At 31.9% G+C, this 119,763-nt stretch overlaps 1 protein-coding gene and 2 long non-coding RNA genes across 3 annotated transcripts; all 3 read left to right on the plus strand.

The window, feature by feature from the left end:
• The first annotated feature begins 44,715 nt into the window (after nt 1-44,715).
• Nucleotides 44,716-73,180, plus strand: LOC127698352 (cell death abnormality protein 1-like). Its single transcript, XM_052201765.1, has 13 exons — nt 44,716-44,791; nt 45,253-45,564; nt 49,807-49,861; nt 50,619-50,701; nt 51,434-51,529; nt 53,538-53,624; nt 53,997-57,938; nt 58,960-59,027; nt 60,721-60,823; nt 67,385-67,425; nt 68,591-68,693; nt 69,924-69,967; nt 70,433-73,180. Exons 7-13 carry the CDS (start codon nt 57,811-57,813, stop codon nt 70,978-70,980), a joined length of 1,035 nt encoding a protein of 344 aa, XP_052057725.1. The 5' UTR covers nt 44,716-44,791; nt 45,253-45,564; nt 49,807-49,861; nt 50,619-50,701; nt 51,434-51,529; nt 53,538-53,624; nt 53,997-57,810; the 3' UTR covers nt 70,981-73,180.
• A 22,204-nt stretch (nt 73,181-95,384) lies between these two features.
• LOC127698372 (uncharacterized) lies at nt 95,385-106,956 on the plus strand. The gene is made up of 3 exons (XR_007980808.1): nt 95,385-95,576; nt 104,011-104,157; nt 106,755-106,956. It is a non-coding gene; the product is annotated as an uncharacterized LOC127698372 (long non-coding RNA).
• Nucleotides 106,957-117,794: 10,838 nt separating this feature from the next.
• Nucleotides 117,795-119,325, plus strand: LOC127698376 (uncharacterized). Its single transcript, XR_007980811.1, has 2 exons — nt 117,795-117,872; nt 118,451-119,325. It is a non-coding gene; the product is annotated as an uncharacterized LOC127698376 (long non-coding RNA).
• The last annotated feature ends 438 nt before the right edge of the window (nt 119,326-119,763 follow it).

Here is a 119,763-nt window from a genome sequence, read left to right on the forward strand (position 1 = left end):
TAATGACGGTAGATTTTCTTCGTTTTCTTTGATGTGAATACCAAAAGAAAGAAGGATAGATTTGTGATTTTGTAAAATTTCATCCTCTGTAAATGATGTTAAAGAATATGTAGGATTACCAGTTTTACTGTTTATTCCAAGCTCTTTTGTGAGACATTCCAAGTAATGGTTTTTACATATGAAGACAATATTATTGGAGGCTTTATCTGCTGGAACAACAACATATTTGTTATGCAAAGATGATAAAGCATCCACAATTCTCCGGGTTCGTGAATAGGTTAGAAACCCTTGTTCTCATAGTACATCGTAGTTCATGAATGCGTTTCTGAATGCATGATCGAATAGCTTTGATCCATTCAGACAAAGTGTCCAGTTCTGGTACATCTGGCTCGCTCTTTACCCAATTTCTGGCATAGTCTTCAAATGCATCCATCAGTAACCTGAAGTTCTTGGCTTAAAACTCTCTTATTTGTTTATTGGTTACGATGCCAAGGTCGCCAGTAATAACATGACCAGTTCGACTATAATTGTATTTTGACGATGCACATGAGCAATCCGGAGGTTTGGATTTCACATCTTTGAGGTTAAAGGCCTCTAAAACCCTCTTGTGGTTGAAAATCTTGGATGCTATAGGCTTGGTGTAAGTATATGAAATTACAGGTGTAGCTTTATTTTTGAAGTAATCAGGTATAGTTTTTTGTACAGATTTCTGGTGGAAAATATTGCTAATATTGATAGCATCTAAACCTTTATTGGCGAATTCTACTTAATACATAGATATTCCATAGGGTTTCCATCATTTTGATTTGCAAACAATAGTTTACATTGTGTTATAAAGATATTTTTCATTTTACAATAATATTATGCAATATCTATGAGTGCATGTGTGCGGTATCATCTATTGGGCTTTAAATAACGGAGGCTTTGTGAATATTAAAATTAGCGGAACCTTAAAGGGGCATTAGCAACTAGATATAAAGCAATTAAAATAATTCTTTTTTCGTTCAATCCAAAATGAAAGTGAAATAGTGAAATGATAATTCACTTTAAGCACTGAGCGTCACTGGTTAGTCTTATGTGGACAAAAGGCGCGTCTTAAATATTAAACCTGGTACCTTTTGTTAGCTATTATTCGTGTGTTTCTCTGTCCTATATGTTCTCCCATTTATTTGTATTGTAGTCCTGTCATGTAATGTTGTCATTTTAATGTTATATTTAACATTGCCATAAAAGCGGGATGTTTGGCTAGCCACCAAACAGGTTAACCTACCATTTTTTTCTTAAAATGTCCTGTACCAAGTCAAGAAAATGGCCATTGTTATATTATGGTTCGTTTCTGTGTGTGTTACATTTTAATGTTGTGTTTCTGTTGTGTCGTAGTTCTCCTCTTATATTTGATGTGTTTCCCTCAGTTTTAGTTTGTAACCCGGATTTGTTTTTTTTCTCAATCGATTTATGAATTTCGAACAAGCGGTATACTACTGTTGCCTTTATTTAGCAGCCAGTTTGGTTCAATTTTCTCAAAATAAGCTAAGAAACATCGCAGATGAATTATTCACTTGCAAGTGAATAATTTGAACTCATTAAATCCGTATTCATGTGACCTTCAATTTAATCCCTTAGCTAGAGATGGGTTACACATACTATAGGCGTGTTCAGCTATTAAAAGGAAAAGAATGTCAACATTGAAAGTGAAACAAGGTTTAACCATTTGGTTGACTGATTCGGCCTACAAAAACTCATTCTTTTACAGGTAAAAACGATGAATAACATATTTTAACCTATAATATGAAATCAAACAGACCTAGAAATATCAAATTGCACGTGATCGCTATCTATTTATATATATATATATTTATGTTTATATCGGGTAATATGACTGTCGGCAGTCCTCGAAGGTCACCTCTATGGTTAATTGGATGATGTCTAGACTAAATTACACACGAAATGCTGATACATATTATCGCGAGTCCATGCATCGTAAATTGTTTATTTTAGACTTTTATTTTAAATCGGTGAACATGAATTCAACAGCTAATGCCCCTTTAACGGATATATTAACAGGTCCGTCAGTTAACATATGTTTTGTGAATAAGCCACAAGAAGTCATACAGTGGGAAATATAACGTCAAAAAATAAACTCACCTACGAACACTAAAAACTGCCATTCTATTGTTTGTCCTGTTTTACCAAGAACGATATTAATCATTAGTTCGCAAGAAAATGTTTTGGTAAATAGAAACAGTAAAAATAAATTGAAATAAAAACAAAATTTTTATATAACGTTATCATTTCCCTCAAAATAATAACAAACGATTAAAGAAGACTATAGGAGCTTTGTGTAATCAAAATTGGTTTGAAGTGTTGCAAAAGGAATAAAATTTTAGGAGTACCAACTTCAATTTATTTTGCTATTGGCTGTATATCTCCCTGGAACATGCCAATTATCAGTATGTGTATGCAGCTAGATCGGAGACGTTCAGAAAAAATACCAAAATAATCGATTGATATGCTGCTGAATATCAATTGATTTGCTAGTGTTTTTTTTTTTTTTTTTTTTTTTTTTTCTGATTAGCACTTTTAAAATTATGTTACTAGTCAATTTTAAACGGACCTAAATAATCATTTAATGCAAATAAATCAAGAAAACTGTCATGCATGTTCAAAATTCGAGACAACATATACTTGAAATTGTTAATGAAAAAGAGTAAAAATCTTTAAATGGAAAATCTACTTTAATAAAAAAAAAACACTATTTTTTTATATGAACAGACATAATAAGTAAAATCGTTATATTCACGCGAAAACATATATTGCCAAATGAAAGCGCTCGTGGCAATGAGCAGACAGGCGTGCTGGAAAACTTGGTTAGGAAACATATGTATATGTTAGGAAATTATATCATGCTAATACTATGTGTAACACTCTAAAATTTGTGACTGTAAAGTTTTTGTTTTGTACGCACATGATCTTTTACAATTTTGAATCAGTATGCACCAAAGATTAACATTTTTTTTAAATTTAAGTGTAACGCGCTTCTAATGCTTCTCAGAAAACCATGCATTTTTCCAGGTACAACGTAGTTCAGACAAAGGTGATAATGAGGTTTCTATAAAAAAAACATTGAATACAGCCTAGTAATTAATGTTAAAATCTACTGCTTGTCTGCATGTTACACTTTTGATTGGCGAATACATCTATTCATACCATGCAAAAGTTAATTAGGGGTCTAGGATACCGATCGGAATATGTGTATCATTAAGATGAATGTGGTGTATATTAAAGATGTGGAAATTCGAGCAGGTCTTTGTTTCGCCAACACTTGCATGATCTGTCCCTACGTCATACATAATTTTAAAATCGCCCTTTCTAAAACAGACAAAAAATTATTACCGGAACGGTGTCATTGTACACTCTGTGTCCAAACTACTGAATTATGTAAATACGTAACTTAAGGGCGAAATACAAGCAAATGGATATTTTTACGGAAGCCTTCTATATCTATTTCAATTTTTGTATTACGCAAAATTTGATGTCGTATCATCTTTGAAAATTGAAGTACGTCTATTATAATTGCCTTGACAGCAGGAGGGTTATGTCAGTACAATTTCACCGACCCAGAAAAAGAAAATAGATATTTCTTCTTGAGATCGTCTGAAAAGAAGTATCTTAACCCTAAATGTTTTTGTTACGGCCAGCAAATGAACATAATATGACTATGCATTTAGTTTTTACTAGAATAGAAATTATTATTCGCTGCAACGGATGACATTAAATAATCATGCGTTAAAAAATTCCTTTACCCCTACAGAAAATCCAATAATGATCATACTTCAAATAAGGAGAAAGGGTTCTTTTTCATTCAATCATGCAATGATTATCGTACAATGACATTTTTGTGTCCCTTATTGACTTTAGTCAAGTTTCATATTTGGGTTTCTTTTTGTTCGACTACGACACATGTCGCAGGATTCGAGATATAGGGATGCTAATCCTGCGGCGGCATGAAATATTTGCATGAAACTTTATATTTCATAAGGTAGAAGACCTGGATAATTGATATCTTGTTTACAGATACAATATGGTTCAAAGATTCCGCCTGACATCAGTCCTGTGTTTTTGCCATTATTTTCGAGGTCCACAGACTAAAAATTGTATCGTATTTTTATCACCTGATTTATGATATACTAGTATTATGAATAATAGGACAACATTATTTGGTATCTAGATTCTGCACAAGGTGTTAATTGTATATGTCTGTAAGACAGGGTCCACGTGATCTTAACCTCATTCCATGGTCCGTTTTTTAAGGTTCATGTGGACGATATGGCTGAAATGGCTGCGTTTTCACTTCAAAATTTACCTCAGTATCTGGAAAAGTTTTAAGGCATAGCAAGCCCTAGATAATTAAAATGCATTTTATGTTTTAGAGAACTAACAATTAAATTTAAAACTTATCTATAAGTATTACTTCCGTTAACCCCAAAATGATAAAACAGTAAAGACGATGTGACACGACAAATAAGTGCTAAAACGGCTTCAAACACTATTGGACATGACATTGTATTCTTTTTTTTATACCCGAGACTATAATAATAAGTCATCTCAGTTTATCTAATAGACATTTTATCAAATATGATATCTTGAAATATGTTTGCATCTATTACGCTTTTGAATGTAGGACAAGCCACATTTAAATATCAGCTGTTTTATTCATTGATTCACAAGACTTATATCTTGTTTATATTTTGCTCTGTACGACTTTTATATCATAAAATTGAGAATGGAAATGGGGAATGTTTCAAAGAGACAACAACCCGACCAAAGAGCAGAAAACAGCCCAAACTACTATGCTAACTTAAATTTCTGCCAAAAAAATGTTATACTAATCAGCTCATTGTTACGTAAACAAGCTATCAAGTGTCTTGTAAATTTTCTGGCCTCGTGGTGTCATGTTATTAAAATTTGTTTGCATTGATACATATGGCGCGGAATTAGGGTCATAATTATCGCTTTAAGCATATGCTAAATCCATTTAAGCTTATGCTGAAATGATTTTAGCATAAGCTAAACTCATTTTAGCATAAGCTAAATTCATTTTAGCATAAGCTAAATTCATTTTAGCATCAGCTAAATTCATTTTAGCATATGCTGTAATGTTCAGCCTTTACAGAAATGTTGGCGCGGAATCAAGGTCATAAATATTAAACTTCGCATATATGATCAATGAATTTAGCTTATGCTAAAATGATTTTAGCTTATGCTAAATTGATTTTAGCTTATGCTAAAATGATTTTTGCTAATGCTAAAATGAATTCAGCTTATGCTTAATTAATTGTGTTATCCAATGAAAATCTCGCTTTCTTAACTACTTTTATGCTTTACTCTGGCATAAATAAATAACCACTTTTCTCAAATCAATAAAGTTCTATTTTTCACAACACATGTACATCTATGGTAACAATAAATCAAGAGAACAAATCAAACTAATATACAATTCAATTTCGGACTGCAATCCGCATATACACATAACCCAATAATTGGTAAAGGAGAGATAACTCTCGTAAAAGTATGCCAACTTGACCAAACGTCTTGACCATACCAAACTGACATATAAAATTCCCCTGAACCAATAAACACACCCCGCTTGTTTTCAATGGTCAAGGCGTTTAGGTCATTTAAAATAAATCAAAAATTCAATAATGTCATAAACAAATATGCCTTTTTACGTCTTCAATCTATTATTCAATCAATATCAAATCTTTGTATACTATACTAAAAAATCACTATCTACTGCATATTCCACTATAAAATTGGTTATACAGAGCAAATTTTAATAAATGATGACACCAGCAGAGACCTTGGCTCTTATTAAATGGAATTATATTAAAGCAACACACTAGCCGTATACGCTGCCTCAACAAATACAACCATTAAAATAGGTTATTTCTGGTATTCTACACACAGTCCGTCATTACAAATGACAACACTTTAAATGCAGTATTTTTTCTCTTAATTGCCTAAATGCAATATTTGCTATTTATCAAACTTTAAAAAATGAAAGCAATCTCTAATGTTAATATATGATTTCATATTCAACAAAATGAATTACTAAAATTTAAAACTTTTACTACTAAATTAACTTCTCTTCACTCAAATCGTAAGCCTGAAAAAAATATACATTGAAGAATAAAACTTCAATAAAAATTCAAGAACAGTAAATTTGAAATAAAAATCTTTTGAAAACTGCTATCATAGCAATACTGAAGCAAATATTCTTTCGATATTTTAATAATAAAACAAATCTATTCAAAACACCTTTCCATTAACTGACACCCATTACATTGTCAATTACTTCCTTTTTCTCACAAAATTATCACTTTCTATTTATACACATATTATTACTTTTAGACAAATTTTATAAAACCAGACACATTGTTCTTTTAAAGAATTCAGTACTTCAAATATGTCTTGTCACAAAATAACATCTGCGTATTACGATAAACAAATCAACATTGTCATAAAACGTCACAAAACATAATTCAATAATGTTCATAATAAAATACACTACTAGTCTGCACATGGCGGTTGTTTTGTTTGTACTATCTTTTGTGTGTGTGAATTAATCTGTTCGAATGGTATCCATAATGCATTCTGTGTCGGTTCGCCTTTAAATTGCACACGGTATTCTGTTTTTCCATTTCTTTTCCGTTGAAATAAAATTCGCTTCATTTTATAATAAGTGTCTGATTGGGTCGTAAACTCATCGGAAGAATTTGTATTGTATCCAAAGATAAAATTTGAAAATGAACAGGATGTTTGCGAGATCGTGTTGAACGACGCACAACCACCATGACTGCCTTATGTTGATGATCATCATTATATGCTGTGGTCACAACATTATTATGCAGTGGTCACAACATTATATGCAGTAATCACAACATTATATGTAGTCGTGCCAACATTATATGCAGTTGTCGGAACATTATATGCAGTGGTCACAACATTTAGTATATGCAGTCGTGATAGCATTATATGCAGTTGTCGGAACATTATATGCAGTGGTCACAACATTATATGCAGTTGTCACAACATTATACGTGTTTTGTTGATGAAGGTGATGGTCAGTGATGGTGATGATGATAATTGATGTATGTGATGGTAAACTTCGGACAAATTTTATCGGAAATTACCGAATCCTGTCACAATAAATAATGCCCCGCAAACAAATTGAAAAATTATTGAAATCATGTTATCATTTAGGCAATTCGATTGAAACTTTATCAGAAAAAAATAACGCCTGCTATTGTCTGCAAATTGGACAGACATCATTTTATAAATATAGGGGAGGTTCATTCTGACTGAGGAAATGATGAAACTAAGAGTTGAATGGATAAACCATAGTTTCTGTTCGTCCTAAGAAATACGCATGGCTTAATTGATGTAAAATAATAATGAAATATCGTTATAATGTATCTTAACGGAGAACTATTGTTTTACTATGAACTCTTCTCGTTGTTGTTATTTGTGTTCTAATTCTTCTCACAAACAAGCGTGTCTATAGTCTGGATATTTCTGTTATTTTTTATAACAAAATGTTTTCCATATCCCATGTTAGGATCATGTCAGAGGTTGAAAATTTCATATCTGAATATTTTTCGTTATCTGGAAATTTACTTTTTATGGTGGTTCTGTGTTCTTGTTTCTGTGGGGCTTCTTTCTCTTAGATGAGAAAATTATCTAAAAACCATGAATTTGCATCTGTAGTACTTTGACCACCCACTTTACTACAGGTTAACCAGTTAATAGGTCGAACGATGGTCCAAGTAACCTGGTAGGCAAACATTTAAGGAAATTTAGGAAAGACTTTAAACAAAACAAAGTGGCTGCTCGTGTCTAGTTCCATCCATTGATTTGATTGGTATCAAAGATAGGGAAGGCTATCAACATTTTTTTCGTTTTTCTGGTTTTACGGGAATTGATAATCATTACAAAAATGTAAATATTTCAGGGCCTTTTATAGCTGAATATGCGGTATGGGCTTTGCTCATTGTTGAAGGCCGTACGATGACCTATAGTTGTTAATTTCTGTGTCATTTGGTCTCTTGTGGAGAGTTGTCTTATTGGCAATCATGCCACATCTCTTTTTTTATATATATAGAATGAACATTAAAATTTAATAAATTACATGAAATTCTGTACAACATATATACATATCTTAATATTATTAAACTAGAGGATCATGTGATCTTAAGCTTTTATCGTTCACTTGATCTAAATATGATCATTGTTGGTTTTAAGGAGCACATAATTGAAGCTTTTTCTATTGAAGCGTATTTTATACTTTGGACCTATAGTGCTTGGTCCCCAAGGGCATGAATTTCTTCAAACTAAAATCTTCACGGCCACCCTACTGAAGCTTCTTGGGAAAATCTAACATCTTACATAGATTACATTACCAACCAGGTCATGTACTTAACTTGACTTTCAACCGTACAGTAGTGGCTTCGATACACTACAAACTGCTCAGAGTCTGAAAAGACCAGTTTTTGTGCTCGACCAGTAAAGTCGAGCACAGATTTTACTCGACTAGACTCGACATTGTCTCGACAGTACTTAACTGTACTTAACTGTACTCGACTTTGGTCTCGACTTTACTTAATAAGTCTGATTCAGTAATTTATGATCTTGGTGTAGTCTGAAATGGTCTCGACCAAGGCTCGACCAGTCTTGACCAGTCTCGACCTGTCTCGACTGGTCTGAATCAGCCCATATAATTAAATTAAATATTGATCTTACAAAATTCCAGGTTATTTGGTAGTTGGTTCGTTGCTGGGAAATTAAAGAAGTAAATTAATAGGTAAAAAAAATCAAGAATTTTCAGTTTTGATTAAATTCAGATAGTCATCTTTAATTATTTCTGTAACTTTTTCAAATCAACTTGGATTTTTAGAAAACTATACAGCTATCTCAATTATACATTGATCTTACTGAATCCCAGGTCGTTATGTAGTTTGGTGCATTGCTGTCAAATTTAAGGATTTAATTAATAGGTAAAAAAAGCTAGAATTTTCAGTGGGACTGAATTCAGCTAGTCAACTTTAAATTTGTTTATTATTTTTTCAAATTAACTTGGATTTTCATAAAAACTATACAGCTTTCTCAGTTGTATATTGATCTTACTGAATTCCAGGTTGTTATGTTGTTTGGCATATTGCTGTCATATTTAAAGATTTAATTAATCAAGGTAAAAAAAACTAGAATTTTCAGTTTGGACTAAATTCAGATAGTCATCTTTAAATTTTTTTATAACTGGTTCAAAGCAACTTGGATTTTCATCAAAATCTACAGCTATCTCCATTATATATTTATCTTACAAAATACCAGGTTATCTGTTAATTTGGTTTATTGCTGTCAAATTAAAATATTTCAGCCTTTTCACCCTTTACCTAAGTCATAAAATTTGACAGCAACACACCAACATACAAAACAATCTGGCATTTTGTAAGATAAATATATAATTAAGATTTGAAAAAAGTTTTAAAATTTTAAAAATGCCACCTTTGTTTTGTCAAAACAAGAATTTAATATAATCATGATACTAGAACTTTCACAGGAATCCTTGATAACCTTTTAAAATAATGTTTGTCAGAATAAAAGACATGGCATACAAGAAGCACTTTAATAAGGTTTAATTACATCAGTATATGTGTGTTTTACAGGTAAAAAGAAAGCCCTATTTTTCTTAAACTCGTGTATCACTTATCTAGTGAATGCAAAAGGCCTTGCGATTTAAGTTAAACAGGATGTTGCAATTTTGAATGAATGTTATTTATAATTTAATACTCTCTGACCAGGTTATGATCTTTTTAATGAGTTTGTCCCAAGCAGGAGGTATTACTTTATACTTCACCACTAATCAGAAGAACAATTTTATTAATTTCTTTAATTTTTTATCCGCTTTTGATATATGTTATATATACTATATCCCAAATTATAATAATAGATATATTTCTAATATAAGGTTACGGGTGCAGGATTTTCTCGCTGTGTTGAGGACCCTTTGGTGGCCTTCATGTGTTGTTTGCTCTTTGGTCAGGTTGCTGTTTCTTTGATAAATATTCCCCATTTCCATTCTCAACTTTATTAAACAATTTCATTGATTTTGTTGGCTGTTGTTACCTCATTAAAAAGATAATTAATTATATAACTATTGTGTATAATCATGAAACCTATGTAGTTTAATTTATTTGACAGTAATAAACCAAATTAACAAATAACCTGGTATTTTTAAGATAATTATATAATGGAGATAGCTGTAGATTTTGATGAAAACCCAATTTGCTTTGAAATAGTTATAAAAAAATTTAAAGATGACTATCTGAATTTAATCAAAACTGAAAATTCTTGCTTTTTTTACCTATTACTAGTAATTAAATCCTTATATTTGACAGCAATACACCAAACTACATAACGACCTGGGATTCAGTAAGATCAATGTATTAATAGTTGAGATAGCTGTATAGTTTTATGAAAATCCAAGTTGATTTGAAAAAGTTATAGAAATAATTAAAGATGACTATCTGAATTTAATCAAAACTGAAAACTCTTGCTTTGTTTACCTATTGTTAATTTCTTTAATTTCACAGCAATGAACCAACTACCAAATAACCTGGAGTTTTGTAAGATCAATATTTAATTTAGTTAGATAGGCTGATTCAGACCAGTCAAGACTAAATTTGAAGGTCAAGAATAGTTGAGACAGGTCGAGACTGGTCGAGACCTGGTTCAAGACTGGTCGAGACATGTCGAGACAGGGTAAGACTGGTCGAGACTGGTGGAGCCTTGGTCGAGACCATTTCAGACTACACCAAGATCATCAAGTACTGAATCAGACTCATTAAGTAAAGTCGAGACCAAAGTCGAGTACAGTTAAGTACTGTCGAGACAATGTCGAGTCTAGTCAAGTAAAATCTGTGCTCGACTTTACTGGTCGAGCACAAAAACTGGTCTTTTGGTTGTAGACACCAAGGAAAAATATCACTCCCCTACGGCACAACAGTTCAGAATGCATTTAAATATAGCTAGAGGATTATGTTCTCAAATTGGTGATAGCGTATATCGTTTTGTAAAATAAGTTTGGAAAACTCTTTTAAAGCACAGAAATCCAATGTAAACGAGCGATTTCCATAAAAACCTCGACATCATTACCGAAAACCTAGCACAAAGTCATTGTCACAACAATGTTTAAAAAAACTGTTCTATAAAGAACTAATCAATATTGAGTAAAACTGTGCAAAACATTTCATCTAGTCAGAAAATGTAACATGCCTCCTAATCGATAACATTTGAACGACATTCATTCGGACTTCAATCTCATTTATAGCATCAAACAAAATCAAAGTACTGAAGTACTGAACATCGGATGACCGCAAGTTCTTGTGGATGGTCCGACAAGCACTAGTACTTGTCTCAGAAAAAAAAATCACATCTCTTTACCTGAAAGTGAGGTTAATGTACAGATATAATAAAAAGTAAAATCACAAAAATACTGAATTCCGAGGAAAATTCAATCGGAAAGTCCCTTATCACATGGCAAAATCAAATGACAAAACAAATCAAACGAATGGACAACAACTGTCATATTCCTGACTTGGTACAGGCATTTTCAAATGTAGAAAATGGTGGATTGAACCTGGTTTTATAGCGCTAAACCTCTCATTTGTTCGACAGTCTCATCAAATTCCGTTATATTTACAACGATGCGTGAACAAAACAGACATAATAAATAAAATAGTCAAAATATGGGTACAGCAGTCATCACTGTGTTACAATATCAAAACAAACAATCATTTACAAAAAAGCACAAAAGCATCTATCAAATTAAAAACCCCATTCATTGCTTCGCGTGTCTGACGTCAGAAAATGTAAACGTCACATAAGAAGAAATTTTGTCGTTCAATGTTCAATAATTTTCTGGGACAAGTTCGTGCGTGAATGATAAATTAATGACAGGGAATTCAACCTCGCCGTAATTACTATTATATTGTAATGATACAAATCAATATACCCTGGTTTATTGTTATATATTATATTAGTACTTGTATATTACAGTTACATGTTTATATAATTTTCATGCATTTGTATATCATTCTATTCTACTATATTAATAATAGTGCAGTGCAAGTGCATGGTGGACACTCTTCTGTAATAATTCGATTTTTCTAATAATATGGATTTGAGTAGGCATTCATATTTTCCCGCAAAAAATGTTTAATCATCCATGCAGAGTTATTGTTCCTTGAGATTGCAAACGTTCTTGAGATATTCTTCCGCATGCGTGTGCATAGATATTAATGATTTGTATATATATACAACAAAACATTTTAATATTATTAGTTTATCTTCTTTAAAAAGTATTTGATGAGTATTCATTGAAGAAATGAATTTGTAACAAGCGATAAGGAATGTTAGTTTGAACTTGATAATGTCTACGTATTCATCATGTTTACAGATCGGCTAAAACCCAGAACGAATAATACGTAATGGAAATCTAGGCGATAGCAATACACTGGAATGCCCTCACGATCATCCGCTGTAAAATACGAAGTATATGAATCTCCAAAGGTCTTCCGTCACAAAACTTTATACCAACGTTTTACGTTAGTAATTCCGGAGTTGGTAATAGAAAACATTGAAAAATAATATGATTTGCATTTTTGAACGGAGAAATTAAGCCAGTATGATAAATTCCAAATATAAAAGAAAATATTCTACGCTTTCAATTTTAATCGATTAGTATCGAATATCGAAGCATTAAAAGGGTGTCTACCAAAATGTCACAATGTTAGCGTCCTCTTTTTTTCTTTGAATTATTAGGCACAAGTTGTTACAAATCATCAAAATGACTGAAAACAACATCAGTTGTTCGAAAAAAAACACTTTTATATCAAAATTCCTTTGCAAGACGAACATTTCGATATATATATATGATAAAGAGTAATGTACAAATCATCAAAATAAAGTGGTCACATGGTGGTCTACCAAAACGTCACACCATCGCTAATTTGATGTTTTTGACGTTCAATGTGTAGGTAACGTATGTTTGCGTTTTTGTGTTTTTGAACCGTACCTGTTTTATTAAAGGAATACCAAAATATTAATTTACAATAATTGTTTTATTTGACCTCGTTGAAATGCATTCCTCTTTTCAATATAACATTATTTGTAAAAAATCCTGATTTGAGTACATTTCAATCAAACAGCAACTCAACAATAACAAAAAATACATATTTACACAAATCGTCTGAAGACCAAAGTGGGAGTTCAAATATTGCTTGCATCATACATGTATAATAATTGTATATTTCAATTAGAATGTTGATCATTATTGACTAATGATGAATTAACCCAAACTTGGCCACATCTGCAAGAAATCAAATTGGGAGAATTGCAATTAGTTACAGTTAAATTACAACAACAAAAAAATCGTTATAAATGATATACTCCATACGTTGCCATATTCTTTATTGAACGTTATACTTTCGTGATTGATATTAGTATAAATATAGACTTACAGTACATACACAGTAAACATCGGTAAAATGCGTTTGAAAATACTTCTGCTCATTATATAATTTTAATTCAAGACGCAATGTTTTATGAGTTAAACGAATAACAGAATTATGTGAGACAACACCAAACTTTGCCCCTAACTTGTCAGATGATTGTCTGACATATCGACCTAAAAATCTACAAAGTTGACTTAAATATTTGAAAAGAAAATATCTGACAAGTTTTCTTAAAAAGAGACAAATTGAATTTACATGAAGAAGAAAATGATACTATTTTGGAATGTGCCAATGTATGTGTTATACTGTTTAAACACTGTTCCCGGGTAGGGAGAGGGTTTGGCGCCATCAAACATGTTTAACCTCGCCACATTCTGTATGCGCCTGTCCAAAGTCAGGAGCTTATAACTAAGCGGTTGTCTTTTCTTGCTGTGTATTCCGTTTATTGTTTTATACATAAATCAGGCCGTGATGTTCTCGTTTGAATTGTTTTTACATTTTTCATTTCGGTGCCTTTTATAGCTTACTGTGCGGTATGTGTTTTTCTCATTGCTGAGGGCCGTACGATGACCTATCATTTTTAACTTTTATGTCATTTGGTCTCTGGTAGAGATTTGTCTCAATCATACCATATCTTTTTTTTTTTTTTATTATTTAAAGAAATGCCTAGGCCTTTTTGCCGAGTGATCTAAGAGTTTATCTGCATGCAGTAATTACTATATTATGTCAAGGTTGTGAATTAGACCCCGCTCGTAGCAAGGGCGTTCAACTACGATCCCTATTTTCTAGGATTGCCATAATCAGTTACCTACATGGCGATGATCGTTGCTTTCTCTATGTACTCCGGCTTATAGTAGGGTGCCCAATCAACAAATTTGATCGATTTGGGTTAACGGAATAACACACGTCTATATTTTATATCATTGGAAAGAGGAGAACAAGCCTCATCGAAATATTGATGTCGTCGTTGTCTGCAGTGGTCACGTTTTTTTTATCAGGGTCAAAGGTCAAAGCAAAAATTCCAGGAAAATGCAGAGTCACATTTAGAAAGCTTGTTTCTCCTACACATATGTGTTTGGAGCAAAATAACTATAACTAATTTAAAGAAAAATATCTTTCGTTTTTACATTTAGAACTTATTTTATATTTTTGTCGCCAAAAATGACTTTAAATTGAAATTTTCAAACATCTGTTAAATACCAGTGACCTTGACCCTTTTTAATTTCAAAATTTGGAATTTTTATATTCAATTCGTTACAAGTAAGATCTAACGATGTTTTTTAGATCTTAACTTTAATAATTTGTCAAAAACGAAATGTGTTTTTCACGTCTTTTGATAGTAAGGAGTTCGTCAATTTCTAGATAAATATCAAATTTCTGTTGTTGAGTGTGAAAGCGTATATATTATTGGTTTATTTCGAAATTTGTGTAACATAAACGTCGAATTGGTTGAATATAAAGATCTTTGTATAGTTTTGCTTTACAGAAGTAAATATTACTGCAGACGGAGGGGGTAAAGTTATGAAAACAAAACGTCTGTTAGAAACAGGTAAAACAATCCCATTCTATATATACAGATGACTATGATGAGAATGTAAGGGTAGTTTTGCTATATAGGGAAAACATCCAAACGTATGTTTTGAGTGATGCTCTTATTACATGTTGTTTAAAGGTAGGTTCACAAGGAGGAATTTTGACAAAGGAGAAATTTTTAATTATAGCCAATTTTACCCTCAATTTGTTTAGGTCACTATGATCTGTTATGAGTTCTGACTTGAGATCATACAACCTAACAACAAGATTTCGAGCTGCATCGATGTCACAATTCGAAAGGTGAAATCTTCTTGGTTGTCCTGCAAGACTTTAAAAACAGAGCGCTTACCGATCCCAAACAGGGATGACGTTGTATAGCATCCTGTTACAGCATGTGCGGCTGGTAGAATGTTACAGATGACAGACCCGAGACTTTTACATATTTCGTGGACAGGTATATAGCGGCGCAAACCTTGTGTGCAAGTTGTAGTGCCAGTTTAAAACCATAGCTTATGCGTATGCTGCATGGAGGGGAAGTAATGAACGTATAAGATCAGTAAATTTGTATTTTGTGACTTTATTATTATCCTACCCTTGATTCCTTTCATACCGAACTCTTTGTTTACATGAACAGCATGTAAAATCATGCGAGTATCTGATACCCTAAGAAACCACAACATTTTGAAAAACGTGACCACGGAAGCTTACGACGACATTCATGATTGGAAAATATAATGCCGGATTTTCCAATAGTTTGCATATAGATATAGCCGTGTGTTATCCCTTAACTTAAACTCGTTAACTAGACGACTTTTTCGGTACTGGGCACCCTACTAATAATAATAATAATTCATAATCGGTGTTTTTGCTTATTTTGAAAAAATTAAACCATGATACTTGCTGCTAATACCGAATTATTATTATTTCACTATCTCACTTTCATTAATGATTGAACAAAAATAATTCATAAGGGTTCCGCGGAACCCAGTGTCTCGCCTACTTTTGCTGTTAGTCGCAGGCTCAACAAAAATGGGGAAAAAAGTATTAAAAATTTTTCCTCTAGATACTATCTTTTGACTGTAAGGAGTTCTGTTCAAGTTTGGTAAAAATCCCAGAAGGTTTATGAATCTAATAAATTTTTTAAAAACTTTAACTGCAGACTGTACGGAATGTTAACTGGAATAAAACTAAGTCCATCTATAAGCAATATACGGAAAAACAGGTAATAAATTTTTACCAAATTTCCTTCTAGATACTAGCTTTTGATCATAAAGAAGCTTCTGTCCAAGTGTGGTACAAATCCAGGATAGTTCAAGAAAGTAATTAAATTTGAAAGCTTTAACCACAGAGTGAATGTAATGTTAACTGGCAGAAAAAATAAGACCATTTAGAAGTAAAATACGGATACACAGGATTTTTTTAAACATAATTTACTTTTGAATACTATCTTATGATCACAAACAAGCTTCTGTCCAAGTGTGGTACAAATCTAGGATAGTTTAAGAAAGTTATTAAAATTTGAAAAACTTTAACCACAGAGTGAATGTAATGTTAACTGGCAGAAAAACTAAGTCCATATATGAGTAAAATACGGATAAACAGGATTTTTTTTTACAAAATTTTCTTCTGGATACTCTCTTATGATTATAAACAATCTTCTGACTAAGTGTGGTACAAATCTAGGATAGTTTAAGAAAGTTATTAAAATTTGAAAAACTTTAACCACAGAGTGAATGTAATGTTAACTGGCAGAAAAACTAAGTCCATTTATGAGTAAAATACGGAAAAACAGGATTTTTTTTTACACAATTTTCTTCTGGATACTATCTTATGACCATAAACAAGCTTCTGTGCAAGTTTGATTGAAATGCAGGATAGTTTAAGTCTCGCTTTTGCGACAAAAGTCGCAGGCTCGACAAAAATCATAATCTAAATTTTTGTATTTATCTCGTAGCTAGTGCTCCTCTAAGCAATTATATTTTTATTACATTAATTTGGTGCATGGAATAAAATGATACGGCCATGAAAAGATTTATCTCCCCTTGACATTATGTTTAATGATCATTGAATTGTTAATTTAATGTAATGCTTGTAGTAGAAATAAATTCAATATTATAAACACTAAAACAGGGAAGACGTTTCAGTGTGTCCAGACAGTCTTGGTATAATAATTATATATACAATGTAGATATAAAAAAGATTGCCAATGAGACAGCTCTCCACAAGAGACCAAATGACACAGAAATTAACAACCATAAATAATCGTACGGCCTTCAACAATGAGCAAAGTCCATACCGCATAGTCAGCTATAAAAGGCCCCGAAATGACAAATGTAAAACAATTCAAACAAGAAAACTTACGGCCTAAATTATGTACAAAAAAGAACGAAAAACAAATATGTAACATATCAACAAACGACCACCACTGAATAACACTTGACAGGCTCCTGACTTGGGACAGGCACATTCTGTACATACAGAATGTGGCGGGGTTAAACATGATTATTGTGTTAAAATACGTTAATCCGATAACAATAATCAATACACAACTATTGGATGGAGACTGGTCTCATTGGCACGCATACCACATCTTCTTATTTACACAAGTGCATTGGGTCATGATGATGTATCCTGTCCTCCTCCTTTTTTAGAGGCAGTATTTTGTGAAAGTTTTGATTGCAAGTCATTTTATATAATTACATGTAACGTTTATCTTTCTATTTCCTGGCCATCTATACACATTTTTACTTATTTGTGCCGTATAACTATCTAGCTATGTTCTCTACTTTTATATCGGTAAACTATATATTAAAAGTTAAAAAAATAGCTGGAGGGAAGGGCAGGATACATTATTATGACCAAATTGCCTTGTGCTAATGTTTAGTAACAATTTAATTAAATCTGGCAAAATCGATTCTTATGTCGAATTTATTGTACGTGCTCATGTTTTTAATCATCAACATAAAAATTTAGAAAAAAAAAAACACTTAGTCTATTAATAACATGTCCCGATACTTTTACTTTATACATTAGTTACGTCAAAAAGTGATTATAAATATAATTATACATTTCTAGATTTAGAAAAAAAAAAACAGAACTTGAAGAATGCAGTAATTATGTATTAAGGAACTAATTTACTATATAGATATAAGATGATGTGGTATGCACGGGTGTCATTCGGTTTATCGAGAGAAATGATCGAGAAAGAATATCTAACGGTGGTCAAGCATTGCGATTGGATCGTGAAAGATCTGGTACCGGATCGTGAATGTAATTAAATGTAAATTCTTCTTCAAAACCGTGAAAAAAATCGCTGTGTTTTCAAAACGCGGAACAAAAAATATGTCTGTCAAAATAATTCAACTTTCTTAACAATACTGTGCATTAAGATAAAGAAAATATGCAGTACTTTATGAGAAAACACAAAAGTCGCAATACATGTCTATGGGATTCATTAAAAAATCCACGTTTTTTGTACCTATACATGTACTGGTCACATTCCAATATATCATGATATATTTGAAACTTAATCTTTGGTGTGTCCGATAGTACAGTAAAATAAAAGTATGCTCTTCCCATGAAATCCGTCATTTGCTTATGAAAACCTTGAATTTTGTTGATTTTTCATCAAACATGATTGTGAAAGATCAGGCAACGCATTATTTTGATCGTGAAAGGTAAAGCGTGACAAGACTTAATAATCAGAAAAAAATTCTTTTACCAATTGGTATACTTGCAACTGACGGAAGCGTGTAACTATTTTGATAGGAACGAACATTAAAGCTTTCATTTTTACAGTTCAAGAATTATGTACCTTTATTTTCTTAAACATCAAATACTGCAAGCGTGGGTATATGCCTTTATTATATTATCTATTTCAAATACTCAATCACGCAAATGCTCATTATAATTTCGTAATCGTTCTATCGACCAATCTTCCTTATTTCTTTTCCATGTAGGTCCATATACCTTGATTTTTTTTCTTACTGCGTCTTCTTAAATCTGTATTGCTGAGATACTATATCGAGAGGTATTGAAGAAATTCGCCAAGATATAACACAGTATAGGTTGTGCTATCAGCTAAAGATGATGAAATTCTGCTACTTTAGTTCTAATACATTAACCAAGCTTGCATCACCTGTTCCCACGAAGGCCAATATCCTGTTCTTAATATTGAACGAACATTAAAAAGTTTATTAAGATTTCTTATTTAAAAAAATACATTTTTTGGTACATTTCGATTGCAGGCTTATTACATGTCGAACTATTGGATGTCGGACTATTGGGTGTCGGACTAATGGCGTGTCGGACTGCTGGGGTGTCGGACTAATGGGGTGTCGAAATATCGGGGCTGCCCATAATGATTTACTTTTACAAACTGTGACTTGGATGAAAGATTTGTCTCATTAGCACTCATACCACATCTATTATATCTATTTCAACGCTATTTTTTCGGTTTGTCGGTTTATGCCTTAAAAATAATGCCGATGATTTTCACGTTTTTGATTGTCTATGAGGTGAAGATTTCTGCTCCGCGTTGAGTGTCGTATGGTGTCATGCAGTCTCTATCACTAAAGACATTTGGTCTCTTGTAGAGAGTAGCTTCATTGGCAATCTTACCAATTATTCTTAGTTCCATATTTTTTTAATCGACCGTCACTGATGAATCCTTTGTAGGAAAACACGAGTTTGGAGAATACAGTTATACATCTGCATGGTATCTTTCATGAATGTTTTAATTTATTATCCGATATTCAGACCTTTAATCACCAATACTTAAAATTGGCCAAGAAACTATGAAACTGAGGTCAAGATCAGATTGCCACTTCTTGTCGGATATGTAAATCATACATAAATTACATCTAGATTATGTCCAGAACTCGGACCTTTTGTGAAGACAAACCATGAGTTGTCCCACCTGGGCCTTTTGGCCCATCGGACTTTTGACTATTACCTATCATATTCACTTAGTAGGTAAAAAAGTATCGCCGTAGGGAATTTTTGACACTCTTTCAAAAATTCGGTGTAGGCATGTTAGACCCTTTAGACCCAAGTTCGGACCTATTGAAGACAAACCATGAGTTGTCCCACCTGGGACTTTTGGCCCATTGGACCTTAGACCATTACCCATAAATTGCACCTTGTGGGTAAAAAAGTATTGCCGTAGGGAAAATTTGACACATTTTCAAAAATTGGGGCTAAGCATTTTTAAAAATAGCTATCTTTGGACCTATGGTTAGACAAACCATGAATTGTCCCACCTGGGTCTTTAGGCCCATTGAACCTTAGACAATTACCTATCATTTGTACCTAGTGGGTAACAATGATTTACCGTTAGGATTTTTTGTCAGACTTTTAAAAAAATAGAGGTAGGCATGTTAGACCCTGTAGACACAAGTTCGTACCTGAAGATGGTGAAGACAAACCATGAGTTGTACCACCTGGGCCTTTTGGCCCATTGGAACTGTGCTCTGTTTTTGGCATTTGATGTAATTATACAATAAGTGTGAAAACAAAGTCAATTGGTTGGAAGAAATCGCTGTGTTTGTGACTTTTTTTCTAACTGCTTTCCTAACTAAATTTTGCTTAACCAATCGGACTTAAAGCCTAGACCATTTTATTTTCAGGAATAATCTTAAACTATTCAATAATTTGTCGACTTTTGTCTTGTATATGATATGTAGATGATGGTGGCCCTTAAAGAAAATCTGCTAGTCCTAACTTTTATTTCTATTGCAAAATTTCGATGGTCAAAAACCTTCGGATCACAACTTTTCGAAAATCTGAATTGTAGAATACAAGGTCATGGCGTTTCTCAGACTGTTTATGACTTAATCTGTTGGTTGTGTAGTGATTGATACTTGAGTCTGAGAGAACAAGATTTATTTCAGTCTTAGTGTAATACGCTTTGGACAAACTTTCAGTAATTGTACATACTCTTATTTCGATGCTTTGTGTCTTTAGCTATTGTCTAAATGTTAGTGTGTGTGGTTTTTTTTTGTGGGTCTTGTACCGATCTTTTAATCTATTTTCAACTGATTTTACAGTTTGTTCTTATGTTGTACTGTTACACCACTGACAAAGTTCAGACTTATTTTTTATTTTTTGTAGAAAAAAATATCGCCAACTATACGGTATGGGTTTTTGTCATTGTTGAAAGCCGTATGGTTGCCTATAATTGCTAACATCCTAATAGTCTAGATGAAAGCCATATAACGCCGGAAAGCTCATCAAATGGTTTGTTTTTAAGTTTTTTCATGTTGAAGGTAATAGGTAAGCTCGAAGTAGGAAATCCAGTCACTGTCTAATGCCTCGATCGTTCACACGTAAAAAAATGTACATTTAATTCGAATTGAATTCGACTCGATTTATCCCCCCATCTATCGTTAAAAAAGGGGCCCGGAATGCATAAATTGAAAACAGCATAACTCGATCTACGACTACAAATGCAATTGAGCTGACAATCTAACTTGGCCTCACAGGCACTTGTGTCAGAAAAAATATCTCTATACGTTAGATTAAGGTATCAGTTATATTGTTTTCTGAGACAAGTTCCTGTGCTTTACCTTTTTTTTTTAAAGCACTACGAAATTGTGCAAAATTTTTAGACAAATCAATTGATCAGTGCGGTTTGATTCAAAGAGAGAAATTATTGCTACTCTCAATTCAATAGGAACGTTTTTGGCCATTTACCCAGTAAAACAACGGTATCCGAAGTTTTTCGTGATTGGCCGAGAAGGTCGATTTTCCTAATTTTTTAATCGAAAGCACCGTTAAGGGTTAAAAGATCGAATACAATGTATACAAAATTACACATAGAATTTTATTTAAACAACAAACACGTGTCAATAAATTTTCCGACATGCGAGACCTGGCTAAAATTTAATGTTTATACAAAATCGACTTATTAATAATTGGTAGCAGAGGCGTATTTAGCGGGATGACAGAGGGCCCTAGTCCCCCTTTTATATATGTATTTACATTAAGAAACAACATTAAATGTTTAGATGATAAAACGCTCTACAGTGATTGTCTTAAGGTTATTAAAGGTCTGCAGTGAACTTCAACATTTATATATATAGGGAGCTACCATTTGATTTTTATAGGAGGGGGGTCTATGATGAAATTGAAAAAAGGCAGGACCTGAATATTGGACAAAACAAAATGGTAGGTTTCAAAAGATGAGATAATAAAAAAGCACGATATTATCTTAGAAAAACCTTCCAGAGATAGAGCGAAAACAAAGCAGAATACATATTTCGGATATAAAAATTCTTCCTGCCACCCCCTAGAAATCAAAGTGTTGCCCCTTATGAAACGGATGCACTCATTGGATGATATTTTCTTTAAATTCAGCAATTCAGTATATGCTTTATTGAATTAAGGATATGCTTAAATGAATTAAGCATATGCTGAAATGAATTTAGCATATGCTGAAATGAATTAAGCATATGCTGAAATGAATTTAGCATATGCTGAAATGCGTTAAACTTATGCTGAAATAGATTTGTAGAATAATTATGACCTTGATTCCGCGCCTACATTTATGTATAAGCTTAATAATTCAGCATATGCTGAATTGAATTTAGCATATGCTTAAATGAATTAAGCATACCCTAAATGATTTTAGCATATGCTAAAATCATTTTAGCATATGCTAAATTATAATATAGCATATGCTAAATTATAATATAGCATATGCTAAAATGATTTAAGCATATGCTAAATTCGATATTTATGATCCTAATTCCGCGTCATAGATACATCTTAATTCAAAACCTTTTAAAAAAAATCCCAATTAACATTTTCCTAAGCTATACTTGAACTTATCATAAAGACATTTATACAATTGTTATGTATTCAAATTATGAACTATGATCAATTGAGACTTTTTCTCTTATCAATTGAGTACATGTCCATTTATTTTTTCTAAACTGAATTAAAGTCTAACTTTTTTAATATAGAACGATGCAATGATAAAAAAAAGACCGCTAGTGCTCATTAAATGCTCATTAAATGCAGGTTATGACTATACTTTTGCAGTCGTCATGTCCTTTTCAGTCGTCATACTAATCGTCTATTACATAATGAGACAACATTTTACGATTATATAGTGGACGAGTATTCTGTATCTGTATTAGGGACTGGATTTGGGTCTTCATTTCTGTATTCTTGATAATTCTAGACTATTTTTCTCTCCAAGTGTTCTTTATTCTTTTTTAAACACCCAATTATTCTATACTCTTTTTAATTTTGGTCCATTTTCCTCTTTTCTTGATAATTTTGGTCCATTTTTCTATAGTCTGTATTTTTTGGCCCATAGTTCTCTATTCTGTTAACCCAATCCAAACCCTCCTTCATCTGTGTGTGTTAGCCGTATCAACGAATATTGGTTAAAATACAACAGATTTATTTGCAGGTTTAATATCTTCTTTTTTAACTTTTATGGCATATGGTCTATGGATGTCTATGGGGGAGGTTTGTGTGCATATATACAATGTAACTGGCTCTGATTCACTTATCTTGCGAAAAAAAAACAATTAAATATTTTTTGTAAAAAAACATTACTAAACTCATTCATGTACTAAAATCGTAATGTTCAAAACATCATAAACAACTATAACTGGCAGACCAGTGAGATGACACAATGAGCTAACTAGTATTTCATTACTTCAAACAAAAATATGTTGTAACAACAATGCTTTCAAAACCAGCAGATTTGGCATGTTTGACTCTTGACTTCGATAGAATCAAAGAAAGATTTGATGAAAAAGGGTAAGAAGCTAGAAATACAATTGTGGGTTAGAATGGTACATGTTTGATTAATTGTTGTTTAACATCCAGTAGCAAATATTGCATGCATATGATATCAATGGCAATACACTGTATATATTTGTGAAGTAGTTAATTCTCTTAAAATGCACTCATTCACCGAACTTTTATAACAGTTTCTTACTTAATACTAGTATATGTTGTGGCTAAACTTTACAACAAACTTTTGCAACTTCTTAAAGTTTCTGGTCGCGTTCTTGTTTCCTATCGATGTACATATGGCTCTGTATTTGAGGTCTAGTTGACTTGCCTATTGCTGTAGGCTACATGTATACATGTTTTGTTATACAGTTGTCTCTCGATGATTTTGCTCCTTATTTCGCTATTCCTTTGTTGAGTAAAACTGAAAGAATTTGGGTAACAACAAATGTCAACGAGACAGCAACTAAGGGACAAAAAACTACAGGCGACACACAAGTCTAAATGTTTTTCAGCTTTAACACTAATAATCTGTATTACCTTACCATTTTAGTATGAAAACATATAGAAACCAACCTCCGTGCAATACCCTTGTGCCAGTGTTATCTGTGTCTGTATAGGAGATGAACAACTTAACTAGTTATTCATGAAAATCAATACTCTTTGAATGCATGCTCTCATCATGCAGATTGAGAAAACAGACAGATTTATCAACACTGTCGACTAGTTAAACTTATAACTCAAACGTGTTTTCTACTTCTCCAATTATTTTAATATGCAGCTTGTATCAGCATGCAAAAAAGGTGAGTTTCATTAGGACAATATCTGCTCCCGTGAAACTCTTATCTATCTTTATCAATTGAAAAATTATTATTTATGTCTAGCTTAAAATTACCTAAACATGTTAGTTAACAGTAATACATCTTGAAATCATTCCGCCAAAACCGTTGTGCAATGAAACTATTTCAAATTATACCTTTCTATAAAACACCACTTCCTTCATTTTTATGTAAAATTAAGCCAATGTGACCTAATTATTGTATTACTCTTGTATGGACATTATATTTGTAATAACTACAGAGGAAACATCAACACACAAATTACTATTTATTTCTTAATTTCTAACAAAATTACTTAAACAGGTAAGAAACAGATTGTAAAAGAAAACTTAACATTCATAATTCCGCTCAAACCAACGCTAGGGACCTTTAAATTGCAATGACGTGTGAATTTATGCTCTTATTATGTTGAAGACATAACTGTGAATATGAGATGACCAACACTAATAAGAGCTCTGTCCTTTTGTTTAAGCCTCTGTCAAGTAATGATTTGGCGTCTTGAATTAATACACATATATAAACAATACATAAGTCAATCAATGATAATAAGTAAGATGTGGTATGATTGCCAATGAGACATTTCTCCACCAGAGACCTAATGACGTAGAAGTTAATAACTGACTTAACCTTTGTATGCTGCTGTGATGTGATTTTGATGCCTTTAGTTTTTATGAAAATTTCAGATTGCAGATAAACACATTTCTATTTTTTATCAGATATCGCAAATTTTCATTGAATAAGCTTGTTTTAAAATTAATTGTATCTCTTTTTCGTTCTTCTTTTTCATACCTGAAAGAACAATTACAATGTGGATTTTCAATGTGGTAAACTATAACTTCAAATGTAACTTATGAGTTTTATACAATTTATTTGGAAATTGTGAATTGGTATTATATAAACAAAACTTTTTACTTATTCAAATTCGGAACATGAGTTATTTATTGGTGGTAATAGGATTTGAACTAGCTGTCAGTAACTGCGAGTATTCTTCTATCGGTGCTTTGTGTCTTGTCAACCCACCATTTTTTCTTAAAATGTCCCGTACCAATATGGAATATGGCAGTTGTTATCAAACAGTCCGTTTCTATGTATGTTGGCGTTTGTGTTTGTTGCAGTTCATTGTTTCTGTTGTTCCGTTGTTTTCCTCTTATAGTTGATGTGTTTCCCTCGGTGTTAGTTTGTAACCCGGATTTGTTTTCGCTTAATTGATTTATGACTATTGAACAGCGGTGTAATACTGTTGCCTTTATTTAGACCATGGCTAGACCTAGATACATAGAACTTAAATAAAATTGAGAATGGAAATGGGGAATGTGTCAAAGAGACAACAACCCGACCACAGAACAGACAACAGCAGAAGGCCACCAACAGGTCTTCAATGCAGCGAGAAATTCCCGCACCCGGAGGCGTCCTTCAGCTGGCCCCTAAACAAATATATATACTAGTTCAGTGATAATGAACGCCATACTAAACTCCAAATTGTACACAAGAAACTAAAATTAAAAATAATACAAGACTAACAAAGGCTAGAGGCTCCTGACTTGGGACAGGCGCAAAAATGCGGCGGGGTTAAACATGTTTATGAGATCTCAACCCTCCCCCTATACCTCTAGCCAATGTAGAAAAGTAAACGCATAACAATACGCACATTAAAATTCAGTTCAAGAGAAGTCCGAGTCTGATGTCAGAAGATGTAACCAAAGAAAATAAACAAAATGACAATAATACATAAATAACAACAGACTACTAGCAGTTAACTGACATGCCAGCTCCAGACTTCAATTAAACTGATTGAAAGATTATGTCTTCATCATATGAATATCAGGCACAATCCTTCCCGTTAGGGGTTTAGTATCATACCATCATAACATATATGAGAAGAACATAACCCGTGTCATGCCAACAACTGGTTTTTAAATAAATGTGTTTAGTGCAGATAAATGCATTTTAAGTTTCAGATTATTAAAAACTTAACCGGATTTTACTACTTTTTTTCATTCCTGCAGAAGGTGTCAAAAATAAACTATGTTGGGAAAGAGGTTTGAGAAGCTCCCCTAATATAATAAATGTTATGAGTTGTTTTGATTTAAATGGACAATTGATGGACAATAGATATCTGCAAACAATAGGTGATTTAAACTGTGTACCTGGGTGAACTGTATCAAATAAAACTGAAGTGTTTGTTTATTTTGCTCTGTTCTACAGACTGGGAAAAAAGCACATGAAAATCTAGTAAGTTTTTAATTTTCTGGAACATAAACTACATATAACTTTTATATATCTAGGTCCAGCCATGCCTTAAAACATTCCTACATGTATCGGTTTGTCTGTACTCAGAGTAGATTGTGTGGTGTAAACATGGCCATATTTTTCAAATCCTTTTGATGAACCTTAAAATGTGTAACTGAGTGGACCGTATCAAATGAAACTCAGTTGTTTGTTTATTTTTCTGTGATCTGTAAACTGGAAAAAAATGCACATCAAAATCTAGGTAATCGGTTTGTCTGTAATCAGAGTAGATTTTGTAGTGTTAAGGTTCATACTAAAAAATGGACAAAAATGACTGTGTTTTTACCTCATAAACTACTCTGAGTACAGAATAACCTGTGCAGTTGGAAAGGTTTTAAGGCCTGGCATCCACTAGATATTTACAATTTAAGAGCATTTTGTGTTTCAGAAAGAATCTTGTTTTGATTTTGGTCGGCATTTTCTTTCGTTCCTGCTGTTGGTGTAAAAATAAACAAACACCTGAATTATATTTGATACTGTCCACTCAGTTACACCCTTTAGCTCAGCTATTGTTGTGTAGATATCTATTGCCCTTCTATTGTCCATGTCAATCCGATACAATAGAGTTGTTACCTTAGAGGGGCATCTCAAAGATTTAACCCAACTTAGTTTAGTTTTTACCTTCTGCAGGAATGGAAAAAAAATGCCCATCAAAATAAAAAAGTTAAAATATTTTTCTGAAACACACAATGCACTTGCCTTTTATATATCTAGTGGAAGCTAGGCCTTAAAACTTTTCCAACTGCACAGGTTTGTCTGTACTCAGAGTAGATTTTTAGGTTAAAACACAGCCATTGTTTTTCCATTTGTTATGTTGAACCTTAAATTTGTCAATTCCTTTTCATGAACCTTAAGCCATTTGCAACTGATTTACTCAATTTGTTCTTGTGTCCTGCTGTTACATCACTATCCCTGCCTTTGTGTCGAAAAAATGTTTACCCACAACTCCTATTATTGTGTTTTTTATATATACTGATTTAAACTTCAGTATTTTATAAATTTTTCTTTGAGGTTTATTCTTATAAAATGTAATGAATAACGTGAAATTACATTTTTTTAATTTTTGACCCTTTTCACCACAATCAAATCAGTGTCCAATAATTATCAAGTGTATGTGTCTTCAATAGAAATGTATAAATATCATTGTTACTTTTTGTCACCAGCATTTCTGATAAAAAAAAAAATTTGTTTGAAAAAAAAATAACATCATAAAAATATATATTAATTACATTGTAACCCACTGAGTCTAAGTAACCCAAGAAAGTCTCGATAGTATCTGTTTATTTATTTGTGTGAAATTAAAGAATATAAATACACTTATAATTATTTCCGATTGAAATGTAATATTTTCTACATTCGTTCTAGATAAATGGAGAAATAAGTAAAAATACACGTCAAAATGATGACTAGAGTCAATGGTCTTTACTACATCAGGTTCCAGTTTTGTCAATTAATGTTGTTTACTGCATCAGGACCCGGTTTTCTCTTTATATAGGACCGGCTTTTTGTCTTTTTGAAACTACAAAGGACTAAGGTTGGTAAGGACCATATTTGGCCCCGATTAAGTTCAATGTTTCAAGATAAAAAATGTTTTAAGCTGACGAAAAGACATGTAAGAAAGTTAAATAGAAGTATTTTTATCAAAGTTTTATTTTAAAGGGTTGATTTTTTTAATTCCCAATAGGTCAAAAATAAAGATTTTTGCAAAATTTGACAAAACCGTCTGGATTTTAAGCAAATTTAGGTCTAGGAAACATAGAGCGCAGGCGTAGACACACTAAATATTCAAGTCAGATATGTAAAATGTTATATAACAAACATTATGTTAAAAGATCTGTTATTGTCGACGCATGCGCTCTGTGGTTCCTGTCTAAAAATTCAATGGAAACTTACCCGTTTTCATCGAATTTTCATGAAAAATCAAAATGAGTGTTATGTGCGACGTCATGAATAGAACGCAAGAACGTAAATTTTCAACAAAAAGACATATTTCATATCTAGTCATTATATTGGCTATGATTCATTGTGATATTAGTCAATAAATCTTGATTTGAAATTATAGCTAGAAATAGGGGCAATTATATGGCTTAATCGAACCTACTCCTTTATGAAAAGAAACGTTGACGCGGATCTGAACATTTTCCGTCGAAAGAAATTCAATATCAATGTAAAACAATGTAAAACAACCTGTCGTGTCAAGATTTATTTTAAACGGGACAGTTTCGAAATTGGGTGAAAAACACATAAGATGTGGTGTGATTATGTCATAGTATCAATTTATCAAAAGATTAAAGCTAGTATTCTTTACTATACTAAACGTTGTGTTTACAATATTTACTATCATTTACACATTCATTCAATCACTCATCCATTTATTCATTCAATGACGGACAGTCAGAAAAAAAATGTTCCTGTCCCAAGTCAGGAGTCTGTAATTCATTGGTTGTCGTTTGTTGCTGTTGTTTTTCGTTTATTGTTTTGTACATAAATCAGGCCGTTAGTTTTCTCGTTTAAATTATTTTACATTTGTAACTTTGGGAAATTTTATAGATTGCTATGTGGTATGGGTTTTACTGATTGTTGAAGTCCGTACGGTGACCTACAGTTGATAACCTTTTCACGTCGTTTGGTTTCTAGAGGAGAGTCGTCTCGTTGGCAGTCACGACATAATTTCTTATATTTGATTCAGCCATGCTGGATGTATGTTATCACTCCAGATTTTGAGATGTTGCAGAATTCTGAGTTGAAGATATATCATGAAACTAACGATGTGTTTTTATGACTTGCTGAAACTTTATACAACATTTTCACGGTAGGTATAGTGTCCGGCTGGGATCGTGGTTTTTCGAGTGATTTGATCGGGTTTTTTCGAGTGAGACCACTTTTTTTGAGTTAATATTATCAAAAATGTAAACAAACAGACTTCTTCTCTGGTAAAACGTGAAAAAAGATGCTAGAACCTTATATATAAGATCATAGAAAGTAAATTAGTATTTTTGATAAAAAGATATTATCAACCCTACATTATTTTGTTTTAAAAACGTTTAATTTAGCCTTACAATGGTTTATTCCAAAATACAGATTAAAGCCATTTTTATACACATACCAATGCAAATGTCAACAGAAATGTGCGCATGGAATCTATGTATACTAAGATATATAGACACTTTACAAAAATTCTTGTTTTTGCATTGAAAATGACATTTTGGAGAGTAAATTCAGTTTTATATGTCCGTGTTTTTTTCGAGAGCAGTCCGTGTTTTTTCGAGTGTGTCCTTGTTTTATCGAGTGAAAAAAACAACATTCCTTTGGCTTAAAATGTAATATGTCAGTGCATTTACGTTTAAAGAACAATGAAAAGGTTCAAATAAAGTACTTTTCAAAGCACGAAACAATGCATTAAACCTGTTTGATAATGCTGTATTAACACGTACATTTCATAAAAAGTCATCGTTCATTTGCATTCTGAAATCTTCATGTTAGTGTACCGATATGGATTTCATACAGTAAATATTTCGTGACGTAAACAATCTTTATGTGAGCTCAAACATGTTGGACTGAGACATACGTACACATACATGTAGAGTGTAAAGCGGGTAAAGGTGTTTTTTTACAGAAAATATATCCTTAATGTTTCATTTACTATTTGTCTTGATGGAAATATTAGATATCTTGGTGTAATCAGGAGTGTACAGAATTTTACACCGGTGTTGAAAATCTATACACCCTGTGGCGCAGCCGAAGGTCATGTGCATTTTCAACACCGATGTATAATTCCGTACACCCCTGATTGCACCAAGATAACGAAATTATTTCTTACTTAGTGTTCGTTTACTTTTTTTTTCCCGGGAATAAAATTGAAAAAAAATCTTATGACCAACTTCCACTACACATTTTTCAACATCGAAGTTGCTATGCATTGTCAAATATTATCTTGAAATTATTGTTGAAAATTTGAAAATTATTTGGGGAATATTGGAGAATTTTTTTTCTTCTTCGCTAAGTCTTGGATTTATTTTATTTTTTTTTGGCAAAAAATTTAATTTTTCTTTTTAATCTAATTTTTATTATTATTATTATTTTTATTTTCAAAATTTTAATTTTCATAATTTTGGCCAATTTTTTTGGAAATTTCTGTCCATATCCAATATACTCTCATTTTCAGTGACAGGCTAAATTTCCCGACCTTTACCCCGAACGTCCTCTGTTACAGTACCTACTGATTGGATTTACTGTAAATTTGTTCTCGTCCGGAACATGCATGACACATTTTGCCACTGGACGTTAAGCAACCAACAATGAATCAATGAATTGTCCGTTTATAAATTTAAAAATCATAAAGAAGATAAGGTTTCAACTTCATCAGGCAAAGTTGACCTTAGATGGATTTGGCTAATTTTTAGGTCCTTTTTGTCATATAAAATAAAATTATTTTCATTTTTTATTAGATATTCTATTTAATTCAAATTTCATTTGGGGAGAGAGGGTCCTCTTTTAGTAGAATATTTGGGTTTATATTGAATTTTTCTGATTGGTTACTCGTCTTCCAAAGTTTTCTTGCTCCTATGTTTTCTCGTCACTGTAATATATATCAATCATAAAATATTATTGACTGTAAAAATAAAGGCAGCATGCAATACATTGAAAAGATTATGAGTCCCTGTACTCGGTTCTTACGACCGTTTTAAAACGGACCCATTGGTTTCTTATATATCGTAATACTGCTAGGTTATGGTAAAATCTTTTCAGAACAGAAACTTATCATTAAATTGAAAATGGTTAAATTTGATCAACATAGTAATCTGTTTTTGTGTCTTATTCCGAATATATAATATTGTCCATCGCTAAATTACAGTTACAAACTAGAAAAAGTCAGTTTTTAAGCCAAAGAATGTCTTCTTTCTTATTCCCATTTTCTTCAAAAAAACCCGGACCATTTGTTAAAAAACCCGGACGTTTCAACTGTTGCTCTCGAAAAAACACGGACAATGTAAATAACTGAATTTTAGGTTAAATAAAACGAGATTGTGAGTCTTTTGTGCTCAAAACTTGTATAGTATTCAAAATAACAATGACGGTCATGAATAAAACTATTATAATTGCAAAATAGCAGTTAATTGACCTGATCGCATGTTTTTATCACTCGAAAAAACCCGATCTACACTCGAAAAAATTGGACCGATTCACTCGAAAAAACACGATCTCCGCCGGACGTGTTATTTGCCCTAAAATAAAGAAATATAGGTCGAACAGCTACTTTATTTTTGATATACACTCGCATATAGTTCCTTTGTAAATCAAAATTTTTACTAAATTACTATTAATGAATTTATGTGAAAAAAGTTCTATATCAAATGTAATCAGTTGATAAGATTTATGAAGGTAGTTTATCAGTATATTATGCTTGTTTAAGTTATTGAATAAAATTTGGTACAAGATGTGTATTGATATCAAGGTTGCTTCCCACACTTTTTTGAAATGCTATTATTCTAATTCTTTCCTTAGGCAATAGTATAATACATTATAATAGACAACTGTCATTATTTACAAACAATTTCACTCAAAGGTGGGAGTATTAATTGGAATCACCTCCACTGTAATGCCAATCTTAATTTGTCACAGTAAATATATCTTGTATTACATACTTGAATAGACACTTAATTATACTGCTAAATTTATATCTGAAATCACAAATTATTGTCAATTATTGACCCCAATATTATACCTATAATCACTTTTAATCTACACTTCATCAATTATTCTGTAAATTATGTCTCAAAGATGAATGATTGAGGATTAAAAAGATAATAAAGGTATTTTTTGTCTCCGAAAAGACAAAAAACAAAATATGTATAAAAATGCAAGCAAGCAGGGTCTATTTTACTTGTTAAATCATTGTTATAATCATCTGACATTAACCAATAATTAAGGTTAATTAAAGTTACAATTATAATTAATTTGCTGGAAACAATAAACAAATATGCTAACCTGGGCATTTTTGCAATTAAATGTATTTGTTAATTTCCCATTATATTGCTATCTAACAGTGTAAGGTATTTGTACATGTATTTGAATAAGGATGTGTTTCCCTCAATGAACAATCATTAAATTCAAATAAAAATTATTATCAAATTTATCAAATTTTTGTTGTTGAAAAGGTGCATTTATAATGCCTCTTTCTGGAAATAATTAAGTAGAACTTCAATAAAAATTGATTGAAAAAAATGAAGATAATAAAAATCAGTACCCTTTCTAAAAAATGAAATATCAAAAGAATGTGTATCAATATTGAGAATTCTCCATCTTTGGGCAATTTAATAAAACAAATAAGAAGTATTATGGAAATGAAATAAAACTGTTCATCATCAGTGTCATATAATTTTTAGCAAAAATCAATAAATGATCCTTAGATGAATAGAAAAATTGCATACCTATGTTTAAACATAGGAATACTCTCAAAAGCAACCATTTACAAGTAAATTTCAATGAGACAAACTTGTTTTATCCACTGAAAACAAAACAATTATCTTGAAGAAGACGTACACTTTTTTCTGAGAATTTCATGAGCTGAATTTAAAATAGGAAAGATAACACTGGTAATTGTTTAAGGAAATAATAATGAAAATGACGACGTTCTACATTTCAATCCGTGTGTCGTCTGTTTTTTTTTTTCTTTTTTTTTTTTAACTTTTAATTTTAGATTGTCCCTTGGTTTCTTCTCTGTTAAAAGTGTTTAAACACAAGTTAACATGTTGGGCTAAAATCTCTTATCAAAAGGTTGTGATGGTTATTTCTATATAAATGTCTTACAGAAGCTTGAAAAAAGAAACAAAATATTGAAAATGAGATAAAACTACCTGTAGCTAAAATATCAATGGATGGATCGCAGCTCCGACGATGCTTTGGTTATATTAAGCCTACGGTGATATTAAGCCTATACTATTCTGCACGAACTAATAATGCATGCAACCCCGCCACATTTGTTGGTACTATTATACTGTGTAGTCGTATTAATGCGAGTTTTCACACTCCAGTACGCACGTAACATAGCTGTGGGATCTATAACTGTTTCCCTATTTTCACATTAAATTTTGTAGGCCTTATAAAGCATTTTTCCTATCATATTCACAGTTCACATTCCAAGGAAACTACAAGTTAACATTTGAAATAAATGTATATAACAATCATGTATTTTCAGTGTAAATAAAAGTTGGTTTGAAACATATAATAGTATCGTCACAATATCTAAGCTCTATTTAGAAACCAGCTGGCCATTTGTCCTGTGACAATTAATTGCCAATGTGACAACTCTCCACACGAGACCAAAATGACATAAAAGTTAGGTCATAGCACGGTCCTCAACAATGAGAAACATGGTTCAAACACCAATACCGCATAGCTAGCTATCAAAGGCACCGAAATGACAAATGTAAAACAATTCAAACTGAGAAAATATAACGGCCTGATTTATGTATACAACACAAAAATAGGAAAAACAAATATAATATTAAACAACAAACGACAACCTCTGAATAACAGGCTCCTGACAGACATATACAGAATGTGGCGGGGTTAAACCTGCAATGGTGGTTGTAACAGCACAATATAAGAACAAACTATAAAAATCAGTCGAAAAGGGCTTAACTCATTAGTTTACAGAACCTGTGATTGTGTCATAGTATCAATTCATCAAAAGAATAAAGCTAGTATACTTTACTATACTAAACGTTGTGTTTACAATATTTACTATCGTTTACACATTCATTCATACACTCATCCATTTATTCATTCACTGACGGACAGTCAGAAAAAAATGTTCCTGTCCCAAGTCAGCTGGAGCCTGTAATTCAGTGGTTGCCGATTGTTGTTGTTTATCATATTTGTATTTCGTTCATTATTTTGTACATAAATCAGGCCGTTTGTTTTCTTGTTTGAATTGTTTTACATTTGTCATTTCGGTGCCTTTTATAGGTGACTATGCGGTATGGGGTTTACTCATTGTTGAAGGCCGTACGGTAACTTATAGTTGTTAATTTCTGTGTCATTTGATCTCTTGTGGAGAGTTGTCTCATTGGCAATCATATCACATCTGCTTATTTTTATATTATAGTCAAGGCTTTTTACAACCATTTGGAATAACAAAAAAACAGAAACGTTAAATTCGTATGATTAATAGATGCTACCTGTATATATCTTACCTGTAGACAAGTCCCCAATGTTCAATATGCTAGAATTGGCTTGAACATCATATTTATACAAAATGACATCTTATGGATACCTTTGTGTATTTCATAATTGTAGTGCTAAGGTACAAAAAAACTTACAAAAAAAAGAAAGTCATGTAGTTTTAGTTCAAATATGAAACTAACTTTGTTTAACTCTGTAAAAACTAATCCATAATCTTTAAATGAGAGTTGGGATACTCCAAATAAAAACCTCCCAATATAATGTCACTAGTAGCGCGGAACTGTTCACCCTCCTGGACCTTAAGTTTTTCGGGATTCCACACCTTGCTCAATATTTACATATAGTTGTCTGATAATTGTGTTGTGGACTTGTTTGGGGTTTTTTTTGCAATTATTTCGTTCTCTTTTTCTAATACTGATGTTTTTGATTGCCGCATTGAAACAACAAAAGGATACATAATCCTTAACAGTAATGAATTAATAACTTCTTTGCATAGCACGGAAATGCATGAAAAATTATAACTACGCTACATTGAAATACATTATGCTACCATTCGTATTGTAATAACATCTTACTAAGGTTTGTTGAGCTGTTATTCCCCTTAGCGGCATTGGAAGCTATGATGTCTGGTGTTTTCCAAGTACAGCGTTACAGCAAAACATCAAAAATAGCCTTACACGACGTCATGATTATGTTTGACTAATCCGAATCCAATTACCAACGTCTTGGTTATTGACTTGGATATCACCCATTGAAATACATTTAAAGGTAAAAACTCCGATTATGTTCCGGATGTCTAATTTACCATTCGATTTCATTTGTCTACCAGACGTTATACTTTGAAAATTAAGCGGCTTGATATTTGAGACTTATAAAACAATGTTTTATATTGAAACGTTCAGTGACATTGAGCAAAACGGCCTGATTAAAGAAAACACAACACCTTATGGATCGTAATTATCGCTTGAAAACTTTTCTTTGAAGAAATTTAAATTTCATTCATAAAAGCGTTTGTTTACTTTTCTACAGGGAGTTATTTCGGAAGCTTGGTGAGTAAATGCTTGCTTCATTTGAACATTTTAGTATAATGTATCTTTATTTAAAGAATAAGAAAAAAATTTGTTTTCATTAAATGGGCTCACAGAGAGCATAGTTTACTACAATATAAGACATTATTTTAACAACAACAACAACAAAAACAATAATCAAGTATACATACAACGAAAAGAAAAAGTAGTTTGAACATGTATGAACTGCACACACATATAAATATATATATACGTTTGCAAGTGTAATACCTCCTTCTCAGGTACACCACAATACGAAAAAGTGTATAAAAAACACTGACTGTTCAAGTAAAAAATACAATACAATAAACATGCACAGGAACTCACTTTTGATGTTACTGTAATGGTCATTATAAAAAATTGACCAGGCAAACTCAATTTATTTTCAAAAAGCTGAAATCATATGAAAAAAGGCTTTGTTCTTATGTTGTGCTATTACCAATGTCTCAGGTTAGGAGGAAGTTAAGACTAGCACCGCCAAATTCTACATATACATGACTTATCCTAAGCCAGGAGCCTGTAGTGGAGTGGCTGTCTTTGGTTGCCATCTGCCATTAGTGATTTTGTATATTTTTTTTTTATTAAAATCACCATGTAAAGTGTCCATTTTGAATTGTTCGTCTACAGCTATTCACCGAAGGCCATACGGTGACCTTTTTTTTAAGAGGGTGATATTTTATAGTGATTGGGAAATCTGTACGTCTGTCCTTCTGTCCGCCTTGTGTATCCACAACTGCTCCTGAACCGCTTGACACATTTTTGTGAAACTTTCACTGAATCTTACTCACATGATGTACTTTTACCCCTTCTTTTTTACTTCCTTATCTCGGTTAACTGGTCTGGAGATGACATGGACTTGATCATATCTCCGCATTATAGTGCAAATGTGTAACCGGTTCTCCTCCTAAATCCAAATGATAACTTGATGAAACTTTTTCCGAATATATACCATATATTTCAATTGTGCACCTCGTATTTCTGTTTTTGTTCCTTATTATTTTTTGGGTATCCCTGACAAAATCTTTACTAGTACATTTTCTGTCCCGAGTATAAAAGCTATACAAATATGTAGGTCCAAAAGGTAGGCCGATCAAAATAAAGGGCGGGAAGTTTGGACTGTCACTTGAAAATGATGCTATATATGTTGGATAGGGGCAACAAGCCACCGACTCCTTCTTTAACGTTCATATATAGCGTGACACACGCCCATCAAGCGACGTCACTTTGAAGGGCCAGGTGAACTGTTGTTTTCACTTATCAGTCGTCTTTGCAAAACTTAAAAACATCCGGGTTCTTTGACCTATCATGGTTTACTTTTACAGATTGTGACTTGGATGGAGAGTCGTGTCATTGGCACTCATACCGCATCTTCTTATATCTATTAGCAAATGTTGCAGTTTTTATAACTACATCCGACAGAGTCGGAGTGGTATAGGAATCGTACATTCCGTCCGTCAACTTTTTGTGTTTTCAGATGATAAATTAAAAAATTCTATTTTTTTAAATTCATTGGAATGTTTTGGACCACTAAAAAAGAGGTAAGGTTCGATTTTCGTAATTACCTTCCCTCTCCAGAGTGTGGATACTTAATTGTTCGAAAAATTCAATTTCGTGGTTTGATCACCATTTATAAATTGATTGAAACTTAAATGGAATGTTTTGGGTCATTAAAGACACGGTAAAATTTATACGTTTACCGTTCAAGAGTTGATATATATAAAGGTACTTGATTGTTAGAGTTTGTTTTAGTTTCCGCATAATAAATACAGAACCCCCTTTTCAATTTAATTGAAATTTAATATAATGCTTTAGACAACTTAATACATGTTACATTTGATTGTCGTTGTTTTCACTTTACCGTTCCAGAATTATGGTACTTGATTATTGCGAAAATTCAAAATTTTGTGATTTCCGGATAATAAATGCAGAACCCTTTTTCAAATTTATTGAAATTTTAACAGAATGTTTTGCACAACTAAACACAGCTTAAACTTGAATTTTGTAGTTTTCACTTATACCATTCCCGAATAAAATGATTCTTGGTTGTTGGTAAAATTATAATTTTTTTGGTTTCAAGATGATAAACTGAGAACGCCTATTTGATTGAAATATCAATGCAATGTTTGGACAACTAAACTAAACCTTTTTTTTCCAAAACTTTCCAGAATTTAACCATTTATTATATAAAATTACTTTTTCATTTCTTTCATAATTGAAATAAATACGTTCGTTTTGTATGTTTGCCCAAACATTAGCATTCTGGTGATCACCTTATTCGAATTGATATAATGAAAAGACAACATTCTGGTAACTTAAAGGTCTGTTTTTTCGGTGATCATTGCACTCCACTGTTTTGGTCACATATGTATATAATTGCACTGAATGACACCAAAGAATACTGGAGGATATACAAAAATTTTATACACATACAATGCCTTTAACTATGACAACAAAAATAAATACAACGTCTTATAAAATTTCAGAGTATGCTGCTACAGAAATACACTCATGATTTCTCAGTTGCTTCTGGCGGGGATATCTTTGATCACTAAATCCTCTCCACAGTCAGTTATTATCTTAAAAATTGTTAAAGATAGAGAGAAACTAAAACTGGTCAGCAAAGGAAGCTCTACAAGTAAGTCAACATGACCGAAATTGACAGTAGACTCCTAATTAGAGTAGCTGTTCTTTAATAGCGATTTTTATCTATTTTTATGATTTCGTCCGAAACTATAGAAACTATAGAAAAAATGAAAATAGCAAAAATGGTCAAGAACTATGATTTCCAAATAAGTTAAATGGCCGAAATCGTCACTTGACCCCTTATAGGAACCGACCGACGAGTTTTTTCTCAAATCGAAAAAATCTTTGCTTTTATGGCTATAGTTTGTATTACATTTGCGCAATTTAAATCATCATCTAAATGGAAAGTCAACTATCATTTTTTTGCAATGTGAATCATTTAAAAGTTAGTGAAATATATTAAAATGAGTTGTAAAAAAAATTTAAAACAAACGCTTTATATATTGTATGCGTGCGAAGCGCTTTTCTGGATTTAACTTTATCGGGAACGTTCAAAGCCAAATATTTAAATGCCAAGGATGTATAAGTACCGAGCCATATTACCTAAAGGGACCATAATAGCCAAAACCATAAATGGTCAACTCTGCCTGAGGCAGTTGAAACCTTCGTTTCTTTTTAATTCATAAATTTATAAACGGACAATTACGGATACCGATTGTCATTTTAATCTTAGAAGACATGACTTATATTATTTATGAGTTGAAATTTTACTCTGAAATTGCTTTCAGTAGCTGCGAGTACTCTTATATCGATCTTGTTTGTCATTTTGTTATTATTTTGTTTATTTTGTTATTGTTTTTTATTGTGTTTTGTGATGGGTTAAGCTCATTCCAATGCATTTTTTTTTACCAACCCGAATAATTCAGTCGTTATATTCCGCTACTCCACGATTGCTAGCATTATAATAACCTAGCAAGTAGAAGAGGTCGATTACTGGCAGGGACTGAATTGTTCGGGTTAGATGTTTACAGTTTGTTCCTACGTTGTGTTCTTAGACCACTGTTCCAAATAAGGGTTGATAGTGTTTGAGTGCTCACACGCATGTTAAACTTTGTCACCAGAGACGCAAACCAGTGGTTGTCCTTGGTTACTGTCTGTCATATTTGTTTTTTGGTTCATGTTCGTAGCATTTATTATTACCAGAAACTCGTTTCATATTAATTTAACTTGTCGAGTGCCTGATTGTAGATGTGAACAGTATGGATACAATCATTTCCTAACACTTAAGAACTAAATGACTAAAACTGCATTCTCTTTAGATAATTCCATTGTTTTATGTTCAAAACTAAAACTACACAATGTTTGTACAAGGAATGGGTTAAGTAAGAGAATGTTCCCCAACTTGTGGCACTCTTCCATTATTTCAAGAACAGTTGGTGAGCATTTTCCCACAATGATCGACTCTCCGTAATATTTTAAAGTCCTATTCTGGTAGATAATATCCAACTTCTATTTAAATTATTCGGTTATTGTGTGTTTATTATCATGGCTTTTACGTCTTCTTTCAAATAAAGAAAATCCGAGTGAAAAGTAGTAAAAAAGTAGACAAATACAATTATCATATTATAAACTTTTATAAATATTTTCTATTTAACTTACACGTGTATGGATATAATAATATTTTCTCGCGGTTCGAAGTAAAGCGGGAAAATATTGTATTGACGTTATGGGTAATATGCGTATGGTCCAATCAGAGGGGTTGATTTAGATCCGGGTATGTAGGTATGTTTGATTCGTTTGTCACTTTCTAGCCGCCGTTCGTACGTGCATGACTTAAACTTAAGTCATATATATATATATATGTATATATGTATTCATTTCAAGAAGTTTTGTTTATTTGGTATCTCTCTCGTTATAGAAGGTGAGGTCCGACTACCTTTTTCCTGAGATAGGCTTGTGCATTGTCGTCGGATACAGGTTTCCACTTAACAAAATATGGTTTTTCCTGGACGGCCTCGACTATCCGTGAGGGAAATATTTTGGAAAGATTTAAGAGAGAATGTTCATTTATAATGTATAGAAGCATTGAATTATAACATGTTTGTTATTTGTTGTTTAATAGAAACAATATTGTATTTGTTATTATAAAATTACATCCGGCGTCCATCAAATACGGCGGGCTGTCGGCAAATTGATATTTGCGTTTGTGTTGTTTTCTTTATAGGCATATGTAGTATAGATAATACTGAATAAAACTTCAACCTCTGTATACTGGTTTTAGTGTAATCAATTTTACTATGTACAATCCTTTCCTTTGGCAAAGATTAACAAGCATGCTTATATTTTAAATTGTTATACTAGCTTGTTTGGAATCACTCAAATAGATTAAGGGGCAGATAATATATTAAATGTATTCGCATGTGTTTAATAAAGAGCTATTGTTTTTGTGCATGACCATAGTACAGTAATATGAGTGAAATAAAAGGCGTATTTACAGTTAAAGGTTGTGCAGATTCCATAATATTTAGTTTTGGGGGGTTTATGAGGGGTTTTTGTTGTCATGAAGTTAAGTTTTGTGAAGGCATACCAGCCAATCAGGAAGAAACATATATGAGCACACGAATTTAAAAATTAAGGCACTCTCAACAAAATAAACATGCCATTTAAATTGAGCACATCTTTTTAACATCCAGTGAGTGAAATGATGAAGTGGGAATTTGCTAACGTCGGTAACAAATCTATAACAAAAATTATTTAGAAGCTAAAACACAAAAGTACATTTTTTAAAAATTGTTTGTGAAAATTTTACTTGAAATATACATGCAAATTAGAATTGTCTTGTTTTCTTTATTGATTGAGATCATTGCATTATGAGCTTTCTTTACTTACATTACAAAATGTGGGAATTTGCTAACGTCGGTAACAAATCTATAACAAAAATTATTTAGAAGCTAAAACACAAAAGTACATTTTTTAAAAATTGTTTGTGAAAATTTTACTTGAAATATACATGCAAATTAGAATTGTCTTGTTTTCTTTATTGATTGAGATCATTGCATTATGAGCTTTCTTTACTTACATTACAAAATGTTTATCTTTGAATAAAAACAAAATGGAAAAATCATTACTCTAAAAAAAACATTTCATGTACACAATTATCGGAGCTTTCTAAATAGTGCATTGAAGACCCATTGGTGGCCTTCGACTGTTGTCTGCTCTTTGGTCGGGTTGTTGTCTCTTTGACATATTCCCCATTTCCATTCTCAATTTTATCAGCGTAGTACAATTTTTTGAAATCTACATATTTTCCACAACTCTGTAAGTTTCCTAGCACGCGATTGCATGGTAACTTTCAACATACAAGAATGTGTATATGCTTTTTTTTCTTTTTTGTAAATTGTAAATTTCAAAAGTTATATATAACTATACAGTGACGATTTTTAAAGTATTGTCTCACCAGAAAGGAATTCATGTTAACAAGAATGATCATCCGTAAAAATTATTCACTATTTCTTAAAACAATCTTCAGTTGGTCTCAATGTTTGTAAATGCATGCGCTGTCTTCTCGATGTATAAGGTCTGTTTACATTAATAGACCACCATGTGGTCATTCCTCCAGATGGAAAATAGGTACTCTGATTTGTTCACAATGTACAGGTTATATAAATGTGATTTTGGAAATTATTGAAACACTACGGTTGCTACAACGTTAACTAATATAGGAACTGAGTTGGTGGATCGTTAAGCACAATCTTTATTATTTCATATATAGTGCCTTTCTGTTTTGTTTTTTTCCTTTAAAACATATATTTTGCCGTTGTATTGTCCTTGTTCTTATTTTGACTTTTGGTTTTTTGATTTTCTATTTTCTATTTTGTAATTTTTTGTCTGTTGTTTGGTCGTTTTTGAACAATTAAATTGGGTCGTGAGAAGCGTGTTTGCGTTTAAAGGGGCGGTAGCTACGAGATATAAAAAAATAAAATATGATTTTGTTCAATCATTAATGAAAGAAAAATAGTGAAATAATAATTCGCTTTTAACAGCCAGTTTGGTTCAATTTTGTCAAAATAAACTTATAAACATCGCTGATAATTTATTCACTCGTAAGTGATTATTCGGCCTCATTGAATCCGTATTCATGTGAGATGCAATTCAATCTTTAAGCTAGACATGGGCTACGCATGAAGTAGGCGTGTTCAGTTATTAAAAGGAAAAGAATGTCAACATTGAAAATGAAACAAGGGTGAACCATTTGATTGACTGATTCGATTCACAAAAGCTCATTCGCATACAGGTAAAAACGATGATTAACATATATTTTTAATCTATAATATGATATCAAACAGACCTAGAAAAATTCAATTGCACGGGTTCGCTATCTATTTATATCTATATTTATGTTTATATCGGGTTATATGACCGTCGGCAGTCTTTGGAGGTCACATCGATGGTTAATTAGATGGCGTCTAGACTAAGATACACACGAAATGTTGATACATATTATCAAGCCCATGCATTGTAAATTATTTATTTTAGACTTTTTATAATTTGGATATACTTTTTAGTATGTTATAAATCAAATATGAGAATTTAAAGCAGATCGGTGAACATGAATTTGACAGATAATGCCTCTTTAAAGATCTTACTACTCACACTAGAAAACAACTTGATGTCACTAAAACAGTTCATGATATTGTTTATAGGAAAAGAGACTTTAAAAAAATGAAAACATATATAAAAAATGTAAACAATGTTCAGACAATAAACAATTAATAACATAGAATAGTTGTCTACAGATATGAAATGTGCATATTAAACATATTAAGGGTCTTTTTGTATAATTAGTGTATAATTCTCCTCTCGGCGAGATTATAACTACCAAAATATGATACTGGCAATACCACGACCAGGAGAAGGCAGACATTTATAAATAAAACATTACATAAAATACTAAACAGTGCACATCACAAACTCCACTAAAACCGTACTGAAAGTAAGTGACCAGGAAGGGTAAAGAGTTTTTTAACCCTTTTGAACTCGTTATATTCCCCATGGTTTAGATCAAAGATGTGAAAACTCCAGATTCAGGAAATAAATACAGACTATGCAAATGACGGATGGACTATGTCTCTGGTTGATAGTTGTCTCGTTGGCAATCGTACAGCATCATCTTATTGTTATCTGAGCAAACAATACAATAACCATGCAAATAATAAACAATTTAAAGTCGCCATTTGGTTTTCAGCGGCGCTCCTGAGATGTATAGTTATGTTATGCATTTCCACATTTGAGATTACATATGAGTGCAACCTCGACGTTTCATATAACCGAAATTTGATTTATAAATTGGGAAAGAAAGAAGGTAAAAACCCTGTATAGGACGAAGATTCCAACAAATACTATGATATCTCAAAATCACAAGGCTGTATTGCTTTACTTCATTTTGCAGTAGCTATGCATTGTTGAAGATGGTCTTCCATCAATTACCTATAGAACTCATACATCAGAACCGCCCGACGCTGTGATTACCACAGAATTATTTAAAATCATGTATAATCATTACACATGTATTTGAAGGAAATTTTATAATGTGAAAGAATAGTAAAGAAATGCATATCCAGCTGATGAAGTATTCGTACGAATGATATCGTGACATAATATGTAATAATATTTAAGTAATTTTTGTTGTTTTAATTTCAGAGATACCTGGGAATGAATGTACTGTTTTGTCAAAGATACATAATAACAGGTACTTTTACAATATCATAATCTTTTAGCAAGCAAGAATACACAACATATTAAATGAGAGCCTATTTTATTAACTATCTCAAGATATGTTTTAACCTTTTTCAGCCTCATTCCTTTCTGGTATTTTGAATGCAGGAGATGTCTATAAATTTCGGTGTCCCGAACAATCGGAAAAGAAGCTTCTTTCAAACGATGTCCGAATCTATTCAGTTCCATTGTTTGTTAAATGCTGGTGATGAACTGTACATATGGGAATGTCGAAATCGAGAATGGGTGATAAAAGGTATCATGTGTTTAATTGAGATAATCATCGACAGGAATTAAACTAAATTGTTTATTATAGCTTATGTCTAAAGAAATTTCAAAATAGAATGTTAAATTTAATTGGTAAAGAAAGAAACTTCTAGCATGTCATGAGATGCGTTCAATGAATATAGTAAATATTAAGGAAATACAGACGGGATGTATACTACAAAACAAAAAGACAGCATTCCTATTTTATATAAGTAATATACGCTTCTATACATTTTAATCTAAATTAAGTCTAAATAAAGAATACCAATAAAATATGCTCTATAAAAACAGCAGTAAATGTGAATAAAGGGAAATATCGAATACACATGTATGAGACAGCACAACACAAACACTGTGCATTCGTCTAAATCCTTAAATTACTTCCTATATAAAAATAAAGATATGCACTGTGTTATAACAAAATTTGGTAATATGAAATAATGTTTCCAGGGAATTATGCAGTCAGGCGAGGATTAAGGCATTATATCGATTATGAATATTGCCCGTTAAGCAGATACCAACCATTTATTTATTGGTCCAATGAAGACCACCAATGCCAAATAGTGAAGTCTTTGTGTTCGGAAGAAGGCCAAGTACATTATGATAATGGCACAACTACCAGTGACAAAGGATGCCGATGTGATTATATAAGAGGTTATGACTTTCTTGTCCCTGCAAAAAATAAATGTTTCTGTGTGCCATCTGAAGAAGATTGTAGTTGTCTACAAAAGTCATGCATGGATATCCATAGACAAAATGCAGGTAAAGCTGTCAAATAACTAATACATTTGAAAGTTTTCAAACACTAAATATCCGTAAATTTGTCACATACTAAATATACTGGTAAACATGAGAAAGACTAAGTAATTGCTTTGTTTAATGTGAAATGAGGATAATTTGTTGAAATAAGACTCAATACAGGTAAAGTTTTCAAAATAACCCTCTTTAACAACTCTTTTCAAATTAGGAAAATGTAAATTATCTCGCTCTGTTACTTTAAAGTAGAATGGCCTATTTTTCTTGCGGCCATGTCTTAAGGTTTTTTGATTGGGTTGGTAATGCATTATATTAAGCTTTTTGTGGTGCTTTTGATTTTGATTTGAATTAAAATTCCTAAAAAAAAATGCATTTCTGTTATACCAAATAAATGTAAAAATTTTAAAGGGGCATAAGCTACGAGATATAAAAAAAAATAAAATATGATTGTTTTTTTCGTTCAATCATTAATGAAAGGGAAATAGTGAAATAATAATTCGCTTTTAGCAGCCAGTTTGGTTCAATTTTGTCAATATGTGCTAAGAAACATCGATGATGAATTAATTCACTTGCAAGTGAATAATTCAACCTCATTGGATCCGTATTCATGTGACCTTTAATTTAACCCCTTATCTAGAGAAGGGTTACGCATAAACTAAGCGTGTTCAGCTATTAAAAGGAAAAGAATGTCAACATTGAAAGTGAAACAAGGGTAATCCATTTGGTTGACTGATTCAATCCACAAAATCCCTTTCTTATACAGGTAAACACAATGATTAACATGTTTGTTTAACCTATAATATAAAATCAAACAGACCTAGAAAACTCCAATTGCACGTGTTCGCTATCTTTTTATATCTATGTTTATATCAGGTTATATGACTGTCGGCAGTCTTCGGAGGTCACTTCGATGGTTAATTAGATGGCGTCTAAACAAAAAAAACACACGAAATGCTGATACACATTATCGAGTCCATGCATCGTAAATTGCTTATTTTAGACTTTTTATTATTTGGATATACGTTTTAGTATGTTATAAATCAAATATGAAAATATGAGTCAAATCGATGAACATGAATTATACAGCTTACTCCCTTTCAAAGTATTCCCTTATTTTAACTATGCCAGATTTTTCCATTTTCTTTGATTATGATGTTCTGTTGGCACCTTTTTGTGGAAATAAAATGTCTTAATTGTTTCTTTAAACACGTGCTTGCATTGATCTCTCAGGATTTGGTACTGGCGTGATTCATACTTAACCTTTCTAAAATTGTCCGTTTATAAATTTAGAAATCATTAGGAAACTAAGGTTTCAACTCCCTCAGACAAAATTTACCTTAGATGGATTTTGCTATTATTTTTATGTATCTTTTTGGTTTTATGGCTCTTCAATTGCAACTGTTCTTATACCTCATTGACTTTGAAAAATTCGGCTTTGGGCGTTTTAGAGGAAGGTGTCTCCAAAAAAGCGCCTCGTATACGCATGACATTTATAAAGTGTTGTTTAATTTTTTATTCAATCAGTTTGCATTATTATAAAACTTTTAAAATAGAGGTTCACATTTTATTAACATTCAATAACATTTATAATAGATACAGGAATAGATTGTGGAAGTATGATTTCTTTTGCAAGAATTAAATAAAAGTAGTATTTTGAAATCAAATTTGTATGATTGGTCGTAGCTGATTAACGTCTTCATGCAAAGAGTATATCAATATTCAAAACGAATACATGTCAATAATAAGATATGAATATATCCTACTTTGTTCTAGACCGACACGCTAAGTCAGATTTTAACTTGCTATATTTTAAAGTAACAGTATGCAGGAAGACATAACACCCTACTTAGCATGAGTTTCTGACACCGAATCGACAAGTCTTTCTCAATAATGCCCCGTACATGGCGAAGAAACAACAGCTACTAATTTTTATGTATTGCTTAGAACCAAGACAAACAATTCTTGTTAAATCATAAAGTCTTGATATTTGGGGAATCAATATCATTTACTCTTACAGTTTGAAACACAGTATAAGTCTTTTGAGATTGTTTTCAGTAACGTGATTGTAAGATTTCTTAGATGTTATATTATTTAGGGTTTTTTATATGCACCTGTACTTTCTATAATTAGTTTAATTATTTTCTTCCTTTAATCTTATTTTCAGTACTGTAAACTTTCTTTTGCTATATCATTTAGTATTAATTTATATACACCTGTTCTTTTTGTGATTCGATTACTTTGTGTTTCGTCCTTTTGGGCTTCCTTTCAGTACTGCAAGCTTTCTTTAATTTTCTATATTATTTAGTATTAATTTATATACACCTGTTCTTTTTGTGATTCGATTACTTTGTGTTTCTTCCTTTGGGCTCCCTTTCAGTACTGCAAACTTTTGTTTGCTATATTATTTAGTATTAATTTATATACACCTGTTCTTTTTGTGATTCGATTACTTTGTGTTTCGTCCTTTGGGCTTCCTTTCAGTACTGCAAACTTTCTTTTGCTATATTATTTAGTATTAATTTATATACACCTGGTTTTTTTTTGTGATTCGATTACTTTGTGTTTCGTCCTTTGGGCTTTCTTTCAGTACTGCAAACTTTCTTTTGCTATATTATTTAGTATTAATTTATATACACCTGTTCTTTCTATAATTTGATTATTTTTTTTCTTCCTTTCAGTATTTCAAGCTTTCTTTTGCTATATTATTTAGTATTAATGTATATACACCTGTTCTTTTTGTGATTCGATTACTTTATGTTTCGTCCTTTGGGCTTCCTTTCAGTACTGCAAACTTTCTTTTGCTATATTATTTAGTATTAATTCATATACACCTGTTATTTCTTTAATTTGATTTTTTTTTCTTCCTTTCAGTATTTCAAGCTTTCTTTTGCTATATTATTTAGTATTAATTTATATACACCTGTTCTTTTTGTGATTCGATTACTTTGTGTTTCGTCCTTAGGGCTTCCTTTCAGTATTGCAAACTTTCTTTTGCTATATTATTTAGTATTAATTTACCCCTTTTCTTTTTGTGATTCGATTACTTTGTGTTTCGTCCTTTGGGCTTCCTTTCAGTAGTGCAAACTTTCTTTTGCTATATTATCTAGTATTATTTATATGCACCTGTTTTTTTTTATAATTCGATTACATGTATTTTAGTTTTTGTCCTTTGAGCTTCTTTTTAGTAACTTCAAGCTTTCTTTTGCTATATTATGTTAGTATTAGTTATAAGAGAACATGCAGTATTTTAGTTGTGCCACAAGGTAACCTTAAGGCAAAGCGCTGATTTTATATGCATATTTGTTTTTGGTGTTTTTGATACCGATATCTGTGAGATAAACGTCCATTATCACTGAACTAGTATACTTACTTGTTTAGGGGCCAGCTGAAGGACGCCTCCGGATGCGGGAGTTTCTCGCTGCATTGAAGACCCATTGGTGGCCTTCGGCTGTTGTCTGCTCTATGGTCGGGTTGTTGTCTCTTTGACACATTCCCCATTTCCAATCTCAATTTTATTGTTCTATACTAATCCATAGAATCCATTTGTTATTCCATTGATCCAGATTAATAGTGGGAAATGTGGATGTATCAAAGAATTGGTTTGACACCACGACATGATAATTTGTCTGTCCCAACTTAGGAGCCTCTTCGTTTTTTTTTTTGTGTTTTTTTTTATCTTTAATTTCATCTTTCAATCCATTTGTATACCAATGACAATGTTTAGCTCATGTTTTCGTTTCTGTACGAATCCTACAAACTATAAGGAAACAAAACAAAATAAATCATTGGATAGCATTTGTTCAGTATTTTCTGTAATTGTCATTTACTTCTATCTATTGTCTAAGTTTGTCATGTAGGTTCTTCCAAATATCTCGATTTATCTATTTAACTGGGTATTTTTAAATGTAGCTATACACGCTAGGTATCGACAGTCGCACATGTACTTACTAGAAACCTAAAATTGTCTTTCAAGCAATACTTCACATTTTTTAGAGTTGCTTCTTTCTTGATATTGTCGCGAAGGCGACACTTAAGCCTTATGTTGTTGGCGGCGTAATCTATACAGAGGGCAACTTAATGGTCAACAAATAACCATTTTAAACACAGATTTGTAAGAATTCCAACACAATGCTGTTGTAATATTATAAATTGCATTGTGGTCAAATCTTATTTCTCTGGAACAAAACACTACTCGACTCGGAAAAGAGTATTTTCAGTTAATTTTTCTGTATTTCATATAATTTTTAGATAATAATTGTGTCAAATGGAAAATAAAAGAAACAAACACAGTTTCAATGGCAATGTAAGTTGTATAATGTAACATGCTGTTTCTGTTGAACTAGTAACGCAAATTTTGATAAAACATTCACATGCAATTCATACTGTTATACGTAATAGTTTCCTCTAACTATAATGCTCTTCATAAAACATTTGAAGTTTGCTGTGTTCATAACTTTCGAAGTAGTTCTTTCCGTCGTTATACGTCAAATTTGGTTAAAATTCAGATCTTTCGTAATTAGCCTGCTCCTCTTATGAGCATAGTGAATTCACAGGTCTGTTTTTTAATAACTAGTAGTTTGACAGGGGTTTTCTACATCATAAGTAGAAGTTCATCTCATATCTCTATTGCCAACAATTGTTGTCAACTTTGTAAAGGTGATTGATAGATAACTAAAATTTTCTAAAGATGCATATGTGTTAACAAAATTTTGCAAATAGCTAGACAAATGACGAAGAAACGAATCAATCATTTGCTTTTAATTTGAATTCAGCGGTTTTTATTATAATTTGCGGCATTTTCACTCTTACGTGTTTTTCTTGGCTATGTTTGACATGCCTGTGTAATATACTGTATTGTATTAACTAAACCTTTTATTTTGAAAAATAACTTAGTCTAGTTCATAATTTACTTTTGGGACAATTGAAATCTGTGACGAAATCTATTATTCATTATAGTTAAGTTGTGAACATGTCTTTCATCATCTGCGGTCAGAAATAGACCTTTTTATTATATAACTATAAGGGGAATAGCCATTACAGAATACTACACTGTTTTACAGACATAAGAGAAAAGACATTAAAGAAGAATATAATTCAACACAACAGATTTCCAGGTTTAGAAAAACAATACATATAAAATCAGGTACACCATATCCAACATTTATTTGGTTTTCAGGTACACGGTTTTTTTGTCATTTTTATACATCATAAATAAAATACCTTGTTTTCCTTGTTATATATATTGACAGTTAAATATGAATAAGCCCGCTCAACAGTTGACATTTGTCTATGATTGGTATACTCGCTAACCTACTGCAAGTATACCAATCTGATAAAAATTAAAATTTTCATTTTGCTCCGTTAGTTTTTGTTTCTCGCGTGTGTAAGAGTGTGTAAGAACGGAGCAAAGTAAAAGATCTGATTTAAATAAGATTGCAATTATGCTATACTTCTTTCTACAAAGATTGTATAATTTTGTGATATAAGTATTGTATTAGTGTTATTCGTTGTTAGAGTTTCATTATCATAATATTATAATTTCAAATTATCCGAAATTGACTTCGCAATGAGAAAAATAAACAAGACTCGTCTCCATAGTAGGAGTTGACTGAAAAATGATAAGAAAATAAGAAGCTTTTCTATATAAATAATAGTCTTTTCGTTTATGAGTTAGTCAGTGCCTTCGTCCTCTTTCATTCTTTAATTTTCATTTTAATTTTTATTTTCAAAAATTACCATTGACCCAACTCCTTCCCAAATATGATACAGATGTATGAAATAAAGAGCAGTTTAAATGCAAAATAGAATAAATGCCTTTAATTTAATCCAATCTTATAATCAACATCAGTAAATACACAATGTATTTTACCTTCAGATGGAAGATTATTTTTTGTGATGATGGTGGTACTTATTATTGTTACTATCGTGTTTGGTCTAATGGTAATTGGTAGGGTTTCATTTTGTCGACTAGGTACGTACCATTTTTCACAAGATTTACATTTATTCTAATCTTTAAAAGAAATTGTATATATATTCAAATTAATGTTGTTTGTTCTTTACAAGCAGTAACTCATAAATGAATTCCTGCATATAGTCCTGCATAAAGAGCATATACATCCAAGTCCATACATATCTTAGGCCTTTTATTATGAAGGGCCGTTCGGGTCAAAATTCATTTTGTTACACGTACGCTAGAGGTACGCGTAGCAGGTCGTTCATGTATCCTAGAGGTTCACGTAACACTTTGTTCACGTACCCTAGATGTACACGTAACACTTTGTTCGCGTAGCCTAGAGGTACACGTAACACTTTGTTCACGTACCCTAGAGTTAGGCGTAACTATTTGTTCACGTACACTATAGGTACACATAACTGTTTGTTCACGTATGCGGAATAACCTTTATACCCTATGCACAATGAACTCGTCTGCTGGAGAATACTAATTGACCAATTAAATCAGGCCCTTTTAAACATTTTAAACGGAGGATGCAAGTACATTTTTAAATAATGTAAAACGAAATTGTAATGCCTGCGTTAGAGAGGTTTTGTATGCAGATCCCGTTAGTGACGAAAAGTTATCATGAGTCATTTTTATTCTGTGAATAATACAGTTCTGAACCTTAATGATCGGTTTATTTTGTTAAATTTAATTGGATAATGAAATTATATTAACACAGTCAATCCATTATTCAGGGAAAGGGATGACATATTTTCTGTTGCGGTTAGCTGCACACACAAACAGTTACGCGTACCTCCAGGGTACGTGGACAAACTGTTACGCGTACCTTCACGTACCCTGAAGGTACGCGTAAAAAGTTAAATCACAAAAATACTGAACTCCGAGGAAAATTCAAAACGGAAAGTCCCTAATCAAATGGCAAAATCAAAAGCACAAACACATCAAACGAATGAACAACAACTGTCATATTCCTGACTTGGTACAGGCATTTTCTTATGTTGAAAATGGTGGATTGAACCTGGTTTTATAGCGCTAAACCTCTCAGTTGTATGACAGTTTGTTTGTGCTGTTACGCGCACCTCTAGGAACGTGAACAAACTGTTACGTGTACCTCTACGGTACGTGTACGACCTGTTACACGTACCTCTAGCGTACGTGTAACAAAATGAATTATGACCCGAACGGCCCTTCATATTTTATATACTATATAGAGAGTTGATGCTTACACGAAAGTAATCAAAACAAATGGTTCTTTTTGCCCAGCACTCGAAATGTTTTACGCACGATATGAAATTAAATCAAATCAAATAATTTTATTGGTGTAAAATCCAAATACTGGGTTGTTACCAAGACAAACATAACAATATTTACAAACATACAATGATTTATATGTACAAAAATGTATCATGAGTTGGTGTAAAAAAAAATGATCGTTGCGGAATATCTATGTCCAAGATGACTGCAAAATGTTCCATTTGTCATAGGCGAAATACATATCTTCTAAAGAGTTGCTGCTTACATGAAAGTAATCAAAATAAATGGTTCTTTTTGCCTAGCATTTGAAATTTTTTTAATCAAAATAAATTGTTCTTTTTGGCCAGCGCTCGAAATGTTTTACGAAATCATTTTATTGGTGTAAAATTCTTATTTTGGGTTGTTACCAAGACAAAGATGACAATATTTACAAACATACAAAAAATTTGAGATTGGCGATGGCCGACTTTTTCCAACTTGTGTTTCTTTCGTCTACCTGCTTTATCGGGAGTTTAGTTTCTTACTATGAAACAATTAAATGCAACTAGGTAATGTTTTCAGTTTTTATAAATTACAGCTTTTGTTTATTTATTTATTCATTTGTTTATTTATTTATTTATTAAGATCACCCTCGGGTTTGTTTGGTTGTTTTGGTGGGGTTCGTGTTGCTCAACTGTCTGTAGTTTTATATGTTGAATGTTCCCTTGGTATTTTTCGCCTATTTTTATAATCGGTCTTCACTTTTATATCGTATCAATTGTTTTAGAAATAAAAGGAGAAGAAAGTGCCGGTTGTATTCCAAAGGAAAGAATTTCTAACAAATAAGAGTACATGACAGGTATCAAAAAGAGAGGTATGTTATTTACCCTACAGCTTTACTATGGAAAAAAAATGGAATAGCATCAGCAAAAACTTTTCTCAGCTCACTTTATGATATATTTCTTTGAGAAAAGAAATAATAAACTGTATATATTTGTTTAGCAAAGTCGTATTATTTTACTTAGGGGTTATTTTGCATGGTCTTATATATGCAATTATTCCAAAAAAATATAAATATTATATTAATACGGACTGTTTTCATTATGTTTTTATATTTTTTCGTTACATAAAACTTGTAGGCTAAAAATAACTTTAAAGCGTATTAGAGTTGCGTTACACATTGAGGATATTATAGAAAACAGAAATTAAAATAAAAATTGTATACAATAATTTGATTATTTTTTAGATATCATTATTCTGCAGAGTGACGAGGACTACTTCAATGTGACAGCCATCTATAAGGGTCACCTTACATTTATCGCAAACGATTTAGGTTACAACTATTGAATCATTCAAGGATGTCTTTCCATCGACGGACCAGATTCCATTACAAAAATTTATCAAACATTGTATTTTTTTTTTATGTTTCTGGAATGTCTTTTCCTTCCAAAGTTAAAATGTATGGTCTGATTGAAAAATTGAAAAAGAAATAAACTCTGTACTTAACTTGCCTCATAAATACATTTTGTACCTATCACTTAAACTGTATGTGCTTGTGAACTTTCAAATCTCGAATCTTTAGAATTTGATTTGGACTACTCTAATTATGAAAACGAAAAGACAATTCGAGAGTCCTACAGAGAATAGAAACATTTAATGTAAACTGATTTTGGAGATTATTAAAGAGTGAGTGAAATATCTGTATTGTTACAATTCAAATAAAAGAACAGAGTTCCAATGTCCCCCGCGTTGCACAAATTTTATCTGTCCAAGGTCCAAATGCAATAACTAAAAAAAAAACTTTTTTTGTTCTTTAAAACTTTTTATATTATAGAGAAATAAAGGCTTGAGAGCAAATGCAATTTTCGAGACACTGTTGATATAAACCTATGATATAAGTTTCATAAAAATCTGGCAAGAATTGTACACATGATAGCCCTAACAATGCAATTTTCCATATTATCAATATTTCCAAGGGGCATGATTCTTTTAAAAAAAATTCATCGGCACTAATTTCGAACTCGCCCATGACATTGCTGATACAAAGCTATGATATAAGTTCACAAAAATCTGGTAAGAATTGTACACATTCTCATGGGAGCGCTCACAATGCAATTTTCCATATAATTGATATTTCCAAGGGGCATAACTCTTTTAAAAATAATTCATCGGCACTGATTTTCGAACTTGTCCGAGACATTGTTAATTTAAATCTATGACTTGAGTTTCATAAAAATCTAGCAAGAATTGTACACATGAGAGCTAACGATGTAAGTTTCCATATAATTAATGTCTCCAAGGGGCATAACTCTTAAAAATAATTGATAGGCACTGATTTTCAAACCCGTCCAAGAGATTGCTGATATAAACCTACAATATAAGTTTCATAAAATCTGGCAAGAATTGTACAAATGAGAGCGCTTAATATTAACGATGCAATTTCCCATATAATTAATGTTTCCAAGGGGCATAATTCTTTTTAAAATCGTTCATTGGCACTGATTTTCGAACTCCTCCGAGACATTGCTGATATAAAGCTATGATATAAGTTGCATAAAAAATCTGGCAAGAATTTTATACGTGAGAGCGCTAACAAAACCGGACGGACAGACCCAAGAACGGACGCCCGGTATTTCTATGTTCCCTGCAAAGCGTTGCGCGGGGGACAAAAAATATACTTAAAAGTGACAATGAAGCTTTATTATCATATCCAATTCCGTCATAAAGTTAATTTGCAATTCATATCTGATCAGTTTATGTAATATTGAAAAAACACCTTAAATGTTAAAAAAAAAAAAAATCAAAAAAAATCCACATGGTTGAATAGAAAAGAAACAATGGTACGATGAATAGAATAACATTCGGTGAATAGCAGAGAAAGAGATTTATGAAGAAAATTTAATATTTTTGTTAAGTGTGCACATCTATTTGTTAAATATTATACAATAAACCACTTATGAATTATAATAAATGAATTAGAGTTTAAAGACATAAGTAGCAATGTCATGACTTGACTAAATTCAATAGATAAGTTTAAACAGAAAATACTTTGAGAAGAAAAATAAACTAGCAACTTTAATGCAACTCCTTATAAGAGAAGGGAACAAGCGTTCAGTTTAAATAAGCTTCATGAATCATGAATATACTCAGTCTATTACAATATGAATCCATGACAGATATCAATATTGACTGCTGTCACTCAAATGTCCACTGCTGAACTTCTGGAACGATCACACATGTCTTTAAAGGTTGTGAATGGTGCAAGAAATGCAAGATATTGTGCGTTGTCCGTAGTCATCTAAAACACAGGAGTATAGAACGAGACAATCAACGTTTTCTCTATCAATGTTAATGTGCTTATAATCTGTTTCAGTAGTTGGTGTAGTTGTTGGTTCAGTGTCATTTAGGCATACCTGTCCTTTTATTTGTCTTTTTAAATTGGATGATGTCATGTTTTCCGTTCTCTTACATTAGTCATCTCACTCACGTTGTGAAAGTTTTTTTAATTGAAATGTAGGTTAGTTAGTCGGTGTAATACGAGGACAAAAAGACACCCAATAAAAGATAACAAATATCAATTCTACTATTAAGCGTCGATAAGGAGACTCCAATCTGACATTAGTTTTGGTAATACATCAAGGCTTTTAACTGGACGTAAATAAGAGAATAACAATCTTTTACATCAATTTGAGATTGTGACGTCAGATTGACTGCGATTTGATGAACGGACGTCTATTAGAGACAGGACGTTGATCTGAGTCGAACAAATATAATGTTTCCCTTAAAAAAAAATAATATCAGATAAATTTTCTTATCCTACCTTTTATTTAGATGTCGCAAATAAAACTTAAATAATAAAACATATAATATTTTAAAAAATGAAATTTTTTTTAAAAACTCATCAACGCTGATAATTAAAAACGTGTTCTATTTACATGTTACTCGACATTGACGTTTGAATGTACAAATTTGGAAAAAAATAATAAAATTTCAAAGCAACCAAATAATATGTTTATTTGTCTCTGTATCAATGTCGATTTTAAAGACATGTTTGTGTTATAATCAAACAAAAAACAATATTTTACGAAGTTAAAGAACACTAAAAACCAAGAAGATGTACCAAAATGGTAGAAAAAGATATGGTCATCTCTTTTAAAGGTATTACATTTTTCAACAGCAAGGGCTACATGCGTGGTATATCACCTCATTTGTATGGTTCTTTTATACGAAAGTGTAACGATTTTTAATACTAACTGGGATCTCACAAGTACACCAATTTCAATTAGTTTAATTTTGCGGCACTATTCACCAAACAGCCGTGGCTTCCTGTAGTAGATTTCAAAATTATGTCCAAGGTTATCCTGTTGATAGATCCACTGAGTGGACCTTTATTTATATCAATTACTTTTACGAAATATGATGTGGAGGTTTGGGAAAAAGCAAAACTTGTTTACTCCAAAAACAAATAAGTCAGGCTATCTTGACCATGTGTTGTTTGCTGTTGTTTGTCTTTGTAAATCTGTTTTCTCTCGGAATAGCGTGTAAGTGGATGGGTGTGGTCTGTTGTACTGACCACTTTGTTTGGTATCTCCAAGTATCCTTGTTATGTATTATCCGAAGTACAACCGAACTAGAGCATGGCATACTTAATAAACTCTGTCTCTTGATTATTATGTGTCGTTGAGTCGTTGATGTGTTTACCCTCCATACTATTTCATTGATAAAGAGCATACTTTTAATGATGACCAAATCTTTCTTAGGTTGTTTTAACCGCGTATTGGTACATTTGTACATTTTCTGTAAGTTTTGTTCAAATTCGTTTACTATGAAGCGCAAGCTCATATCGCGAGGTGCCGTTTTTTACTTTAAATGTTTTGAAATTATTATGCTTGAACAAACTCTGAATAATCTGATCGACTATTACGTGAAAGGAAGTTTTTTTTTTTACAAAGTTCACAACATATTAGGATTTTTGAAAATTTAACCGGAAATTCTTAATCCAATTATACATTATATAGTCCGTACTGTTGAAAGAAAAGCAGAAAACCATTACCAGCATAATGCTTTGCCGAAATGGATTTAGTTACAAAGTCGTTATTGTTGTTGTTTACTGTTTACACGTATCTGTCTATTTGGATATAATTACTGCTCTTCATCCAAATGAATCTGGGGTGTGCAGTAACAGAAAGTAAGTCACACGTTTTACTTATCTTATAACAACATTAATGTTAAACAGTGATTCTCAAATAACAAAATATGAATAATATCATAATTATGTTTTTATTCTATATTATATATTTTCAGGCACTATAAGGTTAGAAATTATTAAATTAATGTAAATGTATGCTATATAAGACTCAAAATGGTTGTCCTTTCATCCGTAACAATTTTATGATCATGTGTGGGTCTGTTCGTGTTATGAAGGAAGGTGAAATGCATTGTCTAGAATAATTAGCATGAAACTCATTCATGTAATGGCATATGTATAATAACCAGTACAATACCATCATATATCAAAAAGTTCAGAAGCAGGTGCTCTGAAAGGTAAAGGGAGTGTTGGTACCATTAAAAATGGAACCTCACTGATATAGCTGTGCCAGTGAAGTACGTATTTAACTTATTAGCAATTTCACTATTGTTACTGAATACTCATTTTGAATAATACTTTATAATGTAAGTTCAAATGATCTGAACGTGCTTTTCCATAATTTTATGGTAGAATTAATTCTTTAAAGGACATGAGTTTCAATTAAAGTAAACATTAATATGTCGTACAACAGTATGTATATTCAGCAAAAGTGAGAAATCTAAATTGTAAGTTGTAACCATTTAAAAATAAGTACACAAGAAATAATGTTGCAAAGTTTAGTAGTATGAATCGTTAAAACATCTTGAATATACCGATTGTTTATGAATTTTTTCATTGTTTAGGGTAAGACATTTTGATTATTGTATCTTATTACATTGCTTGCAGTAACCGAAAGCAAGCTCAGGGTACTTAACCTGCTGATAAGAAATTATAACGTCATACAATTTAAAATGTCAATTTTTACCGATATTTTTAACCAACAGTGACATTTTAGAAATGTGTTTGAATAAAACTTCATTGAAGCACAGCTTGTCTGAGAGAAGTTATTTTATGTTTTTCTCCAACTTTTCTCCAAAAGTTGAAGAATTGTGACCCTAGCTGTTATTTTTTTTTTCTGTAGAAACGGCTCAAATTGGTTGACATGCTGTCAGGGGTATTTGTATGAACAGGCAGATGACAGATGTACAGGTAATATTGAAACATATAAACTTTGCTATTTTATACTTTCAATTCATATTTTTAATCGTGTATGTCACAACCTGTGATCAAGATTGTTTTAGTATTTGCATTATCATTTTTCTTTGTTTGATATAGAATGAAAATGTTTTAAAGTTTTCCACGCTTGATAGTTTGTACCATCAAATGCCGTTTATTCATGTTCGAGAATAAAAAAAATAGTCAATAGATGTCACAAGCAAGCAAAAAGGTTAATGACGAAAAACGCTAAAACATGAAAAACACAAATCACTAAATACTAAAAGACATAAAATGGCGACCAAAGCACTGAGACATAAAAGTCGTTGTCAAAAAATGTTGAACAGTGGATATAAACTTCAAGATCATTATAAGAACAAGAGACTTTACTTAAAACGAATTTGTATTTCAACAACTAAAAGTATCAGCTATTTCGTATAGGCATAATATATATCATGCATTTGTAATTGGCGATTGACCATATGCTTCAAGTATGAGTTTTCGATTACTAAAAGTAAATTTCAAGATCAACTAAAAAAAGTTAAATTGTAAACTATGTCCATGTCTAATAACAAATGCATTAATCATATGTCTGAGAATTCAGTACAGTAAAACTTATATCACTCCTCCAGATTACTCTATATATCGTATCCGGTATTTTTCAAAAAAATGTGCTGATTTGTGTCACAGACACATATATCATATGTTCTTGCTTTATGTAAAACAATGTTTGCGCTTTTTACATTTAACACTTATTCCATTATCGAAATTATTTATGCTGCTTTTTATTTAGTTTACTAATCAAAATATTTCATATGCAAACGTATATTGCATCAAAAACTCTAACCTAGACTTATGCACCGAAACAAAAAGTTGGCACTATGAGAACACTATTTGATATTGAATTTAAATAGTCTTAATGACTCCGAGTTTTTTAGCAACACGTCGACTTTGTGACGTGTCAGACCGACATACTAATAGCAAAATGTAGCAAGCGATTTGCATATTGTAGATGAATATTATGCACATTTCCTATGACAATTTTTAAAGTTCTTTTAAGTAGTATAGATGGTTGGTTATTTTGTAGTATTAATATACGAAAATAAGAATACGTGGTATGACTGCCAACGAAACAACCCTCCACCGGAGACCAAAATGATGTAAAACGGTTAGCAACTATAGGTCACCGTACGGCTTCAATATTGCGCAAAATCCTTGCCACATATCATGCTATAAAAAACCAAACTTCACAAATGTAAAACAATTTAAACGAGAAAACTAACGGTCTTATTTATGTCATAAACAATAATCAAAAAACAAATATGATATACAGCTACAAACGACAACCGCTGTAATACAGGTTCCTGACTTAGGATAGTCTCATACAGAATAAGGCTGGGCTGGGCATGTTTGGGATGGACCAAACCACCAAAATCGGGGACAGTGATACAACAGCACAACACAAGATTAAACTGTACAAAACAATAACGAAATACAATGTACAAATATGATATACTGCAACAAAAGACAACAACTGACATTTAACTTATATTATATAAAGTAGCTATTATTTAGCTAACAAAATAAATAAAGCAAAAGCTTTGAGGACATGAAATTGTAATGGAGAAACTCAGATTTTTTTCATTAAAGAAAATGCATATTAGATATGACTTGTTTTCTTTCTCAGTGTGTCCTGTAGGGACTTTTGGAGATAATTGTAAAGACAATTGTCCACCTAACTACTATGGTATTATGTGTAACAAAGCCTGTAATTGTATGGATGGAGAAAGGTGAGAAATGTATTTACTTTTATTTAAAAAAAAAACGATTCTTATAGTTAGTGGACGTTACCTTCGATCTTTTTTGTCTTACGTTTGTTCAAAAGTTAAAATGACAACCTTTAACATACGTCTAAAAAAAATCTTTTTTAGGTCCGTGTAACACTTAACAATTCAAAATTCTAAAAAGTTTTCGAATTTTAGTTTTTGAATTTTTGGTCAAAGTTTTAGAATATCAACATTCTAAATTTTTTAATTTTTTGAATTTTTAAAAATTTCGCCAAATAATTAAAATTCAAAAAATCTAAAATTCGTATTAAAATTTAATAGTTAAGATATTTATTCAAACTTTAAAAATACTAAACATAACGTGCTGTTTTGATCATTTCGCTTTTTGAAAGTTGGATTTTTTTTATTTTTGATTAAAATATAGGAAAGGGGAAAGGACTAAAAAAGTGGATACCTGTTACAAGTGTGAAACGGAATAAAAATGGAACGAAACGAAATGAAATTTACCAAAACAAATCAAAACGAAAACAATATTTTCTGAAAAATTAAATATAATATTTAACAAAAGGCTAACTTGTTTGATCTACAGGGTGAAAATGAGAAAAATGTTTCTTTAAGTCGGACAAATTAATTAGTAAGACCTGATTTTGACACACTTTGATTCTCTAAAAAAAATGACCAATATGGAGAAATTACTTGTCAACTTTGTGATTACTGCTGACAATGTGGTTATTCATTGTTGATTATGTCAATATATTTGACTTGGATACCTCCACGAGGGGCTTCAATAATGGTACGTTTTTCAAGTGCGGATCCAGGAATTTGAAAAGGTGGGGCCTAGTTCGCCAACGCTTGGACTGATGCTTGTAAAAAGTATATGCATTTATCATATATGTAGCTCCAATAGGGGTGGGCAGGCCCCTTGCCTCTAAATCCGCCTCTGTTATTAAATAGCGAATAAAAGGAAACGGGATATTTGATTTTTGTATTAAGGGATAGTTTTGTATTTGTTATTTGCGCATTTTTAAGTTATCGTACGACAATCAACTTTGGGCAAAGTACAAGTACAAATCTACATCCAGTCAGAATGGGACGTGTAGAGATAGTGCCATGCTCTCAGCACGTTAAAAATCCCTGGAATAACTCGTTGGTTGCCTGTTGCAAGGCAAAAATTTCTGTCCCTATCCAATATACCCTCATTTTCCATTGGCGATCTAAATTTTGCCGACCTTCATCCTGAACGGACTCTATTACAGGACATACCTATTGTATTTATTGTTAATTTGTTACTGTCCTGAACATGCATGAAATATTTGCCACTGGCAACAATCAATCAATCATTTAAAATAGGCCGTTTATATATAAATTATAAAGAAACTTAGGTTTAATCTCCCTCGGGCAAGTTGCCCTTAGATGGATTTTGCTATTTTTAATGTCCCTTTTAGCCATAGACCTCTTTAATTGTTTCGGTTCTTATATTTACTTGGCTTTCAAATATTCAGCTTTGAGTGTTCCGGATGTATGTAAATACAGAAAAGCGCTTCGGACGCATGCAGTCAAGTGTTGTTTTAATTTTTTATTGGATATTCCATTCAATTCAAATGTTATTGTCAATGGGAAATAGTACATGGGCGGATTAAGGTTTCTGTTACTGTAATTTTATTTTTTGCTGGCAGTTCTCTTTTTGTAGAATATTTGTGTTTATATTAAATTTTTCTGATTTTTCATTGCTATTACTTAGTTTTCTTACGCCTTTTTTAAAAACTCAGGGGTTCACCACTGTAATATTTATCAATCATAAAATATCATTGACTGTAAAAACAAAGGTAGCATGAGATAGAATTGAAAAGATTATGAGTCCCCTGTACTCGGTTCTAAAAACCGTTTTAAAAAGCACCCAGAAAATTCTTATATATCGTAATACTGCAAGGTTATTGTAAAAATATTTTCAGTACAGAAAATTAACATTAAATCGAAAAAGGTTAAATTTGATCAATATTGTAATATGTTTTGTGACTGCATGGGAATATATAATATTAGTCCACTGTTTAAACATATTGATAGTTTAATCAATATTTGATTGGTTGAGACTATCCCACGTGTCATTGAACAAATCTTCATATTCCATTCTGAGGATCATATTCCCCTCTGAAATGTCGGGATTTCTTCGTACGACGTTACGCGCGGTTAATATACATAACGTTTTGAACTTCTTATTCTTCTTAAAATAGCGATAGCAAAAATCATTATCATGTTAAAATTTATTTCAGACGATAAAACAAAAAGACTTATAATTAAATTATGATCCTTACTGTTTACCAATGGGTATGTCGTGTTTAGTTTGACTTGCAAAAACAAGCGGATAAGAAAAAATGTATGCATAATAATATTTAATGTATTGATAGTAAACAGCATAGGCAGTGGAATAAAACATTCATTTCCCTTTGCCTCGGGAGATATGAAGATTTGCTCACCCTCGAAAAATCATATTTCCCTCGGGCAGAGCCCTCGTGAAATATCAATATTCTTGGGTGAACAAATCTTCATATCTCCCTCCGGCACGGGAAATAAATGTATATTGTTCTTCAGTATAAATAACAGTTACTATCTATAAAAAATCAGTTTTAAATGCCAAGAATGCCTTATGTCGTATTCATGTTTTCTTAAAACAAAATGGCCCATTTTGTTAAACAAAACCAGGACGTTTTGAATGTTGCTCTCGTAAAACAAGGGCAATGTAAAACGCTGAATTTTTTAGTGAAATTCAATGACATAGTTTTTGCCTTAAATATGTATAGCATTCAGAATAAGATGAACAGTCACGAATAAATCATTATACTTGCGAAATAGCAGTTAATCGATCTGATCGCATTTAATATCACTCAAAAATACAATATCTCAGCTGGACACTTTACCTACCGTTTTACATGATATAAATAAGACAACCAACGACCAAAATTTTGCGAAAACAATAAAGGAAAAGTATATATGACAAAAATCAACCAAAATAATTTACCATTAAAATTGGTCACTTCATTCTAAAATGTGTATCGGTGATGTGAACTTATAAAACATTATATCATTTAAATTGCGGTTTTGTTTAACAATGTGTTTTTCTTTTTCAAAATATATTAAATTGGATTTGGCAACAGGCTAAGTATCTGCAAGCCTCTCCAATAGAGATAAAATATCGCATACACAAACTTATGACAACACAAACAAATATGTCAATATCATTAACATTGCATGATGTTGCTCATGTAATTAAAACTGAGGGCACGCATTATTCAAAATGCCCATAGCTCATATGGATAGACGGACGCTTTATGTACAGTGGCAACTATTACATGGATATTCAGACTGAAATTTTTATGTGATATGTTTATGTGGTATGAATTTATTTAACTTTCACAAGACTATCACGCTGAGTTTGATATAAATGGTCTACCACTTAGCATTATCCTCGCTCCAAGCTTCTAATAATTGGTCTAAATCTTAAAGACAGCATGTATAGCGAATAAGCAGTGTAAAGCAGATACTTATATAAAAAAATCCAATCCACAACCTCCCACATTTGAGGCGATGTTCATTGCGACACAACTGATTCGGTATTTTACCTAACGTACCAATACTTGGACTTAAATCAATAATAAAAGACAATATATGATCGTCATGAAATCGATAAAAGACTAAAGATGATCGTTCAAAATGTTCGTTCAATAATTCTATCAGCCGATATGGATGCAGATAGTAAGAAGCCGAAAAGCAAAATAAAAAATCTGACTTCAAATTTGAGGGAATTCACGTGTATTGAACCATTTTGGATGAATCGGTATTGCTTAACATATAGATATAAGAAGATGTGGTATGAGTGCCAATGAGACAACTCTCCATCCAAGTAAAAATTTATAAAAGTAAACCATACATATTTACATACTCAATCTTACCACATTATTCGACTTATTGCGAGTTGGTCAGTTTTGACTGTTCACCTAAATTGATGGGCGCTTTATCAAGCAAGTGACGTTTGGGCAAAAATGTAGAACAAACACAATTGTAAAATTGGAGTAAACTATCCAATCTAGAATTCCTTTTGTCCATTAAGACCAATAAATTCGAAATTCGCTGTTATCTTTTGAATGATTGTGATAACCAAATAGTTCCTAATAAATTATCTGAAATGCTCAGCTTCTGTTATAGATTTTTTTATTGTAAGTAAAATTAATCTGTTTGATGGAGCTTGAAATAGGTTCGGGAATTGTGTGGGTTTTTTTAAATAGTTACCTTGACAATTTCATGATACTGATACTCATATGATGTCCCGATTTGTTTAAAGAAATAAAGCCTCTAATTTAAATATTGTTTTTGCAATTAAAAATGATTCAACTCTTTTTGTTCTTTTTATTCCTACTTAAGATTGACCATAATCAAAGTGTTTCTTTCTTTTTTAAATTAAGTTTCCGCTCTATTTATTTGTTTTATTCAAAAAGTAAAATCACAAAAATACTGAACTCCGAGGAAAATTCAAAACGGAAAGTCCCTAATTAAATGGCAAAATCAAAAGCTCAATTTTCTCCGCTTTGATGCCCGTCTGCCTCTTGTTTCATTTTTTACCTTGATTGGTAATTAAACATGTTCATTTCGTTTTGTTTCGTTTCGTTTCGTTGGGTTTGATTTCGTTTAATTTTCTTATTTTTTTGTTTTCGCCCTGCTATTTCGCAAGTATAATGGTTTTATTCATGACTGTTCATCTTATTCTGAATACTATACATATTTGAGGCAAAAACTATGTCATTGAATTTCACTTAAAATTCAGCGTTTTACATTGCCCTGGTTTTTCGCTAGCAAACAAAACGTCCTTGTTTTTTAACAAAAGGACCATTTTTTTTTTAAAGAAAAAGGCATTCTTTGCATTAAAAACTAATTCTTTTTCTAGATTTCAACTCTGTTTTCTATGGTGAAGAACAATATTATATTTCCCCATGAAGTCACAAAATATATTTCGATATTGATCAAATTTAACCTTTTTCGATTTAAAGTTAATTTTCTGTACTGAAAATATTTTACAATAACCTTGAAGTATTACGATATATAAGAATTCTCTGTGTGCCTTTTAAAACGGTCTTTAAACCGAGTACGGGGAACTCATAGTCTTTTCAATTTCATCTAACTTTATGTTTACAGTCAATAATAAAATGATTGATACATATTACAGAGGCGAACTCCTTAGTTTTAAAAATAGGGATAAGAAAACTAAGGAATGGAAGTGAAAAATCAGACAAAAATAAAACAAAAACAAATATTCTACTTAAAGAGAACTCCCCGCAAAAAAAAGATTACAGTAACAAAAACCTTAATCTGCCCATGTACTATTTCCCATTGACAATAACATTTGAGGTGAATGGAATATCCAATAAAAAATTAAAACAACACATGACTGCATACGTCCGAAGCGCTTTTCTGTATTAACCTAAATCCAGAACGCCCGAGGGAGTTAAATCCTAAGTTTCTTTATAATTCATATATAAACGGCCTATTTTAAATGATTGATTGTTGGTTGTCAGTGGCAAATATTTCATGAATGTTCAGGACAGTAACAAATTAACAATAAATACAATAGGTAGGTCCTGTAATAGAGTCCGATCAGGATGAAGGTCGGCAAATTTAGATCGCCACTGGAAAATAGGGGAATATTGGATAGGGACAGACATTTTGCAACCAACGAACCACTCAAAGAGTTGTTGTAAGGGTTCGTAACGTGCAGAGAGCGTGGCACTCTCTCTACACGCCCCATTCTGACTGGACGTGGCTGCGTATTTGTATTTTGCTCAAAGTTGATTGTCGCACGATAACTTACAAAAGTGCAAATAACAAATACGGAACTATCCCTTATTACAAAAATCATTTATCCCGTTTCCTTTTATTTGCTATTTAATAATTGCAGTTATCACAAAGTTGACAAGTAATTTCTCCATATTGTTCATTTAGTTAGAAAATCAAAGTGTGTCAACATCAGGTCTTACTAATTTTTTTTCGGCTTAAAGAAACAGATTTCTCATTTTCACCCTGTAGATCAAACAAGTTGGCCTCTTGTTTTATATAATATTTAGTTTTTCAGAAAATATTGTTTTCGTTTTGATTTGTTTTGGTAAATTTCATTTCGTTTCGTTCCATTCTTATTCCGTTTCGCACTTGTAACAGGTATCCACTTTTTAGTCCTTTCCCCTTTCCTATATTTTAATAAAAAATCAAAAATTCAAACTTTCAAAAAGCGAAATGATCAAAACTGCACGTTATGTCTATAGCACATGTAGCAAAGTTGTTTAAAATTGGTGTCATGTAATTTCTGATAGAACGTTTTATTAGTTGGGCTCATATTTATAGCAGATCCGAAATAGTATAAAGACCCTCTGATGAAAGGATCTAGGTTGGTTTAGTATAGCGACTTGAGGTAAAAGTGATATCACCTTATAATGCCTATTTTTATTTCTGGGATGTCAGAAGTATGCATTATAACGATGAATATGTCCATTTACGATATTTGCAATATTTATATTTTCATAGATGTGACAAAGCCAGTGGATGTGTTTCTGTTCAACCACAAGGTAAGTTTACGTTTCTCTTGATCCTATAGTTTATTTATCCAAAGTTTTATTCCATTATTTAAACCGTTGTTTTTTTTTTCTCCTTCTTTAAAGATAAATCCAAAAACAAACCTCTTTTGAATTATTGGTATATAGCGCCTTGTTATCTTTGAATCTTTCCATATATATTTTAAAAATAAGGAGATGTTGTATAATTGCTAATGAGACAACTAACCACCAAAGTTGAAATGAAGTGGATGTGAGCAATTATGGGTAACCGTACTGCCTTCAAAAACCCATACCGTATAGTCGGCTATAAAAGACCTCGACATGAAAAATATGAAATAATCCAAGAGAGAAAACTAACGGTTTAATTTATAACAAAAGAATTTGCAAAAAACAAATATGAAAGGCATAGTACACATTTTTGTTTAGGGGCCAGCTGAAGCCCGCCTCCGGGTGCGGGATTTTCTCGCTGTGTTGAAGACCCATTGGTGGCCTTCGGCTGTTTTCTGCTATTTGGTCGGGTTGTTGTCTCTTTGACACATTCCCCATTTCCATTCTCAGTTTTATGAACCAATGACAACCACTGAACTACATGCTCCTGACTTGGGACAGGCACATGACGAATGTGGCGACGTTTGCTGGCGCCTAATCCTCCCCCTAACCCGGGACAATGGTGTAACAGTACATCATGTCTTTTCAATGGTGTTCTATAATTTATATAGTATTTCCTCATATTTATTACAATATGCTGCCAGTGCCTTTTTAGAGAAAAAAAAACTTATTTAAAGTTATTTAAAAAAAAAAAATCGATATAAGACGCAAGACTAATTTTCTACATACGGAGGACGTCGAAAGCTTTAATGAGCTTCAAAAAGAAAAAAAAAATATATTGTATTTAAGAGACAAATAAAGCATCATGAAAAATTATCAATATTCAATCAAACAACACTTAACATTAAGATAACTTACATTTAAACCTTGTTTTGCGTTGTTTAGATAATAATGTTTGCAGCACCTGGTATACATTTTCAGAAATCCCTTAAAATATAATAGATTGGCGTACTTTTCCGATTCTCAGTGAATCGGTTTTCTGAAATAGAATCTTTCCGGAAATAGTATAGTCCAATCTTTCAAAGACAATTCGTACACATCCTTCCATGGACTCTTCTATTTCTTTTAGAGTGTCAGAGTGGAAAATACCTAGCCAATTGCAGCGATGAATGCCAGAGTAACTTTCAAGATATAAGATGTCAGTCTAATTGCAACTGTACATCAAAAGATTTGTAAGGATCACAAATTTATTAGTATATGGATAACTTATTTTATCAAATTTGATATAGAAAATAGTTACAAACATTCAATTTTTGATCCAGTATTGTCAAAAATAAATCGAGTTTCATTTAGTTTTCAAACCAACAATTTTAAATGCTTCAGACAATGCATGGTGTAGACTTTTCATGGAAACGTTAAAATTTTCTTGAGCCTAAAAAAAGATTGAATAAAAAGTGAAATAACAAAAAAACTCAACTCCAAGGAAAATTCAAAACGGAAAGTCTTTTATCAAATGGCAAAATCAAAAACTCAAAAACATCAAACGAATGGAAAACAATTGTCATATTCCGGACTTTGTACAGGCATTTCTTTATGTAGAAAATGGTGGATTAAACCTAGACGTTTTTACTTAGCTTCTTAGGTTGTTTTGGTGGCTTTTTTTATGATTTTCAGTCGTTTTATATGTGTACTTCCAAATTTCTGACCTTTGGCTTTGGTGAACATGAAACAGAAGAAGATAATTCTAGAAATACGTACGCATGGAAACCAGTGCTGTATATTTTCTTATCACATTTATATTCTCAAAACATGCTGTACTAGTTTCTAGATATACATTTATCTTACCGTCTATAGATTTATGTGGATATGATTGGTTAATCGATTACACGTGGTGACCATATATATTTCATATAGGGTGTCCTAAAAAATACATGGTTAGTTACCATATACGGTTAGCAACCATATGCGGTTAGTAAGGGGTTACTTCCCTTTTAAAACAAAAATGACATCTGAAAGGTTTAAACAGACGAAGAAACTGGTAATAAACGATTGAAGTACATTCATAAAACAAATTTAAAGCTAACACGTTGTTATTGTTGGCATTTGTTTTTTGTATAGACAAATAGAAGTAGGTTCTTAAACATGTTAAAATTAAGTATTGAAGTCTTTTAAATCACTTTGATAGGCCGCTAGTCTTAATACCACATGGAAAGATAGTCGGTAAGATAAATTCGTTACACGGTGTGCTAGTGACCTAATACGATATATATGGGGTCAGTAATTCCATATGGAACTTACTGACTCCATATATATCGTATTAGGTCACTAACACACCATGTAACTAATAGTATATGAAAACTTTATCCTTATATTATATTAAAGTCAAGTTTTTGAATTAAAAAAATGTATATGAATTCTTTCTTTACATTAGTAAATATAGATAAATGTTTAATGTATTTCAGTTGCGAAAAGGTGAAAGCTTGTTTCAGCAATGAGAACATTGCAGGTAACAAAACAAAATATTTAGAACGATTGTGTTAACTGAATGGGTTTTTTTTAAATAGAAAAATAAAAGATGTTATTGCTGCTTTAAAAAAAAAATATTTCTAAAAAATATATAATATTATCCATTGATTATTAAAACCGATTGTGAAAAAAAGCAAAATGTCATTTCATTTATTCTTTAGGAAAATCCGATTCTTGGGAAATTCAAAACATTACAAATTTGGTTTATAGAAAAACTGAGCAAATTCTTTATGTTTAGATGTCATTGAGCTGGTCTATTTCAGCAAACTTTATAACAAATCTCATCTTAGTTAAAGGCATATCATTTATATTGTATGCAAGATGGGCGTTTTGTAGACACAAAAGACTTATCAGTGGCGCTGGAATCAAAATGTTTGAAAGCTATAAAATTTCTAGGCACAAAAATGATATTTATCATCGTGTAATACATGCAACATTTTTTCAGACATGGTGGTGATGTTGCTAATTGGAATTAGCAGTGGAGTGTTTGTACTTTCATTGATTATTGTTACAAAGTGCTTAAAATTAAGGATGACAAGAAACGTTGACAGACGAAGCTTTCATTCAATACCATATGACAGGAGAGAGGTTTCATCAGAATATGTTGTTATGGACAACAACGAAAGTTACCGATTATATCCATTAATAAGTATGACAGACATTAACATGGTACAAAATGCTGAATCTTCTTTATATGGTGTCATAGACGATACTTCGATACATACAAATCAGCATAATTTTAATGAATATATTCCAGTAAATGAATATCAAAATACGTCTGCACTAAGTCAGACGTCAAACCAAAGCCTTTTAAATGACGGACAAGGCAATCTGCATGTCTATGACACCCCACATCTTCATGTACATGACATACATAGATGCAATAGATTGAATGATATACCACGCCCTAATCAAGTCCGATCTCCTAATGAAAATGGCGCGTATTCATTACAAAGGTCGCATGGTGGTCTCTACAGCTTTAACTTTCTGTAAACGCATATTGCTAGTTTGCAGTTCCATTGAAACCTACATCTGATCGATTTTCCTTTAAGAAGAATTTTCCTTTTTTACGCATTTGCAACATTGTGATTATCCCAAAAAATAAATGTAACATTTTATCCAACTTTCAAACCGTGAAGAAGCATAGATAATAACTAGTGTTGTAGGAGGATGTGCGTTTTTTTTTTTGATATCACATGCAACATGCATACACATGTACTATCTAGTTGTCTATTGTCCAATCTATAAACTTCTTCTTTCTTGTCGACAGTAACAAAGAATATGAAAACAAAAAGAATAATTAGAATAATATGTCTCCGATAGTCAGATATCGCGGGCACATTCCAAAGGTGGAAAAGTCATTGAAAAACAATTGTTGTGATTCAAACAACAATTAGTATTTGAAATGGAAAATAATATAAGCAATGTTCATACCGGAGATCACCCCTATTTTTTTCTGGGTTCGTGTTGCTCAGTCTTTGGTTTTATATGTTGTGTTTCGTGTACTATTGTTTGTTTGTCTTTTTCTTTTTACCCATGGCGTTGTCAGTTAATTTTCGACTTGTGAGTTTGAATGTCCCTTTGGTATCATTCGCATCTCTTTTCATACATACATACATATTTACTTGCTGCAGTGAGTTCTACTGACCAAAATATTTTACATACATAAGGATAAGGTACAATTTGGGGCTAAATTTGTCTTTATATACAAAAAGAAGATGTGGTATAATTGCCTATGAGACAATTCTCCACAAGAGACCAAATGACACAGAAATAAACAACTATAGGTCTTCAACAATGAGCAAAGTCCATACCGCATAGTCAGCTATAAAAACCCACGAAATAACAATTGTAAAACAATTCAAACGAGAAAACTAACGGTCTAATTTATGTGTAAAATAATGAACGAAAAACAAATATGTAACACAGCAGCAAATGACAACCACTGAATTACTGGCTCCTGACTTGGGACAGGCACATACAGAATGTGGCGGAGTTAAACGATTTTGTTGGCGCCAAACCCTCCCCTAACCTGGGACAGTGGTGTAACAGTACAACATAAGAACAAACGATCAAAATCAGTTGAAAAAGGCTTTACTCATCAGATGGATACAAATAGAAATACATCTAACAAAAACACAGAGTGGACGTGGACGGGTACTTGTAAATCCCAACAACAAAAAGACACTAAGAACAGATCTGAGAGTACTCGCAGTTACTGATAGCTAGTTCAAAGCCAATAACAACTGATAAAAACAATCATGCATCTAAGACTAAATTATCAATCAGTACACATCCAAAATCCAACGTATTAAGTGTAAAGACGTCATAAACAGTCAGAGAAAAACATGACCTTGTGCAATGCCAAGATACAGATATCGACAGAATGAATGTACATATGTATATAACAATAATTATTATATTTAGTTTGATTATAATTTACTGATGACTAAATAAATATTAATACCAATAAAAACAATATTCACAGATCTAATTACAGTGTTGAATTGGTAACCTTTTAGAATAAGTTTATTTAAAGGATCGATAAGTTTACCCGGATCGTTTCTAAATTTCTGGGCTCGGTAAACAACATCTCCGTAAAAATTAGGATGTGCTATCCCGTTTGAATTAAGTTTTCTACAGGAACAAACAAACTTCAAAACCAAATCTTTATATCTATGGAAGAATTCAGTGAAGGTTTTAAGTAATTTGTGGTAACGAAATCCCTGACTTCATAATGCATTTTTTTTTCTTTTGTTGACATTATTGTTTGTTTTTATAGTGATTAAAATTATAACACAATGTTGACTGCTGTACCCTTTTTTTTTACATTTTTACCTTATATGTCTGTTTGTTTTGTTCACACATTGTTGTCAATATAATGGAATTTTATGCGACTGTCATACAAGTGAGAGGTTTAGTTAGCTATAAAACCAGTATTAATCCACCATTTTCTACATAAGGAAATGCCTGTACCAAGTCAGGAATATGACAGTTGTTTTCCATTCGTTTGATGTGTTTGAGGTTTTGATTTTGCCATTTGATAAGGGACTTTCCGTTTTGAATTTTCCTTGGAGTTCGGTATTTTTGTTATTTTACTTTTTAGTCAAAGAGTGAATTGTATTACACATTTTCACAAATCAGAATGAAATGCTATATATTGTATCTTCTTTAATAAAAGATTGTTATTTGAGATTGAAAATCTTACTAATATTTTAAGGCCTGTATCTTAGTGGTAAAAAATAAACCTGTAATGGTATCAACCGTTTTCGGTAAATTTACATGGCAAGAGATGTCCTTCTTAAAACATATTATTTGAAAGCTGAAGCAAGCAAATAAACAAATAAAAAAGTCCACTCCTTAACTTCTTACGGCGTTCAAGATAATGGGAGAGCTAACACCTTAGCTAAAATGCATACTCGCAAATAAAAGTGGGAATTTTCAATATGCTAGTTATTTTTATCATGCCACAATCGAATTCAATTAGTATTTTATCAAAAGTTTAACTAGTTAATCTACTGCTCTTGTCTGTTAAAGATGCACATCTTTACAGTTTTAGCTGGTGCTGTTTTTTATAAGATGACACATATGCAATCTTTTTCGAAGTAAAACAAACCATGAACATCTTAAGGTTTCAATATGAATAGAAAAATGTAGAGTATGGGACAGCAAACCAACGACACAAAAAACAAAAGAATCTAGACATTGACATAGGTTTTTCAACAAAAGGCAAGTTTCAATACAGTATTTCAAGTTGTAAAGCTTTTAGCAAAGATTATAATTGATCCGTTATCAAATTTACAAAAAATTAAAATGACAAAACATTAAGATATACATTTGTAATGAAAGACGACAACTGATGAAGTTCGTGAATTTTGAAAGACGTATAAATATATTTCGGGGTCAAATTAGTTATTCGATATCTTAACCCTCCTCCCTTTTCACTCATTCAGTAAAATAATACTGGTAAAACAATACATTGGCGTCCTTAATTAAACAAACAAAAATTATGATCGTTTCAAAAAGTTCTGACTAATAGCAGCATTTAACATTTTTTAGTATAAACATGTCTTAAATTGTTTAAGTAGCGTTCCATGTAGGGCTAGATTGTTTCCGTTGACAGTTGTAGCCTCTTTACTCTTTTAAAGACACTACTACAGACATCTATTATTAGTTTTGCCTTTGCACTGTTCATGTTTCTATATAAAAAAAAATCGAAATAGATACTTGTGGTATGATTGCTAATCAGATGTCAATCAATCAAATGTTTAAGACCAAGATGTAAACATCTACAGGTAACCATAGTGCCTTCAACTATAATGAACTAACCCATACCGTTAAGTAAGCTATAAATGTCCACGGGATTACAAAGTGTAACACATGAATAGATCAATAACGACCTAAAGCTAATACTATCAAACGAAAAACATATATGAAAGTCGGCAACCATCGACATCAACTGGACTTCTGCCCTTGGCTTCGGACAGGAACCTAAGAAATATGACTAGGTTTAACATATATTTATGAGCACCTAACTAAGTCTACTCATTATATATATACAAACAACGGTGGTGTAAATGCCCAACATAAGAACAAACCGTAAATAGATATATTGAAATAACATAAATGGTACTAAATTGTATTACCCCAGATACGCATTTCGACAATTAATGTCTCTTCAATGTTGCTCGAAGCAAAATTATTTGAAAATCCAAAACCTGTTACAAACGTTGAAGAGCTGATTAAACCAAAAAGAACTTAAAGTATAGCCAAACCCGTACAAGGAATCAGAGCTTTGCATAAGGGAGATATACTCTTTAATTTAAAATGGTTTCCAAAATTTTATAACAGAAAATTTCAATCAAACAATATCCGTATTTTCATTCCAGTACTGTTGACTGGACTGGTGATACACTCGGGGACTTACAGTCCATATGCAGAGGTATCGATCCAGTGGTAGTTGTAACATAAACGGTATCAAATGTCTCTGCACCATATACGCATTTCGACAATTAATGTATTTTCAGTAATGTTCTAGGTCATATTTTTATTAATGGTCTTTTGTTTTGCATGAATCAGGCTGTTGATTTTCTCTTTTGAATTGTTTCATATTTTGCCATGGCGAGAACTTTATTGCATAATATACGATATGAGTTTCTCACTTTTAAAGGCCATTCCTATAGCTGTTTACATCCTCGTCCTTGGGTCACTGTTGGAGCGTTGTCTTATTGGCAATCATACCACATCTACTTATTTTTATACTAACTTATTAGATTAATAATAAGAACAATAACAACTAACCAAATAAACAAAACACATAAAGTACCGAATTTCGTCTACTCTTAGTTAATGAAAGCTAGTAAAAAGCCTATCTTCACCTTCTAAATAGACCCTGTTTTGAAGACTAACATATTAATGCAAATGGTTCTGACTTATGTAAAAGGTGAGCATATTAGCATGACCTTTTGCAATGTAAATATATATATAAGTATCGACAAGATGCATGAATTAATGTGTTGAACTTGTAATAACTGGATAGCATATATAGTATTAGTTATCTATTAAACTATTTTTAATAAAATCAATATTAGTTATTCGTATTAAATATACTTGCATGTAAAACGGCCAATATTAGAGTCATGCAGTGTACGAGACCATGAGTATTAGAATGCATAATTTTATTACATTGCACTTTTAATATAGTTTCGAGAAGCTACGAGCCATCTTTCTTTTAGATAAGTTTGACGTCCTGTTCATCAGTAATGCTATTGGTGTTGTAAGCGGTCCTTTGTCCAATGCATTCTTGACTTGTGTAGTTTAATCTTGATATACAGTAAAAGACACTTGTCTATTGTTAAAGACAATAATGTTTTTTTATAATTGTTCTCATAGATCATTAATGAACCTCATAATTTGTATTTATGTTGGGTATTCTGGTCAGGAAAATTCTGATAAAGAGTTAGAAATCCTTGTGTTTGTATATTAGAATTGCCCATAGTTGCCAAAATCAGTATGAACGCATAAAAAGTATGGTCAAAAGTATTAGATTCAATAATCAAATGAACTAGGCAAGCGTCGAATAATGCACGTCTCCTGTTGGATATTTAAAAAATAAAATAATAAGGTAAATGCAATTCAACAGCTATTATTGTATATGTAACCATGAGAAAAGCCAAAAATTATATAAAGATACAAACATATTGTTAGTAAACTTTTAATGAGGATATTGACATTTGTAGTATTGCTCCCAATTACATGCTTGTCTGTTTGTTTGTTCATTTCTGACAACCTAATTGGTCAGAGTAGAGATAACTAAAAAGAAATACACCCACAACGAAAACATCGGCGACAAAGTTTCAATCTTTATGGAATAATGCATTACCAATTGTTTGTGTTACTTGATTTTCATTTTAACCATTTGTGAAAATGCGAATGATATTCCTTAAAGGTTACAGATAACCTAAGTTTCGTACTCATGAAATTTATAAAGTTTTAATTTCTTTTTTCCTTTTTTTTCTTGTTCTTAGTCGTTTTCACAACTACAAATGTACCTGCTAATAGAATGTTTGTTCCATATTGCAGATAAAAAAAAAACAAATACTTTTTTGTAGTTGTTGGAATTCGTTTTACCAAAAGTTGGGAACAGCCATTCCCTATGGATGCAATGACAACATTGATGGTGTAGGTATTTTGTCTAGTCCCAGGTGTAGTACTGAAAAACAAATTACAATTATTTAACACTTCTCCTCCAAGAAAAAGAAGTCATGGTCACAGAAATTATACACCACCTGCTGTTCACACCGTGACAATTGATAGTCTGTTGTCGTCTGTCCAAAAACCTGATGGAATTCACCATATCAGAACTAAATTATACTCCATTCCATTATCTAAACTTTATTTACTATTTCAAGAGGCCTAAAATACTTCCATTATTGATTCTAATTCTGTTTTGTATAGATTAGATGCAATAATCATGGACATTGCTAACCATATACTATTCAAACCCGTATCTACTACTTCCAAAAAAAAGGAAAAACGTAATTAAAGAATTCGCCAATAAAGGTTTAGATGCTATCAATATTAGCAATATTCTCCACCAGAAATCTGTACAAAAAATTATACCTGATTACTTCAAAAATAAAGCTACACCTGTAATTTCATATACTTACACCAAGCCTATTGCATCCAAGATTCTCAACCACAAGAGGGTTTTAGAGGTCTTTCACCTCAAAGATGTGAAATCCAAACCTCCGGATTGCTCATGTGCATCGTCAAAATACAATTATAGTGCAACTGGTCATGTTATTACTGGCGACCTTGGCATCGTCGCCAATGAACAACTAAGAGAGTTGTTAGCCAAGAGGCCAAAATATAGAATTTCCCAGCCCATTAATTGGAATAAGAACTTCAAGTTACTGATGGATGCAGTTGAAGACTATGCCAGAAAATGGGTAAAGCGCGAGCCAGATGAACCAGAACTGGACACTTGTCTGAATGGATCAAAGCTATTCGATCATGCATTCACAAGAGCATTCAGAAACTACAATGAACTATGAGCACAAGCGTTTCTAGCCAAATCAAAAACCCGGAGGTTGTGAATGCTTTATCCTGTTTTCATGACAAATATGTCGTTGTTCCAGCAGATAACGCCCCAAATGATATTGTCTTCATATGTAAAAACCATTACTTGGAATGTCTCACAAAAGAGCTTGGAATAAACAGTAAAGCTGGCAATCCTACATATTCCTTAAAATCATTTACAAAGAATGAAATTTTAGAAAATCACAAATCTTTCCTTCTTTTTTTTAGTATTAACATCAAAGAAAACGAAGAAAATCTACCACCATTAGACTGAAAACCAAAACTTCACAAAACTCCTTATAAAGAACGATACATAGCTGGATCATCAAGATGATGACTAAACATCTTTCTAAAGTGCTGACTACTATTATTTCTACAGTAAAAGATGGCCTTTAAATATATTGTGATGAGATATATTCAACTAGTGGTGTCAATCAGATGTGGATTCTTAAAAATTCTAAAGATCTACTGCTAAATCTTAGATCACAATCTCTGCAATTTTGCAGTTACATTAAGACTTTTGATTTTTCTACTCTTTACACTACTATTCCCCATGCTCAATTGAAAGATCGACTTCACCATCTCATTAAATAGAGCTTTTTGCTATAAAAATGGGAATCGTAGATATAAATTTCTTGTTTTGGGTTATAATAATTCTTATTTTGTGAAGAACCACACTGATTCTATCAGAAAATACACTGAAGATGATATTATCAAAATGCTGGACTTTTTGATCGACAATGTATTTGTTGAGTTTGGAGGATTGATATTTCAACAGACAGTCGGTATTCCAATGGGTACTAATTGTGACCCCTACTGGTCGATTTGTTTTTGTACTCGTATGAAGCAGAATTCATTCAGAACCTTCTAAAAGACAAAAAGAAAAAGGACCTTGCGAAATTCTTTAATTTTACTTTCAGATCTATTGATGATGTCATATCACCGAATAACACATATTTCAGTCAATACTTGCATCTCATGTATCCCAGTGAACCTGAAATTAAGGATACTATTGATGCTAGAAGGACTGCTTCATATCTTTATCTTTTCCTCAATATTGACACAGATGGACGACTTCACACTGTAATTTATGACAAACGGGACGATTTCAACTTCCCTATTATCAATTTCCCATTTCTCAGCAGTAACATACCCTCTGCCCCATCGTATGGTGTTTAAATATCTCAATTGATACGTTATGCTCTCGCATGATCACACTACAATGACTTCATATACAGGAGTTTGCTTCTTACGCAAAAACTGCTTCAACAGAGTTATCAGGAGGAAAGATTAAAAATGACACTCCGTAAATTTTATGGACACCATAACGAATTGGTTGATCTATACGATGTGTCTGTGTCTGTGTCTAAACTTACTAACGACATTTCTACCACGTCTAAGATTGTGGTTTACCAACTTCGTCGCCTGGTCTGCTAAGTGCCGAACGTGACCTATTCCCGAATATGACTGTTTTTCCGAGTGTGAATTTGCATTGCTATACGACGTGTCTCGGTATTTATACATCCAACATTCATGTATTTAGTTATGATGTTTCTTTTGTAAGTCTGGTTTGATATTGTGTTATGTCTTATCGTTTGTGGTATAAATTCTGTATTTTTTAGGCACACGAATGTATCAGCGCCACAAAAAGTGACGTAATTTTGTGAAGTTTGTATTATCACAGGTAAATTTTCAAAAATAGAATAGATTTGTTTTATTGTACACACGTACAAGATAATAAAATTGGGATTTAGTTTGTAATGGTGTTACTTTATGTATTTTCTAACCATGTCGGTTTTTCTTATAAATGAAAACTTAGAAAATGAAAATGAAATAACTGTAATATAAGGCAAGATGATGTAAGACCAAACAGTAAATACACTAGAAAACAAACAACATAAAACAAAAACACTGTAGACGTACCACGAGTGACTCGACTATACTGACAAATAACACATATCTGAAATGTACTGCGCAGTTTATACTTCGTTTGTGGTGTATTGGTGTACTGTCGTAAATTCATGGGAGGTGTCCGTTGTTAGTCTGTGGTTTACATGTTGTAATGTACTATTATATTATTTATTTATGTATTGCTCTATTCTGGGTGTTCTTGCGTTCATTTGTACTGTATTCCTGTCACGTAATGTTGTCATTTTAGCGGTATTTTTAACATTGCCATATAAGCGGGAGGTTTGGCTAGCCATAAAACTAGGTTCAACCCACCATTTTTCTTAAAATGTCCTGTACCAAGTCAGCCATATGGCAGCTGTTATCAAATAGTCCGTTTCTATGTATGTTGGCGTTTGTTTGTTCCGTTTTTTTTTTCTCGGTTTTAGTTTGTAACCCGGATTTGTTTTCGCTATATCTATTTATGACTATTGAACAGCAGTATACTACTGTTGCCTTTATTTCTTATACACGACCTGCTGAACTTGATGAGATCGTTTCAAAAATATGTTTACATTGGTTTTAATTTGTTGTGTGTTTATCCTTTTGTCCTTGGATTACAATTTCTTAATATATTATTCAATCTCGATCGTTTCTGAATTCCTTGGATATTTACACATTCTTATAGTTGATAAGCTTCGTAAATACTTTTGATTTCTGCCTACGATCCTACAAAAATGTATTATAAATCAATTCAGATGTATCAATTCCGTGGTTTGTATCAGACAATTGCATATAGAGTCGGAAACAATTTTATTCCAATATTTCATTTTTTTTCTGTTACAAACATCCGGGAAGTGGTTCGGCTTTATTGTTAATTATAATTGTCTTTTTTCCGTCCTGGATCAAAATAGGAAATATCCTACAATTTTCAACTCAGTCAATGGTTGTGAAACTTATTGTTCCTTTATCAACAGTTTTTATCATGCAAATGAAAACGGAAAACACGTGTAATTTTAAAATATAATAATGAACTTTTTTACTTTTCCTATATTATTTGACTCCAAGTATTGAAATAAAAATCTATAAGATGCTCTCAGAACTTTCCGAGAATTCAACTTTTTTTGCATATGACCCCGAGTAATTTATTCGACAAAAGACAAAAGCCTTAGAAACTGGGAGTAATCAAATTGTGTTATCTCAACATTTCTATCAACCTAATACGTTGAATGCACTGTTTGTTTGGTCTCTTTAAAAAACCAAATGTTCTCTTGGCCCAGCCTAAACTTACTGCTGTGTGGGGAAGTGGTGGTAGGTGCCCAACATTACTGTTAAAACAAATAAACCGTTTTATGTGATTTGCTCCCCACTATAACTTTAAAATGCAGGCCGATAGTTATTCCATTTTCAAGATAACTTATAAAGTTATGTAAAATATCTTAAAGATATAATAAGATATCTTATAAACAAAATGAGTTATCTCATATAGTATATCTGATAAAAAAAAATACAAGATATCTTATTTTTTTTATTAGGTATTTTATTTATTTTATAGGAGGAGATTCTACTGAAAGATGTTTAAAAGAGGATTGGGCTTTTGCTGCTGGAAATGCCTTGAAAAAGCAAAACGGTTTCTTATAAAAATGTTTGATAAGAGGTGTGTTATGCCAGGCATAACCTGTTTCGTCGGTGTATATTAAAATATATGTTGAAAAACCGTGGCTAACTACAAATCAGTCATAAAACATGCCTTAGAAAATTAACAAATTTTCAACTTATAAAGTAAATAAGATATCTTATATAGTAAATAAGATATTTTATAAAGTAAATTAGATATCTTATATACTTTAAACATATCTTTGCTGCATATCAATCGATTCTTTTCATATTTGTTTGCCTGAACTTCTCTGATCTAGCTGCATGCATATCTGGATAATTGACATGTTCCATTGAGATTAACAGCCATCAGAAAAAATAATTAGATTGATACACGAGGATTTGATTCGCATAGCAACATTTTATTACAAATCTATACCAAACTCCCATAGCCTGCATCGCATCATTTCGGAATTATAACATTGTATTAATTTAATTTATTTTTATCATTACTATTTACCAGAACGTTTTCTTGCGAGTTTATAATCAATCTTCCTTGCGGAAAACGTCTAAACATTGAAACGATTCAGTGGTCAGTGTTTGCAAGGGAGGTAAAAAAGTTTACTAGATTACCCGTTGTATTCAGCTGTATTCGGAGGTCGCATGTATTCGGAAACTCTCAACGGATCAAACAACAGACCTAGTTTTAAAAAAAAAGAACTGACTAATTAATCATTTTTTATTGATATGATTTTTATAAATCTACACATGTTGAACATTAATCCTTACTATATTAATGTCACTTCTGAAAATGGTTTGAATTAGCTTTTACATTTTTTAATGTTAAATTATTTGAATATATAGCATATAATTTGGTTTATAATTGTTTCGACAGCTGCATTTTATTGCTCGTTTGAGAAGTTCTTCTCTTAATGATCCATAACGACTTTCGGGTGTTTGTTTTTGTTTCTGTGTCTCGTCAAGAATTTTATAGCTTAGCAGTCAGATAGCGGTCAGACCATAGCCGTTAAAATAATTATTATTGAAATTATTTTGATAGATAACGCTGTCTTCTTGTTTCGATCAGTTTCGTTAGCAGTTCTTGTTTTACAAAAAATATTCCCTCCAACCTGTCCCCTGACAGCCAGCCTTCATTCCGCATGTGACGGGGAGATCTAAGCTACGAAGCAATACCTCTGCATTGCCATTCATTGCATTTTTTATCACCGGTCAGTCTTTTAAATGACAATTTTTTATCCCCCAAGTTCTATCAACTTACAACTCACATTTCATTAGTTATACTACAGTTGATAGGACAGGTCACGTCGAATTTCCTGTCAACCACTGTTTCGCAAGCATCAATAGTTCGCGCAAACTACGCTTTACAACAGCTCAGTTTTCAGGGAATTCGACGGGGAAATAAATTTCATAATTAGCAAAAATATTTTCAAAATTAGCTGAGATGATTTCCCAAGGGCAGTACTATATAATTTTTTTTTTTTGTAATAAATTTTATATTTCTTTTATATTTGTCAGTTTTCTCTGTTGAAATGTATTCGTTTTCAGTAAGGCATTTTGTCTCTGTTATAGCACCACCAGCCACTTAATTACAGACTACATTACTTAACTTGGTACAGGTCATTAAGGTCAATTACAAGTGTATACCAGTTGTAACCTTCAGACGATAATCAGTGAGTCTTTAACTATGTCACAACGTAGTTAATTTACAGTATACCTTATTGGAGAAACTTTGTGGTATAAAGTAACATGGATGGTATTTCCATGGAAAATAGAATTCGCGATACATATGTTTGCATTTTGTTCTTACCAAATCCTCGATTGAGTAATACGCCTTCGTTACTTTCTCTTGCATACCTGAATCTTGATATATACTTTTGTAATATTGATATGCACAACTTTTGATACTATTAAAATTGCAAGTGGTCTTTAAACGTTTCTTCTACAAATCCAGATCAACGGACCTATACTACTCAGACTCTCCTTTGTATCTTTAGTCCTCGATAAATTGAATGACATCATAAATTATTGGTTAACTCAGATAATCGTGATTGTTGCACGCTAGGCCATAGCATAAATCACAGATTGTAATATATTAGTTTTGTATAGGCATTGCCGTGCAGCTTTACAGTATCTGGAGATCTTGTTTGCCTCCATGAAAGTTAAGATATGGTTCTATATATAAAAGTATTCCAGACATGACTTTAGTCAAAGTTAGTGAAGCAATGAAAATGGTTAAACTGACCTAGCTACTTTTGCATGTATTTGCCTATCTATTGAACGGAACACCCGATACCATTTTGTTCTGGTTTATCAGCTGTCGATTTATTATTATCATTTTTTGTGAATAGAGATAATTTGTATTCTTTGCAGCGTACTTGTTAGCGCGCACTTTTTTTCAGATTTCTTTTTTTTTAATGCGTGGGATAAACGTCGCAAGACTTCTGATAATTTAGAGAAAACGAAGAAAATCTACCATCATTAGACTGGATACCAAAACTTCATAAAACTCCTTATAAAGAACGATACATAGCTGGATCATCAAGATGTTCGACTAAACATCTTTTTAAAGTGCTGACTACTATTATTTCTACAGTAAAAGTTGGCCTTCAAATATATTGTGATGAGATATATTCAACCAGTGGTGTCAATCAGATGTGGATTCTTAAAAATTCTAAAGATATACTGCTAAATATTAGATCACAATCTCTGCAATTTTGCAGCTACATTAAGACTTTTGTTTTTTCTACTCTTTACACTACGATTCCCCATGTTCAATTGAAAGATCGACTTCACCGTCTCATTTAACAGAGCTTTTTCTATAAAAATGGGAATCGTAGATATAAATTTCTTGTTTTTGGGTTATAATAATTCTTATTTTGTGAAGAACCACACTGATTCTATCAGAAAATACACTGAAGATGATATTATCAAAATGCTAGATTTTTGATCGACAATGTATTTGTTGAGTTTGGAGGATTGATATTTCAACAGACAGTCGGTATTCCAATGGGTACTAATTGTGACCCCTACTGGTCGATTTGTTTTTGTACTCGTATGAAGCAGAGATCATTCAGAACCTTCTAAAAAACAAAAAGAAAAAGGACCTTGCGAAATTCTTTAATTTTACTTTCAGATCTATTGATGATGTCCTATCACTGAATAACACATATTTCAGCCAGTACTTGCATCTCATGTATCCCAGTGAACCTGAAATTTCCCATTTCTCAGCAGTAACATACCCTCTGCCCCATCGCATGGTGTTTAAATATCTCAATTGATACGTTATGCTCGTGCATGTTCACACTACACTGACTTCATATACAGGAGTGTGCTTCTTACGCAAAAACTGCTTCAACAGAGTTATCAGGAGGAAAGATTAAAAATGACACTCCGTAAATTTTATGGACACCATCACGAATTGGTTGATCTATACGATGTGTCTGTGTCTAAACTAACTAACGACATTTCTACCACGTCTAAGATTGTGGTTTACCAACTTCGTCGCCTGGTCTGCTAAGTGCCGAACGTGACCTATTCCCGAATATGACTGTTTTGCCGAGTGTGAATTCGCATTGCTATGCGACTTGTCTCGGTATTTATACATCCAACATTCATGTATTTAGTCATGATGTTTCTTTTGTAAGTCTGGTTTGATATTGTGTTATGTTTTATCGTTTGTGGTATAAATTCTGGTTTTTTTTAGCACACGAATGTAGCAGCGCCACAAAAGTGACGTAATTTTGTGATGTTTGTATTATCACAGGTAAATTTTCAAAAATAGAATAGATTTGTTTTATTGTACACACGTACAAGATTATAAAATTGGGATTTAGATTGTAATGGTGTTATTTTATGTATTTTCTAACCATGACAAGAATATTAAAATGGAATTGTGTTTGTAATGTGTTATTATTTGTATTTTCTAACCATGTCGGTTTTTCTTATAAATCAAAACTTAGAAAATGAAAATGAAATAACTGTAATATAAGGCAAGATGATGTAAGACCAAGCAGTAAATACACTTGAAAACAAACAACATAAAACAAAAACACTGTAGACGTAACACGAGTGACTCGACTATACTGACAAATAAGACATATGTGAAATGTACCGCGCAGTTTATATAAATATAAGAAGATGTGGTATGAGTGCCAATGAGACAACTCTCCATCCAACTCAAAATTTAAAAAAGTAAACCATTATAGGTCAAAGTACGGTCTTCAACACGGAGCCTTGGCTCAAACCGAACAGTAAGCTATAAAGGGCCCCAAAAATTACTAGTGTAAAACCATTCAAACGGGAAAACTAACGGTCTGATCTATACAAAAAACGAGAAACGAGAAACACTTATGAACCACATCAACAAACGACAACTACTGAACATCAGATTCCTGACTTAGGACAGGTGCAAACAAATGAAGCGGGTTTAAACGTTTTAATGGTACCAAACCTTCATCCTTTTTCTGAAACAATAGTGTAACATCACAACATAGAAAGACACACTATAAATATCAACTGAAATAGCTTAACTCAATCAAAGGACATATTAACACCAGTGAACATACACTGAACAAATAAATTTGACCTATGATACAATGCAAATACAAAATAAATAAACTAAGGGAAGAATAATAAAAGTAACATGTTATATCGGTATGAAATGTTAAACAATTTAAGAAAAACAATATGCTCGAACAAAAATATCAGCCATTCGCAATTATTTTAAACACAGGTAAATGAAAATAAAAGACCAGATATAACCCTGAATAACATTAAATAACAAAAAAGCATTACAATTAGTATCAACAGGTCAAATAAACAAGAAAGTACGATTTGAAAGTACTCGCAGTTACTGACAGCTAGTTAAAAGCAAAAACAATTAATAATAAAAAATCATGCATCAGAGACTAAAATCAACTAAAACACATCCCAGGGATTTAGTATTTTAACGTCATAGACAGACAAAAAAGACATGACTTGTGCAATGCCAAAAATAAATGTATCGACAGACAGTAAGATAGTTAGGAGTTAAACCTCTTTATAGATCAAAATAAACGTGGGTGTGTCTTTATACATCCATACTTCGTTTGTGGTGTAATGTCGTATGGGAGGTCTCCGTTGTTATTCTGTGGTTTACATGTTGTAATGTACTATTATATTATTTATTTGTGTATTTCTCTGTTCTGTGTGTTCTTGCGTTCATTTGTACTGTATTCCTGTCACCTAATGTTGTCATTTTAGCGGTATTTTTAACATTGCCATATAAGAGGGGGGTTTGGCTAGCCATAAAACTAGGTTCAACCCACCATTTTTCTTAAAATGTCCTGTACCAAGTCAGCCATATGGCAGCTGTTATCAAATAGTCCGTTTCTATGTATGTTGGCGTTTGTTTGTTCAGTTGTTTCCCTCGGTTTTAGTTTGTAACCCGGATTTGTTTTCGCTAAATCTATATATGACTATTGAACAGCGGTATACTACTGTTGCCTTTATTTCTTATACACCACCTGCTGAACTTGATGAGATCGTTTCAGAAATGTGTTTACATTGGTTTTAATTTGTTGTGTGTTTATCTTTTTGTCTTTGGATTACAATTTCTGAATATATTATTCGATCTCGATCGTTTCTGAACTCTTTGGATATTTACACATTCTTATAGTTGACAAGCTTCGTAAATACTTTTGATTTCTGCCTACGATCCTACAAAAATGTATTATAAATCAATTCAGATGTATCAATTCCGTGGTTTGTATCAGACAATTGCATATAGAGTCGGAAACAATTTTATTCCAATATTTCATTTTTTTTTCTGTTAGAAACATCCGGGAAGTGGTTCGGCTTTATTGTTAATTATAATTCCGTCCTGGATCAAAATAGAAAATATCCTGCAATTTTCAACTCAGTCAATGGTTGTGAAACTTATAGTTCCTTTATCAACAGTTTTTATCATGGAAATGAAAACGGAAAACACGTGTAATTTTAAAATATAATAATGAACTTTTTTACTTTTCCTATATTATTTGACTCCAAGTCTTGAAATAAAAATCTATAAGATGCTCTCAGAACTTTCAGAGAATTCAACTTTTTTTGCATGACCCCGAGTAATTTATTCGACAAAAGACAAAAGCCTTAGAAACTGGGAGTAATCAAATTGTGTCTCAACATTTCTATCAACCTAATACGTAGAATGCACTGTTTGTTTGGTCTTTTTAAAAAACCAAATGTTCTCTTGGCCCAGCCTAAACTTACTGGTGTGTAAGGAAGTGGTGGTAGGTGCACAACATTACTGTTAAAAAAATAAACCGTTTTATGTGATTTGCGCCCCACTAGAACTTTAAAATGCAGGCCGATAGTTATTCCATTTTCAAGATAACTTATAAAGTTATGTAAAATATCTTATAGATATAATAAGATATCTTATAAACAAAATGAGTTATTTCATATAGTATATCTGATATAAAAAAAAATACAAGATATCTTATTTATTTCATTAGGTATTTTATCAATTTTATAGGAGGAAATTCTGAAAGATGTTAGAAAAGAGGATGGGGTTTTTGCTGTTAGAAATGCCTTAAAAAAGCAAAACGGTTTCTTTGCAAATGTTTGATCAAAGGTTTGTTATGCCGGGCATAACCTGTTTCATCGGTGTATATTAAAATATATGTTGAAAAACCGTAGCTAACTACAAATCAGTCATAAAACATGCCTTAGAAAATTAACAAGTTTTCAACTTATAAAGTAAATAAGATATCTTATATAGTAAAAAAGATATTTTATAAAGTAAATTAGATATCTTATATACTTTGAAACATATCATTGCTGCATATCAATCGATTCTTTTGATATTTGTTTGCCTGAACTTCTCTGATCTAGCTGCATGCATATCTGGATAATTGACATGTTCTATTGAGGCAAACAGCCATCAGAAAAAATAATTAGATTGATACACGAGGATTTGATTCGCATAGCAACATTTTATTACAAATCTATACCAAACTCCCATAGCCTGCATCGCATCATTTCGGAATTCGGAATATGAAGAGAAAAATTATAACATTGTATTAATTTAATTTATTTTTATCATTACTATTTACCAGAACGTTTTCTTGCGAGTTTATAATCAATCTTCCTTGCGGAAAACGTCTAAACATAAAAACGATTCAGTGGTCAGTGTTTGCAAGGGAGGTAAACAAAAGTTTACTAGATTACCCGCTGTATTAAGCTGAATTCGGAGGTCGCATGTATTCGGAAACTCTCAACGGATCAAACAACAGACCTAGTTTTTCAAAAAAAGTAACTGACTAATAAATCACTTTTTATTGATATGATTTTTTTAAATCTACACATGTTGAACATTAATCCTTACTATGTTAATGTCACTTCGGAAAATGGTTTGAATTAGCTTTTACATTTTTTAAGCAACATGGATGGTATTTCCATGGAAAATAGAATTCGCGATACGTATGTTTGCATTTTGTTCTTACCAAATCCTCGATTGAGTAATACGCCTTCGTTGCTTTCTCTTGCATACCTGAATCTTGATATATATTTTTGTAATATTGATATGCACAACTTTTGATACTATTAAAATTGCAAGTGGTCTTTAAACGTTTCTTCTACAAATCCAGATCAACGGACCTATACTACTCAGACTCTCCTTTGTATATTTAGTCCTCGATAAACCGAATGACATCATAAATTATTGGTTAGCTCAGATAATCGTGAGTGTTGTACTCAATAATTATGTGAACTGTTAAATACCTTTAACTGTTTAACAAACGTTTCTATGTATATATTTCAGGTAAAAGGACGACAACTCCATTTGGTTTCTAATCAGACAACAAAAGTTATGTTATGTCCCTGTCTCAATTCTACAAGTAGAAAAACAAAGTATTAAAACAAAATTATACATTCCTTTACACATTAGTCCCATACTGGATAGAAACGTCACTTGCTTTTTAATATGATTCAGCAATCTATTAATAATTTACCAAAAGTGTTATGATCATTCTATTTTAATGGAACTGATTCTTTGCGAGGGTTTCGTTCCATCCCTTTGCTTTAACTTTTGATATTTACGAAAATATATGTAACGTAAAACTGAAATATACATTACTTTTGTTTATGCATTATTTTTAATTGTAGCTTACTTTGTGGTATGAGTTTTGCTCATTGTTGAAGGCATTACATGACCATAAGTTACTTAATTACATCCACGGCATGTGGTCTTGGGTGGCTAGTTGTCTCATTGGCAACATACATTATTACTATATAAGGATTAAAAGAAACTTTATGGAAATCGGCAATGTAATAATTTTCTTTTATAATACGATTTTTAAATGAGTGATGTATTAATATTGGAATAAAATATTACATATATACAAACACACACACTCACGAGTGAGCGCACACACACAAATAAAACGAAAGTGGGAATAAACGTGTATTTTTTTTCCCTCCATCTTGGGGAACATGCTTAAATAATTCACTTTTACCTTCAAGTTATATACAGGGTGAAAAGGAAATGATAGACAAATATGAGACATGTTGACACTAGGCCATAGCATAAATCACAGATTGTAATATATTAGTTTTTTATAGTCATTGCTGTGCAGCTTTACAGTTTCTGGAGATCTTGTTTGCCTCCATGAAAGTTAAGATGATTCTATATATCAAATATTCCCGACATGACTTTACAATGAAAATGGTTAAACTGACCTTGCTACTTTTGCATGTATTTGCCTATCTATTGAACGGAACATCCGATACCATTTTGTTCTGGTTTATTTGCTGTCGATTTATTAGTATCATATTTTGTGGATAAAGATAATTTGTTTTCTTTGCAGCATACTTGTAAGCGCGCACTTTTTTCAGAATTTTTTTTTTAATGCGTGGGATAATCTTCGCAAGATTTTTTAATATTTGAAAATTCAAATAAAACAATGTTAAAGGAGACGATTTCTATAAGTAAAATAGACGAAAACCAAACGACAAAAATAACAAAAAATGAAAGGTGAAAAAGACGAAAACTATAAATAAGCGAATTGATATGTATCACAATAATAGGAGATGCAGTGATTAAACAACAACAGTGTAATTACAACAAGTCATTTAAGCCAAGGACATAGATTTTAAGGCTTATAACGCTTGATTGTTCGTCTACTTTGGCAATGATTTAATTCATATACTATATATCAAATTTTAACATTCTCAAAAATATTAAACAGAGATATACTTACATTATTAAACGTGTTAGATTTCAATCCTCTAGTTTCTGATTTATACTGCTGGAATTCATGTAAATTTGCTTTTACAATTTTACCACAAATCGGTTGACCGATACGATGTGTCGGTGTCTCAACTCACTAACTACACGTTTTGAGGTCTTAGTTCTTAACACACCAGTACAGAGTGTGAATTCGCATGGGTGGTGATTCATGCATAACATGAGACGTTTGCCCTATCGACACATCCGGTATCGGTCCTTTTGGAGTTTTTTTGTTTGTTACTTTGATTTGTCTCTTCCTAATCGTTTTACAATATTTTGAATATCTGTAAACTATTGCTGCATTAGTTTACCAAATTTTGTTATGTATGAACATAAAGATACTTCACAATGACCATATACTTGACGAGATGAATTTATAGAAGCAGTTGAAACAAAGAAACCACTGTATAAATGTTTACAAAAGTGTAATAACAATCCTACCCAAACCGTATAGATGAAATTGTTGAACGAAATAGAGGAATGTTTCGTAACAATGCCAAAATAATATTGAGAAAAATAAATACTGAAGACGTAAAAATGAATATTAGTGACAATGAATCCTTATGTATTTCAATACTTGACAACACAAAATAGACGTTATAATTTTGAAGAGGAAATGTTGAATGACGATAACAACCCTTTTAGTGCTGTAAACAGCAGCAGTGATTTATCATGCAATAAAAACATATGTTTTGCATTGTGTTACCTTCATTGTTCATATATCTTCAATCAATCGGGCATAAATGCACATTTCTTGATAAATACATGTACAATTGCAAGAATATAGTGCCAGCTAGAAACTAAAGGTAATTTTTTCTAAGATGAAGCTGTCATATTTTCCAAATAAATTATAGTTTCCATAATGAGCATATGTCAAAACTAATAAAAAAGCAATATTAAAGGTATATTTTCCTTTCATGTATATCTCAAAACAGGACCATAGTGTATCTATTGATCTACACATAAAGCTAATAAAGTGCATTATGAAAATCAAATTAAAGAATGAAAATGATATAACAACCAATCACATATATTCAGATAGTTTTATTTCTATGCCATGTTCCCTTCGCAAATGACGGTGCCTAATGTAATTCTATATGGCACATTGTAACTTTAATTTTGTACATTTGTATGAGGGGAGGAATTCAATTAACCATGAGTGCAATAATGTTACTAAAACCTGTAAAATATAATCATTCTTAATTGTTCTTAACTCTAATTCAAATAGTAAAAAGAATGTTGATGAATACATGTAACTTGAAAAAAATATTTAGATTATGTATGTTCAAACATAAGTTGCGTTAATCTGTTTTACCTCCTTTGTCTATTCACTGGTCCTCTTGGACGGACTGAAAGGTATAAACATTGCTGCTCCGCCTTGTCGTTACACAACCTCCAGTAATGGTCAACATAAAGATATTATTACTTTCTATTATTATACTATATATAAAACGTTATCAAAATACTTCAAAAAATGGTTTACAACGTTAAAATCGTTTTAATAGTGGTATTTGTCATTACATTGTATAATTTCTGGATTTCAATTTTACAGGAATATGCCATGAAGTTGAGTACGTTTGTTTTGGACATCCATCCCATTTTCATTTTTTTCCCCAAAATAAAGAAAAAACTGTTAACTATATCAATGAAGTTATTTCTAAAATTGATGACGTTGATGGAATATTATTGCATACATGTAACAAACACAAAATATCACGATTGTGATAAAGAAAAAAAAACTGTTGCATACTCATTACTATTAGTTGTCCCACTGTAAATTCTAAAATAATGTATAATTATTAACATGTATTCTAAATTGTTAAAATCGAAATACTTTAGTCCCACCTTCATTTTAGATAGCGGATTTCAATCATCTGTATATAATAAGATATAATTAAATGTAAAACCAGTTGGGAATTGGTAATTACTACTTTATGGCTGACTGTCATGACTTTACCTTAGAATAATATTTCAATATCCAAAGGTTAATAACCAGCAATCTAATGGTGCTTATAATAAAATTTGATTCCACAGTTCACGTACTTTCTGATCCATACAACCAAGGATTTATATAGTAAATTTATTATATAAATCCTTGATACAACAAATGGTCATTATTACCTCCATCACCGTCTGTGTATCTTTTTTTTCTTTCACTCCGATACATCAAGTGACCCCTGACAGACTATGTACAAGCTATAGTGGTTCTAAAAACCAATTTTTTTTTGACAAAACATTCGATCCTAGAAACTAAGAAAGTGACAGTCCAAAATCTAACGACGATTACTGAATAATGACAAAATCCAGGTATAGTCTGGGAGAACATAATTTATTTATTAGTTGTAATTGGCTTTGAACTTTCATTAAATGCTAGTATTCTTATGTCGAAGCTTTGTTTCTATTGTTTGTGTTAGATAATCTGTTGTGCATCGTACTGATCGATTGAGTTAAACCACTTGCAACTTTTTACAGTTTGTTCTTATGCTGTGCTGTTACACCTATGTCCCTGTTTCTAGGGAGGGTTGAGGGCCCACAAAAATGTTTAACCCCGCCACATTCTATATATGCCTGTCCCAAGTCAGAAGAGATCCTGTTATTCAGTGGTTGTCGTTGGTTCATATCTGTCATATTCGTTTTTCGTCAAATGTATTGTTATAAATTAGGACGTTACATATCTCGTTTGAATTGTTTCACATTTGTCATGTCGGGGCCTCTCATGGTTGACTATATGATATGGGCTCTTCTCGTTGTTGAAGCCCGTACACTACGGTGACCTACTACTTGCTTACATCCACGTCATTTGAACTCTGGTGGATAGTTGTCTCCTTGGGAATCATACCACATCTCCTTATTTGTATAGTGACAATCATACAAAGATGTACACAATACAATTCTATACACCAGGAATACTTGCCCTGCATGTATATCACTCATTCAAAAATAAATTGGCCTTATTTCAAATAAACTCATCATAGATACCAGGATTGAAATTTTGTATTTGCGTCAGACGAGCGTTTCGTCTACAAAAGACTCATCAGTGACGCTCGAATCAAAAAAAGTTAAAAAGGCCAAATAAGGTACGAAGTTGAAGCGCATTGAGGATCAAAAATTCCTAAAAGTTTTGCCAAATACAGCTAAGGTAATCTATTCCTGAGGTAGAAAAGCCTTAGTATTTAAAAAAAATAAAGTTTTTTTAAAAACTGTCAAACCCCAACCTGTTACTTTAGTAAATCTATGAAGGGACAAACGACATACATGAGTATACAAAATATGGATTTCTACAATCTCTTAAGCAATAACGGTACATTATGTGGTTTCTATAGAATCCAGAAGTCGGCTGTGTTCGTTTTGCTCTATCTTTACCTTACTGTGTAGTGTTGTGTCGATCGTTGATGGTTTGTTTTCGTCTTTTTTCTTCTTTTTGTCAAGGTGTATTTTTTTTAAATTTAATATGGTTTATGATTGCCCCTTGGTATCTTTTCCGCTTTTAAACGCCGTCAGCAATGCCACTAAAAAATTAACACCGCTATGTTTCACATTCTGTACCTTTTGTCACCGGGGCCAAGATCAGGTGCCACCCATCAGATTGACATGTTCACCTTGCAGTGATTCAATAGAAAATATGTTATAGACGACTTTCAGGTTTGTGCACTTTCCCGTACATTTGCATGTATGTTATAACGTCATAATAAGAGTCGATTTTTAATGATATCATTTGTCCATTCACTGGTCCTATCTGGTTGAAAGGTATTAACATTGCTGCTCATCGTTAGACAACCTCCAGTAATGGTCAAGAGAAATATAACTACTAGAACATCCCCGCGACATTGCGAGTCTGTGACTGAATTAAAGTACCTACGCCTTATTTTTAGCTTGGAATTTAGTATATGTATTGTCATCTTATAAAGTCGTGGTGATTATGAGGTGCACAGTTTTCTCTTCTTTCAAAACGTTTCTGTTTCAATCCGTCCTGTTTTGCTTACAACAACCGGAGCGAATCAGGTGAGTGGTGTGTTCGTATGTCTTATTGCATTGTATTTATATATGTTTTTGGAAGGTTAACTTTCTGGAAGAAGTCCCGTCACGGCCAGACTGGAGAACTGGGTAGACAAATGCTCACATTCAATCTATATCGATACAGTGTGCGAAATGTCCTCCTATACACCAAAACTTATGGTGGTGCTCCTATTGAAAGGAGGCTTATACATGTACGTAGCAGACATACTACATGTGACATGTGACATATACTATTGGTATCGGTATCGGATTCGACCCGGAACTTGTTGATTATTGGTAATATTAGTTATATGGAAAACAAAAGGGTCTGGAATGGTGTAATTTTTAATCAACGCTTTTGTCCTATATTAGTTATATATAAAGTTGAATTCTTTGATTTGTCGTTTTTACGTCATGCCGGCTAACAAATTGGACCTCGTTATTTTAGTAGTATAGATACTATATATAATAAGTTATCAAAATACCGACATCAAAAATAGTTTACCAGGTTAATATTGTTTTATGTATGGTATTTGTCATTATGTTATAAAATTTATGGATTTCGTTTTTATTTGTGAATATGCCTTGGAGTTTAGTACATTTGTTGTGAACATCCCCTGTCAGATTTCAGAGTATAAGGCCTTTTTAGAACAAATGTAGCATGTGCATCTGTTAACATAAAGCTCAGTACCAGAAAACAGAAGGCCATTTCTTTTTGCAATATTCTTTCTGTATGTGATACCAAATAAACTTCCAATGTACAAGGAGGTTAGAAAAGGAGATAGCATTGTCCTTATTTCCGTTTGATCATTTCATAAGGCTGAGAATAAATGTGTTATCCCTTTAATTTTGAATTGTACTTTTCAAAAATATATTAATCGATTTTTTAAGTTCATACAGACACCGTGACTTTTAAAGAAAAAATGCATTGACGTTTATTTTTAAAGGGATTGTTTTGAAGGCATGAAAATAAAGACATGAATTTCGAACAGTAAGATACAAATGAAATTCTACCATATGCCGATACTGTTTCGATCATTACCGGAAATAAACTGTTTTCTAATCTTAACAACGAAATTCAATGATTGGATTATGCGATCTTTGGTAAATTCTATGACGACAATATTGAAACCATTAACAGTTTGTCACAGAAATCAATGTAGGCGTGGAAAGAATTCTGATTTATACCTCTTGTATCTCATTATCATTCTCACTGATTTTTTACACTTCGTTAAAGTAAAAGGTAAGATTTTATAAAAGCTTGTATACAATTATATATAGGTAAGAAAGTTAATTCACATGCACAGAATAATATTTTCATGAGAGAAACAATAGTAAGTTGAGTTAATTGGTCTTTCAGCGTCTAGCGCTTTCATCTATCTGTTTAGATATATATAAGTTAAGAAAGAGAAAAATATGTTTTAATGCACAAATAATCTTTTCTTCTATGAGACTAGTACAGAGACGCTACCAAACAAATGAGCTTATAATGAAGTGATTTTAAATATATGTATACAAGAAAAACTTATTTTATGTCATTATCATTCAATTCTTAGTGAAAATGTAACAATTTTATAGTTGTGTTGATTTTTGTTAATTGTAATGCTTTGGTATGGATAATCTCACTCATATGAGAGCCAATAATTACAGAAACACAAAACATCTTTTAGATTCAAATAGCGCCACAAAGAAGCGGACCGGATTCATGTCACTATTCCATAGATACCTTTAAGTTTTCTAAATGAATGTTACTAAAATCTATTAAGTTTATGGATAAAAGAAATAATGGCACTTCAGTTTTAAGTTCCTATGTATGTATATTATTAAGATATACTTAACTAGACTTTTTACATGTGTCTATCTCAAATTTATGCCATCAAAATCAAAGTGCATCCGTCCACCATTATTTGCATATGTATGCTCGTAATCTAGCACACATGTATATATATATTCTAAACTTTGGTCGCCTCGTTTACATATTTGACTAAGTACCATTATCTATAACAATTAGAGCTTTGGGAGTTGGCGCCTGTTCATTGTCAACCAAGCTATGAAATAAACTTAACATACCTAACGCCGATCATTGTTTGGTTTGACCATGAAAGTGATATAGTGACTTACTGGTTAAATTGGATTCCCTACCCTTTAAAAAAAGCAAACATAATGCATCATAAAAGATCTCTATATGTAATGTGTTGCTTGATCGTTATAAAACTACCAATAAGTTCTGATATTTTAACTTTTTACAGGAAATATCTTACCGTAAGCATTATCGATTTATAAAAATTATCTCATAGGATACTACCCCGAATAATTCAGACACTCTCCGAAATCGGTCTTTTCTACTTGCGATGTTAGTGACGCCAAGGAAAAGACCTTAAAAAGCTTGTTATCCAAACAATAAAGTTGCATTATAAGATTGAGAAACTTGGAAAATTTTAAGAGGGTTAAGCTTGATTTTATGTGGGAAGACATTCCTAAGTTGAATGTTCCATATAAACTTAATTATACATATGTACATATGTCACGAAATAGAAGTTCCTTCATAATATAAGTTCCAAATGAAAAAAATATTCTGGAATAATATTTCCACAGGAATAAGTATTACAGCATATGTTGCTAACGGAATAAATAGTATAGAATATTTGTTCCAACAGGAACAGGTATTATGACATTGTTTATAACAAAGTTTCCACTGGAACTTCTGTTAGACGGAACAAATATACGTTGACACATAGATGTTTTTTTTTTATAAATGCAATAACTAGTATCCCACAAATATACTACATAATTTAATCCTCAAATTTAGGAAAATATTCTTCGACATGGATACAGTCTTTTAGAACATTTTAAAAATGTTCTTACTTTTTATCCCATGGCTACTTATATTCAGGTAGTAACATTGATATAGTTACACAAGGACATCATTGCAATGCCATTTCTTAAATAATAGGGTTAGTATTTGCAATATTGTAATTGCTGGATTATTTCGTTACGGCATCTTGCAATAGCACTAGTCTGTTTATTAAACTCACAAATATTAGAATCATATTAAGGACAAAAGACAAATAACCATGGTTTGAGTGAGAAATACAATGGAAAGGGGTAATTTCTTAAGGTTATGGTGAACCTTCAGCTTAAGGCACATTTTCTATTTCACCCACGGTGTCCTTTAATTACTGAAATCATGGACGAGTTGATATAAAAATAAATACATATTATATTGTTGTGAAGAATTTTTTCTTTATTTTGATGTAAAAGTACTTGCTTGCTCACTAATATGTCATCTAATGATGTTTTGGGAAATACTTAACAAATGGTATCCCAGTAATAAATGAAAGCCAGAGACAAACTTTATTGTCTTGTGATTTGTCATGAATGAAAGACAAATCCAACTTATATTTAAAATAATACCTTCATGGCAAATTATTCCACATAGAAACTGTAAGTGATTTAAGATAAACCCAGGGGAGCTATTTTTCAGATCATTACTTACCCATTTACTATATGGCTAAATCAAATAAATTGCTTCTGTCAATTATTCTTCATGACAGATAAAACCAATTTAAATCGTACTTAAATGGTGCATGGGGAATAGATATATGTGTTTGGTCTAAACCTTGGTGGATAAATAGCCTAAAATGATATCGTATACGGCAATAATTATTTTTAATTGCGTAGTAATTGTTCGTAGAGAACTAAACTTTACAGCAAAAGAGATGATTTTAATTTTCTGATTGTGAACCTTCCATTTAATGTAGCATCATTCCAGCAGCTTCTACATAACAGGTATGTATATCACAATTAACACGATGTTCTTGGATTTTCCTACAAGGATTTCCTTAATAGAAAGTTGCCCTATACAAGAAAGTTACCTTAGGGTGACCTGTACGGATAGATTGTAATTGTATGTTTTACAATCAAAAGGACTGTAAAGAAAAGGCACATCCTTTGTCAATTCAATAATATCTGAATGTGTTATAAAATACATGTTACACGAACGTCATCATCAACAGTTTGACTGACATATGGCATTTGTATTCAAAATGACAATTATCAATTGAGAGAACTCCTAGGTGTAAGTGTAATTTATGACAACTTAAAGTGTTAACAAAAGACACAGATATTCCATAACGGTCAACCAAATCAATATTGCGTCTGTAAAACTTTCGTAGAGATGTGTTCAACTTTACTATTAAGAACTTTTGGTTCAACAGCTTCCTTCTATTAAAGTTATTATGATAGTAAACACAAACCATGAGGTTTTCTATATGCTCAATACGGAGATGCATTTTATTACGTTAGTAGTTTTGAATAAACACTAAAATTTGAAAACTATATAAGAAATATATTGGTATCATTGCCAATGAGACATGTTTCCACCAGAGACCAAATGACGTAGAAATTAGCAACTATGTTAATAAACAGCTGAAATATATCTCAATAATATACCCCTGTAACAGTGGTCAGTTTGATGTTTTGTTTGGTTCTTTTTTTGGGGGGAGGGAGAGGGCAGGGGTACAATTTTCTCTATCGCGTACATCAAATGGCAACATCCATACTTAATCGAGTCACAAGCTTTACCATCTATACTATATTCTTTTTCATGAAGATAAAACCTAATGCGAAAATAACATTAAAATTTGGATTTGTAGACACGATGAAAGATCACGGCCACTTCCAAATATCTAAAGCTCACGGTCACTCCCTAATTTGTAAAGATCACGGTCACTCCCTAATATGTAAAGATTCCATTTTCCAGGTCGACGTTCAGATACAACTTTAAATTTCGGAGAGAATTATTGTTGTCAAATGCGTTAAGACAGTGTTCTATTTCAATATACATTTCTACGTTGTTATTTATCAAAATATACTAGTTTTGCTGCTTTTCAATAGCCCGTATCAAGCATGGTTCTCTGCATTTCAATTTCAGATTTTCTCTTTAGTCGCCGTTGGTTTAGAATCTTCCACATGTTACTTGCACAAAGCTGTCATTTTTGTTAAATTTTAAAATGGTCAGTTTGCATATTTGTAAAGACCTTTTTACAACGACAATTTATGAAGTTTAGGTACGAAACTATCTACATCAAATAAATATTTGATTCCAATAGGTCGTATTCGAAATTTATTATCATGAATTGATATCTGAATTAAAGTGTTCTCTGTCTTTCTAGTCGATTCTTGTGAATCACTTAACCAGATTTAGTACAAAAAGACTTGAACCAAATAAATATTTCATGAAAGCTTTTACTTTTGCCCAAGTGCCGAAGTGAATAATTACTTCCTTTATGGTTTAAATTTTCTCAATTTCAAAGTCATTTATTGTATATTGATATCAATTCCGTAGAGGAATTAACTCATCTTTCAGAATGTGTTTATCTATTCTATTTTGAAATAATGTTCAGTATGCGATAAATAGTCCATAGAAAAGTATGGGTATATCCATTGTATGTTACATGCAATATAAAGCGATGTGGGTATTTGTAAATGAGACCAAACCCCAATCATAAAACAAACAAAAGAGTATACAAAGACTTAAATGAAACTAATCCACCAATTGCAGAAAAAAAAGGTAATCATTGTGACATTAGACCATACACCTGAAGAACGAACAGCTAGTGTTCTAAAGAGATCAACTATTTGTATTATTTTTCGAAATCCATACAAAAAGCAGTTAGTTTATTTTATACGACTTATTGAAATGGGAAAAGTCTTTCATAGTATTTAGCTTTCCTTTTGTTAGATATGTTATTGTTGGACTTGGTGGCAATTTACATTGTACACTCCTATTTGAACCAATTGTGCAAAGACCTTGTAATTTATTAATCAAGCAATAATACTTTACAATAGAGAAGACGTTTGTGGTAGATTTAAATTTGATTTTAGTGGATATATCATGTACAAAATTTTACAACTTCAATGTTCCAATAAACTAGGATTTTACCTGAGTTCATACAACTAATTCTTAAGTTGTTAACTATTTTTAATGCATGTATCTGTTTATCGTCAATATTGTTGTTTATTATACATCTTTTCTTGTACTTTTTCAATTATCTTGGTTTTGTATTGTCGCTCTTGTTTCGGATTCCTGGACTGGACTAGATTCGGCCCTATAATAATCTCTAAGATATGTGAAGTTCGTGAAGTCGGGAAGAAGGGATACTATTTTTTTTCTCAAAGATTCAGGAAGAAGAAATAGCATTATTTTCTTCCTTAACGGATATATTATTGGAATAATTAGCATTATGTTTCTATTTAAATGGTACCATTGACTCACTAATACGAAACGTTCTTCTATAATTGATGAAAAACCTTTTCAAGAATAAGAAATTCTTTCAGGTATTGCGTTCAAAATTAGTAGTAAATTCATCATTAGAATTCGTTCAACGTGTTGTTTTTCGTTCAAGGTCTATAATTTTGTTTTTCTGAACTTAATATAAATATTGTCTTATGAAGCATTACTCTAAAAAAATGATCTAAAGAAATGATAAAATTCTGCGTTTGTTATACTTTTTATCATTAGGTATAGATTAGAATTAAATTTTTCGATGAAGAGAGAGTAAAGCAACATCAACTTGTTCTTTATACATATATCAAATAATAATTTGATACTATTAAGATTAAAAACATGTGGCCGCAAATGAGACAACCATCCACCAGAGACCAAATGACGCAGGTGTAAACAAGGTTTTTGAACATGAAGAAGACTTTTGAAGCCTTTATCAAACAAAACTCGTAACTTGCATATAAACTTATACAATAAGACAAAATGTTATATTATTGAATCAATAGAATGGTATGCGTCGCTTTTAATAGTTCACAAACATATTCAATGAACACATATTTTTTTGAAGCAGTCATCATCTTCTGCTAAGGGACTTATCATTTTTTATTTGGGAGGGGGGGGGGGGGCTGGTCAAAATGCAGGGGGATCAAGTTTTTTTTCTGTATGTGGAAAAGGGGGGTTCAATTTTTTTATAATCTCAAAGTGGGGGGATCAATATTTTTTGCACATGGAATTTGTAGTTCATATACTTCAAGAGATAAAATATCAAGAAGAACATTATAAAACAGTCAAATCGAAAATATATCTTTAACACCATTCATATACAATTAAGTAGGAAATCACAAGAATTTGGTGATGTAGGAAGCTGCCGTTTGTGTCATTTTGTCCCATATAAAATGCATAGGTGCTTCATAATCCGAATTATTCAGTCGTTATATTTCACTCACTTCGATCACTAAATTGACAAGCATTACTGCCAAGTTTTGTTATAATCAGCTTAATAGTTTGAGAGAAATTAAGTATAAATTAAAACGAAATCTGCATGCAGCGATTTGAGCAAAATTTTGTCCAAAAATACAAATCACGCCGCATCATGAAAGAATATAGTGTAGAGCAATATCTTCTCCAATAAAAGATGATTCTGAGATGATGAACAACCCTTCTGTATCTTTTTGTTTTCATTACAAGATCCCTTTGACTCCATTTATACCTCACACTCCCTCAAAATTTGTACTTTTTAGGCTAATAAATCTAAATTTTGAGGGTACTATCACACATTTAGGAATGAAATGTGACATTAAAATGAGTAATTGAATTGTTCAAGCTGAAATGAACTATCCATATAAAAGTTTAGCGACTCAATGGAGATTTCAATAAGGCCTTAAGTTTAAGCAGCGTTCAAGAGAGGGACATATAATAGACCCCTCTTAGTAAATAATGTGTTGTTACTGTTTCGAAAAGTTAACTTTTTAATGTAAATTTTTACAGAGTTACTTAGGATCAAGTTTGCTTTATAGCCCAATATAGGAAATTAGAAAAAAAGTCAGAATAAGCTACTCAAAGCACTGGCTTGCTCAACTTCTAATATTCATGGAAGAGCCCTATTTCAAGGCAATTTTCCCTCAAATATGTTTTTGGACTCAATCCACTGAGAATATTTCATTTTCAATATGTTCGTGAAATAAAATGATAAGTGTTTTGCATGTTAAAATTATGGCATGTTTAATAGAGGGGGATCAAATAAAAATAGTGAAATATTATGGGGGGATCAAGAAATTTTGTATTTTTGATTTCAAAATGACCATCCCCCCTCCCAGGTAAAAAATGATAAGTCCCTAAATGAAAAGAAGATATTACTTTAAAATAAGAGAAAAGAAAAACCAAATACTTTTGTCTTACTGAATATTTAGAGTCAATCTATCCTTGTGATAATAGAAAAGTATATGTAAATTGTAATAAAGTATAATTGCAGAAGAACAAACAAGAAATGACGAATATTTCAATAGTTTACCAATATATTCTCATTTCCAAAAAAAATAATAAAAAATATAGGTCAAGATGCTACAGGCTGTGCAAAATTCTCATATTTTGTAAGAGTTATACCTGGGAAAAAAACATTATTTATGACTAGAAAGAAATAACGATAGAATCTGAAATATGAAAATATTATCTTCTATAAATGCTTTCATAAAATAAAAACGGGTAAATGAGGTTACTGCACAATGATGGTTGCCTCATTTGACGAGCCAATCCTTTATGCATTAGTGAAATTTAATACATATCTTACATTCCTATAATACAATTTAGATATGTATTCTGCAATCGACCTTTCTATTATACTCATACAGGTGTACAGATAACACGAAGCGATAGACGTTTATAGTCTCCTGGTATCTTGCCTCTGTTGCGAGCGAACGATTATGTCAAATTACTGTTTACATCACAGTTCAATTTGGGGTCCTCATTGCGGTCCGCGTTTAAGTCATGTCGATTTCATTCAAAAAAAATCAACGATTGGGATGGAAAAAAAATGTACAAAATTAATTGCAGGATAAAGACAATAACTGTTTAGTGTCTTTAAATATCAGCTGTATTTGTATTCGGCTTGAAACAGGATTAATAGCTCGCTGAAGCTCGCATTACACCTGTTTCATAGCTTCGTTTCTCGTTTTTTATATAGATTAGACCGTTGGTTTTCCCGTTTGAATGGTTTTACACTAGTAATTTTTGGGGCCCTTTATAGCTTGCTGTTCGGTGTGAGCCAAGGCTCCGTGTTGAAGACCGTACTTTGACCTATAATGGTTTACTTTTATAAATTTTGACTTGGATGGAGAGTTGTCTCATTGGCACTCATACCACATCTTCTTATATCTATTGTCTATATATTGCATCGAAAATATTTTCCTGTCACTGAAAATATCCAGGGTACAAAGTGTTTGTCAACTTTCATTTTGTTGACTTCTTGAGAAAACCCCATCCTGTATAGTCAACACTATAGTCGACGCTGGATTTTTTTACTAAATGACACTAGGACCAATTATAGAAATGGAATATAACATGTAATGTCACTTTTGATTGATTGACCTTTGTCGTCAATTCCACTGTTGTTAGTCCGCTATACGCGTCACTAATAAACTTCATTTGCAACCGTCAAATCCGCAATTGTCGCAGGGACCGCTACCAACAAAATACTTTTATTTCTTAATTTGATAGTTTCGTTTAATTTTATTCTAATTAATTTCTTTTGTTTGGGTTTTTCGTTTTGGTGTAGTCGCTGATATTGATATTTTTATTTAAGTTCTGATATTTTGTTTTTATTTTTAGATATTTAAACTTTTTCTATATTTATTGTTCTTAGTTCACTGATTAAGAAGAATCTTTTTTTTTTCAGGAAAATATGATGAAGGAGATTGTATTGGCTGTCTTTTGTGGTTTGACTATTGCCATGGCAACACCTGTTCTGCCAGAACGAGATCTTGGTGAAATCGACCCCATTGACTCCTGCTTATTCTTGTGTAATATATGCTTCAATGAAGATGTAAGTTCTTGTATCCTAGGATTAAGCAATATGTACATGTATAGAAAATTAAGGATATGTGGTATGATTGCCATTGAGAAAACTATCCACCAAAGACCAAAGTGCAAGTACATTGTATTTAAACAGCTACAGGTTACCGTACGGCCTTCAACGATGGACAAAACCCATTCACCATATTATTCATATATACATGTATGAAGCTTATGAAGATCCTAAAACGTTGTACAACTACAGTAACTAATGTGATATCTTATAATTACGGTAAATATAAAATATACCAGTCGACTTATATTTTGTTCACCATTAATTCACCGTTTCAGAATCTGAAGGACCTATGATAATTTCAATGTTCGTACACCAAAATAAAAATTAACTTTAACAAATTGGTTAGATATGTGTTGTTTAGGACGCTGTTAACCAATCTCAACGTTTTGGTGTACGCTAGATTCTAGAATTGAGAACTAGGATATAAAAATACCAAAAGACATTTCTACTCTTTTCAAAAGACTTGATCCGGTTTATAGTCATTTAAACGTCATTTGTGTTAATTGCAGTACATTTTCCCCCATACCTAAAGTAGATAAACTCATCATAGATACCAGGATTGAAATTTTGTTTTTGCGCCAGACGCGCGTTTCGTCTACAAAAGACTCATCAGCGACGCTCGAATCAAAAAAGGGGTTAAAAAGGTCAAATAAAGTACGAAGTTGAAGAGCATTGAGGACCAAAAATTCCTAAACGTTTTGCCAAATACGGCTAAGGTAATCTATTCCTGAGGTAGAAAAGCCTTAGTATTTCAAAAAATCAAAGTTTTGTAAACAGTTAATTTATAATTATGAGTCAAATATTCGATTTTTTGAACTCCTAAATGATGTTATATACGATGGTTTTGATAAACCAATAGTCCGTTAGATTTTTACGTTTTAACCGCCAATATGGACACGAAATTGTATAAGTCTTTGTTTAAAAAAAGGTCATTTACCGATTTCACTGCGCAAGAGATGTGTTTTAGTAATAAACTTTATCAGAATCGCTTGAAAGTTTGGGAATCTAAATAACAAAATATTGTTGGTGCATCTAAACCAATAAGGTCTTAAGTTAGTTGATAAAACAACAATTAAATGTAATTTCGAATTAATGCGAAGATTGTTGATCGACGTGAGGCTTAAACAAAGAAAGGTTAATGTCATGAGAAACCCAAATCCAATATGTATTTAATTTACAAAACAGACTGATTTGCGAGAAAGACAACACTGTATATACTCTAATGTTTAACAATTAGCTGACTTTCTCAATAAGGCGTTCGTACTAATTATCAATGCCAACATTATCAACAATCGTGACAAAATTGATTGAATACTTATTCTAATCAAAACTCTATGGAATCGGTTAGATGCGATTTCCGTCAATGACCGGAAATATCAAAATCAGATTTGTCTTTCAAAAATACATACTTATATAGTATTAGCTGTCCTGTCTTATAAAGTAATATAAAGAGAACTCCAACTGTTCAATACCGATTGGAACTCTTATTTTGTTAATGCATATCAAAGGAAACGAATCAATGATAATCAAGAAACTCGATGTGCTCAAAATTTATCATTTTTATATATAATCCTCAAGACTCATTTTTCTGAAAAGAGGTAACGCCAATTTCCCATGAATTTATTTCATCAGCATGGGTATTTTCGAAATGTCAGTCTTTATTCGTACTTCAAGGACACATTTCTGAATCAAATCAAAGATGCACATCATAGATAGCTCCATCATAACAACATTCTTCGTAAATTTTATCATTAAAACAAGCAAATTTTAGTATCTATCTAAAACCTTATTTCTATGAAAAGCTACGTATTGTCTTTCAGATAAAAATTCAATCAATTTGGTCATGAAAGTCGTACTTTTTGGTGTTTTTGCCCCTATTTTTTTCACATTAGATAGCTATAAGATAAGTTCTTCCTCATGTGCAAGCCGCCCACCAAAAATCGGTTAATAAAAAACACAGATGAATGGGTGAATGATGAGCTCGGAGTTAAAACATTCCGAAGGCGGCATTGTGTTAACCAGTTCAACTAGCCAGAAATGTCGTTTCTCTACATTTTCAACTTTTATGAGCATGTTTAAACAAAATCAATTTTGTGTTTTCTTATTTAATTTTTTTTTTAAAACATAGCAAATCACGCATTAATAGTAAACAAAATAAGCAGCAAATACAACAAACATGGAAAATACGAAAACGAGTATTATAAATCTATTATAAGAAAAACTCTCCTGAACCACAATAAAAAATTATCCGAGTGTCGCATGTGAACCTGAATATAACTCTCGGCTTTGATGTGAGTTGGTATAGAAATATTACTTTATTGTGTTTGCTTTTCGAATACGTCGATCGGTACACCTTTCTCGTGGTATTTGATATATCTCGTTCGTGTATTGAATTTTGAATATTTATCATTCTTTACGTAGCAAATTTGGTATTTTCTGACTGTTCTCTAAACATGCACTCTAGTATTTCTGTCCTAACATATGATACTCAACAACATTAAAGGTATTTCAATGTTGTAACTGTGAAGTATTTTTCATTTTCTATGTTTTAGGTGAACCTCATGATGAAATGTGCTAACCGAGTGTGCCTTAGTGAACACATGGTCACTGAATATTCTCTCTACCTAATCAAACAGCTGTGCCCATTAGAGGATGAACACATGGAAAAATACGTCAACAACGGAATGAAGCACTAACTACACGTATTTTACACACATTCTGTAAATAAAGCATAATTATAAAAGTGTTGTTTTATTGATATGTTTATCATCATCGTTACTAAAACTAGGTATTATATGAACACCGGTTAATAGAATTAGAATGTGGCTGTACCAAGTCAGGAACCTTGTCGGTAGTTGATTTATGTCGTATCTTAATGTTGTTGGTTATTTAAAGAAATGGGTTTTAATGGGACAAGACTTCCATTTGAATTAATAAACTAGGGACGATTTAGAGCTTGACTTATTTCAGAGAAACCTGTTTGTTGTTGTAGACTGTATGTCGCCCTCTAGATTTCTTTTCTTTTCTTTATTGTAAATTAAATTAAAACCTATTGCTTCATAGAAAAATAGATACCGTCACCCCCTCCCCTCCACACACACACACCACCACCAGCACCACCATTTGTCCGTCTGGTGTCAGTTACTCGAGCACTCAAGTGTGCTTTTAGTCATTTACTTGAAACTTTAAAGTCATTTATGATGCCGGCTTAAGGGATTCGTTTAATGTAATTTGGGTTTTGTTGCCATTAGACGTTTAAAATTGTCGGATTTTCAATATTTTGTAGTCCAACCACTAACGAGAATTTATTCGTGAACATAAAGTATTATACCGATGTTATCTTTAACACTACAATCCCAGATATTAATAAAATAAAAAAGGAACGTAAACTATTGGATTTGCATGAACTCAGTTGAACCGAGTCTGTTAGTAAACAAATAAGTTGACTAAGATCAGAGTAAAACAATTTTGAATCGCTTGAACTCCGTCAAAGTGAGTCCGCTAGTTTAAAAATCAAAGTCCAGTATAGATATAGACTAAGACGAGAGTGAAAACAATAAGAATTGCATGAAATCAAAATGATGTGGTACCATGCGTGTCGACATAGTTTGTTCGGTAGGCAGATCGTCACACTATTCCAAAGATGTCAAATAGAAAGTGTTAAAGACAGCAATGAAAAAACACTAATAATGTCCAGTGAACGATAGCTAGCTGACAGTGAAATCTATGACAGAATTAAATGTCTATTAAAAGTTTAGAAACTGAGACATTTAAACGATCAAACCATTATTGATGGCGACGATAACTTATGGAGTGATAATTTCAGTTGTTTAACAAAACCCTGAAGTATGTCTCTTCTAGTCAAATCGCCAGAACAAGAGTATGGTCTTGCATAACATCTGAGACAAATAAACGCACCATAGGCTGAGACTGTTGCTAGTATGCAGTGCTTTGGCTCTTGCGTAATTTAAATGTTAGATTTTACTGTAAAATTTCTGTTTGTAAATTATGAAATTGCACAGAAACTAAAGTTGCAATTCTGTCATTAAAAAATGAAAAATTGAGAGTAGAGAAAAACTACCTTAGGAAAAGTTGACCTTGGACGAGTTTAGCTGTCCTTGTTATACTGTTTTATTGTTGTTTTATGATTGTTTATTGTTTTGTTAATTGTTTAAGAATTTGGCTATCTAAACGCCCCTCCGAGCAAAGCGTTGAAGGTTATTATGAAAACACGTTCCTTGCATACTGAGATCATTATCATAGTTCACAAGTCAAGAATGAAGTCGACTATAAAAAAAAATAAATACGTTTTGCAAAATGTACACATAATACATCATATTGATTTCGCTATCCTCTATCTCTGGACTACGTGTTTTTTTTTAATTGCATTGAAATCATAATCGACTTATTGATAACATATGTTAGTGGGTTCTCTTGGTTCTGTAAATGTAAAATGGTTTCTTATGTATCGTGTACGTTTTAAGCATGTGCTTAATTATATCTAAAGTAGCTAAGGATACAATGTAAAGTAATTTGAGCCGGTATGAAATATAATAGCAAAGGACACAATATTGTCATCTAATTCACTAGTTACTAAGAAGTTAATATGGTCAAATTACCAATTATATGTATGAAATATTACGAAAAATAATTTTGTAAATCGAATATGCGTGTTTATCCAAGTACCAGTTGGATATCTAACCGTATTTTTCTATTTCTTCTGGTAACCAGAGTAGATTATTCCGGATATTATAACACATGTTCATGGTATCAAATATGAATATTTACACAGAAATTGATACGGGGAAACTTAAAAATTATATATAACACATACATAGTAGTGTACCAAGACCAAAAGAAGATACGAAAGGAGCAATAAAAAACCAAACGTTTCTTTAAACAAACAATGCTACGAACAAAAAAAAAAACAACGAAAGAACAAGCAAGTCCATAAAACACTACACAGAAAACTAAAAATTGAGCGTTACGAATCCTTCCAAATCCTGGATTGCACTCAGATGCTCCGGAAATGTCAGACGTAATTGTTCCACTAATGATATCAGCCGTGTTACTTCTATAAAAATGCGTTGATAAGTCTTATCCAGTGCTGAGCATCATAAAATAGCAGATTGGTAAATGTCTTTCTTCTAACACTTAAAACATCACCTAATGAATATAAGGTTTTCCAGGACAAAGGATGGACAAGACTGTAACCATTAAAACAACACACACATTGAATATGTGGTAGCACTGAATATAATAATGACAGCTACAGTAAAAGAACACGAACCTATCCAAAACTAAACTAGAGAATAATGCAGGTGCCCCGGAAGTGTAAGCACTTTTTGCTGTACTAGTGACTCTTGTTGTGTTACTACTTGCAAGAAAAATTTTGAAATTTTTGACATCGACAAGAGAAAAAATCCTGTAGTTATTTGTGATACACATATTCCTTGAAATTTTCAAAAAGATGACTTCAACTTTATCATTTGGAATCCTTGGTTTAATCTTTCCCTTGTAAGAAGCAACCATCTATCGTGGAAATCATTTTAAGAAACTCATGCCCTGAAATATCGTATACATTGGAAGATATATATTCCATATGTAGGCGCTCCTGGAATGTTGCTACACAAAAATGGAAAGTTTACAATGGGAAAAACTATAAGAGTTAGTTTTGTCGTAAATCTTATAATAATATTATGACATTAGTAATACCAAAAGTTTTGAATTCCAGATAATACATTCAATGTCTAAATAAGCCAATCAGATAAATGTAGCTAATTTCTAATTTTGTTTAGGCCAATTAAATGCTTTTAACGTGTATCAGAGGTATGACTTTTAAATGACCTGATGACGATGATGTGTCAATATGGACAACGACCTACTATTAACATTTGTAAAACAAAAGGATATAAGTTGAAGAAATTAAATGCATTTTTACTGACACCTAGGCAACAGTCTTCATTCTAAGGAATAGAGTACCAAGCAAAAGTTATCTATGAGTTATACATAGGTAAATAGATTGTCCTGTAATTTTTGTTATCTAACTGATAAAAGTGTAAGATAACTGCCAGATTTCTATCCAGAAAGCCTTCTTTGGTAATTATTTACTCAAAAAACTATTACAAAGCTATGACAAATAAATACAATAAAAATGTGCTAATGTCATTAATCAACAACACAACAACGAATGCGAATTGTATTTATCATACACAACATGATGGGTGTCCCTAGTAGAACAGCAAAAGACTTTGACCCCGGTTTCTGGTGGGAAGTATGTGTTTATTTGTGATTTTGTCGTTTATGCATCTATCATATCTTTTTTCATCTTCAAACAACCCCGTTCAGTTTTCTGTGTTGTGTTTTGTGAATTTTTATTTATCTTTTCGTTTTTGATTTTGCCTTTATATCAGTCCTGTTTGAAGAGCCTATATGATATGAAAGGTGGGAAAATTACTAACTTCAATTCCAGGACGATGTGGACCATTCGACGATAAACAATAAATACTTTAACTCCATTTAAGCAACAGAATTTGTGTATAATATGGAAAAACAGTCAACTTTGAAATCAAGAGCGACAAGTTCTACATGAATCCCTTATGAAGAGATCTTCCAAGTCATGAATGTAATAAATTTCGCCTGATTGCAAAATGAGTGCAAATAAATACTAAAAGACATAGATCAATGGAAGATACCATTTCCTTCAATAATGTATGAGAGTACCATCATTTTCTGGAATTCTGAAATTATGCAAGGTTTGAAATGAAACAACTCCTTTTGGCGATTTTTAATTGAACTTCAAATACGTTCTTAGATATATTTTCTCATTACCTTTACGCTTAACAAAATATTAATACATGCAGGTGCAGTGTTTCCAGTGTGTTATGTGAAAACTTAATTTGTTGATAAGTAACATTGAAAATGGACCTATGCAACAGACTTCTTACTTGAGGGATGACCTATCTTGTGAACCGTAACTTATTGAAGCAGTACGTTTAATGTGAAAGAGTTGTTATCTTGTATAACATTGCACTTCAAATACAACTCAGCAAGTAGATTTCATAACAAAGCACGATTCCGTGTAGCTATGCCATGACATTGTTATAAGTAGTAGTAGAATAGGGATAAGAAAACAGTAGAGCAGGTAGAGCAGGTAGAGCAGCTTATGTAAATATTGTGCTAGTGATGGTGGAATGTTTGTGTCCACGTGTCATACTTTTGACCAAGGTAGAGCAACATTGGTTGGTAACCAGGTTATGTTTGTCGTCCATTTTGTTTCCACGTTGCAAGGTAGAGCAACATTGGTCGGTAACCAGGGGTATGTTTGTCGTCCATTTTTGTTTCCACGTTGCTGACTTTTTCAAGGTAGAGCAACATTGGTTGGTAACCAGGGTACGTTTGAGATGACGTCCATGTTGTCCACGTTGTAGAATTTTGTGTTGTTTTTTGCTTGTCTAAATTGTTATTTGCTTGGAGTTAGTCAATATGTGAGAGAGATGGTTGTTGGTAAGGGGTGGCATTCATTTTCTTTCCACAACACACAAACTACAGAAACTTGAGAAGAGATAAAACAAAGATTGAAGAAAATAAATTATTTTTATTATCAAAAACTTATATACATTATGTATACATCACATTTTGTGTAGATCACCATTATTGCAAAAACTGATTGAGTATTTTTAGCATAAAAAATAAATATTACAATACTATGTATAGTATATAAAAACTTGTATTAAAACCGATATTTGAGCATACAACCCTGAGTTTGTTTCTAATATATATAAAATTTTATAAAGCTTCTAAAACAAATGTTTTTTTTTTTAACAAGAATGGATTTCTAAAAAGAGACATGTAAAAGATTACATATAGTAATATGATTAACGAGATGATTCTAGTTTTTAAAAATGACTACAATATAAAAAGTAACTTGATGGAATGTGATAGAAGATAAATTATGTTATAAAATAAAAATATAACCCACATGGTTTCCACGTTTAAAATGAAAACACGCATGAAGCAAAAATTAAAAGATGGAATGTTGCACTAAAGTAACAAAATATAGATAAAATATATACAGGTATCATGGTTTGATTAACAACCGTAAATGCTTATTTTTTCAATGTAAGAATACACAGCACCAAAACTTTAGTAAAAATGTAGTGTACTACTCTCTTTATAAAACTTGTCTTTATAGGGGAATCTGGCGGAATGCATAGCACCATAAAACAGTTAGCACCAAAACTATAGTATAAGCACTACTTTTTTTTTTATAAAACTTGTCTTTATAGAGTATATTTTCCTCTCTTAAACTATCATTGTAAATGAATATATTAAATATATATAACAGCATGTTATCAGGAGTACAACTATCATGATTTGAAATATGAACTTTAATGATTATCACAATTATTTAGCACCAACTTTAAAACAATTAACATTTAATAAATTATCACAACTATATTGCTTAATAACAAGAAAAACAAAGACTATATACATGTTTTATATTACAGTATAAACATTTCATATACTACTAAGGTCTGTCTAATGTTCCCCATCAACCTCTATAGCATTTTTGATATTTTTACATTATTTTTAAGACCAAATAAACGTTATCTTTTAATCTGATAGATCATATCAGATAATTCCTCTGATGTAAAGCTTCATAAATATTTTGATTTTCTTCCTTTAGAAGTTATCATACTGTATAATTACTAAATATTTTTAATTACAATCAAGCCTCAAGCTAAATAACTGTTGATAGATAAACATGTATAACAATCTTTAAATGTAGAGTATAGGAAATTGTCTTAATTGCAATCAAGTTTCAAAACTAATTAACTGTTAATGGAGAACATCAGACAGATAAACATATATTACTTCTAATTTGAGTTAAACTTCTTCTTAACATAACAAAACAGACTTGTGTAAACATATATACAAAACTTCTAGATATGTATAATATAAACAACACCCTTTAAAGTAACATCATTTCAAAAATCTGACTTATTCCCTATTTTCATCATAAAAATAAATTTAAAGAGAGAAATTAAGCGAAAAATGTATCAATTTATCCATAATTTATAATCATGTCAAACACAGGATGTTGAGTCTTTCTTATGTATGGAAAATTATCACTCTCCTTTGTTAAAACCTTCAATAATAAAAAAAAAAAGCCCCCCTCAATAAACTTCTTAAGATAATATAGCATAGAAATGCTAATATCTCCTTTGTTATCACAATGGATGCTTAGTCATATATAAATTAATCCTAAAATGGCATCTCAGTTAAGTCTAAATGAATTAAATTTATCAACCCAACTTTATTTAATGAATCTTATCATAACCAAGAGAGAAGAATAAGTCCTTTAATATTTAGGAAAAATGTTATACTTTCATTCTATTTGGAAAACTTTATGATGGATCATCGTGCTTCAATCAGTAACTTTCTTTCTCAATTGACTAATTTTGTATCTCAACATATACCAGTAGTGGGGAGTCATTTTTTCCCATGTTATAAGTGTTCAATACAACCTGAGTTGTTTGAAGAAATAAAGAATTGGTATTGTCAGCAACCCATCAACACATTCAGTAGCATGCAATTTAATGTTTCTGCACTATATCATGCTTTGTTGCATGAAAGCAGGGAAACTAGGATAGGATGTCTCATACGAATGAGCGAGACATTTTTGGGAGAACTGATGCAGCAGTGCAATACAGCTAATAGTGTGCAAAGCCGAGACATGCTGCAGATAGGATTAGATATCTTAAAGGACAGGTAAGAAATACTTTCAACATTTTTGTATATGAAGTTACTTAATGAAGCAATATGATTCATAAAGCTAGTCTTACAATGGTATTATTCATAGTTTTATAATTAAGGTGGTATCCAACACCTTACCTAAAATAAATTTGGTTTGTTGAGTTTTCATAAAATTTTAACAAAGTATTTATTTTGAACCTTTGATAAAAATTTCAAAATATTTGAACCAACCATTTCTTTATAAAAATTACACTGGGTATATAACAGTTTAACAAACACTAATTTCAACCATTGAGAAGCTTATTACAATGCCCTTAAATACATATCATAATTAAAACATTTAGCTGATTTTACAGAGTTATCCCCCTGTAGTGTTAGGTACATCTTAATTACACAAATTATATAGAAGTTTGGTTTGAAAACAAACAAAAAAAAAACATAATACACAAATTAATCACAAATTAAGTCTGTTGGGTGGTATGGACTGTCTGGTGCTTCTTCTTAAAATGAGTGGAGGTGCTGGTAAGGGTAGGATGACTTCCTGGTGTACTGCAGGTGGTATAGGTTGGACTGCTGCTTGGTGTGGTGGTTGATGTTGAGGAGGGTTAATAAGCTGTCTTACAGGGGGGATGAAGTTTCTAATAGCTGGTATAGCATTTAACAAAAGTCTATGGATACGGTTTAAAACCACTAATACACTAATCATGGTAAAGATTAGAACTTGAAATTGCTCTACAAGAAGAAAATAAAAAAAAAATACAAATTTTATAAATTGTCACTACTTAAATTGTACCAGGCTTTATTATAGAGTTCATCTTCAGAGTTTGAAATATTTTGAGAATGTCTTTTCCTCCAAACAATAAATCCACCTATTAGAAAGAATATCACTGTAAGTAAAAAAAAAAAAGAGTTAAAAGCAGTGATATTGAAAAAAAAAAGAGTTAAAAGCAGTGATATTGAAATTACAATTTAAATTAATAATTATTTCTTTTATCCTAATAGTACTTATATTTAGGGGCAGTAGGAATCTCCTGTAGAGGAAGACAATGCTCAATTAACCCTCCCCTACTATTCCTCAAACATTTCTTCCCCAAACAAATGAGAGCTATCACCAGAAGTACTACAAGAAAAGAAATAATTTAACTAGTTATGGTATCCATTTCAACATATAAAGAATCATCGTTCTTAACTGGAATGTAGTCTGATTGATAGTAATACTTTTTTAATAAGAACACCAAAATTAAGACAATTAAAAGAAACAAAATTACTCCAAGAAAAATTATATAAACTTTTAAGCTACCTGTTAAAGTGGTGACGGTTGCTACTATCCACGGTGTTGCCGAGTTCGTCTCATTTTCTGTAGTAGTCTAAAATAAAAAATTAAATAATAAACTACATGTACACAAATAAAATAACATAACCTAATCCACACCCTACTACATGTTACAATCAATACACATTTAGCTTTAGCTGAATTTAAAGCATGAGAAATTTATAAGTATAAATGTCTAAAATAGTGAAAATAAGTACTTTCAAAATTGTTTACGTTAATTTTAACAGCAGTGTTTTCATGTTTTTTTAGAATACATCACCACAATGCAATGGTTATGTTAAGTAGGGATTCTCTTTGCCCTATAGGTGAAAACCCACCTGTTGATGGTCAGGGAGAGTGCTGGACATTTGGCTGTGCTCGTACACTGCTGATGTTGGAGCGCTTTGAGACCATTCTGTCGAGGAGTCAGGAGAACCCCCCTCCGTATGAGGAGAGGTCTCAACCACACTAGTAGTGGAAAAAAGGTCTTCCAGTGACTGTAAACAAAAACAATAATATTTATAGACAGTTATCAAATTTAATATTTATAGTTTTTAACACAAATCTGTTTAATAGAAATACAATTAAAATTATGCTAACAAATATTTCTTTTCTTATATTGTTATACTTTCAAAAGAAAATAAAGGGAATTTGTCTTTCATAAAGTAGGTGTCAATTTTTTGTAAACAATAAAAATGGCGGATGTTGAAAACAAGTTACGTAATAGCATCTTACACAAACTTTATCCGCAATCTGCACTTCCGTGCTAGGGGTTGCTGAAATGGCCTGGCAACAATTGTCTATGGTGCATGTTTTGATGGCTACTTTTTCTAACTGCTGGCCAAAAGTCATTAATGTACTGGAACCCGCCAGTCTGTCCAGGGTGATCTTCTTCACTGAAGTCGGCCCATTGAAAATGTAGCTGCCTTCCCCCTCATACAGGCACTGCAGTTCCACTACCTCGTAGCTTTCATCAACCACACTTCTGCATTTCCTTATATTAAGGTCATGCACTTGGCCATTACATACAACAATACTCAACAACAACAAACACTTAGCGGGCACCATTTTTGATTTTTCAGTTTTTTCTCTGTGAATCGTTTGCGCATGTTCACATAATCAACAGTTTAATTAAAAATAAAAAGGCGGGAGATTATGATTGTGTCAACAAAAAAAAAAAGAACAATACGAAAAAGAATAAATATGAAAGAATTGAGATGTTGCTATATGATCTTCAACAATAGCATAACTCGAAAAAAAAAGGGGGGAACGGAAACATATAATAAGAAAATATTAGGTACGAGACAATGGCACTCAAAAAAAAAAATTTCAGAAAAAAATCGAACGTTTTGGGTTTTTTTTTTACAATGTAGCTGCTTTAGATAAAGATTTTAAGTTAAGAAACCCAAAAATAAAGCAGATGAAATATTATCACAGTATAGTTTCTAGAGATTCATCAACACGTTGTTTTGTTGTTAAGCGCACCACATAAACAATTTGGTATAGAGTTGTTATGCGAAACCTAAGAATGGGGTGGTTATCCCTCCATTAGTCCCACCCCATACTTCAAAGTGTAATATTATTGGTTTAGATAATATTAGCTAGAAAAATGAAATAAATATAGTAGTGCGTATTTTTCGTTTACAAGTCAGTACTTCTAACCTTTGTCTAGAAATCTATTTACGATTAAGTGTTATAATGGCAGCCGAAAATGTTCAATTAAGTCAAATTATTACTTCCACTGGTAGAACGGAATACAAAACTCAATTCAGGAGAGGGAAAGTGCTTACCTATAAAAAGTCCGCTAGAGGACTCTTTTATTTAGACTTGGCTGTGTCAAATGGATCAATGAAGCTGAATTTAGGGCTAGACGAGCTGGATGATCTGTTTACACTGAGGGGGCACCTAGAGTCCCTAACTGCATACTTTCCACAGGTAAGACTATTTTCTTTCTTTTTGATTTTACACGAGGTTCACATGTAGGAGTTTTCTTTAAAAACCGAGGAAAATTAAAGATTATACCCTTTGAGGTGTTTTTTTTCTCTGTTTGTATGCGCTTACCGTAAACAACAGGAAGGTTTTAAGTATTGTTTATTACCGTTTATCTTTCTGTTTATCTATCTACCTCGCTTTTGTTAGGGGAGATATCGGTGTTCACATTTGCCTTTTATTTTAACTAATTTAATGCAACAATTGAATAACATAAAACGAAGATGTGGTATGATTGTTAATAAGATAACTCTTCACAAGAGACCAAATGATACAGAAATTGTCAACTTTTGGTCACCTTGCGACCATCAACAATAAGCAAAACCCACACCTCATAGTCAGCTATAAATAGCTTCAAAATGATGAATGTAAAACAAACATCCGAGGGGAGAAAAAAGATAACAACCTAATTTATGTACAAAATAATGAACGAAAAACAATATGCACACCACCAACACCTCTCGCAAGTATAAAACTTTCTTCATAACATTTGAGTTTGAGTTTTATTTTATTTTTCATGTTTTAGCCGCTCTCCCAGCCACAGGAGCAGGATGTGCTAAAAGAAAATGTAGCGCCGGTTTATGCACCGCCACCACCACCAACACCTTCCGTAAGTATACATTTATTAATGTAGAGTTTAAATATGTTCAAGAATCATGATTGATTGTTGGTTGCTTAACGTCCAGTGGCAAATATTTCATACATGTTCAGGGTGAGAACAAGTTAACAATACATACAATAGGTAAGTCTTGCAATAGAGGGTGGGTTTTTTTTTTCTTCTTCTCAAGAATCACCATGTATTCTGAACTTGTTCTCACCCTGAACATGTATGAAATATTTGCCACTGGACGTTAAGCAACCACCACCAACACCTTCCGTAAGTATACATTTATTAATGTAGAGTTTAAATATGTTCAAGAATCATGATTGATTGTTGGTTGCTTAACGTCCAGTGGCAAATATTTCATACATGCTCAGGGTGAGAACAAGTTAACAATACATACAATAGGTAAGTCATGTATTCTTAACTTGATACACTTAAATGCGAACAAAGCAATACTTGTTTTTTAAGTATAGAATTGAACTTGCAAACAACCTTTTGTCCTTAAAAAAAAAGATAAGCAACACTGAAAGTATTTCATTTCTCTCTGGTTTATTTATTTAAATATTTCATTTTTATTATTGCAGGCACCTCTAACAATAATATATGAAAACGAGACGTCAACTACCACTCCACTTCAAACTATAACAGACCCGATGTGGAGCAAAGGAAATATGATTCCGGTGAGGGTGGCCGCAAAGAGACCGATACGTTAAGAATTAAACCCACAGTGGTCTGGGAAGAATACAAAATATGAACAGATTTCCCCTGTGCAAAACAATTTATATGATCTCTCTGAGGAGGAAATGGGAGCCTTTTTCCAATCGATGTGATGATGCTCAATGTGGTGTGACTTTCATTCAATGTGGTGTTTATAGGAATAACATTTATAAATTTTATTACGGACATATATGCAAACAGACTGACACGGTTAGTTTTTTTTTTAAATATTTAATAAATACTATCACTAATATGTGTCTATCTTATAATGTCCATAGGCATAGCTTTCAATTGGGTTCTTCCAGTAACGTTTATCATCAAAACTACACAGTCCTTTTTTCACAACGGTATCCATGAAAAGTTCATGATTTTTACTTCTAATGCACGTCATTGAATTGGTGGTCGTAGTTTCTTCATTCAAACATTTCTTATACATTTCATGTCGGAGAGTCTGTTTTATTTCAGTTTTTGAAATGCCTTTCGCCACTTTTTTTTCCTTTTCGCATGTGATACCTTCTGTAGAGGTCTGGTTATACAAAAGGCTGTACATTTTAGGTCTCAAGCCAACGAATTCTTTTAAAGGAACACCTGAAAAGATTTTTTGAGGCACATGAGAAAGACAATATTTAATAATAATTTAACAGAAAATTCAAAGAAAAAAGGAAAATTTAAAAGAAAATTCAAAAGAAAAAGGAAAATTTAACAGAAAATTCACAAGAAAAAGGAAAATTTAACAGAAAATTCTAAAGAAAAAGGAAAATTTAAAAGAAAATTCTAAAGAAAAAGGAAAATTTTACAGAAAATTCAAAAGAAAAAGGAAAATTTTACAGAAAATTCAAAAGAAAAAGGAAAATTTTACAGAAAATTCACAAGAAAAAGGAAAATTTGAAAGAAAATTTATGTTAAACTTTAGAGAGAGAGAAGAATAAAATGTTTGTTTGAAAGAACTCACCACCAAGCTCATCTTTAAATTTCCCAACGACTTTCTTATATTTGCTGGAAAAGAGATGTTTCGTTTTGTTGAATGAGCCGTAGTTGGAGGTATCGAATAGGTCTTTGATAGGTTTCATGTCTTCATATACATCATCAGTCAGAATCTCATAACACAACGAATCTAAAATGAATTCAGAAATGTTAGCACAATACCAAAGAGGAATCTCTTCCTTTATTCTACTTATAC

The sequence above is a fragment of the Mytilus californianus genome, unplaced genomic scaffold, assembly GCF_021869535.1.
Source record: "Mytilus californianus isolate M0D057914Y unplaced genomic scaffold, xbMytCali1.0.p SCAF_4, whole genome shotgun sequence".
NCBI classification, from domain to species: Eukaryota; Metazoa; Mollusca; class Bivalvia; order Mytilida; family Mytilidae; genus Mytilus; species Mytilus californianus.

Bases quoted from the DNA above. Each gene is read 5' to 3' on its own strand.
- LOC127698352 (XM_052201765.1), top strand. From the start codon at position 57,811: ATGCTTTGCCGAAATGGATTTAGTTACAAAGTCGTTATTGTTGTTGTT. The intron at 67,426-68,590 runs GTAAGTTTACGT...TATTTCTTTTAG, and splicing joins TGTTTCTGTTCAACCACAAG to AGTGTCAGAGTGGAAAATAC. The intron at 68,694-69,923 runs GTAAGGATCACA...AATGTATTTCAG, and splicing joins AACTGTACATCAAAAGATTT to TTGCGAAAAGGTGAAAGCTT.